General features: G+C 48.8%; 2 protein-coding genes across 6 annotated transcripts; both read left to right on the plus strand.

Annotated features, from left to right (window-relative positions):
• Positions 1-579: 579 nt before the first annotated feature.
• On the plus strand, positions 580-67,347 carry APLP2 (amyloid beta precursor like protein 2). Of its 4 annotated transcripts, XM_028527341.2 has the most exons (18): positions 606-808; positions 38,587-38,760; positions 39,615-39,738; positions 44,635-44,747; positions 45,484-45,689; positions 46,066-46,274; positions 47,448-47,615; positions 50,932-51,062; positions 51,681-51,755; positions 53,338-53,496; positions 54,290-54,418; positions 57,581-57,680; positions 59,165-59,317; positions 60,749-60,784; positions 63,570-63,655; positions 64,354-64,428; positions 64,662-64,817; positions 65,894-67,347. In XM_028527341.2, the coding sequence occupies exons 1-18, from the start codon at positions 623-625 to the stop codon at positions 65,993-65,995; spliced, it is 2,382 nt and encodes a 793-aa protein (XP_028383142.1). In that variant the 5' UTR covers positions 606-622; the 3' UTR covers positions 65,996-67,347. The 4 variants fall into 4 exon arrangements, with proteins under 4 accessions (XP_028383145.1, XP_028383148.1, XP_028383142.1 ...); XM_028527344.2 differs by lacking the exon at positions 47,448-47,615 and having other exon boundaries at positions 580-808; XM_028527342.2 differs by lacking the exon at positions 60,749-60,784 and having other exon boundaries at positions 609-808.
• A 12,711-nt stretch (positions 67,348-80,058) lies between these two features.
• Positions 80,059-114,546, plus strand: ST14 (ST14 transmembrane serine protease matriptase). Of its 2 annotated transcripts, none has more exons than XM_028528865.2 (19): positions 80,059-80,333; positions 98,358-98,517; positions 98,959-99,086; positions 99,260-99,330; positions 99,718-99,875; positions 100,052-100,087; positions 100,360-100,600; positions 102,839-102,978; positions 103,247-103,344; positions 103,932-104,041; positions 104,169-104,299; positions 104,952-105,056; positions 105,348-105,458; positions 105,541-105,654; positions 105,969-106,091; positions 106,888-107,074; positions 112,717-112,991; positions 113,684-113,820; positions 113,896-114,546. In XM_028528865.2, the coding sequence occupies exons 1-19, from the start codon at positions 80,253-80,255 to the stop codon at positions 114,055-114,057; spliced, it is 2,568 nt and encodes an 855-aa protein (XP_028384666.1). In that variant the 5' UTR covers positions 80,059-80,252; the 3' UTR covers positions 114,058-114,546. The 2 variants fall into 2 exon arrangements, with proteins under 2 accessions (XP_028384666.1, XP_035870852.1); XM_036014959.1 differs by lacking the exon at positions 80,059-80,333 and adding an exon at positions 90,483-90,606.
• Positions 114,547-127,143: the final 12,597 nt, after the last annotated feature.

Here is a 127,143-nt window from a genome sequence, read left to right on the forward strand (position 1 = left end):
CCGCCGAGTACCGCGGCGAAGCAAGGGCGAAGCCGGCTCCGGGTGGAAAGGGGCGCGCCCGGAGCAGGGGTCGGGGGAGGAGGAAACTACATTTACCCTTCCCCTCTTTCGGGGAAAGGACCTTCGGTTACCCAGCCAGGACCGGGAAAACTTTATCCTGCCTTTTTAATTCTGTAGAACCATTTTACAGAACCAAAAAGAGGGCGGTACCCAAAAGAATCTGAAAAATACCCCGTAAGGGCGGGGGAGCGGGGCGTGCCCGGATCAGGAGGCTGCAGACGGGCTGAGCGGCGCTGCGCCGACTGATAACCGCGCGGGGTGTTGGAGGTCGCTGCGAGCTACCCGGGCCGAGGTGGGCCAAGAGCCCACCCGACGCACACCCCCGCACACAAGTCGGGGCGGGGAGGAGCTGTCAGCGAACGGGGACGGGGCCTGGCGCAAGGCTGGAGAGGGCGGGAGGTGCAGGCTTTTTCGTCTCGTGATTGGGTGTGGGCTGACCAAAAGGCAGTGTCTTGGAGCGGTTCTACAGGCTGGCATTGGGTAGTGGAGGAGGAGGGCGTGGCTTTATGAAGTCAGTTCCGGTTGGTGTAAAACCCCCGGGGCGGCGGCGAACTGCTTTCAGATGCTTCTGGGTCGCTGTGGGGAAGGTCTTCGTTCCCTGTGTGTGAGCTTCAGGCCGAGCGCTAGAGCGACCCGGCGAGGGATGGCGACCACCGGGACCGGGGCCGCCGCGGCCACGGGCAGGTTCCTGGTACTGCTCCTGCTCGGGCTCACGGCACCCGCCGCGGCGCTGGCCAGCTACATCGAGGTGGGGAGCGGACGAACGACCAAGCGCAGTGTTTTTCACCCGCCGTGGGAGCGCGGCCTGTGGGCGGGTGGTTGGGGGGCGCGCGCTCACGGGGAGGTGGTGGTCCGGCGCTGCGGCGGGTCTGGCACTCCCTCCCCCCCACCCCTGCTTGGTGCAGTGCTCAGCCGTGGAGGTCGGGTTGCCTCGGCCGCCGCAGAGGCCAAATGAAAGGCATCGGGGCTGCGGGGGGCGGCGGACCGCTTCGGCCGACCCAGCCCCCATCCCGCCCGCGACCCCTCCGCGTCCTCGGGTGACCCTGCGCGGTCCAGACGCCCACCGCGACTTTCCCCCGGACGATGCGAGCCTCGGTCGGCAGACCCGACCTCGAAGCGGTGCGGACTATTGGGGCAAGCGCGCTGCCCGCGGACGGTGAGGGGCTTTCCTCACGGGAAGCGGGTTTTTGCATCCTTTGTTGGCGAGGTGGGCTCGGTTGTGGGATGCAGCTTCCTAGGTTGGCCCCGTGGAAGCGCTGGGGTGCCGGGCGAGCGCGCCTGGACTGCGCGGTGAGAGCGCTCCTGCACCGGCCGCGGGTGTCCCTCTGCTTCCTGCTCTAATGCCTCCCAATCGGGGAGGTCCACCCTGCCAGCGTTGAGGAGGCCTTGGAGAGGAATTGTTAGACCTCTTTGCCTGAGTCTGGTTAAAAGAAGGGAAAGCCCCTCTCGGGTGGCCGTGTTGCTCCCTTTAAAGAGTGGGTTTCCTCGAGTAAGCAAGGTAAAAACTCTTTTTCTGCAACCCTACTTTTTTTTGGTGCCAGAATTTAAGTAGTTCTGCTAGCCCTGTAAACATCTTTGTGCTGCGAGATGGTTATGTGGCCTGGATTCGTGGGCGATTCGCTGGAGTTGAGGCCGCGGGAACAGGCGAGTCCCTGGGGTCGATGTGGTTCTGCAGCATGTCTGGACACCGCCGCTGCACAGAAAGCTTTCTGTTTGAGCGGGGACGTGGGACTTATTTTTACCTGCCTTCTTGAAATGTCCCTTGAGCTGTTGGACTGGAATGGGTGTTTCTGGTGGTGTCGTTTATATTTTTCCCTCTTCACTATTTTAAAGATTACAGTTGATTTCTGCTTATTTAGCTAATTTCAGAGGGAAGTGAGACTGGATTTGATTACATAGGCATTGACAGACTTCCTAATAAAAACCCCAAGTTAGAATGTGTTGTACAGAATGTTTAAGTATTTCCACGGGTAAAATAAATCTAATCAAGACGAACTTTTTCAGATGGAACAGCTGAAAACATTTGTATTCTGTTTAAAGCTTTAGGGAAAGCTTTAGGGCAAATGATTTTTTTAGGGAAAAAAATCTTTAGATTACAGTTACTTTAGCTTATACACAATGGTTAGATTTATATCTTTGATCCTCGGTATGATGTCGCATGAAAGCAAGCTAGGTCAGTGGGCTGGGAGGGGAAGGGAAAAAAGGATTTTGCATAGAATACAGAACTTAAAGCTTACAGAAACCATTGTTCACACTCTTACCTTACTTCCCAGGGGTATGAGTAACTTCAGGCACTAGTGAATTCAGTATAAAGGATTCATCCATTTTAAAGAGTATTTTCCTTTCAAGTTTAAGCAGAATATTAACGCTGGTATGCCGGCTTCAAGAGAGAACTAACAATTTCAGAATTAGTTGTGTATTGAATTTAGATTGTTACCCACCACATTGCTTGGCTCCCTAAAATGATTTTTTTAAATGCTACTTTAAAATTTCTTTTCTTCAGAACTATGTTTTTGCCCACACTAAATTATTTTTCAAATGGTTTTTTCTTTTGTCAAGCAGGCAGGATTTTATGCGTATGTATATATTTTTATTTTATTTACTTGTTGTCAGGCAAAGGATTGCTTAAGCCTTAATTTAGATGAGAATGGCCTAAATCTGGATGTCTTTGGGAAGGTCTTTATTGAGATTAGCCAAGGGGATTCTAGCCAAATCCCTGATCAAGTTGCTTGGCACAGAATTATTAATTGGAGAATCTTTAGTGTTGCTTGGTGTTGACTGAATTAATCTCTTACACCTGTTTAAAAAGAAAAAAACACCTCTGTACTCAGGGTCACTTCCTTTTTTAAATCCAGGACAAATCCTGTTGTGTGCACGATCCCATTTGGGATTCTCAAACGTATTTGTGCTGAAACTCTGCACTGTATAAAGTGGACATTGAGGCTTCTGAGAGCCAGAACTTGAGTTCTTTCCTCCACTTTGGAAAGAAAGTAGGCCATTTGATAGCCAATTTTCAGGGAAGTCAAAGTATGATCCCTGCAACAGAAGGTAAAGAGGCTTTGTGTTGGCGTATTTCTGAGTGGTGGCACGGGGAATGTCTCAGTATGACTTGGAGAGATACCAGTGCATCTGATAGGAATATCAGTCCTTATTTTATCATAACTGTCTTTGAAATCTTTTGATGAATGCGATCAACTGTTTTAACAATCAGGTCCTTCTTTCATAGAAGGGATTTGTTTCATCATCTAGACTTGCTTGCCCCCCTGTAGCATAGCCACTTGTGGATAATGACCTTGCAGTTGTGCCTGGTGTGATCGAGGAATGAATTTTCCATTGTATTTAATTTTCACTTACTTTTACTTTTTAAATAATACTATTCCCTAGACCTGAAAATGAATATTTTAGGCTCTTTTTAACAAAATATTAGTTATTTTTAGAGAGGAGAAGGGAGGGAGAAAGGAAGGGTGAGAAACACTGCTGTGAGAGGGAAACATCGCTCAGTGAGTTGCCCCTCTTATGCGCCTGGCTCTGGGCCGAACCACATCCCAGGCACGTGCCCTGACAAATGGAACCGGCCACCTTTTGCTTTTGCTGGTTGATGCCCGACACACTGGACACACTGATCAGGGCTACTTCTGCTTCTAAAGACTGATACTCAAATCAGTCACTGGAAAACTTTTAACTATGTTTGAAACAACTTGGTTATGTGAACCTACTTTTCTAACTGTACATTTTGTGAAATATAAATGCACATCAAGTATTTCGTTTGAAAATTTAGCATCTGTGTGGAGATGTACTATAATTGTAAAATTCACACCAGATTCTGAAGACTTAGTATGAAAAAAATGTAAACTATCTCATTAATTATTTTATTTTAATTATTGTTCAAGTATAGTTTTCTGTCTTTTACTGCCATCCCAGACCACCCCCCAGCCCCTCCCACCTCCCTCCCATTTCCTCCCCCCTCATTAATAATTTTTATATTGATTGCATTGAAATGATACTACTTTAGACATTGGCTAAGTAAAACGTATTAAAATTAGTTTTACTTGTTTCTTTTAATTTTGAACATGGCTACTAGAAAATACTACATCCAGGGCTCACGTATTTCTACTGGATTGCTGGTTTAATGCCTTGCTTGCAGTTGGTTCTGCATGTATTTTTTTAAGCACAATTTAAAATATTGCTATTTTTTTGCCCAATAAATTCTTGCTTGAAGTTGGTCCAGTATGTTCTTAAGTGTTTTCTTAGGACAACTTTAAATGCTTATTTTTTCCTATCTTGATTTTTTCAATTAAATTTTATTTAGAAATAACTTTCAGCTTACCAAAAAAAAAAAACCCCTGCAGAAATTGTACAAACAACTCTCATGCCCTTTACCCAGAGACACCAGTAGTTAACATTCCCCCTACTAAGCATTTGCTTTGTCATTAATTCTGTTACGCATTTTTTTGAACTGTTTGAGATTAAGTTGCATAAATCATGCCCCTTTACCCCTGAAAACTTCAGTGTGTGTTTAAGAAGCAATGGCATTGTCATACGTAATCTTGGAATAGTTATTGATTTAGGGAAATTTAACATTGACACACTACTTTAATGAAATCAAATACTGCCTGTATTCTAGTTTGTCAGTTGACCCAGTAATTTCTTCTTCTTCTTCTTTTTTTAGATTTTATTTATTTATTTTCAGAGAGAAGGAAAGGGAGGGAGAATGAGGGGGAGAGAAACATCAGTGTGTGGTTGCCTCTCGCACACCCCCAACTGAGGACCTGGACCGCAACCCAGGCATGTGCCCTAGCTGGAAATCAAACCGGTGACCCTTCTGTCCGCAGACCGGTGGTGCTCAGTTCACTGAGCTGCACCAGCCAGGGCCCGATAATATTTTATAGCATTTGAAAACATAGTTATTTTTCAAGTTAAAGAGCTTTAGAATTTTTGGCAGTAATATGTGAAGAGTTATTTTTTCCAAATATAAAAATCAGATTTTTAAACTTACCTGATATTTTTGACTTTGGAAAATCAAAACTTAAAAACTTTTCAAGATTCTTTAACTATATTATTTACCCTTATGGAATTTGCAGACTTATGCATTTTCTTTTTAAAATAACAGTATAAATATTATATAGGTAGTGCTGTTCATTGTAAAAATAAAAAATGCCTGTAGCCCTGACTGGTGTGGCTCAGTTGGTTAGGCGTTGTCCTGCAAACCTAAGGGTTGCTGGTTCCATTCCCAGTCAGCACACATCATACCTGGTTTGCAGGCCTGGTCAGGCCCCCAGTTAGAGGCTTGCAAGAGGCAACCTGTCGATGTTTCTCTCCCTCTCTTTCTCCCTCCCTTTCCCTCTCTCTAAAAATAAATAAGTAAAATGTTTTTAAAAATGCATGTAAGCATAAGAAATGAAAAATAACCTGAAGTCATACTATGCAGGGAAACCTCATGGTAAATACTTTGGTGGTGTATATCCTTCTGGTTCTGTTGAGTACACAGCATTTCATAAAATGGCATGTATTGTGTAATGAAACCTGTACCTAACAATTATTATTTTGAGTTGTCCTAAAATGAACTGTTAAAGAAAGTAAAGTTATCTGTGTGATTAAGAAGTAGGGATAAATATTTGTATGGTAACTGTAGTCTCTACGGAGGGGGCATTTTGAGAAAGAATTTGCAGTCTCCTACACTCCAGTTTTGATGCGTTGTTTTTTCAAAAAGTGAGGTCAACTAGATTCTTCTAATGCTTAATTATATTTACTGTAGTGCACCTTGATTTATGGCCTGAGGTGGAAGGTGAACCATGAAGGCTCATTCGAATAGAAATGCGTTCCAGTCCTTTGTATCAAGTATAACTAATAATCACTTTTGCTAAGGGACTTTTCTTACATAAGTACCATGAAGTCTTTATTTGATAAAATCTTTTATGTATAACTGTAATCTATTTTTTAAAACAGGAGTTTTCATTTGTTATTCACACTGTGGGTGTTAGATCCTAAACAGTACAGTACTGACGACAAATATTGGGCAGTCCTTTTTACTCTACTGAATGCTCTGGCACGTGATTTCTCGGTCCCGCCCCCAGGGATTCTCATTGAATACACCTGGGAGTTCTCATTTTCAACAGCTCCCCAGGTGATTCTTCTCTGCAAGTAGAGAAAAACAAGACAACACTCCAGCAACAACTAAAAAACCCCAACAGCTTATTTGGGTACACTGTCTTATATAAGCTCCCAGACAGCCTGGTGAAGTAGGTACTCTTATCTCCACCTAAGAAGGGAACCTGGAAAGGCCACCTATATACAGTCATGCAGCAGGGCCAGGGCATGAATCTGCCTGTCCCATTCTCAGCCTGTTTACTTCCTTTCCTCTACATCAGGATGTTTCATAACATATCCTTTTTGGCTGTGGATTTCTTTTTATACATATCTATCTGTCTTGCCCAGTGCCAGAAAACTGGATTGGAATTTTTTTTAGAAGAAGCTAATTTCTTAGAAGCACATACATATCTCTAAAGAATGTAATTACAGGGGAGTTTGCTTTTACATTTTCTATGACTTTTTATTATTTTATTTTAGAGATAGGAAAGGGGGGGAGAGAGAGGAAGCGGGAGAGAGAAGAGAAAGAAACATCAGTTTGTTGTTCCACTTATTTATGCATTCATTGGTTAATTTTTGTCTGTGCCCTGACCGAGGACTGAACCTGCAACTTTGATATATAGGGATGATGCTTGAACCGAGCTACAGTCAGGGCTCTGTGGCTTTTTAAAAGCATTTAATGTCTTTTAATGTAATATGCAAATTCATTTAAAAAAATACTGAGCTTGTTTCATCTTTGTGTTCTGCAAATACACATACATACACACATGAATGAATGAAAATATGACTCTCGGGGGGAGTCATCTAAAAATCATGGTATGGGGTTATTTGGAAGAGAAAATGCTACGAAAACCAGACTTGCAATCACTGGCTTAGTTGATGGACAGAACATTAGGAAGAGGTTGATTCAGTAACCAAGAGGACTGGGATAAGATTGTGGTCCAGAAAAATAATCAGTGTTTGTGGCTGGGCGCCTTAGGGTTGGTTAGTTGAAAGCTCAGCACAACTCTCCCAGCCTGCCTTCCTCAGCTAAATCCGTGTGGTTGCAACACCGCTGTTGCAGTTCTGGAGAATATGCTCCAATGGGGTAGCGTTCGGGGGGAGAAGAGACTGTTTTCTTTTTTATCTCCTTTTAAGAGTGTACAAACCTTGCTCAAAGCCCAGCAGCCCGAGACCCCCTCAAGTCTTATTGGACAGAATTGTCTCAGGTGCTTCTAGCCAAACCTGAGGGGATTGGAAGGGGCGGGACCTCTGTGATCCACTGAGGCTGCAGGGTGGGGTTGTGTTGGAAAAGGGGACTGTGGATGTTGGGTAGGTTACAGCCCAGTGCTTGCTACAAGGGCCTTCTCCTTTTGGGAGGTTGTATAGCTGGCTAGCTAGAAAGGAAAAGAACTAATTTATTCTACCCGGGAGTTAAAATTTGGTGGTGCAAATGAGACACTGAGGAACCTTTCACAGTGCAGGTATTAGGATCTTAGCATTTCATGTTGAGGGGTATTACCGTCCAAGATAGAATGGCTGGAATGGTGAAGTGTATGGAAAATTTGACATGAAATAGTGGGTACATGAAACATGGATGAACCAGAAAGGAGGTATTTAGCCTAGAGAAGGAGAAAACTTGCGATTTAGTGGCAGTGGTGGTAAAGAACATAAGTATTTTTGAATATTTTATACTTCGTTTCTGGAGTGCTAAACAGATGACTTGCTTAGACTGAAGCAGAAATTTTACCTGGAGAAATGAGGGCAATGAGGAGGACAGGACCTTTTATTTTACTCCCTTTAATTATGATATTTCCAATGTAGCATATAGTAAATATATAAGAAGTATTCATATTCACACCTTATTTTGTTAAATTTTAACACTTCCATATTTTCCTTAGCCTTTGATTTTGAAAGAATGAAAAACAATGTAGACAGAGAAGTAAGACCTTAGAATAAGGCCTTTAAGCTCTCCCACCTCCCATTAACCTGCCTTTCCAGAAGTGACTCTTATCTTGAGTTGGGAGTTTAGCATTCCCATTCACGTCTGCATGCTGAGAGAGACCCCTGTCATCTTTTGGATTCCAAAGAAGCTTGCTCTGGCTCTTAGAGTTACAATAAGTGCTGGTTTATCAGTGTGCTGTCCATTGTTTGACAGTGTTTTATGATGATTTTGGAAGATACTTGAACTGGAAGGAAAGGTAGTCCCATGCCAGCATACAAAGCACCATTTCCAGCCTTCCCCACCCAACATCAGAAGCCCTTAGATATTTTTGAGTTTTATTGTTGTTTTTCAAGGATTTTATTTACGTATTTTTAGAGAGAGGGGAAGAGAGGGAGAGAGGGACAGAAATATTGGTTAGTGTGGCACCCCACCCAAGGACCTAACCCATAACCCAGGCATGTGCCCTGACCTAGGATCAAGCCAGGGACCTGCTTTCTGGGACAACGCCCAACCAACTGAGCCGCTGGTCAGCGCTTCTGTCAATGTTTTCATAGCGTTTTGCACAGAGATGTTGTATATCTGGTGTTAGACTTATTCTTTTTAAGTGGCATCTTTAAAATATTTTTGGTTTTCTTTTTGTTGTGGTTGTAGAAATGCAGTTGATATTGCCAAGTTTGTGTACTAATTCTAGTAATTGAACTGCCATTTTGAAAATTTCTGAGTATCTTTTGTGAATTATGACAGTTTTATTTCTTTCCTTCTGATCCCTGTACCTTTTATTTCTTTTTCTTGCTTTACTGCACCAGCTAGGACTTTAGTAAAATGTTAAAGAGAAGTGGTTATTAGCTGGTATCTTTAACTCCTGACCTCAGAGAAATTACTTCACCATTCATAGGATTCTTGTAGGTTTTTTGTAGATACTGTACCCTTTATCACATTAAGCTCCTTAATTCTAAGCTCGCCAGAGATTCTTGTAGTGAATGAATGTTGAATTATTTGATAACACATTTTTTCCAGCTATTAAGATGATCATTTGGTTTTTCTTTTTAATTTTGATAGTGTGAAATATATTAATTGATTTTTTAAAAATATACAAGTGACTTTGCATTCCTGAAATAAACCATACTGATCTTATTTAGTTATTTTCTGGATTTGGTTTTTAAAATTTTGTTCAAGATTTGCCTTTGTGCTCAAAAGTGGGTTTGGCAAACATATAATTTTTCTCTTTTATAATATACTTATCAAAAGGAGTTAAGGGAGGGGAAATTGCCTCTTGTTATGTTTTTTGGAATATTTTAATTTTTTTTATTAAAGTATAATTGACATACATTGTTATGAGTTTTAGGTGTACAGCATAGTTATTTAACATTTATATTCCTTACAAAGTGATAGTGAAAATTTAGTAATTGTGTGTTAATTCTCTGGAATATTTTATTTGAGATTGGCATTATCTTTTCCTTAAATGTTTGGGAAAAATTTACCAGCAAAGCCATCTGGAATTTTCTTTGTGGTAAGGTTTCTAATTATTGATTAAATTTATCGGCTGGCGTAGCTCAGTGGATTGAGCTCGGACTGGGAACCAAAGTGTCCCAGGTTCGATTCCCAGCCAGGGTACATTCCTGGGTTGCAGGCCATAACCCCCAGCAACCGCACATTGATGTTTCTCTCTCTCTCTATCTCCCTCCCTTCCCTCTCTAAAAAATAAATAAAATATTTTTAAAAAAATTTAAAAAAATTATCTACTAATTGTAGGATTATTCCTATCTTTTTGTGTGAGCTTGGTTTCTCTAGTAATTTATTTCATGAGACTATTTAAATTGATGTTGTTTATGAAGTTGTTCATAACATATTTATTGGTTTTGTAATGTCAGTAGAATCTGCAGTGATGCCCCCTTTTTCATTCTTGACTTTGGTTATTTATTTATTTATTTATTTAAATCAGCCAGGTGTTAGTGTTTTTTCTCTATTCCCATCCTTCTATCACTGTGCCCGCGCCCCCACCCCCCCAAACTCCCTGCAGCCATCAGCTTGTTCTTTACATCTGTGGGTCTGTTTTGTTTATTCATCTGGGTTTTTTAGGTTTCCCATATAAGTGAGATCATACAGTATTTGCCTTTCCCTGACTTATTTCACATAGCAAAATATCCTCAAGTCCATCATGTTGTCACAGATAGCAAGATTTCATTCTTTTATGGATGAATAATATTTCATTGTATATGTGGACAGCATATCTTCTTTATCCCCATTCATCTGTTGATGGACATTTGGTTTCTTCCATATTTTGACTATTACTAATAATGCAATGAACATAGGGTTGCATATATCTGTTTTTAAATTGAATTTATTGGGGTGACCTTGGTTAATAAAATTAAATAGGTTTTAGGTATACAGTTTTATAATAAATTATCTGTATATAGTGTGTTCACCACCCCCTGTCAAGTCTCGTTCCATCACCATTCCCCGCCTTGTCCCTCTTCTGCCTCCTTCTACCCCACATTCCCTCAGGTAATCACCATACTCTTGTCTGTGCATCTGTTTTGTTTATTTATTTATTTAATCTTGCTTAATCCCTTCAACTTTTTCACCCAGCCCCCCAATCTCTCTGTATCTGTCAGTCTGTTCCCTGAATCTGTAAGTCTATTTCTGTTTTGTTTGTGTTTTCATTTTCTTCAGATAAATACCCAGTTGTTGAATTGTGGAATCATAGGGCAGCTCCATTTTTTTGAAAAATTAAATTGATTGGGGTGAATTGGTTAATAACAGTGTATAAGTTTCACATGTGCATCATCTGTACCTTGCATTGTGTGCTTACCACATGAAGTGTAATCTCCCTGTGTTGCTGCACATTTGACCCCTCTTACCCTCCCTCTTCACTCCCCGCCCACCTTCTATTTTTAATTTTTTGAGGAAGCACTGTACTGTTTTCCATAGTGGCTGCACTTCCTTGCATTTGCACCAACAGTGCAGGAGGGTTCCCGTTTCTCCACGTCCTGGCCAGCTCTTGTTATTTGCTGGTTTATTGCTGATAGCCATTCTGACTGCTGTGAGGTGATAGCTCATTGTGGTTTTAATTTGCATTTCCCTGATTAGTGATGTTGAGCATCTTTTCCTGTGTCAGCCATCTGTACATCTTTGGAGAAATTTCTTTCTATTCAGAGCCTCTGCCCATTTTTTAAATCAGAGATTAGTATGTGTATTGTCTGAGGTCCTCATATATTTTGGACATTAACCCCTTATCTGATGTATTATTGGCAAGTACCCCCCTTTGTTGATAGTTTCCTTCATTGTACAGAAGCTTTTTAGTTTGATGTAGTCCCATTTGTTTACTTTTTCTTTTGTTGCCCTTGCCTGAGGAGACATATCCAAAAAGTTATTGTTAAAAGCTATGTCAAATAGTTTACTGCCTGTTTTCTTGTATGTTTTTAAGGTCTCAGGTCTTATATTTAAGGCTTTAATTCATTTTCAAGTGTATATGGTGTAAGAAAGTGGTCCAGTTTCATTTACCCTGCATGCACTTGTCCAGTTTTCCTAATACTGCTAATTGAAGAGGCTGTTTATCCCATTGCATATCTTTGCCTCCTCGTGGTCAAATAATTGACCACATAAGTGAGGATTTATTTCTGAGCTCTCTCTATTCTAGTCAACTGATCTGCATATCTGTTTTTTTAAAAGATTTTATTTATTTTTTTTATAGAGGGGAAGAAAGGGAGAGAAACATCAATGTGTGGTTACCTCTTGTGTGCCCCCGACCAGGGATCCAGCCCAAAACCCAGGAATGTGTTCTAGACTGGCTATTGAACCAGCAACCCTTTGGTTCACAGGCTGGCACTCAATCCACTGAGCCACACCAGCCAGGGTGTTTTGATCTTTTCTTAAATAAACCCCCTTAACTTTCATATAATAGGGCCTGGTGATGATGAACTCTTTTAGCTTTTTCTTGTCTGGGAAGCACTTTATCAGCCCTTCCATTCTAAATGATACCTTTGCTGCATAAAGTAATTTTGGATGTAGGTCCTTGCCTTTCATGACTTGGAATACTTCTTTCCAGCCTTTCCTTGCCTATGAGGTCTCTTTTGAGAAATCAGCTGACAGTCTTATGGGAACTCCTTTGTAGGTAACTGTCTTCTTTTCTCTTGCTGCTTTTAAGATTCTCTCCTTATTTTTAATCTGGGGTGATTTAGTTATGATGTGTCTTGGTGTTCCTCTTTAGGTCCAAATTCTTTGGGACTCTCTGAGCTTCTTGGACTTGCATGTCTATTTCCTTTGCCGGTTTGGGAAAATTTTTCTTCATTAATTTTTCAAATAAGTTTTCAATTTCTTGCTCTTCCTCTTCTCCTTCTGGCACCCCTATGATTGGATGTTGGAACGATTAAAGTTGTCCCAGAGGTGCCAAAGCCTCTCCTCATTCGTTCTGAATTCTTGTTTCTTCATTCTATTCTGGTTGAATGTTTTATTTTTTTCCCTTTTGTTCCAAATTGTTGATTTGAGTCTTGGTTTCCTTCCCTTCACTGTTGGTTTCCTGTATATTTTTCTTTATTTCACTTTGTATAGCCTTCACTTCTTCCTTTATTTTGTGTCCATAATCAACCATTTCTGTGAGCATCCCGATTACCAGTGTTTTGCTCCCTCTTTATGGTTTATGTTTTTGATGTCATTTTAGGTCTTTTTGTATTGTGTCTCTCCTAAATACCTGTTGTAGTTTTGAGTTTAGTTTGATGTGTCATTCTTTTAATATCCATGGTCATTTTTTAAGTGCCTAATTTCCTGTACTTATTAAAGATTTGGTTTTACCTGTGAGATTTTTCTCATATTTCCTTATGGTTATGGCCTTTTTTTCCCTGCTTATAGAAGGCCCTTTAACATTTTTTGTAATCTGGTTTAAAGATGATGGACTCCTTTAGTTTGTACTTGGGTGGAAACTATCTGACCTCAACCCTTGAGTGGTGATGTTACTGGGTTAATTATTGTAGGTTGTCTGTTCCTTTCTTCCTGTACTTTGTAGACGTTTTGCCCCTCCTTTATGACCTGAAAAGTTGCTGCTGAGAAATGAGGTGATAGCCCTATGGGGTTTCTTTGTGTGTAACTTATTGTTTTCCTCTTGCCTACTTCAAAATGGTCTCTTTATCTTTGACAATTGTCATTTTAAACACAGTATGTCTTGGTGTGGGCCTCTTTGGATTCATCTTGTTTAGAACTCTCGTTATTTCCAGGACCTCAGTGTCTGTTTCCTTTCCCAGGTGAGGAAAGTTTTCAGCCACTACTTTAAGTAAAATTTATGTTTCTCTCTTCTCCCTTTGGGGTCCTTATAATGTGAATATTTGAGTGCCTGCTGTTATCCCAGAGGTTCTTGTTTTTAAATTCTTTTTTCTTTTTGTTGTTCTGATTGGTTGATTTTCATTAGTCCATCTTCCAGGTTGTTAATCCATTCTTCTGTGTTAGCGCATCTGCTCTTGATTTCTTATAATATGTTTTTCATTTCAGTTGTTGTGTTCTTCAGGCCTGCTTGTTGTTGTTTTTTTAAGGTCCACTCATTTTTTTATTACACTTTCTAAGTTCCTGTATTCTACTTTCTTGTATGGTAAGCATTCTTATGATCATTTCTTTGAGTTCTTTATTAGGGAAATTATTTTTCTCCATTTCTTTATGGTTTTGTCTGGGATTTTCTTTTTCCTTTGATAGATTATTCCATCTTTTTATATGTTTGACTGTCTTTGTTCAGTGAATTAGACAAAACAGCTCTCTCTCCAAGTCTTGAAAAAGTGGCCTTATGGAGAAGCGGCCTCTATGTAGGCTCTGCATGCCTGGTGGTTTTAGCAGGCCAGTAGGATCTGAAGGGTGCTTAAGGTGTCAAGGGCACTGGCCTGCTAAGCAGGCGCAGCTCTGGATGGCAAAGCCAGGTGCATATATTAATGCCCTGTTGTTTCTACTTGCTCCCTTTGACCTGAACTGGGCTTGATCGATGTGTCTGGGAATGTGCTCTAATGAGTCTGCAGGCAGGCCAGAGCCCCTGGCCCCTACTCACCCTATTGTGGTGGAAGCGGAAGAGGATGTAAATTGCTTTTAATCCTGGAGTGTTCCCACATTGCTGGAGAGCTCTTGTGGCTCCTCAGCCTTCTCTAAATAGTCTCTCTTGTACAGGAAGTGGTCTTGTGTAGAAGTGACCTCTACATAGGCTTTATGTGCCTGGTAATTTTGGGAAGCCAGTTGGAGCAGAACAGGTTTTTATGGTGCCTGTGGCCCCGCCTTTCCAGGCTGGGGTGACTCCCAGCAGGGGGGCCAGGACCTGTTCCTGTGTGTTCCCTTTGTTTGGAGCCAAAAGGTTCCAGGCAGCATAGCTGGGAATGCCCTGCAGCTGATCTTGCAGGTAGGCCCAAGCACCCAAGTAGAGCTCCTGCCAGCACTGTCTAAGTAGAGGGGACATACACAGTGGTGCTCCGGAGCCACGAGCAGCTCCCAGTGTCCACCTCCTCTGGTCTCTTGTTTGTTGTGCAGAAGCTGTTCGTTCAGCCTTCAGTTCGTCTCGCAGGAGTCGTGCTGTCCACATTCAGGGGTATTTCAGTTTGCTCACGGGAGGGGGTGAGTTCAGCATCCACCTGTGCTGCCGCCATCTTGGCCCTCCTAATAGTCTTTTTAAATAATCAACTTTGGATTTGTTGATCCTCTGTATTTTATGTTTATTTTACATTTTATTGCTTTCTGCACATCATTTCCTCCTTTCTACTATTCATGGGTTTATATGTTCTTTTTCTAACAGTTTCAGATGACTGCTGATTTCAACTTTTTTCCAGCCTTTCTTTTTTTATCATGTGTTTCCCTAAAGCTATACATTTTCTTTTGTACAGGGTTTGAGTTGGAATTCACAAGTTGTTTTGAGTTTTCTATTTAACTTATTCTCATTAATTAATTTGGCTAATTGATTAAAAAATTCTGTTATAATTGACATAGGGCATTTTGTAAATCGAAGGTGTACATTGTATTGATTTGATACATGTATATATTGCAATATGTTTACCACTGTGATGTTTGCTAGTGCCATGTCAGTTCACATAATTATTTTTTTGTTGCTAGAACAATTAAGAACAACTTTGACGTTTATAATATGGTGTGCTGTGCTTTAAATCTCAAGAAACTTATATCCTAGTTGCAAATGTAAACTCTTAAGCAACACCCAAGTTTTTATGTGTGTGTGTGTGTGTGTGTGTGTATTCTCTTTGTTCATGAATCTGTTTCTGTTTGTTCACTGACTTGGCTGTTTAGAGTCCACCTAAGTGAAATCATATGCTGTTTATCTTCTGTCAGTGTTGCCACTTACAAGAGTTGCTACCACAGCTGTTTTACATTTCCATTTTCATGAACTACCTTTTTCTACTCCTTTACTTTCAGTCTGGGTAGATTTTTGTTTTGAAGTGGGTCTCTTGTAGACAGCATGGATATGGGTCTTGTTTTCTTATCCATTCAGCTACGCTATGTCTTTTGATTGGCACTTTTAAGCCATTTACATTTAAAGTGAGTATTGATAGGTATGTGTTTATTGCCATTTTATTATTTTAGCTATGTTCCTCTGTTTTTGTTTTTTGTAATACCAGTTTGGTGGTAAGGAACTCCTTTAGCTTATTCTGGTCTGGGGGAGCTCTTTATCTGTCCTTCGATTCTAAATGCTAGCTTTGTTGGGTAATGTAGTCTTGGTTGTAGGTCCTTGCTTTTCATCACTTTGGATATCTCATGCCAGTCCACTGTGCCCCACAAGGTTTCTGGTGAGGAGTCTGCTGACAGTCTTACAAGAGCTCCCTTGTAGGTAACTTTCTTTTCTTTTCTTTTCTTTTTTTTTTTGACCTTGTCTTATTTATTTATGTATCTGCCTTGCTGCTTTTAAGATCCTCTCTTTGCCTTTAACCTTTGCCATTTTAATTGTGATGTGTCTTGGTGGGGCCGCTTTGGGACTGCGCTTCTTGGGTTGTGTGTCATTTTCCGCCCCCAGGTTAGGGAAGTCTTCAGCCGTTATCATCAAATAGGTTCTAGATCCCTCACTCCTCTCTTCCCCTTTTGGTGTCCCTTGCCGTGGATGATGGTTTTCTTCATGCCTGTCCCAAATGCCCCTTAAACTATCCTAATTTTTAAAATTCTTTTTTTTCTTTTTGCTGTTCTGATTGGGTGTACTTTTTTAACTTGTCTTACAAATCACTCATTTGATCCCGTGCTCCATCCAACCTACTGTTTATTCCTCTGGTGTTTTCTTCATTTCAGATAATGTCATCTTCATTTTGACTGGTTCTTTTTTATAGTGTCTGTGTCCTTTTTTATGTTGTTGCTGTTCTCACCGAGTTCCTTGAACATTCTTATAACCGTTCTTTTGAACTGTATATCTAGTAAATTGCTTGCCTCTATATTTCATTTCTCCTGTTCTTTCATTTAGGGAATGTTTCTTTGTCTCCACATTTTGGCTGCCTTTTTGTGTTTGTTTCTATGTGTTAGGTAGACCTGCTATGATTCCCAGTCCTGGTAGGGTGGCCTTACATAGTAGGTACCCTGCGGGGTCCTGTGGTATAGTCTCTTTGATCACCTGCTCTGGGTGCTCCACGAATGACCCCTGTGTGGGTTATGAGGGCCCCCCTGTTGTAATTGAGTCGTGATTGCTGTTGGCCTGTTTGTGTGTGGGGTGGACCCTCAGGCTGGCTGGCTGTAGGAATCAACCCTGACCACAGTGTGGGAGCTGAGCACCCAGAGTGGAGAAAGGACCACGCTGCGCGCCGAGGCTGGCTTTTACCAGCACTGGGCCCAGGGGCAAGTCAGCAAAAGTCCCAGCGCCCCCTGAGATCCACCACTGGCTGCTTGTTCACTTAGTCACTGAAAGAGGTGCATGAGACAGGTTTTCAGTGAGTCACCAGGTAGGGACAAGTGGTGTTCACCGGACTGATACAAGCTGAAACAGTGCAGAGGCTGGGTCTGAGACCTCTCAGTGAATGTCCCAGGGTGTACAAGCCTGTGTGCATCCACTAGGTGCTTGGTACCTTTGGGCTGGGGCAGGGTCTCAGTGAGCTGTCAGGGTGTGGCCAGCAGAGTTTATCAGGCCCCAGCAGACCAAGATTCGGCTGTGTGAAGGTGAGGCTCTGTATGGTTCCAGCGTGTGAGAGGAAAATTTCTCCTGTCCTAGAGCCACATGACTCAGTCTGTCCCAGAGTCTGCCTGCAGCCTGATCTCAGCAGGACAAGGCTACTGGGAGTCAGGAGAAGGGGAGATGACAGTCAGGCTTGGGGAAAGGGGGGGCGTGGCCTCTGCTCCAGGGCCACCAAACTCAATCTGTCCCAGATTCTGACCAGACCTCGGCAGGGTGGAGCCACTAGGAGTCCAGAGGGTGGGAGCTACTGGATCTGCCGTGATGGGGAAGTGCCAGTCAGGTTAAAGGGAAAGTGAGGGGAATGGCTCCCCCCTGGAGCCACACAACTCAGTCACTGACACCCTCTGAGTCTACTCAGACCTCCACACCCTGGTCTGGGAAGCTGACTCCTCAGCAGGGTGTGAGCTCTGCAGGGTGGGGCCATGGGGAGTCCAGAAGGTGGGGCTGTTGTATTCTCCCAGGCACAGGCCCTAAGGTGTGTGCACAGCAGGAGGTCCTGGCAACTGTCCACTCTGCTCTCCCACCCTGGGAGTACAGGGTTGGTGGCTGTGAGGGAGATTTTGTGGGTTGTCCCTTAGGACAGGAATCTCTAGCAGATTCCTGTCTCTTCCTGGCAGACAGAATCTCTGCTGCTTTTCACAGCCAGATATATGTGGGTGCTTCTTCCCAGCTCTGGTGCTGTGGGTTAGGGAGCCTGGTGTGGGATTGAAGAACCCCATGCTTCTCAAGGGGAACACTTTGTAGCCAAGATCCCTCCGGACTCTCAGCTGCACCCGTGGGAGCAGGGCCAGCCCTTCTTTTGTGCCCTCACCTTGTACTGGTTTCAAATATAGCTGCTTCTGTAAGTCCGTGGTCAATACAACTTCTCTTCAGCTGGTCTGCAGTCGGTTATTCCCGTTAGTCGCTTCATATTTTAGTTGTAACTCCAGTTTGGTCCTGGGAGGTGGTGAGTGTAGGTTCTACCTACTCCACCTCTTTCAAGACCTGTATCCATGAAGGGATGGGAATAGAATTTTTTTCATCATTTTAAAGATCTTACTTTATTGCTCATGTTTAGTATTATATCCTGATGTTGAATATTGTCAGTGACTTTTAATTAGCTGTCAGTGTCATTGTTGCTCCTCTAAAGGTAGTGTGTTCCTTACCTCTGGCTACTTTTAAGCTTTTCTCTTTGAATCCGGTTTTCAGCAATTTTACAATTCTGTAGCTAGGTGTGGATTTAAAAAAAACATACAGTTGATCCTTAGCCAATGCAGGTTTGAGGGGCCCAGATCCCTGCATGGTCAAAATCCACGTAGAACTTTTGACCTCCCATACATAACTTTCCTGGACCACCCACAGGGCATTGGTTCTGGGACCCCCGGGCATAGTGAGGTTGGTGGTGCTGGAGCCCTCTGCGTAACACGGTGTAGATCAGCAACTTTCGGCCTATTTTGTCTCATGGTGCACACAAACTCATTACTGAAATTCTTTAGCACACCAGAAAATTTGTTTAATTTTTTGACAATCTAATAAAAACTAATAGGTATATGCATTCACATTGGATGGCTATTGTTTTGTTGGCTGTTGTCATTTTTTATTTGACAGTCTGGGGGAAAGAGGTCAGTGCTCCTGACTAAATAGTTAGGTACTGCATGTTTTAAAAATTCTTGCAGGACACTACTTGAAAATCGCTGGTGTAGATCAATGCACACAGCTGGCTGTTCACATCTGCAGACTCCTAGCCTCTGACTGAAAACAGTACAGTTGTTTGTTGAAAGACATCCAGGGATAAGGGGATCTACACAGTTCAGATCTGTTTACTTAGCAGGCCAACTGTATTCTGCTTTTAGAACTCCTTGAACCTGTGGTTTGATATATTTCATCAGTTTTAGAAAATCCTCTGCCATGGTCTAAGTATTTATTTTAAAGATTTTATTTATTTTTAGAGGTGAGAAAGGAGGGAGAATCAGAGGGGGAGAAACGTCAATGTGTGGTTGTTGCCTCTTGTGCATCCCCAGCTGGGGACCTGCAATCCCAGGCATGTGTGTTGACTGGGAATCGAACTGGCGACCCTTTGGTTTGCAGGCTGGCACTCAGTCCAGTGTGCCACACAAGCCAGGGCCCATTGTCTAAGTATTTATATATCTGTTTAAATATTTCTTCTGTCTGATTCTCTCTTTTCCTCTGGGACTCTAAAAACAAACATCTTGGTCCTTTATGCCTCTGTGTCTGTCCATGCCTCATTTGATTGATTTTTTTCTGACCTACCTTTCTGCTTACCAATGATTTCTTCAACTCTCTTTAATCTACCATGCAGTCAATACATTGAGTTCTTAATTTCAGTTATTGTAGTTTTTAGTTTTATAATTGAAAATTGGCTTTAGAAATTGTTTCTAGATCACAGCTAAATTTCTCAATTTTCATCTTTTGTTTCTTTAAACATTTTAAGTATACCTGAAGTCTGAGAATTCCAGTATCTGGGGGCCCCCCTGTGGGTCTTTTCCTATTGTCTATTTCTGCTGGTTTTCACTCATGTTGTTTTTGTCTTTTTTGTCAAATTATTTTTGAGTATGTGCCAGACTTTTTATTTACACTGATGCTTATAGATTAATTTGAGGCTGTGCTAATGTTATGCTCCAGAGAGCATTTGATTTGCTCCTGCCTGGAGCTTGAAGATAACTAGCAATTCAGGATCTCATTCTCATTTGAGGGATTGCGAGGATTAGAAGGTGGGCTGTAGTCTCTGTGAAGTCTTGTCGATTTCTGGAATACCTTTCCAGGTTCAGCCTGCTTTGGGGGATCCATTCCAAACTTTAGGTTCTCCAAGTATCTTTCCTTTCCCCTCTCCCTGCTACCCTGGACTCCAGTCTCTTTCCCTTTATTCCTTCCATGGGGTCAAAAGCACCATTCAGCTATTTGCTTCAGGATGTTTCAGCATCCAGAGGAAAAAAGCCCTACAAGGGCTTCCATCCTTCTCTGGGTACTGACCTTGTAAATTTTCACTATCTTTTTAGATCCCTACTGCCTTTAAGCGTGTGTTTTAAAAAAATATTTTATATTGCTTTTCTAGTGGTTTTCATTAGGAGGATTGCTCTAGGTTGGAAATTAGTTCCCACAAAATTAGATGTTTAGCCCTGGCTGGTGTGGTTCAGTGGATTGCGCACCGGCCTGCAAACCAAAGGGTTGCCGGTTTGAATCCCAGTCAGGGTACATGCCTGGGTTGTGGGCCAGGTCCCCAGTAGGGGGCACGTGAGAGGCAACCACACATTAATGTTTCTCTCCCTCTCGTCTTTCCCTTCTCTCTAAAAATAAGTAAATAAAAATCTTTTAAAAAATTAAATATTCACTCAGTTTATAGAGAGAACCTATGTGTTTTTAACTAGTGAAGAATAGACAAGCAGGAATATAGTGGCAGATTCTGCTGGTGGTTATAATAATAATAATAATAATAATAATAATAATAGGTTGTGGTAAAAGTGCTACGTATAGTATATTCATGGAAGCCTTAGAATAACCCTCTGAGACATGAACTGCAGTTGTCCTTGTTTTATCGATGCTGGTCACTTGGGGCATGCACAGATAAAGCAACTTGACCATGGTCACAAATCAGTAAGTGATGGCCTGGCTCTCAAATTTGTGCTCACTGGCAGAACAGACAGCCCGGGTCAGAGGCCTGGGGAAGAGAGATCATCCCGGGTGGCATGGGAGCACCAGAGGTCTGTGGAGAAGCTGACCAGTCAACATTTAGGCAAACATTTGCTTTAGATGATTTTTAGTAATCAGGAAGTAAAGAGGAAATTCTTCTTTTTTTGTTCAATACCAAATCACTACTAGTCCATAGTATTCAGATTTATAGTGTTACAGAACAGACCCCAGGGGTGGTGGTAAATGATATAAAGGACCTCCCCTTTTTCTTCAGGGGTTCCCCCGCCCCCATACTAGGTTCACTTTGCCCACCACCAAGAGGAAACACATTTCTCAATGTCAGAGATTGGTGAAAAGGAAAGGAATTATTATTTATTTAAAAGTTATGCAGGCTATAAAGTTCTTTAGAATACCCACAAATGCACACAGTCCTTCCTTCTCCCCTTCACCCAGTCCAGGGTACCGCATCTCAGGAAAGAAGTAGAGGTCCATGGTTCAGGCTTGCAGCACCATCCACGTGGCAAAAGGGAGCACTTCCAAAGCTGGGTAGACCCCACTCTGCCAAAGGCATGCGGTTCTCCCCTTCTGCCACAGCTGCATGGCTCCAGCTTCTTGTATGGCTGCTGCACCTGGGTTTAAATCCCAGCGCCAGTCTTCCTCTGCAGCCCCATTTCCGACTCCTCCCACAATCAGTTACACCTGCCCGCATTCCTGTACTCTTTCAGCTTTTCTAGGCTGTCATAGTGAGTCTGGGCAGGCCTGGCCCCATGGTCATGCAGGTGCTGTAACTGGGGGAGTTGCCTCCCATTTACATCTTGGGTGGAAGTCACTCCCATCCCCCTGGCTCAAAGCATGGCCACTTCTATTTAACACATCTATGAAACCAGTTAAAGGTTATAGATGTGTTAAATGACCATGCCAGATGTTAGCTACAAAGCTGTTGCTGTACAAAACATCTCTGAATGGCCCTGCTCCATGTGTCCCATCCCCCAGCTCAGACTGGGGGGGCAGGGGAGGTGAGGACATCCTGTATATTTTTCTAATATTTCCTGGACACCTTGAGTTCTGGACCCCATTCCAAATCCCTATTTGGGGTCCCCCTCTTGATTGTACCCTGTTACAATAGTAATTATACATTATAATTTGAGTGTGTATGATCTGTCTCAGGAACCAATTTGCTGCCTCTTATAATCTTTCATTGAAAATGATTGTGAGAGTCTAAATTGAGTTTTTTACAAATTATTATGGTGACTCTTAGTATATATCATGTCAAAGAAGAAATATATATGTCATTGTTAAAAATTCAGAAAATAAAAGTAAAGCCAAATGAAAACCAAAAAAAGAAATGGAATATAATTTATCATCTAGATAAATTGCTTTTTAATTTTTCCAGTCTTGTTTTCTGCACATCTTTACTTTTTTAAAGAATGGATTTTCCTTTGTATGTTTATAACCTATCCAGTGCCCACTTGACATTTTGAATAACATTTCAAGCTATTAAATATTTTACAACATAGCTTTTGCTTGAATCACTTTTTATTGTTTGGGCTTTTGAATGCCCTGCATTCGAAATGCACAGCATCCATGCTGAGTTTGGAGCACTTTAGCTCAGGCACAGACATTTCGAGTTATTCAGTCAGGATGCTGCCCTTCCAGCCAATGGGTTGGGTATTTGCTGGCACTATTGAAGCTAATTTGAATATTTGATTGAATTTTGCCCTTAGTTTTATAAAACTGAATGAGAAATGGGGGAAAGTGCTTATTTTATTGATAAGAAACACATGGTTTGATGGAGTTGGTGTTCATTTGGTGTTTTTTAGGTTGAGTCTTTGAATTGAGGTAAATATGCAGTTGGCTCATTTATGTAGGAAAAGTTAAGGAATGTTTATAAAATGGTAGGCCTAAACTTTCAGGAATTTTACTAAAACACTAGGAATAATAGAGATCACTACAAATTACTAGTTTTAGTACCAGAGCCCCCAGTAACATGCATGCCTTAAAACTTGCTCATCTTTTCTGGAATGTATCATATACAAAGGTAAAGGCCTTCCTCTTCTATAATTTATTTAATTCATCCCTTCTTCATTGGGTATTTACATTTCTAATTTTTCTCCAAACAGTATGCAGTGGCTTTATCTTTTTTATCCTTATAGCTAGATCTTAAATTGACATTTAAAAGTGTCCTTGAATGTAAGTGCGTGCTTCAGAAATTGAAGACTTCCTGTGGTAATAAATTCCTCTGAAGTTGTTTGTGGTCATCACTGTTAGCACACATTCACTAAGTTGGTGTACACAGGACACTGTCCCAGAGCAGATGGCCCCAGCTGAAGCAACACACAGGTCCTAAGATGATAAGTGAAAGGAACCTTTTATGCCGTTGGAAAAATGATAGTTAGTAGTTCGTTAGTCTTTGAAGTAGATTACTTTAATTTAGCTCATCTTTTTAAAACCTATTTTTATAGGGTTTACTTCCAGACATTTTACATTGTCAGCCACAAACTACAGAAGTTTCCCTAGATTGTACAACTCAAATTCCAGTTTTTGTGTTGTGTGGTAAAATGTACATAACATAAAACTGACCACTTTTACAATGTTTAAGTGTACAATTCGGCAACATTAAGTACATACATAATGTCAAGCAACCATCAATATTGCCCATTTCCAGATTTTTTTCTGGAACAGAAAACAGAAACTTTGTACCCATTAACTAATAATTCCCTGTCCCCTCCCTGCCCCCACACCACACCCCCACGCCTCTGGAAACCTCTCAATGAGTTTATCTATTCCAGGTGTCTCATGTAAGTGGAGTCATAAAATATTTGTCCTTGTTCTTTGGTTTATTTCAGGGTTCATGTATCAGAATGTCATTTCTTTTTAAAGCTGAGTAATATACCATTGTGTGTGTACGTGCGACATTTTGTTTATTCATTCGTTAATGGAAATTTAGGTGTCTGAACCTTTTGGCTATTGTGCATAGTGCTTCTGTGAACAATGTTGTATATGTATCTAAGTTCCTTCTTCCTTCCTTTGGTTCTTTTGGGTATGCACTGAAAAGTGGAATTGCTGGATCATATGGGAATTTTGTGTTTAACGTTTTGAGAACAACCCAGCTCTTTCCCACAGTGGCTGCACCCTTTTATAGAAATTCCCACCATCGATGCATGTGGGTTCCAGTTTCTCCACATCCCCACCAACACTTGTTTCTATTTCTTTTATAATAGCCATCCTAATGTGGGTTCGAAGTGGTATCTTACTGTGGCTTTGAGTTGCACTTACCTAATGAGCAGTGATGTTGAGCATCTTTTCATGTTGGCGGTTTGTGTGTCATCTTTGGCAAAAGATCTGTGCAAGGCTTTCTGAGTTGAGTTTTTGTGGTGGTGGTTGTTGAGCTGGAGTTCTTTATGTATCCTGGCTATCAGTCCCTTATTAGATACGTGATTTGCAAGTATTTTCTCCCGTTCTGTAGGCTGTCTTCACTCCCTTGGTGGTGTCCTTGGATGCACAAAGGTGTTTACTTTTTACCAACTCCAATTTAGCTATTTTTTCTCTTGTCTGTGCTTTTGGTTTCATGTCTGCGACACTGCCAAATCAAAAGATTTTTGTTTTCTTCTAAGAGTTTTATCTTTATAGCTCTTATGTTTATATTTTTGGTCCATTTTGAGTTAATTTTTGTATATGATTTAAGGTAAGGGTCCAGCTTCATTCTTTTGCCAGGTGATTATCCAGTTTTCCCAGCAATATTCGTATTAAAAAAAGGCTTCCCTTTCCCCGATGACTGGTCATGGCATCCTTATCAAAAATTATCTAACAGTATCTACAAGAAGTTATTTCTGAGCTCTCTTGTATATCTGTTTTGTTGTTTTCTTAAAATGCTAGTAACACCATTTTGATTATTTTAGTTTTGTAGTAAGTTTTGAAATCAGGAAGTGTGAATCTTCAGGTTTGTGCTTTTCAGGGTTGGGAGATTCTATGTGAACCTTAGGATGAGTTTTTTAATTTCTACAAAAGATGCTGTTGGGGTTTATATGGGTATTGCATTGAATTAGATTGTTTTTGAGTATTGTCATTTTAACAATATTAAGCCTCCTAGTCCTCAAATGCCACTGGTCTTTAAATTATTATAATCAAATTTCTTATAATGACAGAATACGATTAATTTTAGTTTGTACTGTGACACTTGGCTGTTAGGTGTTTGATGAATTTTACACTTTGTTCATGAACTGCCAGCCCTCCGGACTGGAATGCCCGGTGCATGACCTGAAGCAGTGACTGAAACCTGCAGGCTGCTGCCCACGCGGGACCGGAGCTTGTGTTCTATTGGCTCTCACCATGGCGTTCAAGGGCTTCGTTGTATTTTAAAATCATATTGAACATCACCATTTCCAAGTAACATGGACTTCCATGTAAAAGTGTCTTGGCATTGAAGACAGTGGACGATGGGGTAGCAGTGCCGAAGTAGCAGCATGCCTGCTTGGTTGGTTGGAGGTGCTGTGGTCTCCCTGGGGAGACTGTGAGCGAGGGTTGTCATTTTTGTTTTATGTCCCTGTCTGCTGCTGTTACAAAGTTTCAGCCCTTGTTGAAAAGAGGAGAAAGAGAAAGTTGGCTCAAAATTACCTCTTGCAATAAATATTTATTATTCATGGCAGATTTCAAGTGAACTAAAAACCACATTGGATAACAGAATTTTCTTTGATTTGTTGGTTGGACTCTGCCCTGCCCCACCCCATTTTGAAGAGAATTTCTTCTTAATGCTGTATGAAGGTTTTTCCATGTAGAACTCCCCACCCCCACAGCAACTCTTAAGAAAAATGATTATTTGAGGCTTGATTAGCTTCCACATTATCTACATTAATAAAATATTCAGCTGGGCTATTATTTTGAAAGATTACTCCTGTGAATTGATACAAGTCATTGAGACTGAATGTTGGCTAGTGTTGTTTTTAAACAATGGAAATGGTAATCAGGACAGATTAAAATTGGTCTAAAATGTTTTAAAGTATTGATTGAAAAAAATTAAATGCAAAGCACAGACTCAAGCCTGATAAGCTCCCAGCCATGCTGGGCCATACCATGTGGTTTTGTGTGTCTGTATGTAGTGGGAGAAGAGTTCAACATGGCACGGAATGGTGGTGGTGTAGGGCACATTGCAGATCCAGTACCAGTCTCTGCCGGATGAATGGATCCTCACTGAAGTATTTTTATGGTGATCTGACAGTTACGTGAGCAGTACCTCTGTCTGTCTCTGAAAAGCTGTAAAAAAGACAAAATACAACATAAACTCCAAGTCTAGTTTGAGAGGTAATGAAGATTGCTTCAGTAAACATTATCAAGAAGTATACCACTTTCAGCATTTTTAAAAAGATTTTATTTATTTTTTATTTACTTAAGACAGCAATAACTGAATCAGCGATTTCTCTGTGATGTGAACTGTATATCATATATACTCTCCTGTTCTGGTCGTTGTTGTTATTATTTGTCTCTGGAAGACCCTTGGGTTTTGTTCTATGGTTGTCAGAGGCCTGGGAGGGTGTGTGTGTGTGTGTGTGTGTTTCAGTCAGACATAAATTTACAAGTGAATCTAAAGAGTTGGGAGACAGAGGTGAGTGTCCCCCTGTGTCCCCCCCTCCCTCCCCCATCCTGAACCAGCCTGGCTCCTTCAGGCCAATTTTGTGGCTCTCACCCATTTAACTTTTAGCAAGTTGAGGATTTCTCGAGGAACCATGTGAGTATTGTACCTCAGCCTTGCAGTTACCAGAAACTCTTGCTAGTCTCCCAAGTGGAAGAAAGGAAGTGCATTTAAATGGACCTCCTTTCTGGCCCCTGGCCAAACCCTGTCAGCATTTTTTCATCCTGTCCCACCTTTGTTCTGAGTGAATGCAGTGCCTTCCTAACGAGCCTCCTTGTCCCTGCACAATCCTGGCACATCCCGCCTGCTAAAGTATGCCTAGCAGGGACACACTCAGACTGGAAGAGACCCCAAGCACAGTTTCCGTGGAAGAGAGGTATCGAAGACTTTGGCTTTCACCTTGCCCCATAGTTGTTTCTGTTCTGTGCCAAGCAGGTCCCGTGCCTCCCTCTGTTGGAGCTCTTTTCAGATTGCAGCGCTTAGTTCCTGCTCCCTCACCTCTCATTCATACTGTGTGCCTTTGGTCGTAGTTCTGGGTTTCTCTGTGTGTGCCCTGTCTCGAAGACCAAGCTCCCAGGTACCCACCCTGAGTCTCAGTTTTCCCAGCTAGGGCTGCTGTAATAGAGAACCACAAACTGGGTCACTTCAGCAACAGAAATTCTTTGTCTCCCTGTTGTGTTCTGGAGGATAGAACTCCAAGATCAAGATGTCGGTAGGACCATGATCCCTCTGAAGGTGCTAAAGAAGGGTGTGTTCTGGGCCTCTCTTGCTTTCGGAAGTTTCTTAGCTTTTGGTGGTTTCTTAACTTCAGCCTTCAAGTGGTGCTCTCCCTGTGGGTATGTGTCTTTTCACATGTCCCCTTTTTATGAGGGTGCCAGTCATACCGGATGAGGGGCCCACCCTACTCTAGTATGACCTCATCTTAATTACATGCAATGACCTTATGGTCAAATAGGGCCACATTTGGAGTTAGTGGGTGTTAGGACTTCAGCATAGGAATTTGGGGGGGGGAGCACAACTCAGCCCATAATACCCAGTGACTGGCATGTTGACTGTAATTATTGTAAAATGATTGGACAAGATAATCTGAGTAAAGGATTAGAACTTTATTTTCTTAACTGGCATTATGTTTAAATAATTAAAAATAAAAGCTTACGATGTTGTTAACATGTTCCCATCTCTAGTCTTCAAAACATTCATCGTAGGTTTGAATTATTGCCCCTCAAGTGGTACAGGTGGAGGATTCCAGTTGTTCTAGCTCTGTCCTGAAGAGAGAATGCTGCTTAGTTTTCTGTCCATTTAACATAAGAGCAAACCAACAAGGACAAAGAACAGGAGAGAAGGAAAGGCGTCCCCAAAATTAAGAAGATAGAGAGCAGATGGAGACGAAACCTGAGTAACTGAGCTAGCAGACCCGAAGAAGCTGACGCCTGAAGGCAGAGGGAAAGCCAGCTACAAGCACACAGACTTGCAGAGCAGAACCGAAATGAGCGGTGCAGAGCATCAGGATGGTGTGAGCCGGTGAGGCCAGTGACAGGGAAGGGGTTGGAAGCATGCGTGGTTACCCCTCAGCAGCCCTCCCTGCTCTGTACCCCGGGAAAAGACCGGCTCCTGCGGGGATGGCAGGCCGAGCAGCAGATGAGGCGCAGGAGGTGAGAGTTTTCAGGGTGTTTACAGTCGAGTCCTGGAAATGGGGCTGTGCTCGAGCCTAGAGAAAAATCAGTGCGGGAGAAGCGGGAAAAGCGAGGCTGAGAGAAGGCTGGCTTAAGAGTAAAGGAACAGAATCCGTGGGCTCCCCAAGTGTATACGGCCACACGGAAGGGGCTTTACAGGTCCCCTGACAGCCCGAGTGTCAGTGAGCAGCACGCATGAAACCAAGTGGTAAAAGGTACGGCCGCTAACTCCAAGCAGAAGATAGATGCCCAAGAAAGGAACCGTACATGGCACATTTTTATGTTACAGTAACGTGAAGAGTATTGATTTGGCCAAGAGGGCAAAGGAACATGGGTGGGTGAACACAGGATGCTAGTTTAAAGTTCAGGCCTTTTTCACAGGAAGTTGATATGTCGGACTGACAAGACACAGAACCGCAGCACGGGCACGGCGAGATGGGCTGCCTCTGTGGGCCAGCTGCCTGGGTGGAGGGCTGGGTGGCTCCGGGGAGCCGTGTGCCGTGGGGGTTTCGCAGGCCGTGTACGTGGATTCACTTGGCAAAAAAAAAAAAATAGAAACTTGCCATAGTGCCTGAGCTTTTTTTTTTTTAATGTCATTCATTATTGATCTACTTAATGATCCACTACATGATCTACATGATCTACTACATGAAGACTAGTACTATTTTGAAATTGCTCCTGACCAATACCTGCTAACCGATACTGGTTTAACTACGTGTCTTGAAGAAACCAGCCACACAGGCACTAGAGTCAGTCGCTTCCTTGGGTGTAAGTGATCAGTCCAAGATTCTAGGTGCAACCAGTGATTCTAGGTGCTGTTTCCAAATACTGTAGTTTGAAAAACAGATGAGCGTCTCCCCCTGAGGACTTACATGCTGATGGAGGGAGCAGGACAATGCAAGTGAATGAGCAAGGTAGTTTCGGATTGTTGTGGGGGTGGCAATGGGCTGGGGGCTGTACCTCAGGAAGACCACTTAGAGGATGCACATTTGAGTCTTTTTCAAAAATATTTTTAAATTTATTTTTAGACAGAGGGAGGGAAGGAGAGAGAGAGAAACATCAATGTGCGGTTGCTTCTCACACGTCCCCTACTGGGGACCTGGCCTGCAACCCAGGCATGTGCCCTGTCTGGAAATCGAACTTGTGACCCTTTGCTTTGCAGGCCTGTGCTCAACCCACTGAGCTACACCAGCCAGGGCCACATTTGAGTCTTGAAAGGGGAGCATGAGTCTGGGTAGAGAGCCTTGAGTCTAGAAAGACCCTGGCTGGCATGTGGATACAGGGACACAGGGTAGTGCTGAGCACGAGGCCAGGTGATGGAGTGAGGCAGGGGTCGTCTTGCAAGAGTCGGAGTCCCTGCAACAGAAGAGTGAAGTGTCCTGAGAGCATTTGGAGTGCTGGGTGGAGAATGGCTGGTAGAGGGCGAGAGTAGTTAGCCACAGCTCCCCAGAGGCCCACCTGACAAGGAGAAGAATGGTGCTATTGTGCTTTCCACTGTGTGTGGGGGGGGGGAGGTTGTTTGCACACATTTACATCCTTCTTCGTCATTTTTGTTACTTGAGTGTAGCTTTTCTTTCTCTCCTTTAGGCATTTATTTAGTGGTTGGGTGGCTTGATGTAAGGGAGGCTAATTAATGGATGAGGTAGCATGCAGTAAACATACTGACGACCAGCTCATACTAGCTTTATTACTTTATTTTTTAGAGTTGCTGATAATTACAATAATGCACATGGGCATCGGTCCCAGACAGGAAGAATAATTGTCTGCAAGCAGATCTGGTGTGAGCTGATAATACAGCTTCTATTTACTTTTGAATTTAAATGCTATATAAATCACTGGAGAGCTGCCTTAAGATGCCTTTTGACTTGCTTTGAACTTGGAGAGGGTGGGGCTGTTCCAGATTTTTGTTATTTTCACAGTTGTTTTATTGGATATTAGAAGTAAAACTGAGTTGTGACATTAAGATTGGTATCCTGCACCTAGTAAACATAGTATTTAGCAGAATAGCATGGAGATATTGCTAACTGTATTTTAAAATGTGCGTTTGCTTCTCTCTGATCTGTGAAAGTCATTTTGGCAAGTGGTCTTGTTACTTTGGTCATTTCACCCTGTGAAGGTTTAGAAAACACACCCCTATTTAAATTCCCCCAGTCTTGCACACACTATTTATTTAGTACACTCTTAGTAAATAACTGTTAATACTAGCCATTGGGTTCAAAGGTGAAGCCCAAGTCCACACCATTTAGATTATCTTATATTAATACTCAGGCTTCTTGGCTTTCTGACCCCTGTGTTCAAAGTATGACAGATTACTGCTTAGCTTTGGAATCATGCACAATCTTATTCAGGGAAGCTGTCTTTGCTTCCCAGCCATGCTTCTTAGGTATCCGGAGTTTTAGGAAAAGTAGAGTTTTATCTGTTGTAATGTGAACCAAAATCCAAAGTTAATATTGTAGGTGTTGTTTATTGTAATACCTAAAATTTGGGTAGTGCCATGTTTAGATTGTGCATAAGCAACAACTGAGGTGAAGAGAGGAAGCAAAGAACTTCCATGGTGTTGAGTGGCTAGTAAGTAGAGGGATTGTCCCTTAAGAAAAACCCACTCAGAGAAATCATTCACATCATGCTTTTTTGATCACTGTAGTGTCTCAGTAGTAACTGCAGATTCGTGCTGACCCCACCCCCATGCTGGCTGACAGCCAGACCGGAGCTAGGACGCCAGCAGACTCGCAGGGCTTTTCCTTTAAATACATAGTAGGGCAGTATTAAATTGTTCATGTCAACGTTTGCCGACTGAACTCCCACAAAGAAAATGTAGAGATTATTGGAGCCTGCTTTAGGCGTCCGGTTTAATAGGTAAAAAAAGGAATGTGCAGTCTTTTAACCCCATCTCATGCTGTCCTGGATTTGGAATTGAGAAGGGTGGCTGGTCTCAGGAGGATTTCGCGTGTTCTTCCCTGTCTGTGCATGACTCAAGCTCCAGTTCTGTGTAATTGCAGCTGGGGAGAATTAAATCTTTAGGGACCAGCCCTATGATAATGACGCTAAGTGCTTGCTCTGAGGTCAGCATTGCACCTGGTGCATTATCTTAATTTAATCCCACAACAAGCCTGAGAGGAATATGTATGTTGGTAGCCCTGCTCTACAGATAAAGAAATTTAAAGCCTGATACTTACTAATAGCCACCAACAGAAGAACTTCTTTGTAACAAGCACTCTTTCAAGCACTTTGCATGTGTTAACTCATTTAAACCTCAAAGCAACACTGTGAACTATGGTGTGTGGTTACATATTGTGTTCTGTTTTATAGATGAGGAAATGGGGGGTCCAGATTGGTTAGGTGACCTACCAACGGTGGTGCAGGTAGTCATTGATTGGGCTGGGGCGCAGTAGTGGTTTGCGTGCCTCTTAATCCCGTGCTCTTCGCCACCAACCACGTGGAGCACTTCTGAGGTCAGGCGTGGGGTGAGCAGAAGGTTCACGTCCCAGTGTCTGCAATCCTGTGGACATCAGTTTCCTAGAATTCCTTTTTTATTATGGGAAATTAGAAAGAAAAAGGAGCCGGTAAAAAACTTGAGAATTTTAGATCTGTAAACACTATTCTGCATCTTTCTTTTTTAAAAAGATTTTATTTATTTATTTTTAGAGAGGGGAGGGAGGGAGAAAGAGAGAGAGAAACATCAATGTGTGGTTGCTGAGGCCTGTGGCCTACAAGCCAGGCATGTGCCCTGACTGGGAATCGAACCTGTGATGCTTTGGTTCGCAGCCCGCGCTCAATCCACTGAGCTACACCAGCCAGGGCATCTTTTTTAAAAATATAAAAGTATTTAGTGTATTTTTCAGTAACTGATAAAAGACCCTCTGCTTTCATCTCAGAGACACATACAGGAACTCTAAATCTTGGTGCTTGGACCCTTCCCAGTATAACCCAGATGGACAGGTGACCATGGTCCTGTAGAAAGCCCTAGAGGACAGTCTAAGCTATTTCCAGCCTTGGAAATGATACCTCATTGATACTTCAATATTTAGAGCTCTAATAAAAGCAGAGATTATTTGTATAAATTACTGCCTATGAAAATAACACCTAACAGCTGGTACGTGTCAGAGAAAGGGTAATGGCCTTTTACATTTGGAATTTTTCTCCCCTAACCCTAATTTACTGGCTTCTAATTAGAAGTAAGCTTAGCCCTGGCTGGTGTAGCTCCGTGAATTGAGCGCTGGCCTGTGAACCAAAGGATCGCTGGTTCGATTCCCAGTCAGGGCACATGCCTGGGTTGCTGGCCAGGTCCCTAGTAGGGGACACACAAGAAGCAACCACACATTGATGTTTCTTTCCTTCTCTCCTTCCCATCCCCTCTCACTAAAAATAAATAAAATCTTTAAAAGAAAAAGGTAAGTTTAGATGTAAAAAGATGCCAATGAATTTTAGCTGGTTTAATATAAATGGTCATTTTTTTTAAAAAAAGATTTTACTTATTTATTTTAGAGGGGATGGGAGAAAGAGAGGGAGAGAAATATCAACATGCAGTTGCTTCTCATGCACCCTCTACTGGGGACCTGGCGTGCAACCCAGGCACGTACCCTGACTGGGAGTTCAGCCAGTGACCCTTTGGGTCACAGGCCAGCTCTCAGTCCACTGAGCCACACCAGCCAGGGTGCACATGGTCATTTTTAAGAACAGATTTTCCTTAGTTTGCTGTTAGAACAGGAAAATACTTGATAAGAATCCTGCTATTTTATTAAATAGTGGGTTGAAATGTTTGAGGCTTGGATTTTTTTTTTTTTTCTTTTCAGTTAAAGCTTCACCTTTGTTCTGTGAAAATACTCTAAGGGCCCCAAACTCCCTTGGACAGTAACAGAAATAGACTTTCTTATATCTTAGGCCCTGGGCAGAATTGTAATAGTTCACCCATTGGAGAAAAATCAAACATAATGTTTAACAAACACATGGGATTTTACATTAGAGTGTGTGCTCCTGTGCTCAGCATAAACAGTGGCTTTTTCAGGGATTGGGCCTGCTTGGGCTGAGAGACTTGTTGCCTGCCTGTCTCTCCTCGGCAGATTGAAACCATGTCATCATGATTGACACTCAGGCAGGTAATGGATAGGATAAAAAACCCAAACCTGTTTATTTTGAACTAACTTTAGAGTTTAAAAAAAGTTACAAAAATACTACATTGAGTTCTCCTATCTCCTTAGCCCACCTCCCTTGATATTAACATCTGATGAAACCACAACACCGTTATCCAGACTGGGAGGTGAACATTGGTCCAGCGCTGTTAACGGACTTACAGACCTTATTCCAACAGTTGCTCCAGTTCCCCGTTAATGTCCGCTTCCCTGTCCCAGCGTCCTGCTCAGGCCCCACTTTGCACGTGCTTGTCGTTTCTCCTTAGCCTTTCCACAGTCTGTAACAGGCCCCCCCTCCCCAGTCTCTCCCTCAGTCTTTCCTCGGGTGGTATTCCCCAACGTCCTCGTGTTGGGGTGAGCTGAGGTGAACCTCGGGACTCCACTGGGAAGTGACTTGTCTTCCCTTCTGTCGTTAGTAAACGTCTTGGGGAGCTACTTTGAAACCATGGATTTTTAAGGCTTTGTTCAATTAAGTAAATCTTAAGTGCAGGTTTGTGGACACAGAGTTAAGTCATTTTAGTTTACAAATTATGAAGTAGCATTTACCACTCTGAACAAACGGGAAATGAGTTCGTAAGGAGGGCTTTTGCGTCCATTAATAAATAGGTTGTCGTTTTACTGACTTTAATTTTAAAAGGTCTTTGAGTACCAGTGCTGTGTCTCAGTTATCACCAGCATGCAGGTAGTAAATAGATGTCCCAGAGGTGCTTACCACTGCTGTTATTGTTCAGTCTTCATTAGAACCAGAATGGTGTTGCGCTGGCTGGTGTCGCTCAGTGAACTGGGCACCGGCTGGCAAACCAAAAGGTCCCCGGTTCAGTTTCCAGTCAGGGCACATGTCTGGGTCATGGGCCAGGTCCCCCCTGGTCGGGGGCATGCTAGGGCCAAGCAGTTGATGTCTGTCTCACACATCGGTGTTTCGTCTCCCTCTCTTTATCCCCTCCCTTCCCCTCTCTCTAAAATTGAGTAAATAAAGCTTTTTTAAAAAGAACTAGAACTGTGTTAACTTGACTTCCCAGGGAAGCTTGGACACCTGTGAGGCTGTCGTGCAACACCTTCCTATCCACGGATACATGATTCACTCAGTTATGGGATTGAACCTCCTTCTTTAGAAGCCCCCCTCCTCCATAGCAGGCATTTTCACAAACCCCGGGGCCAGATTAGGTTCTAGGGTAATAGCTCCAAGGAGGGAGGGAGTAAGGGGCTTACCTGTTTGCTTGGATTGATTGGGAAGCTGCATTAGTCCTGGGCCCCGCGGACAGGAGGGAGGGCCTCAGTGGGCCTGGGGGCTGCATCTCTAGAGGAAGTGTTTGCAGGGCTGGGGATAAGTTGAGCTCAGACTTAGGTTTATTTATTGCTTTTAAGCCATTCCATGTTTTCAACCAAGTTACTGGAAGCAGTTTTTACCAAGTTGAATTTCTGTCCTTAGATTGCTAAACTCTTTTCCCTGAGCCAAATTAATAAAATGGAATTTCTTATCAAGAATGAATTATTAAGTAAAATGGAAGCACTGGGCTAGGAAAGCAATTGATGCAATTTGTTTTCAAAGCCTTCAGAGTGCTGCGACGAGCATAGATCACAGGGACGGGCTTAAGTGCCAGAGCGTGGGGCATTAATTTTCTCTCAGAGTGGATTCCAGGTTCACAGGATGTCAGAAGTGCTGACTTGGCAGTGAAGTCCCATTTGTAACATGTTAGATTAGGAAACAGATTGATTTATACGTTGATGTAATGGATCAAGGCACAGTGTGCTTAAGAAAACGGAGAGCCCATTATATAAGAGCGTTTTCAGAGTAAAGGAGTACAAACATAACAAAAAAAGATCCTATTGTACTCTAGATAGGTTGGGGCATGTTAGATTGGTTGATTCACAGACATGGTCCGCAGAGGCTTTTTATATTTCAGATGATACCTTCCTGAGAGTCTCTTATGACCGCAAGGATTAATCTTTCTGAACTCAGAAGTGAATCACTGCAGCGTATTAGCTGTCTGGAATGATTCCAGTTACTCTCCTTTTTCTTGGTAACTGATGCGAGGAGCTGTTGCAGCTCAGCTGCCTCTTCCTGTCGCTTTAACCTCTGGTGTTTCAGACCCTCTTCAGGGAAGGTGATGCTGGCCGTCTCCGCACAAAGATCAAATGAACTTGCCACTGCTGCGCTGATCTCAGTGGTTGACCCACAAACTGGACGCTTATGCAGTTGGAGCTCCTGTGGTCTTCAGCCAACAGCCATAATGAGAAACATGTGCAGCATGGTCTTTGGTGCTGATAAACGGCGGCTGTGCAGTTTTGACCACTCCACAGCTGTGGCTTGGGTGACCTCCCAAAACTAACTGACCCTGTGTCTTACCTGTATTCATTTTTGGAATATAAGAGGAAATCCCCACCCCACACCCAAAATCCTATGTGTTTAATAGCTGCCTTTAATGTTAAAAATGCACAAGGCCACAGAAAATGTAAGAAACGCTGTTCGACATCTTTCAGATACAGCTGTGGTAGTTCATATATAGCAGGTTTAGGGAACTCTTTTTGACATGTTAATTTGGCTTTCTTGATTGCATATTTATCATGTTTGCTGCTGCTGTTGTTGTTTTCCATTTATTTTTGTCTGGGCTTTTGAAATAGAAAAAAAAATGAATTTGAGGGGAGCACTGGTTTCAATACATGAAAGTGTCCCGGAGGCTTTCTTGCCCATGTCTGTGTGTGTGCCCGTTTATAGAGGCCCCTTTCCCCCACGCCATAACCCAGGCTTCTGGCTGTGATCCCTAGACTGGCTCCCAGAAGAAGACTGGCCACCACAAGAGGCATTTAGGTTCATATCTTGAATTCGTGAGAATTAATGTATTTGTCTTGTACACCCTTATACCGTTTAGTGATTTCTTTTGATTAAACGTGGTTAGTGTTCCTTTCCACAGATACCTTTCAATGCTTGTTTCTTTGGGGGAGACAGGACTTGACACCAGTCTTTGGCTCCACATGCAGTGACACTGAAGGCATAGGATCTGCCTCATAGGACCTGCCTCCCACTTTCATAGGTCATCACTCGATAGGGTTACAGTCGATTCTAGTTAATAAAGCTGCTAATTGTTCTCCTCATTGGGTTTAATAGGTGTTTTTCGAACCTGGATTGATCTAGGCAACATTTTACTTCCAAATTCACTTCCTCCCAGCTCTCCAACAGGAGTTTGTGCTTCCTTCTCTTGCGCAGGTAGAAAGCAGGCTAATTTTCATAAGTTTCAAAGCAGAACATGTCAGGTGGTAAATTTGTTATGGAAAAAGATGATAGTGTATTTCAAACTTGAGTCCTGTCTGTGTTGTCCATCAGCACAGATAAATAGGGACTGCTTAGAAAGTACACATTTTCCATAGACTTTAAGTCAGATCTACCCTTTCTGTTAAAGGAAAACCATTTTATGTTAATTGCTCTTTTTATTTTTTTAAGATTTTCTTTATTTCTTTTTAGAGAAAGGGGAAGGTAGGAAGGAGAGAGAAATACCAACATGAGAGAGAGACATCGATTGATCAGTTGCACTAACAAGGACTGAATCTGCAACCCCGGCATGTGCCCTGACCAGGAATCCAACCTGCAGCCTCTCACTTTGCGGGACGATACGCGACCAACTGAGCCACACCAGCCAGGGCTAATTGCTCTTTTTAAAAAGAACAATATAATAAACCATGCAACCTAACCCTATTCCTCACTGCCCCCCAAGAGATGCAACCATCAGTGTTGGCATATTTCCAGATGTTGGGGCGCCTGTGTGTTTTCCTAGTGCAAGAGGCTTTGCAGGGGCTTTACAGTCACCATGCCTAGGTGTTATTTCTTACCTGGAACTTGTGAGTTATTAGTGGCTACGGTCTTTCGTGAGGAAGAAAATACTAACCTAAGAAAGACTTTATGCAATAGTTGATTATTTTTACCAAACACGAGATAAAATTGTTCATGAAATTCCTTGTAGAGTTCTGTTTCAGTGACTGACTCTGTCACTTACTGAGTAACACTAACCAGTCTTGATGTCTTCCTTTCCCCCTGGCTAATCTGTCCCCAAGTCTGGCTTGTTTTGCTCTCTGTGATTTCTTGAATCTCTTTCTCTCCACTACCCTCCCTTGCCCAAGCTATCCTATCTCCTTTTGGGGCTGCGCAGCTCCAGCCTCCTGATCCATTTCCCTGCATGCACTTGTGGTTCCTTTCAATCTCTTCTGCACCCTGCAACCAGCGAAAGCATCAGAACTACATGGTGACATAGTAACTTTGTGCTTAGAGCCTCTCCTTACATCCAGTGATAGAGACCAGAATCCTTTCTTAGTCTGCAGACTGCCCGGTCTTGGCCCTGCAGGCCTCTCCTCCCTTCTCTACCTTCCCTCCACTTGGGGTGCTGCTGAAGGCTCTGCTCTGCTCAAGTGCCATTCTCTTCAGGAAGCCTGCCGGATCACCCTATTATTCAAGCCTAAGGTGGATTCCCTCTCCCTGTGCTTCTTCCCTGCCGTGTGGTCCTTTCCTTCCTGGGCATGTGATCACACTCTTTGGTGTGTAGGCTGCTGCACTAGACCGCAAGCCCCGTGAGAGTGGGGACCGTGACTCTGCTCACCCCCGTATCCTAAACATTCAGTTTGTTTCTTCGCACATAGTAACTGCTCAATAAAATTTTGTGTGAGTGAAATCGAGTAAAATTACTGGGGTTTTAGGCATTTTATACTTCTGTGGTTTGATATATTAACGCATTGTATGCGGGAAACGTATTTATACATTTTACATTGACTGGCAGTAGAGCACGCGATGAAAACTACCCGCAAACAGTGTGTTAAGGAATGGAAAGTAGACTTGCTTGTATTAGAGGAGACTGCAGTTAGGTTATAGGTTCCCAAGTCAGAAGTATCCAGATGGGGTTTGGGGGTAGATTACTCATTGACTTTTCACTTTGATCTTGTATACCCAGGGTTCATTTTTTATTCTGGCCTGGCTCCTGGGAAAAGGGTTTGTTTATGACATAAAAATAGTAAACAATGAAGATTTTTCAAAAAAGATTGAGCCCTGGCTGGTGTGGCTCAGTGGATTGAGCGCCGGCCTGTGAACCAAAGGGTCTCTGGTTTGATTCCCAGTGAGAGTACATGTCTGGGTTGCCGACAGGGTTCCCAGGTAGGGATGCCTGAGAGGCAACCACCATTAATGTTTCTCTCCCTCTTTTTCTCCCTCTCTTTCTCTGAAAATAAATAAATAAAAAAAAAGAAAAAAAGGAGTTACATTAAAAAAAGATCGATTCTACTGTCACAAACAACTGAATGACTGTGGCTTTGAGCAGACTGTTTGGAGTAATCCTGTGTTTTTGCCCCCGCCCTGCCTTTGGTAGGCTCTCGCAGCCAATGCTGGAACAGGGTTTGCCGTCGCCGAGCCCCAGATCGCAATGTTTTGTGGAAAGCTCAATATGCATGTGAACATTCAGACTGGGAAATGGGAACCTGACCCCACAGGCACTAAGAGCTGCTTTGGAACAAAAGAAGAAGTTCTTCAGTACTGTCAGGAGGTAAGAGTGCTGCCAAAAGTTAAAACCACTTTTTTTTCTGGGTTAAATTTGAACCTATTTGCCTTAGAAATGGATACTCTATCATTCTTCTCTTTTGACCTAAGACCAAGTTGGTGATGACTGGCGCACCGGGCCTGTTGTTTCTAAGCGTATGATATGATCGAGACTTCTGGAGGCTTCTGCCTTTGTGTGCTGTGTGCCTGTGCTTTCAGGAGGAATTCTGCAGAAGCTTGGCAGGCGCCCCAGCAGTCCAGCCTGGTCCTCTTGGCCTCCACTCGTTACGGGAAGAGGCGAAGCAAAACAAGCCATGTGTGTGCTTGTGTTTTCCACTTGCTATAAATGAGCATCTCAGGTCTGATTCAACTTGGTTTTGGGTCAAAACTTGACAAGAAAAGGATATAAGGTATTTGATGTTCTTGCTTAGCAAGACTGGCACATAGGGCTGGGGTCAAGCATTGTTCTGTATTACATTAACAGGCATTTCCACAGACTTGCCTCTTATATGTTTCAGTTCACGAGCTCAGCCCCCTACTCATACCCTACAAGTGGCTTCAATACCTAATAGATTTTTGGGCTAACAGCTTGCTGCTTTTGTATGTTCTTAAATAAAGATTCCCTTTTTTTTTTTAAAGAGAATGCATTAATAGAAATCTGTCAGAAGAAAACTAATTGTTAGCAGTATCTTTTTACTTGGAGAGTTTATCTGGAGGCGGGGGCAGCAGAGTGGAGCTGTGCATTTGTAGATGGGGTAATAGTGACGCTGAGTAAACAGACGCTCATCCTTACTTGCGAGCGAGTGTCCACTTGCTGCGGACCAAGTCAGTTGATGGTGAGTGTGTTCTTCTCCCGTGCAGATGTACCCAGAGCTACAGATCACCAATGTGATGGAAGCCAACCAGCCAGTCGGTGTGGACAATTGGTGCCGCAGAGACAAAAAGCAGTGCAAGAACCACATTGTGATTCCTTTCAAGTGTCTTGGTGAGTGTTCCGCAGACCTTCTTGGCTGTTTCTCAGGAAGTGGGGTCGCTCATTTTCTCTCAGCTCACCTACATCTGTTGAGAACCTGGGGGTTACAAGGATTTACAGTGGGACTTTTCTTTTTGAATAGTTACTGCTTTCTGTGTCAACAGTTGACTTACATGGTCACGCTCCCTCTCCCCTCGTGGACATCCTCTGTCTTTTAAGGAGGAGCCCTTTCTCCGGCCCTGAAGGGGAGTGCTGCCTGCAGGGCGCTCCAGCTTTGCCTGCCATGGCGAGCCTGCAGTTTTACAGTCAGACAGTGAGTGGTACTGAACGAAGTGGCCCACAGACACAGCATTAACGTTAGATACTGTGGGTAGTTCTGTAGATATATATAAACTTAGCCATGAAATTGACCTTTTCCCTTCCTCCCTTCTTTAAAACCTATCCTAGAATGGAATACATTGCTTTTCTCATTTTCACGTGCAGCAGAATAACAGGAAGAAGAGTCAGCATAGCGGTGACTTTGTTTTCAAAGTGCTCAGTAGGAGGAAAGAGGGACACTGCCTGTGCTTACGTCATTTACTTGAAGATGGAGCACCGTGCAGTAGAGGGAGGCTTGGAAACACTTTTTTTTTTTATGTGGTTTAAGGATGTTCTTCCATTCCACTTGGCTTCAAGAAATCTCTGGCTATGAGGCTTCTGTTTATCAAGTTATTTGTTGCCATTTTTTAATTTGACAATCTAAAGGGAAAGATGTCAGCCCCTGTCTGAATAGCCGGGTATTGTATGTTGTAAAACTTTTTGTGGCACACTGGTTGAAAATCACTGTTACAGAGTATGGGCCGGTTACCTCGTAGAATGCCTTGCAGTTTGGGTTCGTCCTACTCCTTTTGAATTACGCATTTTTGAAGGTTTTATTGCAGAAAAGTTCTTGCTGCATCATATTAGGAGTTTCATGATGTTTGTTTCATTAGTGGTCTTTTTATCACCTGGCTGAGGTGATGTCTGCATTCATTTATTGCACGGTGGGCTCATTGTCCCGCTTTGGCCAGTGGGAGCCCCTTCATGCTGGCTCCAGTGTCTTTTTACCATGTCCCTGTCGTTCTTTGAAAGCTTCCTTCCTTTCTGGTGTAAAAAGATGCACTAGGTTTATCTTATAGTTTTCTACCCCACCCCTGCGCCTCAGACATTTCTTCAAGAAGGCCTTCATTTAGTAGGGAAGAAAGAATATTTAGAAACCGAGATCTGGGCATTAGGTATGCTTACTGCTATTACAGTGTCATTGCTTCTAGGTCCACTAAGGAGACAGAACTCAGAAATATTGTGTGTGTATACATTATATGCATACATGGATCTATTTTTCTATATCTGTGTGCATGTATTAAAAACAACGAGCTCATGTTGATACTTAGAATTCTGTTATCTTCGGTATATATATTTTATTTTTTAGAAGAGGGGAAGGGAGGGAAAGAGACATTGAGCAGTTGCCTCTAGTGTATGTCCTGACTGGGGACTGAACCCACAACCCAGGCATTTGCTCTGATTGGGAATCAAACCAGCAACCTTTTGTTTTATGGGATGATGCACAACCAACTGAGCTACACTGGTCAGGGCTATCTTCAGTATATTTAAAAAATTTTTCTTAATATCCCCTGTAAATAAGACTCTGATTTTTAAGAATAGCTGTGTTCTTAGTATGTGATTCATATACTATATAATTCACCCATAGTTTAATGGTTTACAGTACATTTTTTGAAATTATCCAACCGTACTCAGTTCTTTTAACATACAAACTGTACTAGAAAATAATACAGTCAAAAGTGAGAGTCTTGCATATTTTATTCACCAGGAGTAACCACAGTGAGCCCTTCTATGCATATTAAAGTGAATACCATGTGTTGCCATAAAGAGATAGACGGGAGTGTGGCTGGCTTCAGCCTTGAAACCCATTTTCAGTATGGCTGCCTGGCAAACCCAAAGCATAGGCAGTCCAGTAGAACAGGGAGATGCGAACTGGGAGAAGGTGGGTTGAGTCTGTATGAGTGGGGTGCCTCTATTAATTAGTTTGGATGTTCCAGCAGCCTTGTCTGTGTACTCACACACTGTTTTCTGTTGTTTTTAATCAAGGATATGTCTTGATTAGGATGCTTGAAAGCAATTTGAGGATGAATTTGGGTTGCTGGCAACATTTGCGTCAAAACTGATGTCATACGTAGACATCTCTGTGCCTGTCGTTTAACCCTGCTCTCTTCTGAGAGCATGCGACTCTTGTAACTGATATTGAGTACTTTTGGTGAGACATTACAGTTCAGTCTTCTCAACCTGAACCTTCTGTCTCCTGTTAGTACTAATTGCCTTCTGCTTATCTGTAAAAATTTATCTGAATACATAGAGTGATCCGATTAGTAGGGCAGTGCTGGTGATGTGTGAAGACACAAAACTGCTGCTGTTTGTAGGGAAGGAGTTAGTCATCTCTGACGTCCCTGTACAGACTGGCTGCTGTACTAAAGGAAGGGAGCTTTCCAGGCTTAGAACAGTGTCTGTGTCGGGTTGTTTTGGAGGAGAGGTGGACAGGCGGTGTTACTGCAGTGTGCAGACTACCGAAGGAAGTTTGCATAGTCCAGCTCTGCGGTGCAGTCTTCAGCACCTGCACCCTGGTGTCTCAGAGCAGCTCACCGGTCTGCTGTGGGTGTCCATTTGCAAGTGACCATGTGAAACATACACATGGACCGTATTTCCTGTGACATCCTGTGGTGTTCTACTGCACACAGATACCATTATGGAACGAATTCTCTGTTAGTGGACATTTAGGTTGGTTCTTTTTTTTTAATATTCATAACACTATAATGAATATTTTTGTTCACTTGCTAAATATTTCCTTAGAATATATTCTTAGAATTGCAATTATGGAATCAAAGAGTATTCTTTGTTTTTCCATCTTTATGTTTTATTTTTAAATTCAGTGGTAGTAATTCTCTTGTTTTTAGAGGTCAGACACATTGTCATTCATTACATAGCTAGAGATTGGTGGCATATAACAATTTTTAATTTTTTCCTTACTGAATTTATTGAGGTGACACTGATTAACAAAATTATACAGGTTTCAGGTGCACAATTCTATATATCAACAACTGTTAGGGAGGATGTGGAGAAAAGGGAACCCTAGTGCACTGTTGGTGGGAACGAAGACTGATGTAGCCACTGTGGAAATAGTATGGCGTTTTCTCAAAAAATTTAAATTGGAACTGCCTTATCACCCAGTGATTTCACTTCTGGGTACATATCCGAAGAAACCCAAAACTAATTGGGAAGAATATATACACCCTTATGTTCATTGCAGCATTATTTGCAATAGCCAGGTTGTAGGACAGCCCTGACTGGTGTGACTCGGTTGGGCATTGCTCCACAAAGTGAAAGGTCACTGGTTCAGTTCCTTGTCAGGGCACATGCCTGGGCTGCAAGTTCAGTCCCTGGTCAGACCCTGTACTCTGTGGTCGGGGAGGTTACAAGAGGCAACCAATGGGTGTTTCTCTCACACATCAATGTTTCTCTTTCTCTCTTCCTCCCTTCTCCTCTCTCTAAAAATCAATAACAAACAGTTGTGGTACATATATACAAGGGAATATTCCTCAACCAATTTTAAAAAAAATGAAATCTTTTACTATTCGCAACAGCATTGATGGACCTAGAGGATATTGTGCTCAGCTTTTTATTTTTAAAAAATTTTAGACCTATAGAAAAAAAATGTAATAGTTGATTACCAATATACCCTTTATGTAGGTCCTTCAGTTTTGCCTTATTTGTCTGTCTCATTATGTATATCTTATATACTTTTTGTTGTTGTTAAACTATTTGAAAATAAGTTGAGACATTGTGATAGCTCACCTTCCAGTACATTAGCCTGTCTCTTCTCAGAGCGAGGAAATTCCCCTGTAACCATGACACAGCGATCACACTGAACAATTTTCCTAACTTCCAAAGGATGTCCTTAATAGCTGCTTTTTGAAAAGGATCACACGTTATATTTGATCTAGAACAGTTCCTTATCTAAATCTTTTTGGGGGGGCAAGGGGATGTGGCGTCTGGTTGATGTGAAGTTTGTGTACAAGTTCGACCTCCCTAGAGCCTTCAGGGCCATTTGTTTAGCAGAATGTGCCTCCATCTGAATTTGTCTTACTGTTTTATCACGGTTGGATCAAAATGACATGTTTTGGTAGAAAGACTGTAGGTAATATGTTCTTCTTAGGGTATCACATATGTCAGCTTGTCCATGATTGGTGATTTAAACTGGTCACCTGGTTAAAGTAATGTCTACCAGAGTTTTCCATTACCGAGACTTACCTGTTCCCTTTGTGAGTAGCTCTGCATTGATTACTCAGTTACCGATGAATCAGTTATTACAATGGTAGTTAGTCTTAGAGCTAGGTGTCTTTAGGCACAGAGAGGGCTCATGTAATTAAGATTCATAGGCACTTTAGGAGAATACCCAGTCTTCGTGTCTTGGGCATTTCGTTACTAGAACCCATATGGCCAGAAATATGGGAGTCGAGGGCTAGGACTGCTGTTTGTGTGAGATCGGGCTGGGGGAGAACCTGTGTGTACGTGTGTGTGTGTTCGAGGTCGTGGAAGGGGGTCTGTTCCTATTCTCTTGTTGTGTGTTGTGTGCCTCTGCGTCGGCACTGGCAGCGGAGTCTGGGATAAGTGAGGATAATCCTGGGCCTGATGGCCATAAAGGAGTGTTGAACTCTTGGGGCTGTTTGTTTGGAGCGGTAGCATTCACTTGGCCTTTGAAGAAAGAGAGATTCAGCAGCTGCCTGCACCTGACTTTGTGACTGTAATAATCTGCAGTGAAGAGTGTGTTCACCCCGAGTCAGGATCAGATTGGCTTTTGACAAAGCTCCTCTTTTCCAGTGGGTGAGTTTGTAAGTGACGTTCTGCTAGTTCCGGAGAAGTGCCAGTTTTTCCACAAAGAGCGGATGGAGGTGTGCGAGAACCACCAGCACTGGCACACGGTCGTCAAAGAGGTAAACGAAGGGGTGGAAAAGTCAGCGTTGCTTTCTGCCAGGAGGGAAAGTAGCACTTCCCTCCAAACCTCACCATGATTTCAAATTGATTTCTCTTTTTTCCCCTTCAAAGTGATCAGGTACTTTGAAAATTAACAGTACTTGGGGAGAGAATTGAAGTTTTTGTGGGGAAGTTCTGTGTTGACAATCCAGGCCCTAAAGTTAGGGACATTAGAAAGGACCGTGTGGCAAGGGTGCTCTCCGCAGGGCTCCCCGGAGGGGCCGTTCCATGCCCTGTGTTCTTGGGGTGGGTGTTGCTGGTTAATGGAAATTCAGTGCCTGCTCACAGACACAGGATTGGATGTCACTTCATCCTTCTAGAAGGTGCGAAGAAATAACAGCCTTCCTTAACACTTCTCCTCTTGAGCTGAGCTGGGTCTCCAGTCTGTTCTTCGGTCACACTTGGAGGCAGAGCCTCCCTTGCCAGTGAGGAGTATAAATGAGCGGCGGCCACTCTAGCTGGTGTTGATCGTTGCTGTAAGAGTCTCCCTTTCCTTAATTTTCCCCAGCTTTGGATGGTCATTGTTTGGGGCCCAGAGAAGCAAAACCTGTAAATCTTAAAATCATAACATCACAACTTTTTGACAGAAAAGCCGCGTCCATGTGAGAAAGCATGAAGTAGTGATTTGATCGGGGTTTCTCTCGGCTGCGCCTGGGAACAGGGTGTGTCTGATGCTGGTCTGTGGGTTTCTTGTAGGCCTGTCTGACCCAGGGCATGACTTTGTACAGCTACGGCATGCTGCTGCCCTGTGGCGTGGACCAGTTCCATGGCACAGAGTACGTGTGCTGCCCTCAGATAAAGGCCGTGCAGTCTGCTGTGACCAAAGAGGAGGAGGAGGTGGAGGAGGAGGAAGAGGAGGATGGAGAGGAGGAGGAAGAGGAAGATTATGAGATTTATAAGAGGTGAGCTCTTGCCCTGAACCTGTGAACTTGCTCTGCCGGGGGCTGCGGGCTGCTGGTGGGGTGGGCCTTGCCTGGCTCAGGCTGGAGCTGAGCCAGCGTGCATTTCACTCCAGCCGGAGCTGGGCACGGGAGTGCCTGTGGCTGTCAGCCTCTTGATATTCCAGGCTGCAGTATTTTCTACAGGTTAATGTGGTCTCTGTCTACTGATTCTCCGCTTTTGCTGATGAGACTGGGCGGAGGGCTTTAGTGGCACAGTTAATTGCAAGCTGAGCTTGCTTCCTGTCTCTGTTTTCGTGTGTTTCAGAATAGGGAAGGGAATTGTTGTGTTTTGTCACAGGAACTGGTGGTAACCTTCCTCTTGTGCTATGACCTTTAGTGAATTTCCTACTGAAGCGGATTTGGAAGACTTCACAGAGGCCGCCGTGGATGACGATGGAGAGGATGAGGAGGAAGAGGAGGAAGTAGTGGAAGATCGTGATTACTACTACGACAACTTTAAAGGCGATGACTACAACGAAGAGAACCCAACGGAACCCAGCAACGAGGGGACCATTTCAGAAAAGGAAGTGACCCATGATGTGAAAGGTAACCTGATACAGAGCAGTGGCGGTAAAATCCGCATGGTGATGATTTGCTTAGATTTTTGTACTGCATCCCTCGCAGGTAAGTCACAGAAGGAGAGGCGGTGTGCTCCTGTGAGCCGAAGGGCAAGTCAGCTCTTCAGCGGGCAGGGGTGCCAGCTTAGCAGCAGTGGCTGGGCTGTGGCAGAGCCTGCCAAGTGGCCCATCCCAGGGGAGGTGCCGAATTGAACCAGAACACTGTTCACTGCATTGGAAGAACATAAGTGGAGAATAAGAGAAACAACGTGGCCTGCCCTTGGGCAGAGTTCTTCCACATCCAGCTTGAGATGTTCTCTACTGAAGGGGTGCCCCTCCTCCTCAATACTGAGAAAGCCCTGACCTCGTGGAACAGAAATCCCTGCCTTGGTTCTTCTCTCTCTGAGGGTGTTCTAGTCTGTAGGCTGCCCTGTCTGTCCATTAGAGAGGTGGTGGTGCCAGGGAGGGTGGAGTTCATGGCCCCAGTGAGGGAGTGGAACCAGCAGTGTTTTCATGTTGCCAGTTAAACAGAAGTTGTGACAGCTCTAGAACCATTTCCACACAACCTCCTGCTGGTTGTGTGTTTGAAACCAGCTAAGATCTGAAGAATTATTTAGGGCCCAACTAGGGGAAAATTACTTATTGAGTCTAGAAATGTATGGTTCACCTCCGAGAACATAAAAATGTGCGCTCATCCTTCCCAGAGGCTTAAGCAGTGCTTACTGTGGTTCTTAGCACCAGTACAACCTGTTCACCTGCCTTCCCTTTGGGCCTTGGTTCCTCCAAGGTAGACAGATCAGATCACAAATATCTCCACCTAACAACAGATAGGCAACCCGGGGCTCACGGACCCGTGAAGTAAGGCATTCCTCTGTCCACCTGTACATCGGCCTACGCTCAAGACAGCACCAAAAATATTTTCAGTTTCTCAGTGTCTGTATTGCCTTCAATTGGGAAATGACTGTATCATTAGAAATGACTGGCTTGAGCTCGTGAGACCGTGAGCCAGGGCGCTGGGGTCCTGTCCAGGCTCGGTCTTCACCGGTGTTAAGCGTCACCCAGCCCTGGTCCGCACCTGGCCCAGCCCTTGCAGTCCGTAGCATTGTGAAGCATCTGAAGCTGCTGCCTCTGTCCCGCTGACGTTCTGACCGTTTCCACACAGCTGTCTGCTCCCAGGAGGCGATGACGGGGCCCTGCCGGGCCGTGATGCCCCGTTGGTACTTCGACCTCTCCAAGGGAAAGTGCGTGCGCTTTATATATGGCGGCTGCGGAGGCAACAGGAACAATTTTGAGTCTGAGGACTATTGTATGGCTGTGTGTAAAACGATGAGTAAGTCCCGCCACGCTGGCTCTGTGCAGCGAGTTGTCCTGTCCAGCATTGTGTCTTTCCTGGCCGTCCGCGTGACTGCATCTGTGTAGTGCTCCCCGCCCACATGGGTGTTTGCTGTTGGTTGTTTTTCCTCATCTTGTGCTTTCTAGATCTAGGCTTGCTTTCCTGTGGGCCGTTGTCAGCTGAGTTCTCCATGTCCTGTGCTCTCTGTGGGTCTGGTGGCGGCGGTGGTGGCGGTGGTGTGTTTACTCCCTGCTACGGTGGGTGCGCCCGGGGGCTTGTTCTTTCTCATTCCTCCGCGTAGACTGCAGGCTCCCAGAGCGCTTTGTGTTGGTTAGGAAGGCAGCCATGTCCTCGGTTGTCTCTGGTGAAGGGCACAAAGGAGTAAGAAGATTGGCCATGAGTTCTGCACATGATCTTCTCCAGGCTTTGCCCCTCATTCTTGTCCTCGACCTGTCCTGTTGCTGACCCCCTCGATGTGTGCTCTCCAAAACGGTGCTGATGGGGTTGTTGTGGGGATGCAGAATATCGAAGTATCTTGCTTTATATGCTCTAGGGAGAGAGCAGTTGCCTCCTATATTTTGGCAACACTGTGTCATGCAGAGATGGAGGAAGTGAAGGAATTTTACTTCATGATTTTTTTGGTCACAAAGGAAACTCAGGGGTTCGTTGAGTTGGGTTCATTTAGGTAAAATTTTGCTTTTTTCCACGTTTACCCCTTTTCATTTTTAAGACCCTCTTTCTGTTACTTGGGTTTGGAAAGTCCTCCATCCAAGCAGTCTTTTCTTGGTTCCTGTCCTGGAATGTGTTAGAATAAAGAGTTGCTGCCTGTTCCTGGTGTTTGGTTGTAGCTTCTGGAAGTTTTCGTGCAAACACCTTCTTGGTCCCTTTGTCCTCCCTACACCGCAGGCTTCTGAAACTTTGATGCAACGTGGTATGCTTACTGCACTTCCCTCCAGCTGCTGCTCTGTGGACAGGACGTTTTTATTGTATACAATTGAAAACGTGAAAAAAATGTGAATCCTTTGGCAGAAATTTTTTTACTCAGTAAACATATAGAGATAGCGATTGATAGTTTCTGCTTTGTAAAACTACTTAAATGAAGAGACAACAAAACATTGTTTTGGGGTGAAGTCTAAGGGAGGAACCCAGGATCCTGTAAGCTCTTGTCGCATGTGCAGGTAGTGATCTTTCCCCAGGGATCAGAGAGGTTGTGCCTGAAGACACTGGAACAGCAGTTCTTTTTTTATTTTTATTTTTTCATTGAATTTATCAGGGTAGCATTGGTTAATAAATTATGTAGGTTTCAGATGTACAATTCCATAATATACCATCTGTATATTGTATGGTGTGTTCACCACCCCGAGTCCAGCCTCCGTCCGTCTGGAGTGGCAGTTCTTCAGAGCAGTAACAAAGTCTGCAGAATTGTAGCTCCCTATTAGTTAGGGTAGGAGCCTGCCGAGGAGCAGCTGGCTGGAGTGCTTTGACAGCCCAGCAGCATCACTGTCCTGGTGGTCCAGTTTGCGTCCCTCCTTGAAGGGGATTCAGTTGGGCCAATGAGCTGGTTGTTTCCACACGGACAGAAGGATGTGGTTCTAGGTGCAAGCTCGGCTGTCTGTAGAACTAAACCTCTAGGCTGCTACGCCTTTCCCTTCCTGTCTGCAGAGGGTGGCGGCAGCTTGTGTTGTCTGTATCCAGCCCAGTGAGAGGAGCCAAAGACTCTGCTTCTAGCACAGCAGCCTTTAAGCTGCGAGCCTGCAATGCTCGGCACAGCGTGCGTGGTGGCACAGAGGGACTCCAGTGCTTTGAGAGTCGCCCAGCTGAAAGTTTTGAGCATTAGGGGGAATGCTGTTTGTGAAGCCCTGTATACCCTAATTTATTTAATCTGGAAATTGGCTGTTGAGATTCTGTTTATATGTATGTGGGAGTTAGGTATTCTTCAGAAGATTCTGTTTTTAGGTTCACTAAATAAAAGGTGTTCTGATGGGTCCTGACTGGTGTGGCTCAGTAGACTGAGTGCCAGCCTGCAAACCAAAGGGTCGCTGGTTCAGTTTCCAGTCAGTGCACATATCTGGGTTGCAGGCCAGGTCCCCAGTAGGGGGCATGCAAGAAGCAGCCACACATTACTGTTTCTCACCTTCTTTCTCCCTCCCTTTCCTTCTCTCTAGAAATAAATAAATAAAATACTAAAAAAGAAAGAAAACAAAAAAAGGTGTTCTGATGGAAAACTTTGGAGTGGCTGATGCATTTGTAGTTATATTTGTCAGTTACATATTTGTTTTAAAGTTCCATTGAAGTTATGCAATTCTGGAAGTTAGGTGGATTTGTTCCTGAATAAAACTTGTTGCATTTGGGCATTTGCTACCCACTTAGCTCCAACATGTCATGGTCTAGCAAGTTGTGCCAGCAAGTCGTGTGTGAGTCCTCCTGGCTTGGGACATCTCGAGGGAATCGAGCTAACAAGAGTTTCCCTACGTATTCCTCGAGAGGTTGCCTGAGTAGCCTCCAATCTCAGTCTTTTCCTTTATGAGATTGGGCTCCATTGTGCAGATGGATGTTACCTTGCCCGGGCGCACTCTGAATCTGTGCTTGTCTGGCAGTGAGGAGCGGTTCTTTTAATGGCTCATTCTCTGGGTGATGCCCTGAAGGCCAGTGAATTGTCAAGTGTAGCAGCTTTGCCCGTCGCATCCAGCAACTTAGTCTTATCCCTGTGGTTTCTGTTATTGGGGGTGGGGCTAAGAGTCCCCCAGTGAATCCGAAAACTGGAAAACTGTAGCTAGAGCACTTGAGACTTTTCTGTACCCAGCCTGTATGCAAAGAACATTCCATTAAATCGGCTTCCCAAAGTAGGTTCTAGCCTAAGAACAGCAAGAAGAAAGGAAAAAACCTGAGCACTGAAGTTCCTTTCAAAATAGAGAATTTGTGGAAGTGCCTCTGCTTGTCTCTGGTCAGCGGCTGTCAGTGACAGCAACAAGGCAGTTGTTTTTTTAGGTTTCAAGATTTCAAGCATTGAGGGACAGTGTAGAGGCAGTGATTTCCTTTTTCTGCCCCAGAAATGCTAAGTAAATGCTTTGCTGGTACCGCATTTATTGGGGTGCCTGGCCTGGCCTGGAGGGTGAGTGTCATGGAGGGGAAGATGACCAGTGTCGTGTGACAGAGCTGGCCCTCGGCAGACAGGAGCACCCTGTACATTGGGTGTGGTACGGACCATCGAGTCCACTGCAGTCCTGAGCCCGGTTTTCCTCCCAGGGCACGGCGCAGTTTCCTCACTGGGCCTCGCCCCCCAAGGAGAACACCCTCTGTCGTTTTGTTTCAGTCCCCCCGACTCCTCTGCCAACCAACGATGTTGATGTGTATTTTGAGACCTCTGCAGATGACAATGAGCATGCTCGCTTCCAGAAGGCTAAGGAGCAGCTGGAAATTCGCCACCGCAACCGGATGGACAGGGTAAACCGCAGCACTTTCCTTATCTTTGTGGTGTTGGGCACTGGGTGACGTGGTGTTCATAGTTGAAGAAAAGGGACACCATCTCCCTAGATTGTCGTGCTGATGTGTCACCTGGGACAGGTGGGGGGTGGGAGCATAAGCGGGCCTCTGTGGTGTGACTGGTCCTTTGCCCCGTCACCTGCTGCGTGCTTGGGTCTCACGCTCTAGGTAGCGTGTGTGCTATTATGTTCTTGCTGCTGGGTTTTTTTGTTTTTGTTTTTGTTTTTTTGCCGTTAACTAGCTTGAAAATTTTATTTTAAAGATGGAAGCTTTATATCGCAGTTGTAAATAGCTAGTGTCATGTGCCACTAGAAAAAGGTAAGTGTAAAAACGTATGACATGGAAGTGAGAGGCTAGCTAGCCACTGTTGCCTGTCTGAGGTTCTGAGTCTTGGGGATGCTCACTTTTCCTCGAAGGGGCTGCGTGAGAGCTCCACGAGCACCGACCGCAGTGCATCATCTGTAGGGTTTCCTGTTGCACAGTTCCCTACGTGAGGTGCAGGGCCTGGCAGTATTTTTAGAGAATGAGGGTGTTGTTTTAGAGATTACTCTAGTTAGAGTGCTTTGACCTCTGTTCTAGGTAAAGAAGGAATGGGAAGAGGCTGAGCTTCAAGCGAAGAACCTCCCTAAAGCAGAGAGGCAGACTCTGATCCAGGTAAGATGCCTCCTTCAGGGACGCAGCGTCCAGCCTGACCCTCTGAGAGGTGGTCAGAGCCTCCTCTCAGGAAGTGTTAGCTGGCCTGCTTTTTTTTTTTTTTTTTTTTTTTTTTTAATGAAACCTCCCAGCTGGTGTTGTCTCGCATAGCTCACCTATGGTAGGAGGAGAGCAAATCCCTCGCCAGAGTACACCGAACTCGTGCCAGAAAGTAACCTTAGCTCAGCCGCGTTTGTTAATTCTGCTTTCCTGGCCAAAGTCCTCAGTCCTCTTCATTCTTAGGCTGTGACTTATTTTTCAGCTGTACTGAATTCTTTCTTTTTTTTCTTGCCTGTCCTCACCCAAGGACATGCTTATTGATTTTAGAGAGGGGTAAGGAGGAGAGAGAGATGTGTGTGAGAGAGAAACATCGATTGGTTGCCTCTCATACAAGCCCCAACCGAACTTGCAGCCCAGGGATGTGCTCTGACCGGGAATCCAGCCTGTGACCTTCCTGTTTACAGGACAGTGCTCCAACCAACTGAGCCACTCTGGTCAAGGTTGGATTTTTTTTTTAACAGACTTATTGAAAAATCATAAAGCATAAAAAAAGCTCTCTGATACCAGTTCATCTCTGACTTTGTAAGGATGGCACCTTAGAATCATGGCCTGTTCCTTTCTACATAGCCAGTGTACCCCATACAGGGAAACTGACCCACCAGCTTGAAACTATACCTTTACTTTTTCATTATTAATTATTTTTAGATTTTATTTTTAGAGAGGAGAAGGGAGGGAGAAAGAGAAGGAGAGAAATATCAATGTGTGGTTGCCTATCACATGGCCCCCCACTGGGGACCTGGCCCACAACCCAGGCATATGCCTGGGCTAGGAATCAAACCGGCAACCCTTTGGTTCACAGCCTGCGCTCAGTCCACTAAGCCACACCAGCCAGGGCCGAAACTATACCTTTAAGTATGGCCAGGTGCTGCACAGAAAACAACAGCTCGCCCTTCAGGACTTCGGTGTGAATGGCTCAGCAGAACTCAGCATGTTACTGGGATACCTTTCCAAATACATCTCCTGTTAGGTGGTGGCTTCAAGATTTGTAAGTTGGTGCTAGCCGTGCTGCATTGTGGAAGGCAGAGCATTTTTTTCCTTGCAGTGCACGTGGAAAAACCAGTGCTGTCAGGGAAATGCTGAGGAGTCCTTCTGACATTTGTTTTACCATGCTGTCATTAGGCAAGGGAGCAATTATCCTATTACATCAGATAAAGTACAGCAGCTCCTCAAATCACGCCGTTTCATTGGCTGTCATTTTGTGATGTTGATGAGATGCCGTGGCAACATAACTTGCATTCATATCAATTAGCCTATGGTAAAATTGGTTTCATTATACATCATTTTGCTTAAAGTCACAGAGGCCATTGATGATAAGTGAGGACTTACCGTATACAGTATTGGGGTCTTAACTGTGCTCCACTCTCTCAACCTGTTGCTGGCTCACACAGGCCCTGGGCAGGGAGAAGCCAGCACTGGGCTTCAAAGTTGTTTGCCTAGACTTCTGGGTGCCATGAATTACATGTTGTCTGCTTCCTGGGTGTAGCACTTCCAAGCTATGGTGAAAGCCTTGGAGAAGGAAGCAGCCAGCGAGAAGCAGCAGCTGGTGGAAACCCACCTGGCCCGTGTGGAAGCTATGCTGAACGACCGCCGCCGCGTGGCTTTAGAGAACTACCTGGCCGCCCTGCAGTCGGACCCGCCGCGGGTGAGTCGTGTGCAGAGCAGGTCGCTGGCGTGAAGGACTGTTTGTGTAGAACCCATGTATGACATTCAGGTCAGTGAAATGACATTTTTGTGACAAGTTCTGGCAAGGCTGGAAGTAAGGAGAGGAGAGGGAGGAAAAGGTGTTACATTGTACTGAGTAGTACCTGCTTCTCTTAGCTTAGCACTGCACTCGGGCCTGCGTGTACCACCTGTGACGCAGAGGAAGCATAACCTCAGCATTGGTTGGTAGTTTTCCAGTTACTGAATTTTTGTAAGAGCCTGATTCTCAAAGACCAAAAACATGCCTTCCATGGACAAAGGCTTTTGAGCCGTTGTGAAGAAGGGGGTAGTTTCGATAGAAACCCTTTCACACCAGTGGTCTCAGGCTCCTTTATGCCTTCGCTCTCTATGACCCGTCTTGCTTTGGGGGGATGGGAAGTATTGCAAAGGAGGGTATTTGTATCCTTCCTGGGTAAGCAAGTACTGTCATTCCTGGGTGACACAGGGGACTGCCTGGTTTGTAATTAAGGTGGCGGAGCTGAGCCAGCAAAAGCATATACTGGAGGAGGATGCAGAAAACAGTGTTTGTTAAGGAGCCGATGGAACTTTGGAACTTAGATTTCGGTGCTGAGAAAGGTAGCCTCTTATTCGTGGTGATAAGAACTTTTGAAAGTACAGCTTTCATTCTTGAGCCTTGTCGAGCTTTACATTCCAAAGGAGATTTTTAAAGCCTTGTTTTTCTGTTTTCAATTCCCTTGGTCTCTGAGTATTAAAACAACTGCTCTGTCCTGCAGCCTCATCGCATTCTCCAGGCCTTGCGGCGTTACGTCCGTGCTGAGAACAAAGACCGCCTGCACACCATCCATCATTACCAGCACGTGCTGGCCGTGGACCCAGAAAAGGCGGCCCAGATGAAATCCCAGGTATAAGAGATGGAGCAGAGACCGCTCTGGGGGGGGCTTCCGGTGGGGCGGTGGGGGGGGGGGGCTGCTGTGCCTGACGGTTGAACCGCACCGGTAGCTCTGCTCGGTGTCAGTCCTTAGAGACAAATATCGATTTCCAAAGACATTAGGTCCAAGATTTGATTTTTGAAAAGTACTATTTTAAAAAGGTATATCCCATACTTTTTTACATTAAGTACTTTCTATTTAAACAGTTTCTGAAAGTTTAGAAATACATGGTTACACTGAAGAGGTAAATCAACATCTGACAGTTCACGTCTGATTTAGGGTAGCACCAGAATTAATATTTGAAATCTTTTTCCGGGCAGCTGTATCAAGCAGGTCTTTAAAATCGGTATCTTGTGTACGTTACACTTTTTGCTCAGACAGACACTTTCACATTCCTAGGTGTCATCCCCATGGTATGTCTAGCTTGTCTTTTTTCTTTCATATTTAATTTAATTATTTAACTTTTACAGGTGGGGAGGGAGAAAAAGAGGGAGAGTAACATCAATGTGAGAGACGAACACAGTTGGTTGCCTCTCGTACACACCCTGACTGGGGACCAAACCTGCAACCCAGGCATGTGCCCCAGCCAGGAATAGAACTTTTGTTCTTTCTGCTTTGCAGAGACAGTGCCCAACCTGCTGGGCCACACCAGCCAGGGCGGGTCTAGGTTTTTTTTACGGCCATCTGTGAAAGTTTGCATCTGGACCCTCTTTCTAACTTTGATATTGTCCATGTATTAGCTTTTTTACCATCATGTTGATAGAAAGTGAACTTGCCTGCAGTACTGCTAGCTCCCTCTTAAATCACAGAGTCTGATAGTTGAGCCTGTTAATTGTCCTAGAGGGCCTTGTGCTGATTTGGCCGATCTTATGCATTTCCTCTGTGTTACAAACGCAGTGCTGTATTGATTGTGGGCGTCCCGTGCGTCCCCCTCCCAGACCTTTGTTGCGTGTATTACGATTGGAAGGTGATCTGCCCAGCTGTCCCAGGAACAGTGCGGCGAGGTTGCTGCTCTGTTTGTTGAGCGCGTATCTGGGTGCTTCTTGCCCAGCTGCCGAGCTGTGCCCTGGCCCCTGGCCATACAGAGTCAAATCCCGGTGTGCCCTTGGGCAGCTCCTGATCTGGAGCAGAATTAATTATATAACGTGTAAAGATGAAGAATAATTGTCATTAAACATAGGTTCCCCATAGCAGTTGGATGCTTGGTGGAATGAAAGAACTCAGGCCCCTGAATGGTGGGAGGAGTGAAAGGGGCCGGGTCTGGGGATGGTCAGGGCCCTCTGGCGTGGGCCTGGAGCCCCCCCTCTTCACGCTGGATGGAGTAGACGAGGGAAGGCCCAGCATCTCCTCAAGAGGCTTCCAGGAAGCTTAGGTGGAACAGTGCATGCATCTGGACCGCGGTTAGGTTTTTTAGGTCTACTTGATTTTATTTAAAGTAATTATTATTATTATTAGTTGTTAGTGGTGGTGGGGTATGTGTGCGTGTGGAAAAACTAGACTATTATGTAGGACTTTATAGGAAAAATGGCCTGTTCTGTGTGATTAGGATAGGAGAGACCTGATTAGTATGTGAAATTAATAACTGGGGAATGAGTTAACCTGCAAGCAAGGTCAGGGTGCCCACCAAGTCGCACAGGAAGTAGAACCCTCCTAAGAAAATCTCGCAGGGAAACCCACCTGTGCTGTGTGATATTTGCTGTCTGCTCTGACCCCTTAATTCTAGTGAAGCTCGGCTGCTGCATCCCATGAACCTTTTGTTCCCCGTGCTGCTGTGTAAGCTCCAGAGAGCCCTGGGCGTGTTCAGCCTGCAGTAACGTACAGAGTCGGTTTAGGGTGAGCGATGGGGAGATTTACCCCCCGTGCTGCAGCTCAGAGGGTCACCCCACAGATGCTGATGGCCAGTAATTCTCGCCCTGGGGCTCGCGTCCTCATGTGGGGCTGTGGACCTTCCTCTCCCAGGTGGCTCCTTATTAGTTCATCTGAACAAGTATAATAATGTCAGCACGTGCCAGGACTGTGCGAGGTCCATGTTTTGGTTTCTATTTGTATTTTTTTCCCATAGGATTTACTCTTGGGCTTTTCCATCCATTTACTTGATTGAAAGAATGGCAGATATAAAATTAAATTGCTTCATCCTTGCTTTCACAGGTCAGAGAGCTATCAATCTGTATACAATAAAGGCCTCTTTCCGTTTAACTCCCCCCACCCCCTGCATTGACCCTTCATGTTAATGGAGTGGAGTCCACAGAGTTAATCCGTTGGTTTAGATCGCCCTCTTTAGGAAGAGCTTGGTCACTGCACGTGTGACCAGCAGGCTGCCTTTTCCAATAGCCTGCGGTGACCTGCCTCGCTGTTGTGTTCCTGGGGTGGAAGGCAGCCTAAGTCACCTTTCTTTTCCGCCCTGAAGTGCTTTAAAAGTAAGTGAGCAGTTTTAATGGCTTTTTTAGAGAAGAGAACAAGCTTGGAAGTTTTACATTGAGAAAGGATAGTGAGCTATGGAAGGTGGATGGCAGGAAAGTCTTTAACAGTTTACATCCCTTAAAATTGGGTTTGTGTGTACCTTTGCATAAATTTTTGGTAGAATAGCTGATTTAATTAAAGAGGAATACACCATGATAATCATTTGAAGCAATCACTTCAGTAAGCAAAGTCTGAATGGTCCCCTCACTCACTAAATCTACTTTTTAACTAGTGATTTCATTCTCTGTACCCCTCTAATCTGACCAGTGGTTAAAAAACATTGACCACCTCTTTCCCATTTTCACTCAGAAACCTTACTGAGTATCTGGCATTGTACAAGCTAGGTTCTTCTTAACTCATTCAGTATGGTTAGTAAGTTCCTCATGTGAAAATCAAATCAGTAGGTGGCTATCGAGAATTGTTCAATTTTCTTCTAACTTGGAGAACTCTGTGCATAAATTCTCAGGTCACTGAGGGGTATTACAGGGTCTGAACACATTCTCACACTTCATGGGTCAGCAAATACGGCGCGGGGGTAACACATTCTTTCTGACCGGCTGCTCTGCTGGACATCGTAGACACGCGCCTGTTCAGCTGGGCTTTGCAGAAGTGTGCGTGTCGGTGCCCCTGCTGGCCCAGCCGTTTTGATGAGTCTCCACCGCACTGTACTTCCAGGTGATGACACATCTCCACGTGATTGAAGAAAGAAGGAACCAAAGCCTCTCTCTGCTCTACAAAGTCCCTTATGTAGCCCAAGAAATTCAAGAGGAGATTGGTGGGTGCTGATGCTATTTCTATCGAAGTCGGGTGGGATTCTTGCTAAGGGTTGAGGCTGATTAGAGAAACAGGACAAGTGAGGCCATGAAGCTGGGCATTAGCACCCCGTGGTTTCAGAAGTCTCGAATTCATGTGTCAAGGTCAAGTACTGGCTGCAGGCCACAGAGCCTTGAGTTTCATTGGCCTTCACTCTGTTACCGGAAGAAAAATCTAGGGTGTAAAATTGCAAGGGACTGGGGGAAGTCTCCTGTTACCCTGTCCTCCCTCGGCCCCTTGATTGCTGATGGATCTCAAGGCACCTACTTTACACACGTTCTCACTTCCTTTTTGTCTTCTGGTTGCTGTTGCCTCCATTTATTCAACAAATATTTATTGTGCCTGTTCATGTTACCGTAGGAGAGAGACAGGAAGATGAGGATCAGAGGGTGATGAGAGCTGTGGGGGAAGGTTAAACCGGGGGAGGCCGGTGGTGAGTGGCTGGGCAGTCAGGGAGGCTTAGGCTTGTCTTGGGGGCAGTCACCTGCGATCTCAAGGGGAGGAAACATTATCACCGTAGGCAGTGACTGCCGCTGAGGCCTGTTTAAATCAAATAGGCCCATTCAAGCAGCTCATGGAGGCCAGAACGTCACGAGAAATGAGGCCAAAGAAGTAGGCAGAGGCCAATTTGTTAAGAGATTGTAGCAAAATCAAGGGGTTTGGCTTTTATTCCAGGATAAGAGAACGTAGTTAGAGGTTTTTAAACTAGTGAGTGATTAGGTCTGGATTATGCTTTTAAAAAGAACATGAATTTTTAAAAAAAATTACTTGGCTGCTTTGTGGAAAGTTGATTAAAATTGGAAACCACCCAGGAATACAAATCGAGGAAAAAGACGGCGGTTGCGCACTGAAAGGGTAATGGGGGCGGGTGGGGGGGGGGGCAGGGGTGGTCTTCGGGATGCGTTTCAGAAGAGGTGAATGGGGTTGGGTGGGGGTGAGGGAAAGAAAGACATCAGGATCATTAATGCCCAGGTTTTCATTGGGAGCAAATGAGTAGGGGGTGGTGCCGAGTTTTCCCGAGGAAAGGGTCGTGTTCACACATCTAAAACAGAAGTCTCTATTGGACACGGAGGGAGGCCGAGGTGGGCTGTTAGATTTGTGTGCCCGAGCTCCAGTAGTAGGCACCAGGTAACAGATCTGGGAGTCTTGATGCATGGGTGGTGGTTTTAAAAATGTGCTGTTACGTGGAATTACTAAAACAGTGAGTTGGTAGAGAAGATGGGGTGCCCAGGATGGAGCCCGGGGGTTCCCAGTGCTGGGCTTCAGCTGTGCCACACAACCGGGAGGCACTGCAGGCGTGGTTGACCATGTTGTGAGCTGGTGAGATGCTCCTCTTGCAGATCTCACATTCTATAAAGGCATGAAGTCGTCTCGTTCAGACTGTGGGTCCTGTCCTGCACCTAGAATCTAGATCTTTCTGATAACCCTGCCATGTCTGTTTGTTAGATGAGCTACTCCAAGAACAGCGTGCAGACATGGACCAGTTCACTTCCTCTATCTCAGAGACCCCTGTGGACGTCCGGGTGAGCTCTGAAGAAAGTGATGAGATCCCGCCGTTCCACCCCTTCCACCCCTTCCCGTCCTTACCTGAGAGTGAAGGTGTGTATGATCCACGGTGCGACTGCTTGGCGGTGGGGGTGGGGTGGGGGGAGGGGGAGAAGACTGCAGTTAAATTGAAGTCAGGTTTTTGAACCTGGATTGTGTGGGGGAGGCTGTGTGCCTAGTGAAAATTGAACAGGGAAAGGGAAACTTGATTCATTGAGCACCTACTACGTGCAGGCATCATAGTGGGTGCCTTCAGATAGTTCAGTGTCACCATGAGGTTAGCCCTATCTCTCACATTTTATAGATGGTTGGTTGAGGTCTTTAAGCCACTGTTTTCCTGGTCCTATCGGCCACCTCCAGCATGTGTAAAACCTTACATGTGGAAGTCACTTTACAGTTGAAGTAGCGCTGTCATGTTAAATTACACCTGTATCTTTCCACAACAGCCCTGGGAGTTAGGGAATGGCACGGCTCGCTGTGGTTTCGGGTGGGGAAAGAGCGACGTTCCTCTCCTTCCAGTCAGCACACTCCCTTCCGTCCCCGAGCTGGTTCTTGGTGTCCAAGGGCCCTCTCAACGCTGTGGGTCTGCCCCAGAAATAAACAAGCTGTGGAATGAGCCTGGCACCCTGTCCAGTGCTGACAGTGGTGGTGATAAAAGTAGTGGCCACAGCTAAATAGTCCCTGTTGAATGCCAGCTTTATGGGTGCTCTCAGTGAATCCTCAAAAGAACCTTCTACTGGAGTTTCCTCATTTGGGGGCTCCAGGGTTTAAAGAGGTTAAGTCTTCCCAGGGTCCTATAGCTGCTAGGTGGAAGTAAGGGTTTGAACCCAGGCTGATTTGGTCCTGTGGTCCTGCGTAGTCAGTTGCCTCTGACCAGATACTGCAGTGCTGGACAGAGGCCTGAGGAAGGCACCCCACGGGGGGTGGGGCGGGCAGCCTCTGGCTTAGCCTTCAGATCTTAATTGCCTTCTGAGCCAGGTGCGCCGGAGGTGCCAACTCAGTTGGCCCTGCAGTGACATGACGGAATCTGGGGAAGGCGGCTGATGAAGACAGGTGCTTCCCTAAAGCCTGCTCTTACAGGGCCCGGACCTCCGCATGGCGGTCTGGTGGCCATGCTCACCCCACTGGTCTGGGTGGAGCGCTTGGGTCTGTCTGACCTAGGGCTGTGTCTCCTTTTCAGAAAACCACAGTCAACACTGACTTCTGAATGCGTTATTTTCTAAGAGAAAAAACTTCGTGGCTAAGCTGAATAATTTGGGATTCTGACAAAAATTTCCCCAAAAGACTCAAGACAGACTATTTCTTTCCTATCTTCTAGTCATTATTGCTGGTTTGTTTATGGGATATTTCAGGCAAGATTTTTAAGGAAGAATACTTTTTGTTCACGTTATAGAGGAATTCTAAAATAGGAAAGTTGAAAGACGCCATTTTTTTTCTTAATCTCCTTTTGTGCTATTTTGTTTTTATTGTTTTCCTTTCTGCTAGACACCCAGCCGGAGTTGTACCACCCCATGAAAAAAGGTTGGTTTGTCCGAGATGTTCCCTCTAAGACCTTCATTCCTGTCCCTTCCCCAGTGTGTCTGAAGTCTCATGTTCTGTTTCATAACATCACCGATTTTTTCCACCTCATTTTCTCAGACGCAGCTGTGGGTGGGGCCTGAGCAGCCCCGTCCCCAGCCTCCGGAATCCGGTGTCAGTGGTGCCGGCTACACGGTGGCCATCTGAGCTTTCCTCTGATGTCCAGAGAGTACCAAAGTGTAACCACAACGGATCCTTCCTAAACCCTTTTACTCCGGGTAGACTTTCAGAAGTATATCCAGTGTAAAAAGGCTGGTTGGGAATGGCTAATATGAAAACAAACATGCTTCATTTCCAGTCAGGTGGAAAGCCTTTTTTCCCTAATCCCCCCTTTATTTCTCTGCTGCTGCTCCCACTTAACATCTTTGCCCTTTTTAGCTGTCCCTTGCCCTTTGTCTGTGCCCATCTGTCTATTGCCAGTTGTCTCATGTCCCCTGAGTTACAGCTTTGATCCAAACATACTAAAAGCTGATGGGCGAACCCGGCGGAGAAGGGTGAACTCGTTGTAGTGCGTCTGACTTTCGGAGCTAGCCTAGCCTCACGTGAGCGCTGCGCTCGGCGCCCGGCCTCCTTCCTCTCGTTCGCCTACTGACACGCTGTCGGTGGGGGTTTGGCTCTTCTGTAGATGAGACAGTGGGGGAAGCCTTAGAGGTGGCAGGACTCGCTCAAGCAATGCATTTCGTAGGCAGAGAAGTGAGAATTTGAGCCCAGCTCCCTCTGTCTTCAGAGCCCATGCTGTTTCCGTTACACGAGATGCCGGCGTCAGCTGCCCAACTTCCCCCTGGTGTCGGGTAGTCCGCAGTCCCTGGAGTCCCTGGAGTCCATTCAGATGTTTGTGTTCTGAGTGTACATTCTGCAAGCCCTCTCTTGGCTTTGTGGGCAGGTGGTGGACAGTCCAGGTGGTGTCCCCTGGCCAAGAACGTGGTGGTGGCTGTGGCACAGCTGCTTCTCAGAACCCGAGAGTACAATCGAAATCTCACACTAGCTTCTATGCTGATGCTTTGTCATCTTCTACTGGGATGTTGCTCTTCGTCACCGTGTTAACATTTCTCCAAACAGCACATCTTTAACTTTGTTTACAGATCAAGTTTAAGATGTTTATAGGTCAGGATGAAATTTCTAGGTTAACTGGCTTTCACCCTCCTTCCTGAACTATGACTAGTTGGGAGAATGTAAACATTAACTTTCGGTCTCTTAAACCACTTGTTTATGTATTTTGTAAAATCAAAATGGTTTTGGTTCATAGAACTAAAAAAGTATTAGAACAGTCCAGACTAGGAGTAGGTCCAGCGCCATGTTATTCATCACATAGGATGCTGCCATTCCTTCTCCTGAGAAAAACGGAGGGAGGGCGCTCAGGCCTGCGGCGCATTGGGCTTGCGCGTGAGTGCCGCGTGGCTGCTTCAGTGGCATTTTCAGACTGCAAATGCCAGCCCTGGTTTAACTTGCCCTAGCATCAGGTCAAGAGATTATTCTTTAAAATGAAAGCTTTATAAAAAACGGTGTCATTCTTGGCTGCAGTCTAATAAGGGGCTGTGTCACCTGGCCTGCAGGGCCAGCACCTGCAGTCGCTGTTAGGAATTGCTCCGTGACAAGAGCTAGTCTGGTTGTGAGCTGGACGCTCTGCTGTGGCTGGCTAATGTCGCCACCTGCCCTTGGCAAGCCGGGGAGAGCAGCGCTTTGCACATACTCGTGTCTGAATGCCGCTCGCTCTTAGGTGGTCACCTTTGAATGCCGAGTGTCTGCTAGGTTGATCTGTTTATAAAAGGTTCAAGTCAGATGTTTACATAGACCTGTATGGGTTATTATTAATAAGGAAGTGGAAAGCTGGAAGTCACACGCTTTGGAGCTAAAAATAAAGAGGATTGCTTCTCACTTTCCTCTCGCTGGGGTAGTGCTGGCTTCAGTCACGCTGCACCTTTGGAGGGCCACGCACCCGTGATGTCAGCTCAGGCCACGTCTGACCTTACCAAGAGGCGAGTTGCTGTTCTTGCTCCGTATATAGAAAGGTACCTTCCAGCCTGGTGTTAGGATTCTGCGTTTCTGTGGAATGCATCCTTCCTGTTCATTCTCTAATAAGCATCGAGGATGTGGCCATCTCTGATCTAGGCCCTGAGGGGGTTACAGCCTAGTGGGAAACTCAGGGGGAAATCAGTAATTCTAGACGGTGGTTTTCAGTGCTCCAAGAGCAGCTGTAGCTTGAAGGACAAATCGGGTTCAAGGTCAGGGAGGTTATTTCAGGCAGAAAGCATGGCTGGCCTGTGGGATAAAATGTCACGCTCAAGGCGGACGTGCAGATTCATTGCTGGTCCAGCTGTTTCGCCATTCGAAGTGAGCCCCTGGTGTCCAAGGAGTGACTGGTGGGGTGACAGCGGGGCTCCGTGATGGCAGTTCGGGTCCCACGCTCGAGAACACCTGCAGGCTCAGCCTCTGTGTCGTTTACCATAAACATTCTCTTCTGAAGGCTTGCATTCCATCTTTCCAAATGGATACAAGTAAGCGCAGTCTCCGCTTTGTTATTCCCATCAGCACTCTGAAAAATTCCCGTTTCATCCATGCGTAGAGAACACAGTGCTTCCTCAAAAGTGGGAACCAAGCAGCATACCTAGTCGCAGGGGGAGGCGTTCAGAGGGGGTTCTCTGCCCCCCCGGAGGGTGTTTGCTGCCTCACCCAGAAGCATGAGGTCAGCCCGTGCTGGGAAATTCAGCTATGGTCTCTCTCCGCACAGGCTCTGGATTGGGCGAGCAGGACGGAGGGCTGATAGGTGCCGAGGAGAAGGTGATTAACAGTAAGAACAAAGTGGATGAAAACATGGTGAGCCCCTTCTCTCTTCTCCCCCGCCCTGCTTTAATTTTGAGGCGGATCAGAGTGGCATTGTTTCAGATGCTTTCCCGATGAACCGCCATATGGTGGAGGCTGGGTGGGCTCCAGCTGCCCCCATAGGTTTGCTGTTACTGTTTAGCTTCTGGGTATAAGATGGAATAAAGAGATGTTTTTCCACAGTAGCTTAAGTTTTTCCATGCAGTGGGAAAACATGTTTGCAGCTAAAGAGATGAATAGAATGTGAGAGGCCATTTTCAAGTGAGTAGAAGTTTCATAACTTGAAAATGGAGTAGAGCTGGCTTTGGTCCTTACATAGCCTCAGGTTTCTACCTCTTAAGTAATTATTATTCTAGCACTGTCTATCGCATTTCTGGGTTATTCTTAACTGAGTTTGATAGTTCAGCGTGGCTTCTTGGTAATCTGTCCTGAGACCTTTATTCACGACAGCCCCCTGAAGGAAACGTAGGTAAAGGCCCTGAAAGGACCCCCCGCTGCATTACCGTGGTCACGCATCCATGCTGTCTCCTTCCTGGGGGCTTCGGTGACTGGGTCTGGGCAAGCGCGCCAGAGCTGCAGGGGTTGTGGGTGTCCGTCGGGTGTCTGCTTCCCGCCTCCAAATAGTGAAGGGAATCATATTTATGCTAAATGTCCTCTTCCACCCACTAACTGACGTGTTCGCACTGTTCCAGGTCATTGACGAGACTCTGGATGTTAAGGAAATGATTTTCAATTCCGAGCGAGTGGGCGGCCTTGAGGAGGAGCCGGTATGTGTGCAGCTCCCGAACCTCGTGCCAGGCTAATCTCCAGGGAGACTGGGAAAGTGGGAGCTCTCTCCCACGGGTGGTTACCGGGAAAGCCGGCACTCAGAGCTCCCTTGGATTTAGAGGCACGACTGAGGGACCTTGACCCTGATCGAGTCACTCATCTCTCAGTTGCTGTCGTTCATGTCGTGCACGCGGTCATGGGGCTCTATTGCACATCTGCTTTGTTGTTTTAGGAATCTGTGGCGCCACTGCGAGAGGACTTCAGTCTGAGCAGCAGCGCCCTCATTGGCCTGTTGGTCATTGCTGTGGCCATCGCTACGGTCATAGTCATCAGCCTGGTGATGCTGAGGAAGAGGCAGTATGGCACCATCAGCCATGGGATCGTGGAGGTGAGTAGCTGGGCTTTCTTCCGACTTGGCCCTGACCTGGCGAGGGTTTCCTCGATGCTGGTGGGAGCTTTGTGGAATTCAAATGTCGGGACTTCTGGGTGCACCACATCATTAAATTGCTCCCTGGGGCCTCCTTTTGTAAGTCAGCCCCAGCTGCATTATGTTGATTCTATGACAAGGGGCTGTTGCTGACTTTCAACATTAATTTGAGCTTTGTGGAATTGTAAGGGCATTTTATGTTTGCAGAGGCTGAAAGCTTTTTCCGATTTCCTTGGTGTTTCCTTTTTTAAGTTATGTTAGGTATTGAGAATGGAGGACTGTAATACTCTCCGTTGTTGTTGACTTGTTTGCTAAGGGACAAACCAGTTCTGTGACACATCAGGCAACTGTGGCAACCAAGAATGAATTAAGACTTAAAAATAGGAACCAGGACTAATATTACTCTTTTTTAATCAGGGAAAAAGCAACAGGAAATTTAGAAAGAACTGGAGGAGACTGTTTCTCTTCCATCTTCTGCTGATTTGTGATTAGAACTGCTTAGCACTCGTCTTTGGTGGGTGGTGGAAATGTCCAGAGTCTCCTGATTCTAGAAAGGGAATACCAAAAACAGTGTAGTGCGCTCTGGAAAACTAGTTCAGATGCTTGCTGTAGGTATATGATTTCATCCCCTGTTGGACACGGACCTAGTTTTAGCATTCCGGAGCTGGCCGGCACACTGCAGGTCATCCGGCCCCATTCCGTGTTTTATGGGGATGCTCACCGGGACTGTCCTAGGTGGCAAGTGGCAGGACTGAGTCCTGCTTGTTACCGTGGAGCCAGGAAATCCAGCTCACTGTTTTCTCCAACTTGGACTAAGCTTTTAGGACTCCAGCTTCAGAAGTGTCGCCTCTTGGACCCTCCTCTTTTCTCTCTCCCCGTCTTTGTCCTCCCCATGGGCTCCTTTGGTTCACCCAGTCAACAGGACACTGGGCTGGTTTCGGTCCCTAGGAGGATTGCACAGCAAGCGGCTGAGGTCTCCTGAGCTCTGTGCCATTCTCCGGGGGCCCTGCAGTGATTCACCGTCTGTGTTCCTCCAGGTCGACCCAATGCTCACCCCCGAAGAGCGCCACCTGAACAAGATGCAGAACCACGGTTACGAAAACCCGACCTACAAATATCTTGAGCAGATGCAGGTGTAAGGGGGAGAAGGTGCAGCTCCTCCCTCCCCACTTCAGCGGGGGGTGCGGAGGGCCGGAGAGGTCCCGCGTTTCGGGTCGACTGCTAACCAGCAGCCACTCCCAGAGGATTTCACCTTCCACCCAGGCCTCTTGGATCATTGAGACTGTCAAGTACTACTGTAGAATCACAATTTCCATTCTTTTAAATGGGCGAAGAAAATGTTAATATAACAATATATGATATATAAACCTTAAATGAGAAAGTGGTCTATTGCAGATATTTGACTGCCGTAGTTTCTTTTTTAAATGAATCAGGCACCCCTCTATCGTATTGTCCTACACAAGCTCTCTGTAGACACGGGCGTGTCCGCGTGCAATGACAGGCTGGCTCTGCAGGCCGTTCCTTCCGCTAGCATTGCGCAAGCCAGCCGAGGCTCACTCACTGTCCTGCCTTTTATTTAGAACATAAATAAAAAGGCAGTATTTCCTTCTTAAATGAGCTCTCACAAGGTGGCTGAGAAACTAAGTGAAACAGGGAATCGTAAGACCATTGAAGCACATCTTGATACCCTCTCAAAATTATTTTAAAGGACCAGTTTCTTGGGAGTCCGGTGTTCCCGCTGCTGGGTGCCTTGGTGCCTCCCCACAAGCCCCATCACCGAGGAGGTCGAAAGCACGCACCTTCCAGCATCTCTAGCCTGATGTATACAGAGTAGGGCGTCCACTACCGCTTTCCTTCTCAAGCCAGTTCTTCCACAGATAGTAGCCAGTAGTTTGTGTATGACCTTTGCTGTCCACCGTTTACTTACCACAGCTGCTTACAGCTCGCCTCCCTCCCAGGTAGTGTCCGAACGTGCAGTCTTCACCTTTCTGGACGTTTCCCTCTGAAGGCACCGACCCTCGTCCCTCCACATTGTACCTGGCCTTCCCTGCCCTCCCTCTCCTGTCACCAGCCTTGTTTTGGTATTCACTCAAGATGACAGTCGCAGGTGGCCGGTGGCCCAGGAGGGACCACGGGAGGCTTGCTTTACGTGGAAGGAGAGCACTGAAACGGTCTGTAGGCACCACGCGAAGCGTCGAAGGTCTCCCCTTCCCTCACACGAATCTTTGTAATGCTTGTGTAGTTGATGTTGATGCTCACGGCTTTTGCTTTTTTTTTTTTTTAATTCTGAAGGTTCTGGTAACCTGTGGTGTATTTTTTCTATTTCCCCGTGACTGTTTTGTTTTTCTTTCCTCCCCTTTCCCTTATCCATGTCTCTTTAAAGATCCATAGTCACCCACTATGCACAGATGGATTTCACCTACAGATTCCTTAATCTGATCTGTGGAGAATGTACAGAGTTTAAACACATCAATAAATACTTTAACTTCCACCGCGACTCCTTGTCTCATTGTTCCGGCGTTGCCCTGTGGTGACGGCGCAACCCTCTTGCCTCCAGGACTGCGGGCACCTTCCTTGCCCGGGGGTCGCCGGGCTGCGGGAGAGCGGGACTAGGTCTGCTCGAGCAGGGTGGACTGTTGAGTTTGAATTTATGTTTTCTAAAGTTCTAAATGGTTAGACCTTGAACCTCCCTGGTTGCTTATTTTGTTTTAGTTTTATTCTGTAATCTGAATGATTGCTTTTCCTTTATCTTCCAGCATTTCTAGTGAGTTTTGTTATTTTAAAATGCCATAAGAGCTGCTTTCTTTTAACATTTCTTTTTATGATGGCACATCCATCTGAATTGATACGTTAGAATTTTTAAAGATTTCTTGCCCTGACCAGTGTGGCTTAGTTGGTAGGTCATCGTCCCACAGAGTAAAAGGTTTGACTCCCGGTCAGGGCACATACCTGGATTGTGGGTTCGGTCCCCAGATGGGGCGCATTGTGAGAGGCAACTGATCGATGTTTTTCTCTCTTTCTCCTTTCCTCTGTCTCTAACAATAAATAAATCTTTAAATATTTCTTCTCTAAATTATCTGCTTTCTTCTGAGTTAATGATCTGTAAATGTGTAGTGGTGATTTGTTTGATCAAACTTAAGAATAAAGTACAAATTTGCCTAAAAAATAGAGGGAAAGTCAGCCAAGAGTTTCATTCAGCAAAATTTAGTAATATGAGATTTTTATTGGTGCTGGAAACAGTGATAGGGCTTGCGGCTGAATTTTCAGAGACATTGCAGCCTTCATTTCTGAGTTGCTTATTTAAATTTTCAGTTAGAGTTGACATTCAGTATTTCCATTTGTGTCCGAAATAACCTGCCATTAGGGGGCGATGTGTTCCCACTGGAGGCGGGTTACCTGCCCACTGCTCACAGCACTGTGTGTGCGGGGAGGTTTCTACTGGAGATCTGAGTCCTTCACATCCAGCCATGCATGCAAGAGTGAAATCAGGAGCTAGTCTCACGGCCTTCAGTATTGTTCAGTGTAATGCCAGCTCACACACACGGTCCGGTTAACATTGCGTAGGCCTGCTTGTGCATGTATGACTGTGCATGTGTGCACATACCTGGTGTGTCTTCCCTAGAATACTGCAATAGGGAGTGTGCATTTTAAGAGCCTCTGACCAGGAAGCACATTGGGATGAACCAGTTGAGCAGGCTGGTTCTCTGTAACCGTCAGCACTTCCTCTTCTACCTCTCCCTCCTTGCAGTGGCCATTCAAGGTGCTAGCAGGAAGGTAGAGATAAAACTTCACAATTTTTTTGAATCCAGTTTCTGCCAGAGTGCGTGTTGCACTTAACCCTGTGCAAATCAGCCGGAAGGATGGATCTAGCGTGCGTTATTCCGAGTCTGACAGACCGGCTTCACTGATCGTAGTGCCTGCCCTCTGCCAGCCGCTTTCCAGGTAGTGTCTCGCTTCATTGTTCTAACCTTGGTCGCGTGGCTTTTCTCCTTGTGCTGGGAGCTGAGATTTTCCTGGAGGGCCTGCCCAGCTCTGTTGGCCAGCCCCTTGCTTAGCACGTGTGTGCCAGCCCTGGAACGTCTTGTGAGCTGGCGAGTGCCAGTAGGGCCTGTGCACGGGGCAGCACTGGAACTTTGCTCCATTACCAGCACTCCTGTTGGTGGCAGCTGCGGGAGAAATGCGGGGCTGGTCACATCGCAGGGGCCCCCGCTTGCATACTCGTTACCCAGTGGGGTCAGTGCTGAGGCGTTCAGGGTTAGAGTTGTAGGTCTTGGCAGCCAGGCTTGCGTAGCTCTTTCACCCTAGATTCATAAGGCTGTAGATACGGTAGCTACGTTACAGGGAAAAGTTTGTTTTTTTTAATTTTGAAAGAAAATGCCATGGAAATACTGGAAGTCGGGCTGGTGAGCAGGCCTGGCCCTTGACCAGCACCACACTGTCCCCTCATCAGGCGCTGAGAGAAACTCACTCATCTGGTTTCGTCCTCGGTGACGCAGCTCTGCTGCCTGTGGAATGTGGCCCTGCCCACCTTGCTATCAGCCCCAGGTGCCGCCTCGGCTGACTTTGTACAGAGCCCTCCTACCCCTCTGTCTGCTTGCAGTTACAAATTGGAGGCAGCTCAGGTGTCCTGGTAATCCAGTCTGGTTTCTGTTGCTGTGACACTGAAACCAGAGTCACATTCTTATTTTAGGGGACCCAGATAGGGATGCGATAAGTCCGTAAGATTCGGGCAGGTCAAGGGGTCTGCTCCAAAGGAATATACTGTCTCTTGTGTTATACTCATGAGAAGCCAGGGACACAAAGTGGATGAGAGGAACCAGAAGGGCCCTTACGGCTTGTCCTGTCATTTTACAGTTGTAACATGGCAACAAAGTCCCATACTGTTCAGCACAGAGCCAAAGTCTGTGGCGTGTGCAACAACGGGTTCTTTCCTGGGACTAAGGATAAAGTCCTTTGAAAACAAGGAGAATGGCCCTGGCTGGTGTGGCTCAGTGGATTGAGTGCAGGCCTGTGAACTAAAGGGCCGTTGGTTCAGTTCCCAGTCAGGGCACACACCTGGGTTATGGGTCAGGTCCCCAGTTGAGGGTGCGCAAGAGGCAACCACACATTGATGGTTCTCTCCCTCTTTCTCCCTCCCTTCCCCTCTCTCTAAAAATAAATAAATAAAAACCTTAAAAAAAAAAACAAAGCAGGGAGAATGGTATCTTGCCTTGTTACCTACTATGGAAAAGGAGAAACTGTCCTCTGTGGGTATTTACATTGCGCCAGCCTTAGCAGTCTCAGACTAGGAGTGCGCTTCCTCTGGGCAGTGGTCCCGGTGTGCAGAGAATGGTACAGGAGACATAATTTAACTTAATTTCTTCCCTAGAAATGGATAGGACATGGCTTTCTTGAGGAATCTTCATAAGTTCTCTGGCCAGGTTCATCCAGGTCTGGTTGAAGTTAAAATACCGAGATCAGTGGCTCTTTATGATTAGAGCAACAGCCTCCATCAAGAAAACATTTTTAGCACGTACCTTACATGTATACTTATTTTAAAATTATATATGTGTCCTACCATAAATAAAAACTTGGGGAATATAAAAAGATGATCCTTCCACTTGAAGTTTATGAAGGGTACCAAGCTTTGGGGGTCCAGTAAAATATTACTAGTCTTAATTAAGCAAAGAGATCACCTCAGCCAGGTGACCAAGGCCAGTGTCCATCCTGGGTACACTGGGAGGAAAGAGGCATCTTACCTCTGTGTCCTTCCTCCCCAATAACGCAACCCCAGAATCTCACCATGAGAAAAGTACCCGGGAGGGGGCTTCCTGCAGAACACCTTTAGACTGTCAAAATCACCAGAGACAAGGTAAGTCTGAGAGACCGCCACCATCAGCAGGAGCTTACAGAAACAACTAAATATAACTTGGTATCAACGTGAAAAGGACATCAGGAGAAAACTAGGAAATTGGAATAAACTACAGACTGCAGTAGAAAGAGCGAGAGACAAAAAGCACTTTGTTAGCGTCTCCACTGTGAAGTGACTGCCCGCCTTGTCTTTGGAAGGAGGTCAGTGTGTGCCTCCCAACCTAAGGAGAGGAGAGTTATGCTCCCCCACACCTTAGTTATTTATTTTTACCTTGCCGTTTTTTGAATTGTGTGTTAACATTGAAACAGGAATTAGAAAGTATGGTGCAAAGGTCTATTTGTTTCATTATTGTATTTTTAATGCCTCGAAACTGAAAGAGCTCTGGACTAGTGATTTCATTGCTGTATACGTGTGTGAACCTTAGCTCATACACTTTCAGTATGTGCAGTTCTATTGTATGTCAGTTACACCTCAATAAAGCTTTAAAAAAAAAAAGGCCAGAAGAGACCCGCACAGGCCAGATTGGAAGAAGTGCCTCATTGGCTGTGCCTGTTCCAGCATAGCGCTACATTTCCAATCCGCTTTCTCCCAAGTTTATACAAAGAGGTCTTTTAGTTGAGACATAACTTTTTAAAAAAATTCTACTCACCCAATTTTTCGGACTATAAGATGCACGTCTCCTGCATTCCCCACCCCCCCAAATTTGGGAGGAATAATGGTTGTTGATGCTGCTGTTGAGTTCTGTTTATGTTTACATTGGTGAAATATTATTTAAGTTATTAAATATTTTACCACTTTTTTGCTTCAAGATTTTTTCCCCTATTTTCCTCTAAAACCTAGGTGCATCTTATGGTCTGAAAAATATGGTAAGTATTTTTAAAGAGAGGAGGAGGGAGGGAGAAAGGGAGAGAAACATTGATGTGTGAGAGAAACATCAGTTTGTTGCTTCTCGTAAGCTGCCTGCCTGGGGACTGAACCTGCAACCCAGACATGTGCTCTGACCAGGAATCGTGAACCCGTGACCTTTTGCTTTGCAGGATGATGCCCAACCAACTGAGCTGTACCAGAAACAGGTGTTTTTTAGCCTAACAAAAAGCTCAACAAATCTTTAAATAGTTTGTCACAAGGTGAATGTCTCTGTGTGGTGTAAAATATTTTCTTGGTCACTTAGAATCTTACTGAAAATATTGCAAAGATTCTACCATGTTTAATTAAAGTTCTTGATTCTAATAAAAATAACTACATTGAAGCTATTTTGCAGCATGTTGTGCATTTATGGTTTCCATGTGAGCCAGCACAAGAATTTTATTTGGGAATATTTCTTTACTCCAATGAACACAGCCAATCCATCAGTATTAAAATTTTCCCATATTTTACTTAATGCGTTCTTCTCCATAAAATATGAATAAAATGTAAGAATCAGCTATAATGTTAATAGGTGGGAATTCTGAAACCACATTTCCTCGTTCTTTTTCTAATTTGACCACTTACTAGTTGGGTGACTTTGAGGAAGTTCACCTAATTGCTCTGTGCCTTATTTTCTCCACCCAAAAAAAGTGGGTTTGCTGATAACACTTCACTGGGTGAGCAGTGAGTAACACTCCAAAGCTTAGGCGGGTGCCAAGTGCAGAGCAAGTGCTGGATTAACATCAGGTATTGTTTTTAACTCTTGAAAACACACCTTCCCATTACATAGAGCTCACACAAAAAAGTGTGTACTTCATGGTGAATAAAGTTGGCAAATATTAGACCATAAATTGTGCTCTAATCGTGTCAACCAGAGATCACTGACACCAACTCACTGCCAAAGGAATCCCAATTTTGAGGTGTGGTGAAGACGGAAGCTCACCCAGTGCACAGTCCATTCATCTGGGGTGCAGCACGGCAGTGGACCTGCATGGCTGTGAGGTGGTCCTAGGACAAGACCCCTCTAGCCTGACGGCTCTGCTCTGCTCAGATACTGTCACCACCCTGGTCCCCGATTGGCCTGTCCTCACGCAATGAGGACTCCAAATCCTCAGTTTGATTGGTTCAAAGGCACTGTCCTGATTGAGGGGAGCTGCTCTGATCAGTTGGTGAAGGTGCTAATGGAGATAGAGCTGCACAGCTCTGATTGGAGGGAGAAAGACTCAGTCCTACTGGTTGGAATATGACTGTAGGAACTCCTTTGTAAGGCTTGGCTCAGAAGGCAGGGCCACAGTGCAGGCAGGCTTGCAGGAGACGTCCCTGTTTAGCAGCAGCTGCTAGGCTGTAAATTTGAGCCCAGTTAGCCACCAGGAGCCCTTATTGGTGAGTATCTTTTTATCCTCGGGGGTTAACAACAGAAATACCTGTACTTCCATCTGCCCCTTCCAATAACATTGTTTTTGTTAGCTTCTTCAAATCAAATCTGTGTATTGTTTCAGCCATTTGTACTGTGGCAGGAAAAAGTGATTCTGTGATGGTTTATGAGTTTTTGCCTGTGGCTTTTGTAATTAAGAAACCTCAAGCTGTACATTATCATTCCTTAATGAAATGTTGTAAATTACTAAACTGAGTATTTCATGACATTAAGCACTGAAAAAATTGTAGTGGCTTGTCTTCATGCACTTGACACTTATTTCTCAGGTCTCATTAAACAAGTCATACTGTTCATTAACACCTCAAGACCCAACATACACTAGGAAAAGGAACATCATTATTGGTAGTAAATGTAAATTCATGGCCTTGCTAATTTAAAACCTTTTTTTGCCAACTTATGGGATGATAATTGTTTTAACTTGATGTAGATGTTGAAAAACTGTACTAGGAGTGGAACTGTCAGTCCTGGTCACTCCTGTCCTGTGCTCGCAGTATTAGTATTCTCTTTGGTCACAGTGAAGGTAACACTTGGCAAGAATCTTTTAAATCCACACAAACATATTTACATTATTTGCTTAAAACTTAAATTCCTTTGACTAGCACTTGAGCACTTTGCTCAGAATGTAGGCAAATAAGTCCGCATGCTTTGCTTTTTAAAAAGCCCCCGTAGGCCCCATGGGTCAGGAAGTGGGCTGGCTGGTCAGCACTGTGGGCCAGCGAGTGGGCTGGGTGTAGCTACACGTATCAGATGGGAGAAGGGATGAACTGGGAGATGCTGATGATGTGGACAGGGCAGGGAGGCCAAAGAAAAGGAAATTTTTCTTTTTTTTTTTAAAGATTGTATTTAGAGAGCGAAGGGAGGGAGTGGGGGGGAGAGAGAGAGGGAGAGAGAGAGAGAGAGAGAAACATCAATGTGCGGTTGCTGGGGGTTATGGCCTGCAACCCAGGAATGTACCCTGGCTGGGAATCGAACCTGGGACACTTTGGTTCCCAGCCCGCGCTCAATCCACTGAGCTATGCCAGCCAGGGCTTAGGAAATTTTTCAATGATTCTCATGAGGCAGACAATCAAATAAGCAGCCCGGGGTAATAAAATGCATTTCCAGAAAGGCTCCAAGGACACTCCCAGACTACCAGCTCAGAGCATCTATGTTTGCCCAGTTGATGGACACTGGGCTGTCTTGAACAGCTTAACTATATTTGGAGGATTTTCACTTTGTAAATTCCTCCTACCCAAGGCAAGAACCAGAACTTCTGAGCAGGCTGAGTAGGTTAATGAGATGCGCTCTCCGAAGGCTTATTCAAGAAGGAACAAAGGACGCAGGGCACTCTCTGGCTAGAGGTGTGCAGCTTTCAGAGGTATCGTTGCTGGTGTCCAGTGAGCCTCCCTGGGACAAGCTATGGGATGTCTGTCTCCTGGGACATGAGTGGGTGGAGCTTGGGGAAGCAGCATTGTGGTTGGTGCCCCTGGCCTTGTTCCTGGCCATGTCTCCTCCCTTCTTGCCTTTCTGGTCCTCCCAGAGATTCTATGAGCTTCCTAAGAAACTTAATAATAATTTCCCTTTTTGTCTTTCCTCAAATTAGAGTATTCTATTGTTTTTGAGCTGGCAAGTTGACAAAAACGCCATTACGAGCAAATTCACTGAACTCTAATGAGGAAGTTGGACCTGTTACTGTCATTAAATAAAGGGGATAGGGCTAAAAAAAGTGATGTGAGAACAAGGACTCTCAGTGTGGGAAAAAGTCAATACAGAAAATAGAGTAAGTTCAGTCAATATTTGAATTGGAAGTATCAATACGAACTGGGGTATTTCATCTCTTTTAAAAATGTGTAGCCCCAGCTGGTGCAGCTCAGTGGATTGAGCACAGGCCTGCACACCAAAAGGTCGCTGGTTCGATTCCCAGTTGGGGCGCATGTTTGGGTTGTGGGCCAGGATTCCAGTAGGGGATGTGCTAGAGGCAACTACACATTGATGTTTCTCTCCCTCTCTCCTTCCTTCCCCTCTGTCTAAAAATAAATAAAATCTTTTTTAAAAAGTCTGTATTTGTCGCCCCCCACCCCCACCCCCAAAGCCCTGGAAACAATGACCAGCTTGGTAGTGAGCACCCCTGTGCCCAGAAGACTGTCTTGAGATACCATTTTTCACTAACACTCAGTAGGGGTCCTGAAGTAGGGCTAACTGCAGGTCTGTGCAGGAAACGCACAGGACGAACCTGGCTCGTCCTACCAGACAGCACCGAAATCATCGCAGGTGAGTGCGGTTGGGTGGAGGGGACTCAGAGCCAACTGGAGGAGGTTCCCTCTGGTCAAAGGGGACACTTCGAACGTCGATGAACGTAAAAATGGCAATGGACCCCAATGGGTCAACCATGCGTATGCCCAAGAGTTCATAAGGACACAAAAATAAGCAAAAACCGTTGGTCCCTCTGGAAGACATTATGGGAATTCACTATTTTGAAAACCGCTAAATAAGGAGAAAGACTCAGGCCTTTCTCCTCCCCTTTCTATGTAGACTCCACCACCGGGTCCCCACACCAGTGAGGAGTTTCTCTTGGTAGAACTACTCCAGCAAGCGAATAAACTAGGGATAGTGAACTGAGCTGTTACGTTCGCATTTCCTGCTGAAATGAGAGTCCGGGCACAGAGCAGTGAAACAAAGCCAGGGGCAGTCAGATAGGCGCCTCGTGTTGAAAACCACACCGCCATCTACGAAGTGATGGCTCCTCCAGAAACACGGCCTTTACCTGATTAAACCTGTAGATAGGTGCGATTGTACAGTTCACAGGACCAGGGGGAGCTCACTGATCAGACTGCACTTTGAGAGCACAGCGAATTCCTGACAGTGGGGAGTCCGCAGACAAAAATTATCTGATTTCTTCAGTAAGTAAATTGTAAAAAAACGGTGAATCCAATGGATTAAAAGAGACCTAAAAGATCTATTTATTTATTTCCTCGCCTGAGGACATTTCTCCCCCATTGCTTTCTTTTTGAGAGAAAGAGAGAGAGAGACATCGATCAATTGACCTCCTGCATGCGTCCTAATAGGAGATCAAACTTGCAACCTGGCGCGTGCCCTGACTGGGAATCAAACCCACGACCCTTTGGTCTGCAGGACAACACTCCAACCAGCTGAGCCACACTGGCTGGGACCTAAGAGACAGATTTAAACCAAACCAAAAGCAGGTCAAAGCTAAACTGCAGTGTGTAGAGACTCAGGACTAGATAAGAAATCTTAAAGAAAACACACATGAGGAGGTAATCTCCACAGAAGTCGGTGGACTGCTTGCTCTTAGTGGGCAGAGTAGGGGCTGTGAGGGGCCAGACACACGGAGGGCAGGCCGGCCAGGTTCTGTCTCATGAGCGGGGGGGGGGGGGGGGGGGCTGCCTTAGGATAGTCCAGTAAGCTGTATATCTGTTTTAACCTGTTTTTTAAATATTTCTGTTACATTTAACACTAACAAGTTTTAAGCACTAATGGAAAAACAGAAAACATTTGCTTTATGTTTTCATTTATTTTTTTCCTAAAGATTTTATTTATTTACTTTTAGAGAGAGGGAAAGAGAGGGAGAGAAATATCAATGTGTGAGAGAGACATCGATCAGTTGCCTCTCACACGCCCGTGACCTTTTGGTTTACAGGGCGGCACTTAGTGCACTGAGCCACACCAACCAGGGCTCATTTATTCTTTTAATAATTCAACAAACACTGAGTATGAACTGGGAGACCAGCAGACACTGACCCTTGCCTTCAGGAGCTCTGTGCTTGGAGAGGGAGTGGTGTGCCCTGTGCATCTTCTGTGGTAACCGCATGGTAACCGAAGGGCTTTCCCGAGGCCATGTGCAGTCCCCAGGGGAAATGGCCTCGGAAAAGGGAGGTGGCAGGCATGAAAGACAGGTAGATGGACCACAAACATATTCTGGAGATAGAACTGACAGAGGTGATTGTTTGTCGGTGTTTGTGGGTGGGATGAGAACAGTCAGTGATGTCTTTAGGACTGTTGGACTCAATGTGTGGTGAAACCGTTTACTAAAGTGGCCGGGTCTGAGGCAGCATAAATAAGACGGCACTCCTGGCACTAAAACCGATGCTTCTGAGGAAGGAGGAGGGTCTCACAGCGTCTCCAGGTTCCTAGAGCATCCTCTTTTATCTCTTGGAGGAGAGGGAGTGCAACCCTGGCCTGTGCCCAGAAAGTACAGGGCTAGAAACTCCCAGTGACACCCCTGATGACTACCAGGCGACTTTTGTCACTATGCAGAGATGAGCATGAAGGAGCAGGGCTTCCCTGTGAATGAGAGGTGTTAGGAGAGGTTCATGGGCTGAAAAGCAAGGCTGCAGAGAAGGGGCCCAATTGGAATGCTGGGAAGCCAGGCTGCAAAGGAAGGCAGGTCACAATGAAAAAGCCATGCTAAGGAGGGTGGATTTAACTCAAGAGACACTGAAGGTTTTGAAGGAGCTGGTTGCCCTGGCTGGTGTGACTGAGTGGATTGGGCGCTGGCCTGCAAACTGAGGGGTCACTGGTTCAATTCCCAGTCAGGGCACATGCCTGGGTTTCAGGCTGGGTTCCCAGCTGGGGGCGTGCGAGAAGCAGCCGATCAATGTATCTCTCGCACATTGGCGTTTCTCAAAAAGTAAACAAATGAAGTCTTTGAAAGCTGTGGTTGAGAAAGATGAACCTGGTGGCTGTGTATAGAAGAGATCACCAGGAGGGAGGCAAACTGGAGGCAGGACGTCCATTTGTTTCTTACACAAATCTAGGCAAAGGGTGATGAGGGTGTGAATAGGGGTCTTCTACGCGAGGAGGAAAGAATGGACTCTACGTATCAGCTACCAGAGAGAAAGACTTGACCAGCTTCGAGGCTGATTGGAGATTAGATGTAAGGGGGAGCCCTCACCAGGCAGCTCTGTTGGTTAGAGCGTCATCCTGATATGCCAAGGTTGAGGGCTTGATTCCCAATCAGGACACATACAAAAATCAACCAATGAATGCATAAATAAGTGGAACAACAAATTGATTTCTCTCTCTCCTTCTCCTCACTCTCGCTCTCTAAATAAATAAATTAAAAACAAACAAACAAAAAAAGATGAAAGGGGGAGCCCTGGCTGGTGTGGCCCAGTGGATTGAGCACCGGGCTGTGAAACAGGGGTCACTGGTTCAATTCCCTGTTGGGGCACATGCCTCAGCTGTGGGTATGTTTCTCACACATAGATGTTTCTTTCCCTTTCTCCCTCCCTTCCCATCTCTCTAGAAATAAATAAATAAAATATTTAAAAACAAAAGATGTAAGGGGGAGGTGCAGAGTCAAAGATGATTCCAAGGATTTTTCTTTTCTGATTTTTTTAGAGCAAGAAGAAGGGAGAGAGGGAGGTTTTCCACTTATTTATACATTCATTTGTTGATTCCTTTATTTTAAAAAAGATTTTGTTTATTTATTTTTAGAGAGAAGGGGAGGAAGAAAGAGGGAGAGAGATATATCAATTGGTTGCCTCTTGCACACTCCCAACTGGGCACCGGGCCCACAACCCAGGCATGTGCCCTGACTGGGAATCAAACCAGCGACCTTTTCGTTCAAAGGCTGACACTCAACCCACTGAGCCACACCAGTCAGGGTCCACTGGTTGATTCTTACCCACGGCCTTGGTGTATTGGGATGATGCTCTAAACAACAGAGCTACCCAGCCAGGGCTGAGTCCACGGTTTTGAGCCTATGAGAATGATACACTTATAACCAGAGAAAACAGTGGAGATGGGCAAGTCTGGAAAGGAAGTCTGGGGCTTGTGGATTGCCAAGCAGGGATTTTCATTTTATTTACCCTTGTTTCCCAGCATTTAGAAGAATGCTTAGCATGTAATATGTGCTCACTAATATTTGTTGACTATGTAATGCCAGTAGAATACAAATGGAGAAGTTCCCCCGGGCAATTGGTGTTTTTTAAAAGATTTATTTATTTATTTATTTATCTATCTATTTATTTATTTAGAATGGGAAAGAGAAGGAGAGAAACACTGATGTGAGAAACATCAATTGAATTGCCTTGTGCCCTGGCAGGGGATGAAACCTGCACCCAGGCATGTGCCCTGACTGGGGATAGAGCCAGCCATCTTTTGCTTTGCGGATAATACCCAACCAACTGAGTGAGCCACATGGGGTCAGCGAATCCCAGGCAATTGTTAAGCACGATTGGAACTGCTTCTTGATGTCATTGCTCAGAAGATAGATTTATCTATTTGAAGCCATAAGCTGAGAGGCTAGGAGAGTGGAGGGAAATATGGAGGCGGCTGAAGAGAGAACCTTAGAAACCATAACATTTAGGGGCCAGAAAGTGGGACCAGAATCCAGGGCAGGTGGGCATCTGCAGATGGTATCAATCCGTGTCTGATGCTGCAAATGTGAAAGATGTTGGGAACAGATAAGAGGGCATTTGAGTGGGCAACTCAGGACTCTGGTGACCCAGCCAAGGAGAACTGGAAGCAGGCCAGCAAGAGCCTCTAACATCCAGAGAGGGGCAGCTAGTGGCCACGGGGGAGGCTAAGCCCTGGGGCTGTGCAGTTTTTGTTTGGGTTCGGAGGGGTTGTACTTGAGACCTAGCCACACAGCCCGGTGGAGGCTGAAGTTGCAAGAGGGAGGGAGAGAAACCATGGCGGGCATCAGGGCGGCGGCGGAAGGGTTGTCTTCCAGCGGAGAGGGAAAAGGTCCCTCTCCCGCAGGGAAGGCAAGCACGCAGGTGGCTTCTGTTGACGCCGTCGGTAGACAGTTACTGTGCATGCGGGGCCTAGTTATTGCTAACGGCCACCACCAGTTGAGTCCCCGCACCTTACTTCTCGAACGCCTTCAGGCCGGCGGCCTTATTTTCCCCTTTACCAGAGGGGAGGCGGTTCCCCGGAGGCTCTCGGGGAGGCGGGAGCCCACGAAGGGGAGGCAGTTCTGGGAAAGGTGCTGGGGAGGGCGGCCGCGGCGAGAGCGGCCGGCGGTGGGGCGGGCCCGGGGAGGCCACACCCTGAAACTACCTGCGCGGGGCAGGAAGAGTGAGGGCGAGAGCCACTCTGCGGGCGGCCGGCGCTGGGCTGGTGACCAGGACTCACCGCGACCTGCGCCCCCTGTGCCTCGTGCGCCCCGCGTCCCCCGCGACCCCTAGACCCGGCGGCAATGGGAGCCGGCTACTGGCGCGGACCACGCCTCTGAGACCCGCGACCGGCCACCGGGACCATGAAGAGCAATCAGGGCCGCAAGGGCGGAGGGGGCTCCAAGGACCTCCGCGCGGGACTCAAGTACAACTCGCGGCTGGAGGTGAGCGAGCGTGCGCGGCTGCGGGGTAGCCAGGACGCGCTCCGGCCCGGCTGCAGCCCTGACCCGCCCCGGGCGAGGGGCCCGGGGCTTTGTAGGCGCCGTCCGGGCCGGGGAGTCTGGAGTGCGGCTGCGAGCTGATCGGTTTGAGAGGGCGCCCCGGGCCCCCAGCGCGCTGCGCTTTGTCTTGGCCGAGGGACCGCTCCACTGCCCCTTGGTGGCCGGTGCGCTGGCCCAGCAGGTGGAATTTCCTGTTTGGTGGGTGCCTGGCCTGAGGACCTTTGGTACTTGTGCTGTGCGCGGGCGAGGCGGGAATGCTCAGGTTTTTGGAAAAGCCGAATCTCCAGCCCCAAAAGTGACCGTCTCGCTTCCTCCGTGGACTCGGCGCTATCGAAGCACCTCCGGAAGGAACCGGGGGCGGAGGCTTGGAGTGGGTGATTTGGGCGGGAAAAGGGAGGTTTCCAGGGGACTTTGGAGTCGTAGTCTTCGTGTCCTCTTAGGAATTTGTTTTTTCCTTACCAGTCAGAGGCACTGTGGGCCCTTTGCAGAGCGCACCCGGGAGACTAGAGCTTCTGGTTGCCCTGGAGCGTGGAGCTAAGGACTTCAGGGTGGGGCTCAGCTGGGCTTCTCGGAGAGAGGACGCAGCTTTTGGGGAAGGTGACTGTATGGGAAGGGATGTGGTAACGTGTGTCTTGAGCGTTTTAGACACCGAAGCCGGGAGCCCTTGTTTGGCAGGAAGAACAACGAGAGACCTGAGAGAGTGCAGAGACATTACGTTCAGGCAGAGCTGGGGATGGGTTGTTAGTTACCTTATCCAAGGACACACCTAGGTGGCAGTGCTCTGGCAGGACTGGCAGCCAGGCCTCCACCTGTCTGTCCAGCGGGGTCCCCAGGTTTCCTGGAGGGCCAGGTGAGGGCGGCACTGAGTGGACACTGATGGCAGGGGCTGCTCTGGGAGGGAGCTTTGCTCTGCAAAGCGCAGGTGGAACTGTGGCCCGTGTTCCTGGGTCCCGGACGTCCTCTCTGTCCCACACTGTGGCCAGTACCCCCGTGTCAGGTGCAGATTTGGAGCTCTCTGAAATCACTTCCTTTTCTCCAAGCGGCACATCGGCCCACTTTTCTCTTCCTGACCTGAGGAGTTGCTTCTGCTGCGCCTCCGCCTGCGTGAGGCAGCCTCACCTGGATGGATGCCTCTATTTTCCTTTCTGTAATCGCCCTGTTTGTGAAGCCTTGCTAATTGCCTACTGGGGCTCTGGACTCCGGCCTCCTCAGCGGAGGGCCTGTGATTTGGCATTTGTTATTTCAGGGCGGGTTTTTTTTTTATCATGACTTCCTTTTCTGGAACTTCCTTTTCTGAAAGCAGGTCTTCTTGGAGTCTCCTCTGAATCATCTCGCTGGTCTCCCCACTCCTGCCCTGCAACAGGGGCCAGTCCTGGGGCTCCGCTCCACATTCTGCCCAGAGCTCCAAGGGCCCACTGAGTTCTGTGACCACTGCCCTTGCTTTCTTTTCCCCTTGGCCACCTGCTCATTGTCTCATGTTCCGTGGAGCTCACACGTCCTCCACCCGCCTGCGGTCTTCCTTCCACTTCCAGTGCTGCAGTTTCCCTGCATAGGGATCCCTCTGTCTGTGCACTGAACCAACTATGTGCCTCATTCTGTGCCGGGCGCTGTTGTGATAGGGCTCTTAAACGCAAATAAGGTATGCGTTTTTACAGTCCCAAGAGCCGTGCTCAGAGGCGTGCGTAAAACAGAGAGGACACAGTGTGCCCTGCAGGAAGTGGCCCTCTCCGCCCAAAGCTCATTTCCATTTCTCCAGGAAGTCTTCACTCTCCCTCCCACCCTGTGCCCTCCCAGCCATCTCCCTCCCTGGACCACCTGATAGTGTCCACAGTCGGGTCTGCATACTCTGCCTTAACTTGTTCCCTGCCCAGGAGGTGGGTGCCTCCGGTGGGTTTGTCTTCAGCGCCTAAGTTGGGTCATGCCAGCTCCCACAGGGCACTGTGGCTTCTGGGAAAGTCCTTCCCAAGGCTGGTGACTCTGGCCCCTGCCCCACCCTCACCTGTTCCCCTCTGAGCTCCTTACTGCCTCTGGAGCCCTGGGGCCCAACCGCATGAGGGTAGAGGGGTTGTGTGAGCCCCGCCTGCAGGAGAGCAGGTGCACAGATGCCCATCATTATGGCTGTTAACAAGAACTGGGAAGCCTGCCTCGCTGGGTGTCCTGGCCTATGCTGAATATTGATCCTGGCCCTAAAGCTGCTGTGGCATCCATCGATTCCATCCAAAGTCATGACTGGCCCACGTAGGGCTGGGTATGCCTTAGGCCCATGGAAATCAGTGTTGGGAAGTCAGATGCGGGTGGTGCTAGGCCGGACAGCTCTGGCTTTTCAGAGAGTTATCTCTGTTAAAGGGTCAAACATTCACTCATCCACAGAACGAGTATCAGGTACCCTCACTGAGAATGCAACAGGTACGGGGCAGCAGCACTGGGAGAAAAATCAGGCACACGGTCTCTTGTCTTCAGCTGGAGGGGTCAGAGTGGGCGAATTGGGACCAGAGGCCGTCTGCGATGTGGTGGCAGGCGTGACCAACATGGAGGCAAGACCTGGTGCCGCCGCTTTCCTGCCAGGTGATCTCGGAGATGTTACCTAATCTCTGGGAGCCTCAGTATCCGCAACAATGAAACGGGATGACGTACATGTTCCAGGTTTGCGGCGAGGATTAAAAGGCATACTTTACATGAAAGCCATTTGTAAGCTGCAGCGTGGAGTGTAAACCACAGTTTGAATTTCTGAGTTGAAAAGGGCTCAAGACAAGCAGTAAGGATGTGGTGTTAGTAGCATGGATGCCTGGGAGGAGGCTCGCAGCCAGGCTGTCCTCGGTGCGCTGCCCTGGCCCTGCTGGACACAGGGAGTCTCTCTGAGGAGTGAGCAAATCCCAGCGATCGAGACCCTCCTCCTATGGTTCCAATTTTCATTTCCCTCCCTTCACGCAGCTACTATGAAAATGATCCTCTGTGAAAAGTGTGCCAACACCATATATATAACCGACTACTCGTCCCTTTCTCCTTATTCCCCTCCCACCCCCACCATAAAAAATAAAGCTCTTAAAGACTTCCTTCTTTCTTGGGGCTCTCCAAAGGCTCATGTGCTGGCAGGTGAGTGCGGGGGGTGAGGAAGAGCAGGGAAGGTGGTCAGCGGTGGGGCACCCAGAGTGTTCCTTAGGTGGGACTCTTCTTCAGGTGCTGCAAATGGACAAGAAGGTGCCTTCTCCAGGGGCCTTCTGTCCGCCTTGGTCCTGGGAGGGCCTGGACGTTCATGGTGCTCACTTAGGAGGTGGGAACACTGAGGCACAGGAGAAGACGGCTGTCACAGGGAAGTCGCCTACTGCCTGTGGGACTCCACTGGGGTGGAGCTGCCTGGACCAGGCTTGTTCGAGGCAGCGCCGTGTCCTCTCACTCTGCCGCGGGGGCAGGCATGTGACTGCCTGCGCTGTGGCCTGTGGCTGTTGTGGTCCCGGAATTCTGCTGGTGTCAGTTCCTTTTTTGGCTTGTGGTTCTGTCCAGGCTTTGGGCTCTTGCTGTTCCTAAGAGGGAAAGTCCGTTGTTGGAGGAGGAGAGTGTGACGGAGCCCCCAAGGCGCCCAGGGCCCAAAGACATTGCTTCTGATATTGTGCACACGCTCCTGGAGTGTTTAGAGAACTAATAGTCATCGCCAGCATTTATTGAGCATGTATTATATATTATGCCTTTTAGTATTATTATTATTATTATCATCATCACCCTTTTGTAGGTGAGGAAAACAGAGCACAGAGAGGCTTGCCTAAGGTCACAGAACAAGACAGTGGGAGTGGGATTTGAACCCAGGGAGTCTGACTTGGCTTTTACTTGGACCACTCTAGTGCAAGACGGGGCTGTCAGTCCGGTGGGCCCAGGAAGGGATGGATTACTAAGGGTAAGCATTGATTTGATCTGGGCAAGAAACTGGATTTCTCTTTTTGGGATGTTTCTGAGATGCCTGAGGTGTAGCAAAATTAGAATAGCCTTTATGGTCTGAGCATGAGAATGGGAACTGCTGAGCTTTTCCAAGAATTCTCACCTTGGCCAGTAGTAGTGAGGGGCATGTTTGAGGCTCCCTCGGAGCCTGTGACCAATCGTTGTCCTTTTTTATTTGCTAAGAACTTTTCTAAAAGCAAGCCCTGGCTAGTGTGACTCAGTGGATTGAGCGCTGGCCTGTGAACCAAAGGGTCGCTGGTTTGATTCCCAGTTGGGGCACATGCCTGGGTTGCAGGCCAGGTCCCAGAAGCAGGTCCCTACTACAGATTCTGCCTTGGAATCTCCTGTTTTCAGGATTTGTTCATTCTTACCAGAGTTAGCAACAGAATCCTTAGAGTCTTTGTGACAGCTGACTGACTGGTTAAAATCTTGGCTCTTTTGTCTCTCTGATGTGGCCACGACCATGGTGACATGGAGAATATGATGGCAGTCATTGCATGTGCACAATTAAGTTCATTATCTGTATCCTCAAGGCAACTGTGTGGGGGAAAAAAAGGCCTGGTTTACAGAGGAGAATAGGAGGCTCAAAGGGTTTGAGTAATGGCCCAAAGGCAGAGGTAGAACAAGAATTCACACCTAGATCTGTGAGGCTTCAAAGCCTATGCTTTTCACAGCAGCGTCTGGTGATTGATGTGTATTCCCAGCAAAACCCCAGAGCACGCTGTTACCAGGGGCCAGTGCCAGGCGCCAGAGCACGTTCACCCAACACCTCTCACCCCACACTTGTCTGGTCTCCCCTTTTGATGCAGTTCCTCATCTGGTCAACCAGGAGTCTGGCTGGAGATGCGATTTCAACAAACCTTTGAACAAGATGTACCTTTGTTTATTATGCACATACATAAAAGTCATAATGGAAAATATTTTAAAAGATATTTTATCTATTTATTTTTAGAGATGGGGGAAGAGAGGGAGAGGAACATCAATGTGTGGTTCCCTCTCACATGCCCTCACCTAGGACCTGGCCCAAAATCCAGGCATAGGCCTTGACCTGGATTTGAACCGGTGAACCTTAGATTGTGTACAGTTTCATGCCTTTCCCCATTTCCTGCCCTGTGCATATGTTTTATCTAGTTTGTTGTTATGCTCATGACAACCTGTGTCCTGGAAAAGGCATTCTGTCAGCTCCTGTCTGCTGGGTGCAGTGGAGGACGGGAGGCCTGGGGGACAGCAAGGTCTGGTAGGTTTCTGTCTGGTTGAAGGACTGTGCCCAAGATGGTCCATTTATGGATCTAAGTCCCTCTGGGCTGCTCCTGACTCCTTCCTGGGTTCTTCAACATTTCTTCTTTAGTAGCAACCTGATGAGGTCTTGAGCACTTGCTTATCTTTATAGATGGATGACACCCTCCTGGGAGGGAAAGGCCATACCTTGGATGACTTAATTCTGAGTCAAAAGGTTGCAAACCGCCTGCAGGACAGGCTGCCAAGAACAGAATCGTGTCCATCCACGTTAGAGTTAGGAGTAAGTGCTGCGTAAGTGCAGCACCCTGACAACGGGAACAGAAGCCACCTCCCTCCCGCTGCAGTGATGGAGTATGACCTCCCACCTGTGGTGATATGAGCTGGGAGTGAGCCAGGGCGGTGAAGGGCAAGTGCAGGTCCTGCATGGAGAGTTGACACCAGTTTGGCTCAGATAAGTAGAAAGAATTAAAAAATGGGGAAAAGTACCCTAGAGAAGCATTTTACTATGTCTTGCCTATGCATGTTTTCTGAAGGAAGTTGTTTTTTTTTTTCCTTGTTACAAAAGTTAGGAAGGGTTTTTTGTTGCTTGTTTTTCTTTTTAAGTCAAGCAATACAGAAATATATAAAGTAGAAGGTGAAATTCCTCTGAAAATCTTCCAGATTTCATGACCTCTATAAATAGTTTGTCTTATGTTGTCTCACAAGTCTTCTGTGCATACACAAATATGTACTTATTTGGATATTAACATATCTGTGTACATGACCCTTTCCAAATGGAATCAGGTCATTCCTATTCTGCAACCGAAGATATGGTTGTAATTAATTAATTCGTCACCTATTCTTTTTACTCTCTGAGCCCATGATAAGATTGTAGAGCAAACACACAGCCTCCAGAGTCACCCCCACCCCTGCTTCCTCCCACCCCGCAATTCTTAAGGAGCAGGGGGTTTACCCGGAGAGTGAGACTGGGGTGGAGGTGTGATGGGGGAGCTGGGGAAACCGGAGGAAGTCTTCTCACTAAACGGTGGGGGAGGGGCCCTGCGCGGGAGCTTCTCAGAGCAGGCACCTGGGGTGTTTAGAAGGCTGGAAAGGGCCTGTGTATTTTCTGCCCTTTTTCTCATTTAACCTTGCATCTTAGATAGCTTTTCCATATTATCACCTACTCTTTTAAAAACCAGTTTTGATGGCTGCATAAGCTTTCACCAAGTGGAGATGTTATTTTTTATTAATTATTTTAGTATTTGCGTGTGCGAATTGAACGTATTAATGGAAATAGCGTGATCCGGATAAGGGAGGTAACTGATGAAGCGCTCCCTGGAGCCCACGCCGGCCAGGCCTCACTAGGATTAAGCTGTTGAATCCTGGGTCCCATGTCTTAATGGGAATATTGCTAACTACAAGGCTCTGAGGTCGAACCAGGTGGACAGAGGCTTAGGAACACTTTGACTTCTGAGTGGTTGAGTCGAGTGTGTTTAGCCAGCGAAGGAGCAGGCTCAGAGTGAGCCTGTCGCCGCGGGAGGACTTCAGGAGCCGCCCTGAGCTGCGGAAGTGAGGCTGGCTCCCTGCAGTGCTCGTGTGCAGGGCCATTGTGTGGGCCACACGTGGGGAAGGGAGAATTTGTAATGTTGGCTCTGGATGGAAACCCTCCTTCCCCCAGGAAGGACGGCCGTGGGAGGACGGGAGGCAGATGAGGTCTAAATGCTGCCCAGCTCTCCGAATCCGATCCCAAGGATACAGTTCTGCCGTCTCTCCTGGCCAGATCCTGTTACTTCCACCACTGGGGTTCTGGGCTGTAACCTTAGACTCGGGTCCCTGGGCAGGGGTGGTACTTTCCTGTTTGTCTGTTCAGCCCTTTTCCCCAAAACAGCATCTCAGATCGGCAGCCCCAGCATGCCCAGAGCTACCTGAGAGGGGGTGGAGGTGTGTTGGGCACAGAGGCAACTCCTGGAGGCAGGCGGGCTTGGGGCTTTCCCCCTAATGTCTGCAGCCCCTTGGGTTCCCCAGGACAGCTGTGAGAAAGGTCAACAAAGATGAACAAGCTCACGATGCCTGCCGTGACTTTAATCATGCCCCAGGGAGTTTTGCTGAGTGAAGAAAGCCAGCAGTCCCTGAAGTTTATATACTGGATAACTCATTTCTGTAACTTTGGAAACCACACCTTTAGAACTGGAGGATAGGTTCGTGGGGAGGGGGCCAGGAGGAGGTGAGCATGCTCACACCCGGACAGCTGGAGGGGTCAGAACCTTGACCTTGACCATATGGGTGAATACAGGAAGGCACATCAGTGATGAAAGCTGATGGAACTTAGTACTCACACACAAATGAATGCAGGCAAAATGGGAAGTGTGAGTAAGGTCTGTGGGCTATGTCAGTGTTGTCATGTAACACAGTTTTATAGAATGTGAGCGCTGGCGGGAACTGGGCCAAGTGTCCAAGGGATCTCTTGGTGTTTTGTCTTACAACCGATTCCACAGTGAGCTCCACCAAAATCTCAGTAATGGGAAAAAAGCACAGCCTGTGGAATCAGATGCCGGCTTGGAGGAAAAGAAACAGTCACATGGCCCTGCCTTCACTCCTAATTTCTCTTGCTGAGTCTGGGGGCGCCTGCCCGGTGGAGCCATTGCAGGCTGACCCGGTGTGGGAGAAAAGGGGGAAGGTTTGGGGCAGGAAGGGCACCTCTGGCCAATGAGGACGGGCTGGCTCCACTGAGTGGGAGCAGAGAGACCTGCGAGGGGCAGGGCAGCGGGGGCGGCGGGGGTGGGGGTGTGTGTGTGAACATGGAGCGGGGATGGATTTCTCTGTTTGGAAGTACACAAGTTGTGTCGGCAGGGCAGTGTTTAACTTTAAGGGGGAGCGGGGGTGGGGGGGGGCAGTCCAGACTTGAATGGGGCTGAATGTAGCTGGGGGCAGGGGTGGGTGCTGCAAGCAGAACCTGGGCTGTGGACTGAGGATTCTGTCCCCTTCCGGCACCGGACACAAATTTGGGAAGTTGCCTGAGCCCTGGCACTTTGCTCTGGGTACACCATCTAAGTCTGGCCGTGGAGTGAGAACTCTTTCAGTCAATCAATCAGTCAATTGCTAACCCTGGCGAGGTCAAAGGCAGAGGGGACGGGAAGAGAAGCAGAACTGGGGCGCCCTGACCTCCTCGACTTCCTGGCCCGCCTGCTGCTGTGTCAGTGGGGTATTGTGGACGCCCAGCGGCGGCTGCAGGTCCCAGGGAGAAAGTCTTGTGGATTGAGGGGGTCCCTGAGGTTTCCTGGAGGGGCTTGGCCTTGGGCTGCGTCCTCGAGGGCAGGTGGGTTTCATGTAGGATTGGGGGCCTCCTGGCTGCAGCAGGGAGCAGTGGGGCGGCCAGCACCCCTGGGCCAGAGTGGAAGGGGCGGAAATCCCTAACAGTTCTGGGCACAGGGTGCTGCCCCCTAGGGCCCAAGACGTGGGTTAGCGTAGGCAGAGTTTCGCAGCTCACTCTTTAAGGCAGTTACTCTCTGAGTTTCGGTGTCCTGGGGGTGGGGGCGGGGACAATAGATGTCCCCTGAGAAGCAGCAGGTGTCCTGAGCAGAACACTGGCTTTCGGTCAGACAGGCCTGGGTCTGGAACTCAGCCCTGCCCCTTCTTAATTTTGGGGGGTTTTGACATGTTTCCTTCTTTTAACCCATTTCTCGTCTGAAAATGAAACATAGTTGCAAGAATTAGAGATGATAAACATTAAAAACACTTAACGTGACACCAAGAGACACAAAAATATGTTTCTTGTGGCCTCCACCCCCTCCCAGAGCTGTGTCAGAGATGGTGGCTGTGAAAGCCCCTTGGTGACCATTGGGGTCACCTGTGGACTGTGGACTTCTGGGGGGCATGCCCTGAGGCTCCTAGGATAGGTGTGGTTTCTCTCAGTGGTTTTGAAATCTGTCACTGCCAACCAGTGTGTTTCTTTTATTTTGAGGTGTTGCAAAAAAATTGCATTTGAAATAAGGTTTTAATGTTCTAAGAAACGTTTTTGAATGACTGGAACTTGATGTGTAAACTGAGACCCAGGGTGTAGGCAGTGGTGGGGCAGACTCGCTGGCTTTGCTAGGTACAGCGCCTCTGGGTCGAGGGTGGGTGGGAAGACGCCAGGGAGGGCTTTGAGGGCTTCCCTCTGTCCCCCAGCACGGTCCCTGCCTCCCTCAGCGCAGCGCAGAGGAGGAGAGGGAGGGGAGCCCGAGCGGGAGGCCCTCCTGGTGCAGGGCGTGGGCCTGGCCAACCTTGGTCTGTGTCTCCCTGGGGCTTCCTGGAAGACCTGCCAGGTCTGCTCTTGCCTGGCTGAGGCCACCAGGTAGACTTGTGCTGTTAAGGGTTTGTTTTTTGTTTGTTTGTTTGTTTGGTTTTAATGTTTTAACTTGAACTCCAGCTGCTCCACCAGACCGGGGGCAGGGGGGGAATGGGCCCCGCCTGGCTTTGGGCAGATGGATGGATGGCGGCGGGTGGAGAAATCAAAATCAAAGGGGGATCGCAGGGAGGCCCTGTCATTAGTGTGAATCAGCTCATTTGTTCACAGCACCTGTACTTAGAGGGCTGTAAGGGGTTATTAACCTAGTTTTTAGAGGGGAGGACAAAGACAGCAGTATTTGCTCCAGTGTCAGAGTTCCCAGGCCTGACCCCTCCTGTCGGTCATACCCTCCCCAGTCCCTCCAAAGGTAAAGAAGAGACTTGCATTCAGGGCCCCCCTCCCCGCCCCACCCAGCCTGTTGTTTGTCCCCTTTGGGGGTCTTGTTGTGAGGGTGCATGGTGCCGGGACCATGGCTGGCTGCGTGGGCAGGGCCCTGAGCAGTGCAGGGCGTTGGGGAGGAGACACAGGCATGAACCTGCTGGAGCTGCAGGCCGGCTGGCAGAGGGCCAGCCGCTGGGTTTCTGTGGTGACAGGGCGCTCGCGGTTGGCTGAGTCAGGCCCCGGGGACTTTTCTTCCTGCTCTGGCCAGGTGTGCAGAGTTTTGTTTTATTCCTTCACTAGGAGCTAGTCGTGTGCGCCAGCTTTCTGTTCCCCTAGATGGCTTGGGGTCGCAGATCTCAGGTAACTCTGGGCTCCTTCTTCTGGTGGGAGGGCAGGGACTGGTTCAAAGGGCAAAGGTGAGAGGGTTGAGCAACAAGAGGTGGAGGGTTCAGGAAGTCCACCACCAACCGAGCGGACCTCGGCTGGGCGTGTGCGTCCCTGCGGAGCTCTGGCAGCCGCCTAGAAGACTCTCGGTGATGCTCACAGCCTGCTGTGGGAGGGCCCCAGGGCGTGGAAGCCAAGTCCAGCCGCCTGCTGCAAGTGCTCTGTGTCCCAGTGCTTGCCTGAAACTGGCGGACCGGAACTGTGATGTGGCCCGACTGGCGCTTGTCACACTGTGTGGGTCAGGCCAGCAGCCTCTTGGAAATGAAGGCCGAGTCTCTCGAACTTTAAGTTCCTAAGAATAAGCTGGGCCCTGCTCCTCCTGCTGTACCAGCATGTCCATGGAGAGGGGCTTGGGAACCTGGGTGCTGAGCAAGCACTGGGCTTCCTTTACTTTCTCTTTTATTGTTATTTTTCATGCCCAGACGAGTCTGGAAAATGCTGGGTATGATCCATGGGAACTGTAGCCTCTTGGTCTTCAGAATCTGGCTTCTTGTAAGATCAGTCACCCGGGTGTGTGGGTGGGTGGAGGATTCTGATGTGGGCTTTCTTCGCCCTTCCCGTTTATCCCTGTGGTCACTCTGTACTGAACAAACCAGTGTCCTCTTGTGCTGGTCACTCTGCTGGGCCGGGGCTGCAGTGGTGGCAGGACGGGGGGCATCTTGCTCTTGGGAACCTGCACGTGGGCTGGCTGCTCTCTGCCCACAGCTGCCCGAGTTCTCCTCTGTGTGGGCGGGCACTGGAGCAGAGCGAGCCCCTCCTTCCTCCAGTCGCACCGCACTCTGGCATCTCCGTGCTCTGCACATCTGCAGTGTGCAGCATCGCCTGGGGTGACAAGTGGAGTGTTTTGTTTTTGAAATTCATTTTTGTAAACCCACACCTGAGAATATATATATTTACTGATTTTCAGAGGAGGGGGCGAGAGAGGTGGGGGAGAGAAAGAGAAATATTAATGTGAGAGAAACATGGATTGGTTGGTTCCTGTATGTGCCCGACTGGGGATCAAACCCACAGCCCCTGGCTGGGGCTGGAATTCATTTTTGTACTGTCATCGTAGGTGGCCTTGAGCCATGCTGTGTTTCTGGGGACTCTGGCAGGGATCTGGCATGAACTGGCAGCATCAGGGAGTGGCCATGAGCTCTGCATACGCTGGCCTTGTCTTCCTCCTTGTAAAGGAGGGCGCACATCTTCCAGTGCCACCGGAGCTCCTTCTCTCCTTGGAAAACCATCGCACAGGCTCAGACTGTTCTTTCTTGCTCGAATAATCTCAGGGAGATTTTATGGTTCTAATGACCGCAGTGACAGTGATGACATCAGGGAATGGAAATCCGTCCTGTCTGCTGGTGGGTACACTGAGTCACCGAAAGTATGAGTGAACAGCACCTGCCCCACATCAACGACGGAGTTGGCAGTGGCTCATGAAGCCAGCCACCCTTGTTCCAGTCTCAGGTCTGAGCAACACGCCTTTGTCTCCAGCCACTGGCATCACTCCTGCCCCTTGACCTCTATCTTCAGCAGTAGATGTAGGTTATCAGTTGTCATGTGATGGGTCTTTCATGGCACCTCCCAGGACTCTGAGTAACGTCTTCTGTTTTCGATTCCTTCCCCTTCCCAGCAGGTCACACCCAACCTTAGCCAAATGAGTGACAATCTTAACAACAAACAAAGTCTGGTACAAAGATTTACTTTTTCCTCATCTGCTTTGATTGGCATCTTGCATGGGTTTTTGGATAATTAATGTTACTTTTGCCACTGAAATATGTCAACACTCACCAGTTGCTTCTCTCCAGTGAGGACCACACTCCGAACTACTGATGACGGGTCTAGCTTTGGGTTGGCTGGTCCCCAGAGCCAGTGGGAGGGCAGGCCCTGGAGAGTTTGGAGCTGGTGCCAGGTGTGTTAGTGTGTGCTTGCGGGTCAGGAGAAGGCTCCCCTCACGTGGGAGAATTCTTTGGTCAACTTGAACACAGCGTTTTGTTTGTTTAGTTTTTAGTTTTCCGCCCTGGTGAGTTTATTTCTGAATGGAAGTCAGGTGACTGCAAGGGTCTTTTTTACATCATCAAATAGCTTTTGTAAATCAGTTTTTTAGGACAACCCTGGCCTTGTGGAGGATACATGTCACTTGTGCTAGTGTGCTTAACGCAGCAGAAAATGTGACACTGTGACCCAGGCTTCTACAGCCTCCTGGGTCTGGATGGCTCAGTGATCATCTGACCCTGCGCCCTGCCCCTTGGGGTCTCGCCCTTCACCCCTCCGGCTCTTCACTCTGCAGGCACCCCAAGCTCTTCATGCCCCCTTAGGGCTGTCCTCCAGGAAGTCATTCCTTGTTCTCTTGTCTGTGCTGTGCTGAGCGTCTGGGGACTCTGGCTAGCTGGTGACAGTTGGCCATGAGGGCTATGTAATCTCTCTCTTTCTCTCTCTCTCTGCCTCTGTTTGGGTAAACAAGCACCTGGCTTCACAGCACTGGGTTTTGTATGGGCACCTGCATATGCATTTCCTTCTACAAAAGAGAGAGGAGAGGCCAAAGCAGATACCAGTGTACTTTCTGTTCCTTTGGCTCTGTGGCGCATAGAGAGATTGTTAGGTGGGGAGAGATGGTTAGGTGTGTAGTTCAGTGGAGTTGGTGGGGGCCCCGTGCCCCCTCCTCCTCCATGCGAGAGCAACGGCACCACCGCCCAGAGGGTGGAAGGACCCAGAAGGTGGAAGGGTGTGGTTCTTGCCCCAGCTGACCTCACTGCCTTTGGGACTTTGTACAAGCCACTCCCTCTCAACCTCAGTTTCCTTATCACTAAAATGCCTGAGTTTGTCAACACAATCTGCAATAAGCCTAAAAATGGAGCCAAGAGTAGAGCTATAAAAGGAAATAGCCTAGTTACTGATTATACAGCATTTCGGGCAAGTGGAGCCCAGCCTTTACTCTGCAGGAACGATCCAGGCCCTGCCGGCACACGCCTGCCCCACTGCTGCCGGCCTGGCTCCAAGGCGGGGCCCCGTGGACCCTGGGGTGCACTGTCCAAGCTGTCGCCCACTGCCCCCTTCCCAAGGAGCTGCCCCCTTCCCCTGAATACTTGCTTCTTGAGCTCTGGGAGCTGACCACTCTGGGAGGTAGAAACCGAGACCGGAACCAGGACAGAACCGGGACTGGCTGTGTGCTCTTGCTATGTCATCCTCTCTCCCACCTCGTCTGTGGCCACGGCCCTACAGCCCCCCGCTCCGCCCCCCCCATCCTCCCCCTGTAGAGAGTCCAGGGCTGTAGGGAGGGGCAGGTAGGGGAATAGTTGGGAAATTACTCTGTCAATTGAAAATAAACATAATAAACAATTATTTTCTTACATTTCTTCTAACACATATGCACATCTATGTAGTCTGTTCAGAGAGTCTAGCTTTAAAGCCTTTTTTAATTAAAATTATTTTATTAATTTATTAATGTATTAATTTATTAATTTATATTGCCGGCACTATTACAGAGGCCCCCACACCCCGCCCCTTGGTCTGCCTCCACACAGCCCCTTACTGGCCTTCACCACATTGTATTTTTTCATTTTTACATATGACTAGACATCCAGGGATCATTGGCCATTTAAGAAAACATACAACCTGAAAGAGAAAGACAAAGTTCTGAAGATAATTGAGACAAAGAAATCTAATTGGTAACTTAAGAAAGAGCCAGGAGGTAGTGCATTCATGAAATAAGAAAAATTGCCCAATAAAGTAACCCTGGAGCATAAAATATCACTCTTGGAAATGAAACACTACATGATTTTCAAATTTAAAGAAAACCCTTCCTTGCCTTTATAACACGTCTTGAGATCAGGGGAGTGTAGCCCTCTGGGTTCGTTCTTCTGTTCCCGGCGGGTCTGTCGCACTTCCCTGTGAATGGCAGGCCAGCTCGTCCGTCTCTCCACAACAAGCCCTGCTGAAATTTTGATCAGGGTTGTATGGAGTGTCTGGACAAGTTTGAGAACGGACATCTGAACTATACCGAGTCTTCCAGTCCATGAATGTGGTCTTTTAAAATGTCTCTCAGCACTGTTCTGCATTTTTCAGTGCACAGAGTGGGGGCATCTTCTGTCAGATTTGCCCCTGAGTGTTTTGGATTGTTGCTGCTATTGCAGGTGATATTTTTTGAGTTTTAATTTCTGGTTGGTCATTGTGAACATATAACAACACAGTTAATTTTTATATATTCATCTTGTATCCTGCAGCCCTACTAAACTCATTATTTCAGTAGCTTCTTTTGACTCCCAAATCTGGAGTCAGGAAGACTGTGGTATTAGCACAAAGAGAAGAGATCAAAGAGACCCACAGGTATGGGGACAGCTGATTTTTGACAAATGACTGTATCCAAATATGTATATACATGACTCAAAACCCAATAACAAAGTAAGGAAACCAATTTTTAAAAACCATACGATTTAAAAAGACACTTCACCAGAGAAGATAAACAGATGGCAATCAAGTATATGAAAAGGTGTGCAACATCACTAGTCATTCAGGAAAAGCATCTTAAAACCATAGTGAGATACCACTATACATCTATTAGAATGGCTAAATTGAGAGGACTTCTGGCCAAGATGGAGGCATAGGTAGACACACTGTGTGCCTCCTCGCACAACCAAAAGAAGGACAACAACAATTTAAAAACAAAAACAACCAGAATTGACAGAAAATCAAACTATATGGAAGTCTGGCAACCAAGGAGCTAAAGAAGAAACATTCATCCAGACAGGTAGGAGGGGCAGAGTCGGGCAGCCAGGGTGGAGAGGACTCATAGCAAGGCTGCAGCTGGTGGACCTGGTGAGGCAGCGGCTGGAGGACTGGGCGGTCCCATATTCGTGCACAGATAAACCGGGAGGAACAACTGGGGAGTGAGACAGACTGAGCAACCCAGTGTTCCATTGTGGGGAAATAAAGCCTCGAAACACCAATTGAAAATACCTGTGAGGGTTGAGGCAGCAGTGGGAGAAACTCCCAGCCTCACAGGAGAGCTCATTGGAGAGACCCACAGGGTCCTAGAATGAACATAAACCCACCCACATGGGAATCAGCAGCAGAAGGGCCCACTTTGCTTGGGGGTATGTGGGAAATGATTGAAATCTGTCAGAGAGTGGAGCAAGCACCATTGTTTCCTCTCGGACCCCTGCCCCGCATACAGCATCACAGCCCAGCGACAGGGGTTGCTCCGCCCTGGGGAACACCTAAGGCCCCACCCCTCACTATGTAACAGGTGCTTCAAGAGAAAAACAAATGGCCCAAATGAAAGAAAAGATCAAAGCTCCAGAAAAAATACAACTAAGTGACAAAGAGGTGGCCAGCCTATCAGATGCACAGTTCAAAACACTGGTAATCAGGATGCTCACAGAATTGGTTGAATATGGTCGCAAATTAGAGAAAAAATGAAGGCTATTCTAAGTGGAATAAAGGAAAATGTCCAGGGAACCAACAGTGATGGGAAGGAAACTGGGACTCAAATCAACGGTGTGGACCAGAAGGAAGAAACATCCAACCAGAAAAGAATGAAGAAATAAGAATTCAAAAAAATGAGGAGAGGCTTAGGAACCTCCAGGACATCTTGAAACATTTCAACATCCAAATGATAGGGGTACCAGCAGGAGAAGAGGAAGAGCAACAAGTGGAAAACTTATTTGAACAAATAATAAAGGAGAACTTCCCCAATCTGGCAAAGAAAATAGACCTCCAGGAAGTCCAGGAAGCTCAGAGAGTCCCAAAGAAGTTGGACTCAAGAAGGAACACACCAAGACACATCATAATTATATTATCCAAGATTAAAGATAAGGAGAGAATCTTAGAAGCAGCAAGAGAAAAGGAGACAGTTACTTACCAAGGAGTTCCCATCAGACTGTCAGTTGATTTCTCAAAAGAGACCTTGCAGGCAAGAAGGGGCTGGAAAGAAGTATTCCAAGTCATGAAAGGCAAGGACCTACATCCCAGATTGCTCTATCCAGCAAAGCTTTCATTTAGAATGGAAGGGCAGATAAAGTGCTTCTCAGATAAGGTCAAGTTAAAGGAGTTCATCATCACCAAGCCCTTATTCCTTATTATGTGAAATGTTAAAGGTATTTGTGTAGGAAAAAGAAGATAAAAAATATGAACTGTAAAATGACAGCAAACTCACAGTTATTAACAACCACACCTAAAACAAAAATGAAAACAAATTAAGCCAGCAACTAGAACAGGAACAGAACCACAGAAATGGAGATCACATGGAGGGTTATCAGCAGGGTAGTGGGAAGGGGAGAGAGGGGGTAAAGGTACAGAGAATAAGTAGCATAAACGGTAGGTAGAAGATAGACAGGAGGAGGTTAAGAATAGTACAGGAAAGGTAGAAGCCAAATAACTTATATGTATGACACTTGGGCATGAACTAAAGGCAGGGAATGTGAGTGGGAGGCAGTGTGCAGGGCGGAGGGGAATAAAGGGGATAAAATGGGACAACTGTAATAGTATAATCAAAATATATTAAAAAAGAAGAATGGCTAAATTTAAAAAGATGGACTGTGTCACGTGCTAGGCAGGATGTGGACTACTGGAATCTTCAAGCACTGCTGACAGGAGTGTAAAATAGCACAGTCACTTGGGAAAACTGTTTGGCAGCTTCCTACAAAGAGACACCTATCACTCGAACTTGGTGTTCTACTTCCAGGCATTTACCCAAGAGAAGTGAACGCATAGGCCAATGCAAAAACTTGTGCTGGGATGTGGGTAGCAGCTTTGTCTGTGATAGCAGCTTTGTCTGTTTCCAAACCGGAAACACGCCAATGTCCCTCAGTAGGAGACTAGGCAAACGAATTGTGTATCCATACAATGGGGTACTAGTTAACGATAGAAAGGAATGCACTATTGACATGGTAAACGTAATACTGTGGACGGATCTCATAATACTATGTTGAGCAAAGAAGCCAGACAATAAAGCATACATGCTGTGTGATCCCATTGAATGCTCTAGAAAAAGCAAACTAGTCTTCACTGATAGGGAGCAGTACGTGGTTGCTGGGGACAGGAAAGGGAATGCAGGGGACTGGGAGGGCAGGGCCAGGGGTGACTTTTCAAGATGAGGGGTATGTTCCTGCACCTGCCCTATCCACCTCCATGTCTCTCTTCCTGGATGCCCCTTGACAGGGAGGAGCCGGGAAACCGCCATCCTGCTTGTGGGAAGTTTTGTTGCTTTCCGGCTCTTGGGTCTGAGCATGGGTGTGGATTCCGGTAGAGGTGTGACCTTCTCACCTCACCTGTGAGTTCCTGTACTTGGACCCAAGGCTGGGAGCAGGGTAGTCAGTCCCACCACGGCATGGCGGGGCCTCCCAGGTCCACTGCCTTTCTACTTCAACTGGTTAAACTTTGGCCAAGCAGGGCCACTGGGTGGGGGGGGGTGCAGTCTTTGTGCTGCCCACAGCATGAAGCTTCTAGAAGGTGTAGGGGGCCTGTGGGCCTGGGGCTGTGGTGGCTGGAGGAGGGGCCTTTAGAAACTTTCAACCAGACACAGGTTGGCCAATCACAGCCCTGGGCTGGGCCCACCTCCCGGACACCTGGGCATCTATTGGCATCAAAGATGATTCATGTAAGTGAGTGGAGGAGAGCTGCAGTGCCCGGGTGTGGATGGGCTGGCGAGGTGAGAGAGTTTCGGAGCTGCAGTGCCTTTCTCTGTGCAGAACATGAACGGGTTCGAGGAGGGCCTGGAGTTCCTGCCCGTCAACAACACCAAGAAGGTTGAGAAACGAGGCCCCAGGCTCTGGGTGGTGCTGGTGGCTGTGCTTGTCGGCATCCTCCTGCTCTCCCTCACGGCCGGCCTCCTGGTGTGGCACTTCAAGTGTGAGTAAAGTGGGGTGGGGGTGGGGGGGGGAGGCGGGATGTGGGGGTGGCTCCACCCCCTCCCTCAAGGGACAGGGCCCACCTCTTACAGACCCGAGGGAGAGAGTAGAGGGCGCAGTGGCGGTGAGCGGTGAGTGAGGAGGGGCCTAGGGCTCTGTCTCCCCTGGCTCTTCCCAGCCACAGCAGTGGCGGGGTGGAGGGCACTGCTCAGAGTTGGCCCACAGGGCTCATGTGTCATGACCCCTCCGGGCACCCACTCCTGTGTCTGTCAGTTCTGTTGCTTGTCCCGCTCTGGGTGCCAGTAGAGGCCTGGCTCCGCACCTCCACACCCTTCATCGTAACAGCTCCCCCACGGTTGCTGAGGGCAGCCTGTGGACATTAGGGGATGGGACGGGGGTGATGTTACTTCCTCTGACTATTCTCCTTCCTGGCCTTGCACAGACCGGAACACGCGGGTCCAGAAAATCTTTAATGGCTACCTGAGGATCACAAACGAGAACTTTATGGATGCCTATGAGAACCCAAACTCCACTGAGTTTGCAGAGCTGGCCAACAAAGTGAAGGAGGCGGTGAGTCCAACTCCTGGGCTTGAGCTCTGTGCCTGCTGTGCTCTCTGGGTGGGTGTGGGACCCACTGCCGTGGGAAGGGCACCCAGGTCCCAGGATGGAGGGAGCAGCAGGGGCTGGGGCCCGGGGGCATCGCTGCTCTCTGGCCTGTGCTGAGCCTTGTCTCCTTCCTGCAGCTGAAGCTGTTGTACAGTAGGATCCCGGTCCTGGGCCCCTACCACAAGGAGTCTGCAGTGACTGCCTTCAGGTGGGTGCTGGGGAGGAGGCTGGGTGGGGGTGGTGCTGGGAACAGGGTCGGTATGGTGTTGCATGTATGATAAGAATCTTGCAGCCTGCAGGGTGATGGAGCCACAGGGTCCTGGCTTGGCGGACCAGGTGCCAGTCCTGTTCTGTCCTTTTTGCTGTGACGTAGTCCACACAGCTCTTCTGTCTGGGTGGTGTGGCGATGACCAGGGGCGCCTGGGTGGGAGGTGTGCTCTGCACTGTGCCTGCCATGTAGGCCACTCGGGACTGGCAGTGTGTCCTTGTAATTTTTCCACATTTGGGTTTGGGGTTGCACCCGGCCTCTCGGAGAGTGGGGATGAGCCTGTGCCCAGGCCCCGCCTGCATCTCAGACATGGCCCAATCTCCCCAGTGAGGGCAGCGTCATTGCCTACTACTGGTCAGAGTTCAGAATCCCCAGCCACCTGGTGGAGGAGTCCGAGCGCGCCATGGCCCAGGAGCATGCTGTCAAGCTGCCACCCCGCACCCGCACGCTGCACTCCTTCGTGCTGTCCTCAGTGGTGGCCTTCCGTGAGTTCTGGGCCACCAGGGGTGGGCGAACAGGGGGACTACGGCAGGGCAACTGCCGCCAACATGCCGGAAGAGGGGACGACATGCTGGCTGGCCCCTCCCTTAGCAGAATAAGGAAGCAGGAATGAGGAAATAGACCAGATCAGTAAATCCTTTTTCTCCCTCTTGTGTTTCAGCCACTGACCCCAGGACAGTACAGAGCAACCGGGACAGTAAGTATCGTGCCCTCCTCCTACAGGAGGATTGGGATGTGGCCAGGGGCCCCTTTACTGAGGTATCCCCAAGAGTCACACGCTGGTGATAGCCAGCACATCCCTTTGCCTGTTCCAGGCCATGAGAAGCCCCTGCTCGATCTTCCTGAGTCCCGGACAGTTGGGGTGCTCGGAGAGGCCAGCCCCAGGCCACCCCTCCCTGCAGGACCCTGGGCTGCCGACGCTGCCGGCTCTGCTCAGCTCTGTTGCACACCCTCTTGTGTCCCCCACAGACAGATGCAGATTCGCCCTGCACGCCCGAAGGGGGGAGCTGATTCGCTTCGCCACACCCGGCTTCCCTAATAGCCCCTACCCGGCTTCTGCCCGCTGCCAGTGGACGCTGCGGGGGGATGCCGACTCCGTGCTGAGCCTCACCTTCCAAAGCTTTGACGTCGCACCCTGTGACGACCGTGGCAATGACCGGGTCGTGGTGTATGACACCCTGAGCCCCGTGGAACCCCGCACGGTGGTGCGGTGAGTGTCTGGGGGAGTGGGATGGGCTGTGAGAACTTGGCAGCCACCTCTAGGGGCGGAGCCTCCGGGATGGGTCACAGTGCAGGTGGCAGACATGGAGTGTGACTGTCGGGCACAGGCCACCGCAAACCCGCAGGGGAGGCGCCGTCCTCAGCAGGAGCCTTGGCAGGGCCCTTGGAGGAGACTTGTCTGCCCTGGCCGGTGAGGAGGGCTCGCTGTTCCCTGGGCACCAGCTGGTGGGGCATTCTGCCTTCACCCGCGGAGGTGTGGCCTGCTGCTGTCCAGCACGGTTTTGTTGAGGCCGGCAGAGCAGGGGATGCCCGCCACTGGAGAAGATAGTTTTTTATCCACAGTTCCCACAAGGGGAGCCACCTGGGGTGACGAGGGGAAGCACCCAGGTCAGCCAGGGGCCAGAGGACACTGGCGGAACATGGGCGGTGTGGTGTTGTTGGAGAAAGGCAAGGCAAGGTGGGGCCTGTGGTTGAATAATCCGAGTGGACTCCTGGGCATAGGGCTGTCTCTCAGGGGCTGCCTGGGTGTGGGGTGAAGCGAGCACATGGTAGGTGGCCTGGGGTGTAAGAGCCGCAGGGAGCAGGTCTTTGAGCTGCTGTGAAAGGCTTGGCCTTGGGCGAGTCTACACCATCTCCAGGAATTGCCCAACCCTGGCAGGGCGGTCTCTCCAGAGTCAGCAAGGCCGGGATTTGCAGGGACTGGGAAATTGTGATGTTCCTGCCCAGGAGGCTGGATGTGAAGCATCAGAATCACAGGGACTGGGAAGGTGTAAGGTTCCTGCCAAAGAGGTTGGGGTGCGAGATGAGCGCCACCCCCAGCTGCTGCCCCTCTGGATGGGGCCACCACCAGTCAAAGGCGCGGCTGGAGGGTGCACTGCCCCTCCCCAGCTCTGCCTGGCTCCCTGTGCGCAGGCTTCTCGCGCTGCCATGGGAGTGAGCTGGGCAGACGGTCGTGATTAACAGCGGCCTGGCATTCGAGCCAAACCTCGGGACAGCCATCTGTTGCCACAGCTGAGCAGTCAGGACTGCTGTTTACACACTGTTTCTGTGCATGGTTTCTTTCTCTAACCTTTTTAAAAAAGATTTTAATTATTTATTTTTAGAGAGGGGAAGGAAGGGAGAAAGGGAGAGAAACATCAATGTGTGGTTGCCTCTTGCATGCCTCCTACTGGGGACTTGGCCCACAACCCAGGCATATGCCCTGACTGGGGATTGAACCACTAACCCTTTGGTTCACAGGCTGGCACTCAGTCCACTGGGCCACACCAGCCAGGGCTCTAACTTATTAATTGTACAGCAGATAAATATATCTCCTGAAAGGAAAAAGTGGGAAAACACGTACACAGAAGACAAGCGTCATTCATAATCTTACTGTCTGGAAGCGATCGCTGTTAGTTTCGTGGTGCACATTCTTCCAGACTTTTGCACTGTGTATATGTTTGTGATTATATTTAAATATAGGATTATACAGCACCTTAGGTTTTGTGATCTGCTTTTTAAAAATGAAGTATATAGGGTGGGGCAAAAGTAGGTTTACACTTGCTTGTATGGACAACCACACAAAACTAATAAATGATAACACAAGAATAAACTGTGCTTCACATACAACTGTAAACCTGCTTTTGTCCCACTCAGTGTGTGACGGTCTTTCCGAGTCACTCTGTCTCAAGGCGTCCTTTTCCACGGCTGCATGACGTGGTAGAGCTCAGAGGCAGCGGGACACGGTCACCGGCCGTGCGTGCTCTGGGGCCTGAGGCTGGGGTTCGAACTTCTGCCCTGGCGCTTGTTGACTGTGGAGTCGTGGGCATGTTGTTCCGTCTCTCCCGGCCTCAGTGCTCTTATCTCTAAATGGGGCGATTGTCTCTACTCCATGAAGTCAGCATGAAGCCACCTGAGTTGCCAGATAGAAAAGCATGTAGAATAGGGCCTGGCATGTTCTTATTAAGTGTTAGTTGTTCATGCTGTTGCTTCTATTATTGTTATTATTTAGCCTGTAGTCTATTTAACAAATCCTCTAATGTTAGGATGTCAATGTTTCTGGGGTCTTGCTGCTTTAAACAGTGACAGTCTTATAACTAAATCCTTAGGTGGCTGATGGTTTTGTGTGGAGTGGGGCTTTTGACCCCACCCTTTTGGGACCAGGACCAGGGTGAGGGGAGGGGTCCTTAGGCCCCTCTGCTTTGGTTCTGTTGGCTCTTGCTCACGCCCGGCCCTTTTGCCCCCACAGGCTTTGTGGCACCTACCCCCCCTCCTACAACCTGACCTTCCTCTCCTCCCAGAACGTCCTGCTTGTCACACTGATCATCAACACTGAGCGGCGACACCCTGGCTTTGAAGCCGCGTTCTTCCAGCTGCCTAAGATGAGCAGTAAGGAGGGCCGGGGTGGGGCGGAGAAGGGGACAGCAGTTAGTGGTTGGCCTGAGTCCAGGCAGACACGGACCAAACCCTGTGGTGAACTGGCCCAGGTCTGTGCCAGAGGTTTGAAGCTGAAGTCACAGGGCCACCTGCCCTTCACCCTCCCAAAAGCAGCCAGCACTCGCAGTTCCCAGCAACTGTCTGTGGAGCCTCCAGTGCCCGCCTGCCCACCCAGCCCAGTGCCCTCTGTCCCCATGCTCCGTCTCCTCTTTCCTCTTAGGTTGTGGAGGCTATTTACGTGGAGCCCAAGGGACGTTCACCAGCCCCTACTATCCGGGTCACTACCCTCCTAACATCAACTGCACTTGGGACATCGAGGTAGGAGCTGCAGGGGAGGAGGCGGGAGGGGTCAGGGAGATGGGGGAGAGAGGGGAGGAGGGGTGGGCAGAGGGAGATGAGCTTCTTGGCGACCCTGGAGAGGCTGCGGGTCAGAGCCCCACATGGGCAGGCTGTGAGGGCTGACCTGCTGCAGTGTCAGCAAACCCAGACTCGAGTCCCGGCTCCTCTGTGGCTGACTGCGGGCCCTTGGGCAGAGCCTCAGCTTGCTCCCGCGACTTGAGGGTGCAGGTGGCTGTGTCCCAGCCATGCGGCCGGGATGAGGTTGCAGTGTCTGTGGGCAGTGGAGAGAGCCCTTGCGGAAGGAGTCCTGCTGTCCATGACTTTTTCCTTCCTTTGATGCGTCGGGAGAGCTCTCCAGCCTTCTATAGCCACATGACAGTGGCCCTTGCCTCTGCATCCAGACTTTCTTCCACGCGCCCCTGACCCTTGCTGCTCTGTGTGGCGTGTGTCGCCCACATGGCCTGGAGAAGAGCAACACAGCAGCCTTGCTCCCGGCCGCCTCTGACACTCTAGGTTTGGGAAATAGGGAAGGAGGTGGCAGAGACCAGCAGCATCTCTCTCTGCAGGTGCCCAACAACCGGAATGTCAAGGTGATCTTCAAAGTCTTCTACCTGCTGGAGCCCGGTGTGCCCCTGGGCTCATGCCCCAAGGACTACGTGGAGGTCAACGGGGAGAAGTGAGTGCCTGGGGCAGGGGCCCGCTGGGGCCCACTGGGGCGTGGGGGCTGGCCCACTGCTGGTGCCTTGGGGAGACTGCCCAAGCCCGAGGGTAGGTCACCTTCCTACTGTCGCCCCGCACTGTAGGTTTTGCGGCGAGAAGTCCCAGTTTGTGGTTGCCAGCCAGAGCAGCAAGATCACCGTGCGCTTGCATTCGGACCAGTCCTACACTGACACAGGCTTCTCGGCTGAGTACCAGTCCTACGACTCCCGTGACCGTGAGTGGCTCTCCGGAAGGAGGAGCGGGCTCGAGGGAGGGGCCCGGGGTGCGCTCTCTGTGCTGCATCTCCTCAGCATCGTGCTCTCTGGGTTCGAAGATACCGGGGAGGGTGATTGTACTTAGATGAGCAAGCCCCTTTGTTAAGTGACTAGGCTGCCTCTGCAGAGAAAGGGACAATAGCCTCCTCTCAGCTCCGTCATTGGCCTGATGACACCAGCTGTCAGACACCTTCCAACTTCAGAAGCTTGGAAGTGTGGTGATGCCATTAGACACAAAGTATTGAGCTGTGGCGCTGCCATTTCTGTGTTGCCCGTGGGGAGCCTGGCACTCAGGGGACATGGCTGGCTGGGGCCCCGGGGCAGTAGAGCTGCTGAGTGCATGCCCAGCCATCCCCTCTCTACTTTGCCCAGAGCTTCCCTGGATTCCTGCACCGGCTCTAAGAATGCTGGTGCCCCGGCGCGGTGGGCCGGGAGGCCCTCACTGGGGAGCCAGGTGTGGCCCAGCTCCTCTCTGAGCAGGGCTGGCTGGCCCCTTTTGTCTTTCGTCCTCAGTGTGGCGGGGAGGTTGGCTCTGAGGGGGAGGCGAGGCAGGGAGCTAGCTGCGGGGGCAGAGACGGTGGCACGACTCCAGGCCTGCCCTCTCCCCTGCAGCGTGCCCGGGGAAGTTCACGTGTAACACGGGGCGCTGCATCAGGAACGAGCTGCGCTGCGATGGCTGGGCCGACTGCGCCGACTACAGCGACGAGCTCGACTGCCGTGAGTGGGGCCGTGCCCGCCGTCCTCTCCTGCCCTTGCCGTGCCCTGGCGCCTGCCAGCTGAGCCGACGTGGCGGGAGGCCATGCCCACCCCCTGTGCGGACATCTAGCCCCTTCCCCTCCTCTGTTGTTTGGAGCCTTGTCTCCTGTGGGCGGGCCGCAGATCGTTTCTGCTGGGCGGTCAGCTTCCTTAGCCAGTGACTCCGGGCAGCGAGTGATGGGGGAGGCTGGGGTCATGCATCCCCGCTGAGCCTTGCCAGCTGACTGCTGCCCTCCCCCCCCCCCCCCCCAGAATGCAACGCCACCTACCAGTTCACCTGCAAGAACAAGTTCTGCAAGCCCCGCTACTGGGTCTGTGACAACGTGAACGACTGTGGGGACAACAGCGACGAGCTGGGCTGCAGTGAGTGCCCACGGGGGGCTGCCCAGCTCCCGCTCTCGGCGGCGGCGGCTTGGAGCCCTGCTGAGTGCTTTGTGCTTCCCAGGCTGTCCGCAGGAGACCTTCAAGTGTGGCAATGGGAAGTGCATCCCGAAGAGCCAGCAGTGTGACGGGCAGGACAGCTGTGGGGACGGGTCCGACGAGGCCACGTGTGACCGCGGTAAGGCCCGGCCCAGCCCCCCGCGCCTCAGGGGGCTTTCCTCCCCACTCGAGGGCGCAGCCCTGAGCAACCCACACGCAGCAGGTCCAAAGTTTAATAAACAAATCACCTTGCGGGATGTGTGGCGAGAAAGGCCCTCTGTAAGGGGAGATGCTTCCCGAAGGTGGAGAACCAGTGGCAGGGCTGGAAGGCGGGCCCGTGGCGGTGTGGCTGGGCGGGGCAGGCGGGAGCCAGGGTGTCGGTGGGCGGGTCTCCAGGCACAGGGCAGAGAGCCGCAGAGGGACTGATTTTCTCCCCGCCCCCTCCTCGCGCAGTGAGTGTGGTCACCTGCACCAAGCACACCTATCGCTGCCAGAGCGGGCTCTGTGTGAGCAAGAGCAACCCCGAGTGTGACGGGGTGAAGGACTGCAGCGACGGCTCCGATGAGGAGAACTGCGGTGAGCAGGGCCCGGCAGTCGGGCACCCACGGAAGCGGGAATCTCGCAGCACCTCCCTCACCCATTTCTGCCCTGGTGCGAGGGCGCTGGCTGCCTGGAGGAAAGGGCGATGATGCTGATTTGTTGATTGGCACCGAGGCACTGCCCCGAGGGTGCGCTCTACGCCTTGAGGCAAAGCCCGGGGTAGACGGCCAGCCCCTGGTGCCTCTGGGGCGGGCTGTTGTCCCGGTGACGGTGCTGGGCTGGCCCCTGCTTTCAGACCCAGCCATGGCCAGGGGAGAAGGGCAAGCCCTGGCTTTTCCATCCTGCCCAGGGAGAGGGCACAGCCTAACAGAGCCCTTGCAGGGTTTCACCCCGCCCCATGCTCTGATTGCAGCCTCCTGGGTGTTTCAGAAGCACTGGCCCAGGTTGTACCTGAGCACGGCTGCGGCTGTTCTGTGCTTCGCATCACCCACCCACTGTTCTCTGCTAGAGCCCTTTCAGCATTCAACAAGGAAATCTAGGCAAATGACACCCTTAGTCAATCTAAGCAAACCAGCAGATGTCTGGAGGGCCCTGAATGCATTTGTGCAGGAGTGAGGACAGGGGAGTGTGAGGGAGCAGGGGAGAGGGGCCCTGTGCAAGTCAGTGAGTCTGAGGCCCAGAGTTCCTTACTTGTAGGGGTCCCTCTTGGCACCACCATTCCAGCAGTACTGTGCCTGCTGCAAGGCGACCACCCCATTGGGGCTCTCGTGGGGCCTGGCATGGGGCCTTACCTCCACTCACTGTCCTTCCTTTGGGTTCTCTGTCCCTGCAGACTGCGGGCTGCGGCCGTTCAACAGGCAGTCTCGGGTGGTTGGAGGCAAGGATGCAGAAGAAGGCGAGTGGCCCTGGCAGGTGAGCCTCCACGCCCTGGGCCAGGGCCATCTGTGCGGGGCTTCCCTCATCTCTCCCACCTGGATGGTGTCTGCAGCGCACTGCTTCGAGGACGACAGAGGATTCAAGTGAGCCACTGGGTGGGAAGTGGGGGGCCTCCCCTGTGTATTTGGGGGCTGGAAAGGCCCTGTGTCTGTGGGTCCTGCCAAGGTGGGGTGGCATTGAGGCAGGGCCAGGGCTGCAGGGGTCTCAGACACCCCAGGATGGGGCTACTAACTCTCAGTCAAGCACCACCTCAGCGTCTTTCCTAACAACCCAGTTAGGCAGGTCTGCTTATGTCCGCATTTCACAGAAGCGCAGGTTCAGAGAGGTGAGGACATTTGCTCAAGGTTGCCTCATTATTAAGTGGCAGAGCTGGCCTCGGACCCAGTGAGTGGATCCCACAGTCTGCGTGGTTAATCACTGCGCTCAAGGGACCCCGGTGTTTGTTCAGATGGGCCTTGCAGTAGCAACGTGGCTCTGGCGTGCCAGGTGGCCTTGGGCAGGTAGTCACACTGCGTGGGCCCCCAGTTTTTCAGTGGTAATGAAGACAATGTGAGTTGTTCACTTTTTTTTAAGATTTTATTTGTTTATTTTTAGAGAGAGGGGAAGGGAAGGAGAAAGAGAGAGAGAGAGAGAGAAATGTCGATGTGTGGTTGCCTCTCATGCTTCTCCTACTGGGGACCTGGCCCGAAACCCAGGCATGTACCCTGACTAGGAATTGAACCAGCAACCCTTTGGTTCACAGGCCTGTACTCAATCCACTGAGCCACACCAGGCAGGCCTGAGTTCTTTTCCTTAGAGTTGTGAGATGTAAATATGACAACCCAACTGAAACACTGAGCCCTGTGCCTGCACACAGTAGGTGCTCAGTGCATTGTAGCCTTAGGTCCAGGGCAGACTCCAGCCTGGCAGGGGAAGCTCACTAGGGGAGGACTGTGCTGGGGTCTCAGCACGAGGTGGGGGCAGGTGGCCCAGGGCTGGGCTCTTTGTGTCTTAGCTCCAGCCCACTCAGGCCTGCTGGCAGTAGGCTCCAAGAGGGGACAGCTTGCTCCTGGACGAGGGGCCCAGGGAACAGACATTTGAGGGGAGAACCCACCTTGGGGTCTTCCTGCTGACACAATCCATGAGGGACCCTCCGGCCTCCCTGACACCCTATTGCAGGGAGGACAGAGTGGCCACAGGCTTTCAAGAGAGCTGGGGCCTGTGGCACTGTGTAGGCCTCAGGCATGGTGGTGGGGCCCTGTCAGATGGCCCGTGAGCACAGGTGAGGGAGGTGACGGCCAAGCCAAGGTCTGGAGGGCATGGGGTCGGTGCTGCTGTCCCGGGGGCCACAACCTGACTATCCTTTCTTTTCCCATTTTGTCAACTTCACTCCAAGTCGATTCTGGGCAGAAATGATTTTCCTTCTTTTGGGGGTGATGGGAGCTTCCTTAGGAATGTTTTAAAGTAAACTTTATTTTGGAATATAGGTAAGCTGCCATATATCAGAATCCCTGTATGGCCCTTACCCACCTCCCCTTGCTGTCAACACTAGACGCCCCCGTGGTCCATCCCTGCCCACCCACACCCAGGCTCCCCTGGCTGAGCATCGGTGCCCACCCAGACGTCTCTCTGCTCCAAGAGCTGGGCCCGGCCATCGCTTTGCAGTCTGTGTCTGGGCTCCCTGGTCTCCTCTGGTCCGTGACAGCCTCTCCATCTGTCTGTGTTTGCTGTTCGTGACCTTGGCAGTGTGGAGGCCAGGTGTCCTGGAGAATGCCCCCCGTGTGGTTGGACTGGAGTTGGTCTCATGGTGAGACTGGGGTGACGAGGTCTTGGGGGCATCACATCACATCAGCAGGCAGATGACATCGCCGGTCCCTTTGATCTTGGTCATTCGGTGAAGAGCGTTTGCCAGCTCGCCCCCCTGGGAGTAACTGTTTCCCCCACTTTCCACATGTTTTTCAGTGGCTGTGAGTCAATTTGGAATTCTTCCGTAAGGAAGATTTGTCCCTCCCTCCGCTTTATTTAACTGTCTGCCCCTACTTCTGTGGACCCGGGTGTTTGTGTTTCGGGCTGTAACCCAATGCCTGTCTTTGCCTTCACTGCTCACGGGGTTTCAGGTTTGACTGCAGGAGCTTGCTGAGTGTGGCTCCCATGTCCCTTTGACACACCCCGTTCTTTTGTCTCTTTTGAGCCACTTTCTTGCATCCTGGCACTGCCGGCTGCCTTGGGCTCTCTTGTGCGTGCCCTGGCCCAGCCCTAGAATGAGCCTTTTCCCCAAGGGGCCATGGTAGCGGGGAGTGGTAATTAGAAACCAAGCTCTGGACACTCAGTGTCCTCGTTGTCACTGCCGTCACTGCCGTCCCGAGGCTCCAGGCCCCTTAGCTGGGCAAGCTAGGACACTCCCAGCCTGCTTCCCTCGCTTCATCACATTGTCCCTCATGTCCTTTCCCCCACCTTCTGTTGATCGTCAGTCTTATGCCAATTAATACACTTAGCAGCCACTGTTATTATTCGTCTGGGGAGACCAGAGGTCCCAGGGTAGGGGGACGAGATCTGTTATGCGTGCACATGCCCCAACACACATGTGAACATGTGTGTGTGCACACATGTGCACACAGTAGGCACTAGGCTAGAACAGAAGGCAGGTTTCCTGGGGCCCACGTGTGGAGTTTGGGGCTCTGCCCGGGCTGTGGGGAGGGCAGCTGTCAGAGCGCCTTTAAGAGCAGGGAGGGGCGTCCGATTTGAGTGTCGCAAGTGAGAGTGTTTGTCACAGGACAAGGTGATGCAGGCCTTCCAGACAGAGGGAGGGCTGTGAGCAGAGGCAGGCAGGCAGGTGTGAAGCGTGCGAGGACCTGGAGTGCAGTTACTCTGGACTCATTTCTAGGTCCACAAGTGCTCACGGGCTGCTACTGAGAGGCAGCATCAGGCTGTGGTTAAGAGCGCAGGTTACCTAGGCTTGGATCGTGGGACATGACTTGTTAGCTGTGTGATCTTGGGCAAGCTACTTAACCTCTCTGTGCGTGAGTCTTCACCTTAGAACAGGCGGCCCTGCTGTGAAGGGCCGTTGGGAGATAAAATGCCGTAAGGTGTTGGCACTGAGCAGAGTGCTTGGCAAGCGGTCATCTCTGTCTGACAGCACGTCCAGCGGCCTCTCGACACCTGGGCAGTCACTGGGGAGCTAGGTGGCCACCCCTTCCCCGCTGGTCTCAGTTCCTGGCAGCAGTGCCCACCTCAAACAGAGACTAGGTCTGCTCATAGACCCAAAGACTGTCTGAGGCTGAGGAATGGAGGTTTAGGGAAGAGACCACTGTCGAGGGTTTAACAGGGAAGACTGCAATAGGGTGGGGAGTCTTGGGGCACAGGGCTCAGCAAGAGCACAGAGTGACAAAGGGATGTCCCTGTCAGGTGATGGGATCACAGGGAGACAGAGACAGAGGAGAGAGTGGCTCTGCTCTCTCTCATCCTTTCATCCAGTGGGTCCTTGCCTCCTCTCCTCTCTCCCACTCCCACTGCTACCACCTCGGCTCCCTGGGCCTGGGTGGCCTCAACACCTCCTACCTGATCTTGTCGCCACCTTCTCAGCACTCTAGTGCATACTCACCAATGCCGGAGTGGCCTTTCCAAAGAGCTGCCTGATCCTGCCAACTCCCTACATACGTGCCTGTCGTGGCTCACAGGGCAGCGCGGCAATGCCCCAGCACGGTGAACGTGCCCCACCGTCAGGCCCCTCCCATCTCCTCGGCTGCACACTGGCCGGATGTTCAGTTCTGGGGGCACTTCCTAAACACTCCGTTTGCGCTTTTGAATATGCCGCTTTCTCCGCACCTGCAGGGTTTGACCCAGCCCTGTTAGATCTCCAAGGCCTGGTTCTGGTTTCCTACCTGCGTCCTCTTCCGCCTCGCTCCTTCCGTGCTGTGCTCTTCCGTAGCCTCTGCTCATTCCTCTGGGGGACGCTCGTCACACTGTGCTGTCACGGGGGTCTCCTCTGGTCTCTCTCCAGTCCCCATCTGGGGAAGACTCCAAAGTCTTCCCCTCGAATTCCTCCCGCTGTTGGACGCAGCTCCTTAAAAGGCTCGATCACGTGAATGCTGCTAAGCCGCTTCCACGGATGGTTCACATGTACTTTTCTGAACTGTCTTCGAATGAGCTGCAGCTGCCACGACATTTCTCCCCTAAGTATGTCCCCTGCATCTCCTAAGAACAAGGACACCCTCCCACGTAACCACAGCACCGCTACCACCTCCAGAAACGCCAGCGCTGGCGAGCGCACTGCCCGCATTCGGAGCCTCCAGTCCTCCCAGTGCGGTCCGCTCTAGCTTTCCCCCAATCTCGGATGCCCTCAAGGGTTACGCTCTGTGTTTGTCAGTTTCCTTCGGTCTCTTTTAAATCCAAAGCAGTGTCCCCAGGCCTGCCATTTTTGGTCTGTTATGGCATTACGTTTTTGGAAAGGCTAGCCCAGGCATTTTACAGAATGTCTCTCATTTTGGGTGTTTTGGATTGTTTTTTCTTGGTTGGAGTTCGGTTACACGTTTGTGGTACGAAACACTACCTAGGGGATATTGCGCCCCCCTGAGGAAGCAGCTGATATCCGTGCGGGTGACTGAGAGACGTCTGACTTCTTGGTTAAGGGGGTGTCCCGGGGGAGTTCCCCTTTATGAAGGTACTTTCCCCTTTGGTTTGGATAAGTAATCTTGGACGATACTTTGAATGAGTGTGGATATCTTACTCCCTAACAGTCTTCTACACCGTGGTTTCCGCTTTCCTCAGTGATTCCTGCATGCATTGGTTATTGTTATGGCAGGTGCAAAATGTGATTATCATTGCGTTGTTTCTTCTATATTTATTAGCTGGCATTTTTCTGTAAAAAACAGCTTTCCTTCTCCCCTTATGCATTTTTTGGAAGTTATTTTTTAGACTCAGGATGGACTCGTGGAGCTACATCCCCTCTCTTCTATTGTTCAGTGTGCACAGTAATAATCCTGTGGTTCATTTTAATGTTCCCAGGACCCTGATTCTGGGTGGTGAGCACCTCGTGTTGCGAGCTCCACCACTCACTTCTGGTGACGTAAACGTCCTGGGTAGGCTTTGCTCTTTCCTTGCTCCAGCTTGAAAACGACCGTTTCTCCAAGGAGCCTTGGCCCCTTTCAATGGAGAAGGGCATTTAGAAACCAATTCTGGGTGGTATTGGGAATGTCGTTGCTGTAGGCCTCTGTGTTGGACAAACCGGGAACCTTTACTGCTCCCTCCGCACTGCAGTGGCACAGGGCTCTTGCTTGGACCCCCCCCCCTCTTACTTGGAGCCCCCTTTTCCCACGGCAGAAGTCGGCCCCCAGCACCAGTGTCTTGTCCTTAGGTGTTCAGTCCCCCAGCAAACAGGGGGCACTTTCAGAATTGCCGCATCGATACTGCTACCAGCAACCTACCCCACAGATCAAGTTCAATGTCTTTTTCAATTCCTTTGGTACTTAGAATATATGCCGCTGTGTTGGAAAAGTATTTGGATTGAGTTCTGTGTTATTTCTTCCTTGAAAGATCAGATTAATAAGATATAATAAGGTATTTTTTGATAATCAGATAAAAATGAATGGACAGAGGGAAACAAGGAGGGAAGGTGGAGGGGAGGTGGCAGTGGCGAGGGAGGTGGCGGGAGTCACCAGGCAGCTTCTGGCTGGAGGTGGAGGCCGCAGGAATCCCGCGCGCGCTGCCTGTGCGCAGCCCTAGGCTCAGTACCCGCCCCACTCCGCAGGTACTCGGACCCCACCCTGTGGACGGCCTTCCTGGGGCTGCACGACCAGAGCAAGCGCAGCGCAGAGGGGGTGCAGGAGCGTGGGCTGAAGCGCATCATCAGTCACCCGTCCTTCAACGACTTCACCTACGACTATGACATCGCGGTGCTCGAGCTGGAGCGGCCTGTCGAGTACAGCAGCACCGTGCGGCCCATCTGCCTGCCCGCTGCCACGCACGTCTTCCCTGTGGGCAAGGCCATCTGGGTCACCGGCTGGGGCCACACCTATGAGGGAGGTGAGCTGGGCTGTGCTGCATCCCCGCCCTGGCGGATGCCGCCTCTAGTGGAAGTGGGGATTTGGAGGCGGGGCCTTGGGTGGAAGGCCCAGCTGTGCCACTGGGCTGAGTGGCTCTGGCGCAGGGCTTAAACTAGGAGCCTGTTTCTTCACCTGTCAAATGAAGATAAAGACACCTTCCCAAATGGTAGTCAGTGAGCACAGGGATACTGTTGTGGAGACACCTATTTAGAGGCCGGTTGAGCTGCACCTGCCTTGGACAGGTGGTGGGAACCACCGCTTCTCTCTCCTCCCTTGGTGTGAAAGCCATTAGTTGGTAAATGTCTACTGCAAAACCCAGCTCTAATGTGATTTAGTACACTGCTGAGAATTTGTAGACTGTGGAAGAGAGAAGAAAAATATCCTGACCTCGGGCTCTAGGGCATTTGACAAAACCTCTGGGCAATCTGCGGTGCCTTCTTACTCTCCCACGCTGTTCCTTTGGTGGACACTCCATCTCGTTCGGCTGCTGCCTCCGTCCAGGGGATGCGCTGTCCCTTATCTAGACATTTGTGAGCCTCGGGCTTTGGGTGTCTCCAGAGTTTTGCTAGTCCAGTTATTGCTGTGGGGACATCTGGGGGGGTTGCTGTTCCCACGCAGCCTGGCCACCCAGAGCTGGCTTGCCCAGGTCAGCCCATCCTGCCCTCTCCCCAGGCACTGTGGTGCTGGTCCTGCAGAAGGGAGAGATTCGTGTCATCAACCAAACGACCTGCGAGAAGCTGATGCCACAGCAGATCACGCCGCGCATGATGTGCGTGGGCTACCTGAGTGGGGGCGTGGATGCCTGCCAGGTGCGTGCTGGGTCCCTGGGCTGAGGCTGGGGCCTGGGGAGGTGGGCAGGGCATCTAAGCCTTGTCTCCCCTCAGGGCGACTCCGGGGGCCCGCTGTCGAGCGTGGAGGCAGACGGCAGGATCTTCCAGGCTGGTGTGGTGAGCTGGGGTGAAGGCTGTGCCCAGAGGGACAAGCCAGGCGTGTACACGAGGATCCCTGTACTGCGGGACTGGATTAAAGAGCAGACTGGGGTGTAGAAGCAGGGACCATCCACCAGCCACCCCAACGTGCACCCTGCGGGCTGAGAACAGGGTCAGGACCTGTACCCCCGGAGCCCAGACTGAGCGGAATCCCCAGGACTCTGGAGATGGTGGACCCGCCTGCAGAGCCTCTCACCTCTGTCAGCCTCCAAGGACCGGACAGAGGTGGGGGCGGGAGTTTACCTGCGATGCCCGGGAGCAGAGGCTTGAAGACCAGAGCCTCTCTCCTCCAGCCTTAGGCGAGGCCGAGGCTCCTTCTTGAAGATCTGCTTCCTCTGCCTCTCTGACCCAGGAACAGCTGTGACATTGCATCTGGGTGGGGCTGGTGGGGCGCTGTGGGCTCCTAGGGACACGTTCTTCCGGAAACCCGGGTCAGAGGACCCTGGAAGACTGACAGGTCCACGATCTGAATGGTTTCGCCAGCTCCCGGGGTGGAGTTCAAAGTGTGTATTTGTGTGAATGAGTAAAATACTTTATTTCTTTTTAGGTATGTTTGATCTTACTGGAGTGGGTGGGCTCTCCTTCCTAGCCCCAGTTGCAAGAAACTGGGTTTAAATTCTCCTCAGTGCAGCCCCTGCAGCCAGTCTAGGAGTGGGGGCCACCACCTCCTATGCCTCCTCCAGGCCCGCAAGGGACTGAATTTCTGCTCTTACCTGTACCTTCGGAGACCAGGGCCTGGGGCTCTGCTAGGAAGGGTGAGGAGGGGGTGCCCCTTCTGTGGGGCTGGGTACCTTAGGAAGGGGGAGGAGCTTTGTTCCCAGAACAAAGGAGGAAGGAGGACTTTCCTTGGGGTGGGGAAATGATTGGTGAGTGCTGTGTGTGTGGTGTGTGACGAGTGTGTGTGCTCACACTTGCTGGCACAAGGGGTCCTGAGACCTTGGAGGAGTCACGCTGCCTGCTGACAGGATCTCTAGTGCCATCCGTAATCCTCTGAGTTTTACTTGTTAATTTAAAATATTCTACTTGCTTGGGGTGACCCAGAGGGACAGTGCCCATAATCTAGGGAGGGCTTGGGGAGTTCTCCAAGGGATGTTTGAGGGATTACATGAACTGTGGCAGGGGAAAGCAGCCAACCAAGCAGGGAAATCAAATGGCTGTGTCATCAAGAAAGACAGGTGGTCTTTGCTCGTCGCTGTATCGCCAGCTCTGGCCTGGCCCCTCGGAGGTGCTAATACATGTTTGCTGAGTGAATGGTTTTTTCCCTCCATGAGTTTTAAAAACCAAGGGAAAGAATGATATAGTGTGATTGAAGCAATCTGGTCAGACTTCATGGAGGAGGTGAGCTGCCTCTTTTATATTAGTCTGAGTGTTTTAAACTCTGGAGGGAGGAAGAAGTTGTGCCTTGATGCCCATGGAAGCATCCACAGTGAATTTCCCTCCCAGGGACAGGAAAGTTAGCTGTTCTTACCCAGGTGTGGACAGTAGGAGCATGGATATGCTGTCAGAAGACTCCAGTGCGGATGGTGCCCTGTCGTGAATAGCTAGCTGTCTTGTAGGGAGAGTGCCTCTCTGGGGTCTGGTTCCTAAGTACACACCCCCTCAGGCAGCCAGGCCTTGGCCCAGGCGGACGTATTGGCTCACACACTGGGGTTCAGGGAGGCCAGCCTGGCTCGAGCCTGCTCATAGCACCCTCTTGTCCCGCCCGCCATCAGGCTGGAAACATCCTTGGTAGGTCAGAAACGCAGGCAGGGTTACCAGCAGAGTTCCCTGGGAAGGTGCCTTTGTCCCCTAATGGCACAGGGTCCTCTACACGCTCTGCTGCAGTTCACTGAGGTTTCTCAGGCTAATTGTTTTGCACCTGAGAAGAAGATTAAACCTGCAGCTAGTTGTTCAGGGTCACCCCACCCTCTCCAGGAGTCTCAGTGGTCTGTGGTGGAGGGACTGGGCATACCATCTACGACAGTGTCCCCGTGTGGGAACAACAGCACCCTCTGGTGGGTCTCAGAGGCGCAGACTCGTTGTCACATTCACCCAGACCCCCTGCATCAAACTGCAGGGCGGGCCCAGCCCTCTGTGCTTCAGAGATTCTAAGGTACCTAATGTGTAAGAACCAGTGTCGGAGCAGGTGTCCACAGGCTAGTGGAGCCAGCCTCACCAGGTGCCCTGCCAGGTGCCCAGAGCTGTGGCTTGCAGGCATGCCCTGCAGTCCTATCAGGAAGCTTCAAACATTCGACAGCTGGAAGCACAGCGAAGGGTCAGTGCCTTTAAAAAGATGGTGGGGCGAAACCCCGTACTACTTTTTTAAAATATTTATTTTTAGAGAGAGGGGAAAAGAGGAATAAAGAGAGGAAGAGAAGCATCTATGTGTGAAGAGAAACATCAATTGGGTGCCTCTCGCACACCCCCTGTTGGGGTCCTGGCCCACAACCCAGGCATGTGCCCTGATTGGGAATCAAACTGGTGACCCCTTGGTCTGCAGGCCGGCACTCAATCCCTGAGCCACACCAGCCAGGGCCCTGGGTTACTTCTGACTGGAGATAACTCGTAACTAGAGGGAAGTCAAACTCCTCGCTCTGAGGCTCGGCACTGATAGCTCTAATGAAGACAGGAGCACTGGTAGTCTTAGCTGACAATGGAGGGACAACCGGCCTGTGTCCACCCCTCTTTGCTGAGGATAGTGGTGCAGGCCAGTGGTGGTGGTGGTACACCCCCACTGCATTGGCTGGGGTTCCCTCGATGGGTTGGAGGCCTGCCTGGGCCCGCTGCCGGCCTGCCTTCGCTTAGGGATGCTGCAGGAGGGACTAATAGCCGGAACCATTTTGCACACATTTGCATTTTAAATGCAAGCAGTCCAGCTCCAAGCATGTGACAGAGAATTAAATTTGATTAGTGCAGCCCAGCGTGGCTGCAGCCAGGGCTACAACACAAGGCATGGGAGGAAAGCACACTTGGAGACCCGTTCATGTTGCTGCACTTGGGGTCGGGTCGTGAGAGCGAGACAGAGTCCCTCACCTGCTTCCAACAGCCAGTCGGGGCTGTCACTGCGCAGGGGCACAGGCTCTGCTCTGAAGGGCCTGGCACTCAGCCTAATGCTGTGTTACTTTCCTTCAATTCTTAATAGTTTTCTCTTATCCTGACTGGAGGACATGCTTATTTCATGTGAGAGAGAAACATTGATCCTCTTTTATCTGCCCTGATGGGATCGAACCTGTGACCTTTCAGTTTACAGGACGATGCTCGAACCAACTGAACCACACTGGCCAGGGCCAAATTCTTAATTTTTTAATAAGGTGTGCTGCACCTCCATTTTGTATAGGGTCTCCCAAATCATGTATCTAGTCCTGCAGGCTTATGAACGTGGCATTTCTGGGGATCCTAAGGCGGTCTCAGGGTGTGGCCTGGGTGGGGAGTGGGATCTGAGAAGGCTCTGATGGGCTGGAGTGAGGGCTGGAGTGAGGCCCGGAGTCCCCTGAGGGGTGGAAATGACTTCTTCCAACCCCTCACAGCTTCCCTGTTGTGTGGCCTCTGAAGGCAAGCCTGCAGGCCCCTTTAGCAAACCTGGTGAAAGGGACTCTGGGATTCTTTGCTCCAGCTGCAGGTGTGGGACTCCACCAGTAACTCAGGTGCAGCTGAGGTCTGCAGGGTGACAGGAGGTGGCAGGGGTGGGGCTGAGGGCTGGCATTCCAGCCCACGTGAGCGCCGATGGGAGCAGCCCAGGCTTCCCCTGGGGAGGCCCCGAGCTGTTGGCTGGGTGCCCTCCACAGGCTCAGCGAACCACGGCGGAGTCCTTCCTGGACCGACTTGCCTTTTTTGGTTGTGAGGATCTTGAAACTATCCATCTCTCTGGTCCCTGCCAAACTGCGTTGAAGTATCTTAATTTTTTCCACCAGCAGTCAAAAACATTTAAAGTTTTGTGACTGTTTCATCCTATGGCACAGACCTAGACTCTGCAGAAGTGACAGGAATACCTGGATCAGTTAGGACTGATTAACCAGGTAAGAGCCCAGTCTGGAAGTCAGGGGCCAGGACCACAAGGGCTGGAGGGGCGGTACTCAACCACTAGGGGGCCTTGCAGGATTTCCTGCCCAGGCTTCCAGGTGAGCTGGGACAAGAAGGACCCCAGGTCCAACTGTTTGTGGACGGCTGTCTGCTGCTTTCTTGTCACTTTGTAGTGCAGTAAGATGTCACCCTACCTGTATGGGTGAGCACCCAAGGGGCCCCAGCACAAAGCTTTCCCTGTCAGTCCTTTGGCCCTTCCCTCTCCTCCCCCCACCTGCAGTGAGGACCTGTTAGCTCTCAGACCTGGATAGCAGGTGGCCCACAGGTGGCCCGCAGGCAGTAGGTGGGTGTTCTCTCTGAGCAGCTAGCAAGTGTGAAGCATCCTGTTGAACACTCACAACTGGCAATGTGACACGGAGGCAGGTGTGTTCTTATACACACACAGACATTTGGGGGAGAAATAGGGTGTGTGTTTTGGTGATCCAACTAGATTATGTCACAGGAATGGGGCCTGTCTGTGACACAGGGCACCCTCTCCTTGCCCAAGGGACCTCAGGTGCTCTCGGCTGTGATGCGCTTGCCTTCCATCTGCTTTGCCAGCCTGGTGGAGCATTGCTGCCTGTCGGGTCCCTGGGTCCACCTAACCAGCAGGAAGGTGGATTTCAGCAGCTACCGGCCACCTCAGTGTGCCCAACGAAGCTGGTCGGGTGGGGGACGGGAGGGAGAGTGTTGGGAGAGGCCGGGATAATTGCTATCCCACGTCAGGTCTGTGGTCACTGGGCTGGGATTCTGCAGGGTGACAATCAGGAAGGGAGCCCAGAAAGCCACCAAATGACCCCAGAGAATGGTGGGCTTCACCCCCAAAGCAGGAATGTGAATATCACCTGCTTTTACATGGCGGGACGGCCTAGAAGACGGCTCCTCTGACTCTTTGCGCGTGCACACACACACACACACACACACACACACACACACACACACGGGGCAACGAGCACCCGTGTGCCCAACCAGAAGGGGAGTGCCGAGAGCTTCTGAGCAGAGGCCGTGCGTCGGTCACTCCTGTGTGTCTGTGTGGTGGCACCGGCTCCTGCCACCCAGCTGGTTGTCCTTGGATGAGCCCTTCTGAGCTGTGGCAGAAGCAGTGGGAGGAGAGGGAGCTGCCACGGGGCATCAGGAGGAGCGGAAGTGCGCCGGGCTGACACCGCGGCTCCTGAAGGGCAGGCCTGTCTACACCACCTGCATTCAGGCTGCTCCCCGCTCCTCCCCGCCATGAAAGATGCTGCAGAAAGAGCAGCTTTGACTCTCTGAGGGGCGTTTGTGCATCCCCTTCATTGCCTTGCAGCCTCCTCATGTACCTACAGAGGTGCCATCAGACTGAGGAAGTCCCGGCTTTGCAGGTTTAAATGGTTCTGTTACCCTGTCCTCTTTCCCTCCTGCCCACTGTTGCCCAGGTTCCATCAACACCCTGTCTCCGCAGTTTAGAGACTCCGTTCTACCTTTGCCCTCGCCTCCAACTCTTTCCTAAAAAGTCTGTGCGGAGCTGCTTCCAGGCGGAGGCAGCGTCCATTCCATTGTCTGCTTCTTCCATGGTCTCAGACTCTCCTCCCCTCCCCAGGGGAGAGGGTGGAGGGGAGGGGGACATGCGTATTTTCCTGGGCCATGACCACACTTTCCCTCTCCCCTGGCGCCCGCTGCTTCCCCTCCAGGCCTGGGCACGTGTTCTTCACCTTGGAGGTGTCACTGTTTCCCCGCCCCACCCCTGGTTGGAGAACAGCAGCCTCTGTGCCAGGCCTCTCCTCTGGAACTTCATGTGGACTTGTTTAACTCAGAAAGGAAATTCTTCCATCCTTTGCCTGTGCTCCTTCCCCAACGAGTTACAAGAACATGGCTGGTGGGTGTGGGAGGGGAAACCAGGTCCAGCAGAGAGGCTCTCCTTTGCTGTTGCTCTCCCTACCTCTCTTCACACAGCGGCACCTTTAGAAAAGTCCCCAGAATCAAAAGGATATCAGATACCACTTTATTTTATTTTTAATAAAAAAATGTTCTTATCCTAACCCGAGGACATGCCTATTGGTTTTAGAGGGGCAGGGGAAGGAGAGAGAGGGAGAGAAACATCGATGTGATAGAGAAAGTGCAATCGGTTGCCCCTCATATGTGCCTCGACCAGGGGCTGAACCCGCACTCCAGGCCTGTGCCCTGACAGGGACTCAAACCTGCGACCTTTGGTTTATGGGAAGATGCTCCAAACAAGTGAGCTGCACCAGCCTCGCTGGACCTCCACCTGCCTGTACATCTTTGCTGCTGAATGGTGTTCTAGGTTACCCTGACGTCTGTCTCCCACTGGGTGCCGGCGCAGGACAGGACGCTGGAAGGTCACCTGCTCCGTGATGTATGAGTGTCAGGAGCAAGCCGCAAGGTGTGCCAAGTGCCTTATATACACCGTCTCACTGCGTCCTTGTCACGGCCCTACGAAGTAGACTTCATCATTCTCATTGCATGAGAGGACGCCGAGGCCCGGAGCCGGCACCCTATCTTGCTCAAGGGCCCTCAGTGAGAGAAGAGGAAGGATGCAAACCCAGTTGTCGACTCCAAAGTCCAGTTCTGCCTTCTGGAAGCTCCACCTAAAGCCTCGAGATGCTGGGTCCAGGTAATAAACTCACTGGCGGAGGCGCAGGAGGAAAGGGCCAAAGTGAGCTTTCATTAGCTGGGCCCTGAAAGGGCTCCTTCAGCATTTCAAAATCTTTCCCTCTCCCATTTCCTTGGCTACCCCCAGCAGCCCCCGGGCATTTCCCTTCCTCAGGGGCCAGACCATCTGCTTTCTCTTATTCCTCTGCCCGGGACCAGTGTGGACGGAGGGAGAGAATGTTTCCTTGAGGTCTTGGCTATGTGCAGCGGAATGACACACTCTGACCTCTGATTCAGAAGGATCAACAGCTGCCCCTCATCTTCCTCCCTTGAGCCATTCATTTCTGCTGACTGCTGGTTGGCCTTGGGCAAAGCTCAAGCAAAGGGAGCCGAGGCCAAAAGCGATGAGGGTATCTTGGCTGGGAGCAACGAGTGGAAAAGGAGGGTGGAAGTCCTGCCACGGCTGTGGAACATGGACCAGGTCCTGCTGAGCCCGAGGAAATCCCCTTCGCTCAGCTTTCCCGACCCAAAGAAGGCGCACAAAGTGAGCTGGTGGGCGAGGGGGACAGAAATCTTTCTTGCTCACCAGTGACAAGGATTTTCACTGAGATGGGGGAATGTAGCAATCAGAGCTGAAAAGACTATCCCATTTTGTTCTGGCTCAAAGGTTTTTGAAAAATAAATGAGTGGCTAACAGTTTGAGCTGTTTCACTGAGTGTTTATTTTAAACAAAAGCCTTTTAATTTGGTTTAAAAAATATTTTGTGCCCTGGCTGGTGTGGCTCAGTGGATTGAGTACCAGCCTGCGAACTGAAAGGTGGCATGTTCGAGTCCCTGTCAGGGCACATGCCTGGTTGTGGGCCAGGTTCCCAGTTGCAGGAGTGCGAGAGGCAACCGATCAGTGTATCTCTTGCACATCACATCGATGTCCCTCTCCCTTTCTTTCACCCTCCCATCCCACTGTCTAAAAATAAATACATAAAATCTTTAAAGAAATATTTGGTAATGGGATTAAAGGGAAAGAAAGAATGGAGTCCCTCCCTGCTTCGGGGCTCATTCTAGGTGCGAGCAGTAGGGGGCGCTCACACACTACATTTCATTAAAAAAGCAGCAGGCGTCTAGAAGGAAGTTTTGGGCAGCTCACCTCTTTCCACAGCCCCCTCCCATCCAATTTGTGGAGTCCCTTCCCCATGTGTGGGAAAGCCAGGTCCAGACCCCCCATGAAGGTGGTCTTTCGTCCCCAAGATGTGAACACACATTGGCAGTGGAACCACGTGCAAGTTGTTCACCATGGGAGACCTTGCCCGACTCTGGGGAAGGGGCAGGTGCTTGTGAGCCCCACAGTGCGTGCTGAGCTCCCACACCAGGTGGCAGATCTCTGTGCACAGCGGTGGCCTCGTTTGTGTCTAAGGGTCGAGCCAGACAGAGGCCGTGGGCAGATTCCTAAGCTGGAACGGGTCTTAGAGGCCAAGGGCTTTCAGGGCCACAGTCACCACTATAGGGGACCCAGCCTTTTCTTTTCTCTTCTTTGGGGTGTAGAGGCCCAGGATGTGCCTCAGAGCACCTTGCCCAGGGCCTGGACTCATCCTGTTTAGGTGTCTGGAAACAGTTTACATCTCTAAGGCTTTTCTTCTCCAGGGTAAAAAACGTTAACCCTTCAGCTTTCTTACTATTGTTTTTTGGCTCTTCAACCCTGTTCACATCAAATACTCAGGAAGAGCATGGCTTCTCCAGGAACAGCTCAGGATTAGGCGTTTCTTCATGATGGAGAATGAAAATGAAGAATGTAGGAAGTGTGTTGGGATTCACATCATACTTAAACAAATTAACTAGAACTTGGTGAGCAGATGGCCCCATACCCACTGTGTACTTCCACTGCCAAGATGCTGACTGACTTCTCACTGTGTGTGTGTGCGGGGGGGGGGGGGGGGGGGCGGCGATGACCTCGGGGAAGAAATGGGGCTCCGAGAAGGTCAGGGACCCACGCAAGAGCTGGACTCCACACTTCCTGACCCCACCACCGCGCTCCGTCCTGTGCCATCTTAAATGGGCAGAGAGTAGAACTGATGCTTCCTAAAAACAATCACCGCCCGGCTGCTGCCTGAGGAGTTTGGAGCTCCGGAAAGGTGAGCACATTTGCTGCCACGTGCGCATGTCACCCTAGATTAATGTGATCTCAGGCTGAGTCTGAACCAGAGTCAGCCTTGGCCTCCTGATACTTCTCCTTCTCCTCGGCTTAGTGAACTTCTATTCAGTGCTTAGATTACTCATAGGACTGCGCTGTAATGGATGGGAAGCAAGGACCGAACTTGCACGTACGCACTGAAAACAGGTTATACAACTTACTTGACATCATGATGGCCTCTAGGAAAGCTGCGTGAGGGGAACAGGAGCAAGGCCCGTTCCAGGGTGTGGGAAGCCAGGTGCTGAGTGTTGTGCTGTTGGCCAGGCCTCAGTGAGACATCTGGTTCCTGTTGGAGGCTGGGCGTTGCTGGGCCAAGCTGAGCTGCTGGGTTTTTCCTTTGTTCCTGGCTCTGCTCATCCACCCCCGTCTCCCGCCCTTCGCTTTATGGTGAGGAAGAACTGGAAAATCCTCTGACACACAAGAGAGCCCATGATCCCCAGAATAAATGGATGGCTGTGAGTGAGAGGGTCCAGGTGAAGAGTTGGCCCACGGGGGAAGAACTTCCACACCTGGTGCCTGTAAACAGAGCTGGACAGAGCGGTGGTTGCTGCTGACAGCAAGGAGAGGAGTGCGGGGTGAGGGCAACGGCAGGCTCCCCTGGGTGCACACTCAAGCACTGAGCACCGAGGGGCTTTGGGTCCCGTGTGCTGTGGGGGTGGAGGCTCAGGGCCCCACAGCCCGACCTGTCCACCAGGGAGGGTCTGGTAGCAATGCTGGGAGTGGGCACTTGAGCAGGCATGATGTTACAGCAGCAGCGAGATGACATTTGGCTACGGATGTGCCCTCTAACAAAGTAGAGAGGGCACATTTCTTCAGATCGTCCTGCTTTTCACTGAGAGAAGATCTATATAGAGTCAGCCCTCTGAATCCATGGGTCCTGCGCCGGCAGGTTCAAACGACCTCAGATCGAAAATATTGGGAGGTTATGCTGTTGCTGAGGTGTACTATGTCTGTGGGCCTACGATGGTTGCATCTGTACTAAAAATCCTGATTCACTAAGCAGTACAGCCTAACTGTTTACATAGCATTTGCACTGTGTTAGGGATAAGTAATCTAGAGCTACTTTAAAGTATAGGGGAGGATGGGCATAGGTCACAGGCAAATACGTTCGTTCTCTGTGAGGGACGTGAGCATCCACGGCAGCCCTGTGGACACGAGAGATGCCTGTCCGTGTGAATATATATGTGTATACGCATATGTACATTCGAATGTGGGGCACATACCGTGTGCAAGGCCAAGTTAAGCTCACTCTGCCCCAAAGCTTATCTCTGCCAGTCCTTCTCCAGGGACCACTGGAAACTCCTCCGTGGCTGACAGTGGGTTTGAATTCTCACGGGCGTCACACACTGGCAGGCCTGGGAGGATGTGGAACCTCAGCTCTGGGCAGAAATTGTGCACAAATGTGCCTGGCACATGCTGGGCACTATTGGGTGAACTGTACTCAGTTTTTCCGTGCATGTGCACGTTTTCCTGTTTAAATCTCACCCTTTTCATAGGCCTTCCTTGCTCTATTTCTTTAAAGGTCACTTCATAAAAATTTCCAGGGCAGCTACGTGGTGTATCTGTTCACCTATCAGGAAGTTCTGGGGGCGGGGGCGGGGAGAGCTGTCCTACAAACGGCACTTCACTTTACTGGCTGATCACGTGCTCAGGGCCTGCAGCCACCCGTATGTACCTCTGTGCTTAGTGCGCACGTGGGAGTGTGTGCGGGTCAGCACCTCTGTGGAACAGGGAGTTCCCCGGGAATTTGGCACAGGCGGGTCTTTGCAATGACATTTTAGGGAGAATGAGCTTCGCTTCACAAAAAATGAAAACCTGCAGTCGCTGCCAGTCCCTGGACTTTCAACCCCGTTCCTAACTCAGAGCAACCTGCTCCTTGGCTTCTGTTGAAATATCTTTCCCCGAGTTTGTGCAGGAAGAGACATCTACTGCGTCTAGCAATAAATCGCCCCCAGGCCCAGTCTCTCTGTTTCACTCTTTGTCTCTCTGGCGTTGCCTCTTCTGCTCTGGCTTCTGCCCACAGGGACCTCGGAACAAAATCCATCCGGGTGGGACCCTGGCCTCCCGGCCGCAGGCACGAGCCTGTCCCTCAGCCTGCAGCGCTCTGGCCCACAGCTCCTCGGACCTCAGATCTCTGACCTGCCCGCTGGCGCCACGCGTGTCTAGTTTACTGTCGGTCTGGCCTCCGCCCCGGTCCTTCCCCACGGAGGGTGCAGATTCCATGACGGCGAACTAGGCTTCCGCTCTGGTCTCGGCCGCGTTTGCGGCGCCCGGGACGGCGGCGGCGGAGCAGGCGCCCGGGGCCTGTTGAAGGGCTCGGGGCTCGGGGCTCGGGGGAGGGGAGCGGAGCTGCAGGGTCCGCAGCACGGGGGTGGGGCGCGAGAAATGCCTTTGGGGCCTCGGCCCCACCCACCCGGTTCCGTAGAAGTGGAGTTCTGCGAGAAAGGACCACCCGCCGAATGGCTTGTTTGCGTGGCCTTCCTAGGGAGGAGAACGGGGTCGCCCCTCAGCCAGACTGGAGCCTGGCTCAGACTTGGCCGAGTTCTCGCCCTGCTTTCTCGAGGACGGTTTCACCCCAAACGCAAGGCAGGTCGCCTGCGCATTTGGTCAAGTAGGCCTGACAGGCCTGCGGGGCGGTCGGTGTCCGCTGTTCACAGGTGAGACCTGTCTTAAGATCACGGGCTCCCCTGCCGCCAACGGCCCGGCTCCCCACGCCCACGGCCCTCTTCCGGGCGCCCCCCAACCGCTGAGGCCCCTCCCGAGGGCTCTGCGTTCAGCCCTCGCGCCCTGCCGGCGATCGGCTTCGGCCAGTTGCACCTGCCGCACACGGTGCGCTCTGACGCAGGGGCCGAAGGGGTGCGAGGGTCCCCATTTCCTGCGCATCCGGTCACTGTCCCTCAGGCCTTCTGTGCTCTGGTTCCAGCTCAGTTTTACAGCATCACCTCCCCCCCCCCCCCCCGCCCCCTCCAGGGCCCCGGCGGGCTGGCGAACTGCGCCCCTCCCGCCCTCTGGACCCTCCACCTCCCCGGATGGAGCGGCCGTCCGTCCCCGCCCTCGTTGCTGCCTGTGCGAACCCCGGACCTCCTCCCAGGAGGGCCTCCTCTAACGCCCCTCCTTCCAGGGCGCCGTCCGCGACCCCCCCCCCCCAAGCAAATCACACTTTTTGGTGTTTCTCTCATGGCAACCAGTTATTTCTATGTTAGTTTTAGATCTATAGTTCTTTCTAAGAAACCATGAGCTCCTAAGGTCAGAGACTTTATTCATTCAACCAAACCCACGCCTGAGGGCACCCCTGTCCTCATCTAATGGGCCTGAGCCCAGCAGAGGCTACATAAGCAATCCCAAAGTAATAAAAGCGTAGGATGCTCTTTGAACTCTGTAGGAAAGCCCACCCAGACGAAGGGAAGAAGGCGGCGGGACCAGAGTTTCAGAGAACAATTCGGGGGGCAGGGAATGTTGGCCGTGCTGATGGCAGATGTTCTGCGGACTGGACTTCAAGTCAGTACCCGTAACCCCAGACAGCCTTGCATTTCCACCCTCGTTGAAGGGTAAGACTCGGATACACATGAAGTGAGAATTGAGGCAAATCAGCTTCTCTGATGAAAATACAACTCCAGGTGCCGTGCCCTAAGGGTCCCTGGTTAGTGCCTCTGAGCATTCTGGGAGCTGAGCTTACGACCGCTGCTTAGCAACACCTTTGGAGTTCTGAGTGCCGGACAGCACCGGGCAGGGGACACACAGATAAAAGACGCAGCCTGACCTCGACTTCAGTGGGGGGCACATTAGTCCTAATAAACTTAGTTACTGTACACTAGGTGCCGCTCTGAGCCTCTTACATACGATTCATTTAATTCTCACACCTGCCGCAAGGGGTAGATTTACAAGACCGTGTGATTGAGTAGTGGTTTGAAGCGGAACAAAATCTGCTATGAGAGTAGACAGGACGACAGGAGGGACCCTGAGCCCAAAATAGGGGTGAGTGGGAATGAGGGCCGAGGGGCGGGCTCCGAGAGGTGAAGCGCTCCCTCCCCGCTGTCCTCCTGCCAGAGGTGGCCAGGCAAGCAGGCCAGTGGTGGAGAGAGAGACTCTGGTAGCAGCTTGGAGGGCACACTGCAGGGGGCCGCCGGAGAGAAGGAAGGGCAGTGAGGGGGCTGTTTCTACTAGGCCGTAAACGACAAAGGTCTGAACGGAGCTAGTAGCAGTAGGGCTGGAGAAAATGACAAGAAATGTTACCCACAGGGGCGGGAAAGCTAGCGAAGTGCGGATAACTCACCAGGTGGGAGCGCAGGGCCAGCCCACACCTTCCAGACAGGGTCACGTGCAATATCTTTACCT

The sequence above is a fragment of the Phyllostomus discolor genome, chromosome 13 (genome assembly GCF_004126475.2).
Source record: "Phyllostomus discolor isolate MPI-MPIP mPhyDis1 chromosome 13, mPhyDis1.pri.v3, whole genome shotgun sequence".
Taxonomy (NCBI): Eukaryota; Metazoa; Chordata; class Mammalia; order Chiroptera; family Phyllostomidae; genus Phyllostomus; species Phyllostomus discolor.

Excerpts from the sequence above, each read along its gene's own strand:
- ST14 (XM_028528865.2), top strand. The coding sequence starts at position 80,253 with ATGAAGAGCAATCAGGGCCGCAAGGGCGGAGGGGGCTCCAAGGACCTC. Across the intron at positions 99,087-99,259 it reads CCAACAAAGTGAAGGAGGCG|CTGAAGCTGTTGTACAGTAG; the intron begins GTGAGTCCAACT and ends TCCTTCCTGCAG. Across the intron at positions 102,979-103,246 it reads CCAGCTGCCTAAGATGAGCA|GTTGTGGAGGCTATTTACGT; the intron begins GTAAGGAGGGCC and ends CTTTCCTCTTAG.
- APLP2 (XM_028527341.2), top strand. The coding sequence starts at position 623 with ATGCTTCTGGGTCGCTGTGGGGAAGGTCTTCGTTCCCTGTGTGTGAGC. Across the intron at positions 39,739-44,634 it reads GATTCCTTTCAAGTGTCTTG|TGGGTGAGTTTGTAAGTGAC; the intron begins GTGAGTGTTCCG and ends CCTCTTTTCCAG. Across the intron at positions 51,756-53,337 it reads AGAGGCAGACTCTGATCCAG|CACTTCCAAGCTATGGTGAA; the intron begins GTAAGATGCCTC and ends TCCTGGGTGTAG.